We start from the raw sequence: 144,179 nt of genomic DNA, 5'->3' as shown, positions 1-144,179 counted from the left end.
CCGGCCTGCAGTATGATGATGTGGCCCCACAAATGTCTTAGATCAAACTGAGTTAGACAAGGGCCGATTACGCTGTGTAGCAGGAAAACAACCGAGCATACTTTGGTCTAACCATGATGAGTGCCACTTGGCAAAGTGCGCTGCAGAACTTATGTTTTGTTTGAAGATGCGGTGCCGCTGGTGACCGTGGTTAGAGGGCATGCCATTAAGGTACGTAATCAGTACGGTAATAAAGTGTAAGAGCAGAACTTAGAACAGTCTTAGCTAGGATGCTAGCTGGATGCAAACTATGTTGTCCAGGAGCAGTAAGCCAAGATTGTATACTCTTGGTACAGCTAACAGACAGAAGAAAGGCAACATCCGCACATCCTAAATCTTTAATTTTCCACAATTGGTGGTTCCTGGCAGTATACTGGTATGTGGCCTCTTATTTCTTGGTGGTCCAAAGACATTATTGGTATGTATAATAACAATAATTACTGATGTGTAAATTTTCAGTCCATTCCAACACAATCTTTAGAAAAGTGTCCAGCTGTCCCTTGCTTGCGAATTATTCAAGGCTCAGTTGTGGTTGGTATATGCCTGTACAATTGAGGAGGGCACCATAAAGGCACATGCATGTGTGTACTTCTGTCGCATGAACCTCAAATATAGGCAGATAATAATGAGTAAATATATATATATATTTACCAAAGGAATCTGGAATTGACATTTCAGTCAGAGGGTTCAGAGGGCATGTGTCCCTAAGCCATTTTACATTTAAGGAAACACTCCTCCTTCCAAAATCCCAGCAATTTTGTGAGAACTAGGTAGACTGGGTAGGGTCGACCCAAATCCCTAAGCCCGCCATGATTATCTTGGCTGTGCCATATTTCTCTTAAAGTTAAGCGTGTGCATATGTAATCCTTGTACCTGCTGCTGCAGAGTTTTTAAAAGCGTGTGTTACAAATAAAATCGGACATTTACACACTTTTCAGGCTCATGATGGGTAAGTTTACCAGACTGCTTTCTTGTTGGTCTGTTAGAACTTATGAAAGTTGCAGTTTATATTTGTACCAACACAGCTGTAGAACATGCTGCATATGTGAGGCTTGTTAAAGGTTGTTTCTTGTTGGTGCTTTAGGCTTATAAAAGAGTGCAGGTTTAAACCACAGCAGCAATGGGCTCACCTCAACATGCTACCAGGCCAGGAGACCGTCTAGTAATTCGCTTCATGAGTCTGGCCTGCAGTTCAGCCCATGCAAAGATATTAGAGTTTATCTGTAGGTTTGGGTCTGTCTGTGACATTGTGGTGCACGCTTGAGCTCCCACAGGTTCAATAACCAATCTCTTTTCAAAGAGCCCGAGAAACTCTGGCTTTGTCCCCTGTTGCAAATGTTTCGTAGCAGCTGTTCGCACACAGTGGTTATATATCTTTCACAGTCATGTATTAAAGGTAGACAGAGCAGACGGAAGCCCTGCTAAGAATGTGTTTGACGTGAAAGTGAACAGTTTACTGGATTAATCTATTCTAACTTTGGGAGAAGGCCCGGGAACTGTCCCCTTTTGTGGTCGATGCGTCCTACAGAGAATGTGTAGAGGAGGAATGCAAAATATAGATATCTGCTTGATGTTCTAAATGGTCTATTGGGCTGGGAATCTAGGCTGGCTTGAAATTGTTCTATGGTGGAAAGAAATGCAGAGACCCAGATGGGTTTTACATTAATGTCACAGAAGCCCCAATGGAAGGGAGGGCTCGCCCCCTCTAAAATGCTTTGCTTTGAAACAGCACCTCTGATGTTTAGATGAAAGGTTCCCCCGTGCACCCGTCTTGCCAAAATTGAATGAGGTTGTCAACAAGGCAGCAGCGTGTGCCCTGCTTTGTGATAAACTACTGTTGTTTGGCTGCTGGTGTCTTGTAGAGGGATGCTTGCCTTACTTACCGCTTATTCATTTTCTGTGGCTCCCATTTTAGCTCCCGGATGCTGTCCACTTTGCTTCTCACGCCGTTTCAAACACCCTTTCACTAAAGTGCGGAAAATGGGGTACCATAATTCCTGTTTGTTTTATATTGTATTTCCGTTTTCTGGATACGTTCAGGTTTTGTTGCAATGGCAAATCCTAACAACGTAGTAGAAAAACACTAGAAATTGTTTCATTGTGTTGCCTTGGTGGTCGGTGTGTTTAATTCTTTGATTGCTTTCTTTTTAGACCTCTGGAAGCACATCTGTTTTTGGAGCATTGTTGCAGCTGTTTGTTTTGTTTTATTCTTTTTGGTGTTATATTTGGATTGTCCTGTCGTCCCAGATCATGTTCCATTGGTACGTTTCAGACGCCGGTCCAATGTTATTTGCTATGTATTTAGTACATCATCGACTGTGAGTATGACATTAACTTTTTGTCATTTTCTCAGTATCTTTTTCACAGCATCTTATTGAAGCTAAATGTTCACAAATATAATTAATTAATATCAAAATTGTGCCTAAAATACTGCCAAGTGACTTACAGAGGCCCATTACGAGTTGCCGTCAAGGGTATTACGGCAGCAGATACTTCCTTTGGCAACTATGAACCTGATTTAGAACTGGGTGGAGGGTAACTCCATCACAACGGTGACAGCTATCCCATCTACTGAAATCTAAACCCCATTATATGCAATGAGATTTAGATAGATATCCAGTCCACCTAGTTCTAAATCAGACTCTATGTCTGTCCCAGAGGGTCCCACTGTGGAATTACCATGTCTGCAAACTTCGGACCCCATAATTCCAGGCCCACAGGCATCAGGCACATACTTCTGTGTGGAGTGGTGGGCTGCAGATACCTGCTGCATCAGGCACCCCCCACTGACTCACAAACTTCAGCATGGGGGGAGCAGGGTAAATTCACCCAAGCTGAAGGAAAAAGTGACCTGCTCGCCCTACGCCTTACACCCCTTTCACCTAACCAGGGGAAAAAAATACCCCAACCATTTACCACCTGCACCTGAGTATATGGGCCCATTTTCTCCTCTGTAAGAAGGAATAACATGCACAGTTGGGCCTGGAATTCCTGGTTCCACATGTTACTCCCCATTCCAGGGGTCTCTATTTGTAATCCCTGTTAACACAGGGGAACATACCAGCCAGAATTGTTTATTCCGATCCCAGTGGCTGCCCTTAAAGATAATGTGGAACTTGTAATGGAGTCAGTAGAAGCCGACTTGTCCTTCAGTTGAAGGTTGAAAAGAATATTTATTTTTTGATATGGAAGAAAGAACAACATATCCCCTCAGAACCAATTGTAATGAAGTGACTTTCAATCAAATATTGCAAAATAATAAATGTGCCCGTGCTTCCCAATCGCTTGTCCTGTTTCAGTAAATGTGGGGTTTCTACAATGTTAAGTTTGAATTTTCCTGTTAGGCCAGCCACATTAGTGATTTAATATTCTCATTTGAGTTTAACTTCCATCTTTTTTGTCAAGTACGACCCAAATACTCCTTACCAAACATTTCGAATCTAAGGCAAAGCAACCAACAGAACTTTTGCATTCAGTGGCCTTGTGGTTCCCCATACTCAGTTCCTCAAAAATTTAAATGAAGCCTTCATAGCTTTCTCCCATCTATGGCTTAAGTTAGACTTTGGCAGCTGAATGTGACTCTCTTTTTCATAACTGGAACTTTAAAGACTGCCCACTCCCATATTTCCCATTTCTGCAAGATTTGTCCGCACCTTTCATTTCACTTGCTCTATTTTCTGAAATGGATCAATGTAGGTTTTTATGCGGGGATATAGCAAATTCGAATATTATTGGTTTTTCATCTGCCTTCCCCAATGCCTGTGGCCTTTACTAGACACTCTTCAAGCTAGGGCTCGTACAAATATCTCAATGCTCTCTTAAAATTTCTCAATAGCTTGACACTCAAATCAAATCAAATCAAATAAAAAAAAAAATTATAGAGCGCGTTACTTACCCGTGAGGGTCTCAAGGCCCTGAGGGGGGATCACTGTTCGAATAGCCATGTCTTGAGGTTCTTTCTGAAAAGCAGGAGGTCTTGGGTCCTGCGGAGGTTGGTGGGGAGGGAGTTCCAGGTCTGGGGGGTGAGGTAGGAGAAGGACCTGCCTCCTGTGGTGGTGCGTTGGATGCAGGGGACTGTGCGAGTGCGAGGTCGGCAGATCGGAGGTGGTGGGTGGGAGTGTGGAAGTTCACTCTTTCGTTGAGGTAGGTTGGGCCGGTGTTGTGGAGGGATTTGTGTGCGGGGATGAGGATCTTGAAGGTGATCCTCTTGTCAATGGGGAGCCAGTGCAGGGATTTGAGGTGAGAGGAGATGTGTTCATGGCGAGGGAGGTCCAGGATGAGGCGTGCAGCTGTGTTCTGGATTCTCTGGAGTTTGCGTTTGAGTTTGAGTGTGGTGCTGGCGTAGAGGGCGTTACCTTAGTCTAGCCTGCTGCTGATGAGTGCGTGGGTGACGGTCTTTCTGGTCTCTATGGGAATCCATTTGGAGTTTTTTTTTCAGCATGCGGAGTGTGTTGAAACAGGAGGAGGTGACGGCGTTGATTTGCTGGGTCATAGAGAGGGAGGGGTCCAGGATGATGTCAAGGTTGTGTGCGTAGTTTGCCGGGGTAGGTGCAGGGCCTAGGGCGGTGGGCCACCAGGACTTCTCCCATATGGTTTTGTTGGGGCCGAAAATTGTTATTTCGGTTTTGTTGGAGTTGAGCTTGAGGTGGTTTGCTGTCATCCAAGTGGCGGTGTCAAGGAGTGCAGCGTGGAGGTTGGTTTTGGCGGTAGTAGGGTTGCGGGTGAGGGAGATTATGAGTTGGGTGTCGTCTGCGTAGGAGAAGATGGTGATTCCGTGTGGTCGGAGGATGTTGGCGAGCGGGGTCATGTAGATGTTGAAAAGGGTGGGGCAAAAGGAGGCCCCTTGGGGCACTCCGCAGACGATTTTCGTGGCAGTGGAGTGGAAGGGAGGGAGACAGACTTTTTGGGTTCTATCGGTGAGGAAGGAGGTGAACCAGTCTAGGGCTTTGTGTCGAATCCCTGTGTTGTGGAGGCGTGTGCGGAGTGTATGGTGGCAGACAGTGTCAAAGGCTGCGGAGAGGTCCAGGAGAATGAGTGCGACGGTCTCGCCCTTGTCGACTCTGGTTCTGATGTCGTCAGTACATGTGATGAGGGCGGCTTCCGTGCTGTGCTTCTTGCGGAACCCAGACTGGGAGGGGTTGAGTGTGTTGTTTTCCTCAAGGAAATGGAATAGGCGGGTGTTCACTAGTTTCTCAGAGACCTTGGCGGGGAAAGGGAGGAGAGAGATGGGGCGGTAGTTGGAGAGGTCGTCCGGGTCAGCTTTGGGCTTTTTTAGGAGTGCGGTGATTTCTGCGTGCTTCCAGGGGTCTGGGAAGGTGGCGGTGTCGAATGAGGTGTTGATTATCTCACAAAGTTTGGTCTGGCTTTGTTGTAAATGCGATGGAGGCAGGGGTCGGAGGGGGATCCAGAGTGGATGGAATTAATTGTTTTTTCTGTTTCTTCGTCGGTGGTTGGGGTCCAGGTGATTAGTAGGTTGGGGAGGTGTGAGGGGGGTCTGTGTTGGACGGGTGTGTGGTGTGTGTGGTGGGTGTGTGTGGTATGAAACTGTTGTGTATATCTAGGATTTTGCGGTGGAAGTGGTTTGAGAGGGAGTCGCAGAGGGGTTGTGTGTGCGTGGGGTCTATGTTGCTGGCTTTAGGTTTGGAGAGCTCTTTGATGATGGTAAAGAGGTATTGGCGGTTGTGGGAGTGGCTGCCTATGCGTTCCTTGTAGTATGCTCTTTTGGTGGTGTATATGAGTTGGTGGTGATTGCGAATGGAGGTTTTGAGGGTGGAGAAGTTGGTGGTTGAGGGTTCCTGTCGCCAGGCTTTCTCTGCTTTGCAGCATTTGGTAGGGCGTGGTGTGTTGTGGTGGTGTGTGGGGGGTTTGGCGAAGGAGAAGTGGACGCAGTGGTGGTCGGTCCAGTGGAGTTCGGTGGTGTGGGTGTAGGTTATGTGTTGGCTCGAAGTGAAGATTGCGTCTAGTGGGTGTCCTGCTGAGTGGGTGGATGCTGTGACCAGTTGTTTGAGTCTGAGGTTGGTGAGGTTGTCTAGGAGGGATGAGGAGTTGTGGTCTTGAGGGTTCTCCAAGTGAAAGTTGAAGTCACCGAGGAGGATGTGGTCTGTGGAGGTGAGGGCGTGAGGGCTGATGATGTCAGCGATGGTGTCACAGAAGGGGGGCCGTGGCCCTGGGGGTCTGTATATGAGTGTACCTCTGAGAGTGGTGTTGTTGTTTATGTGGATTAGGAAGTGCATGTGTTCTGCGCTGTGAAGGGTGTCGTAGGTGTTGGTGGTGACCTTAATGGTGTCTTTGTGCAGGATGGCGATGCCACCTCCTGGTTTGTTTAGGTGGTCTTTGCATTGGAGTTTGTACCCGTCACGGGTGGCTGTGGCTATGTCAGGCTCAGATGAGTGGCTTGTCCAGGTTTCCGTGAGGAAGACAATGTCAGGTGAGTGTGATGTGATGAGGTCCCAGAGTTCTATGGCATGTTTGCGTAGGGAGCGGGCGTTTAGGAGTAAGCAGTTGAGATGGTTGTGGGTGGTGTTGTTGTTGTGTTGTGCAATGGTGTTGGTGTGGGGGCTTGTGGTGTTGCTGTGGGTTGTGGTGGTGTTGTCGTGGAGTGTGTTCAGGTTGTGGTTTTTTTTGTGGTGGGGCCTTTTGGGGGGTTCGGGGGCTGTGTGGGAGTCTGTTGAGTTGGGGGTGTTGTGTTTGGTGTGTGGGGCGTTGGGCGTTGGGGTTGGTGTGGAATGTGTGGGTGTTGGAGGTGTGAAAGATGGAGACGGAAAATCGGCAGGCATAGCAGGTGAAGGGTCCCTGTGTGTGTGGGGGGTTGGTTTGGGTGCAGGCGGGGCGTGGTCCTGGGTTTAGGGAGTGGAGAGTGTTTGTGGTGAAGTGTTGTCTGGGGGGTCTTGGCTGGGTGGACAAGGGGGACCGGTGCTGGGCGCGGTCCAGGTGCGGACAAGCGCAGACAGGCTTGCCTCTGGCCCGCCAGTGGCCGCCATTAAGAGGGTGGGGTGGTGGAGTAGCTGGGGGGAGGGAGGGCCAATGGGTGTGCGTGGGGGTTGGGCCACAGGGGAGGCAGCAGCAGGGGAAACCGAGACCGGACGGAGGTGAGAAAAACGGGCAGGGGAGAGAGAGCGAAGCGAGAGCTAGGAACGGGTGGGCAAGGGGGCAGAAAAGAAGGCAGAAGAAAACAGCATATACAGGATAAAAAGTACATAAACGGCATATACGGAATACAAAAATACAAAAACACAAAAGGATCACTTACACGGTAAGCCGGAGATGCCTACCACTAGGCACCAGGGATGAGACGCAGGCGGGTGCCTGCGGGTGGAGGAGGGCCTCAAACTGCTGTCCAGGCGGTAGTCGGATGGATCAGGGGCACGGGGGCATGATGGTGGAGCCAAGTGGACTCCTGGCCAGAACCAGGTCAGGGAGTCACACAGGGCTCCGGGCGCCATTAAGAGGATGGGTTGGGAGGATGGAGTAGCTGGGAGGAGGGAGGGAGGGCCAATGGGTATGCGCGGGGCGGGCCGCAGGAGAGGCAGCGGCAGGGGAAACCGAGACCGGCCGGAGGTGAGAAAAACGGGTAGTGGATAGAGAGCGAAGAAAGAGCTAGGAACAGGGGGGAGCAGGGGTGCAGAAAAGCGCGGTGCAGGGATCACAAGAGGATTAGAAGGCTATGCAAAAGAAGGCAGAAGAAAACAACATATACAGAATAAAAAGTGCATAAACGGCATATACGGAACACAAAAATACAAAAACACAAAAGGATCACTTACACGGTAAATCAGAGATGCCCACCACTAGGCAGTCCTCAGCTAACTATTCTACCACTGCTCTCTTAACCACCTCCAATTTCTTCTGTTCACCCTCAAGTTTAAGGCCCTTTTCTCCAGCAACACCTCTGAGGGCCTCTTCCTGAACTGTTTCAAATGCCTCGTTTAAAAAAAAAAACTCTCAAAGCCCCACCTGTTTGGCTGGAACGATCCTCAATAAATCCTCATCTTTTTCCACTTGAGAGTAAATCCAGGTTCTGTGAGGGATATCTCTGGCACTGTTAGCCTTTCTTCAAAGTTAAAACAGCATTTATTCTTTTATTTTCACTCTGGACTTCACTATACATGTGTAATGGTGTTATTGGAGTCAGACCCTTTTTAGAGGTGAGCATGCGAGTGCTCTGGCCTTTTGTAATCTCTCTGTGGGCTTTTAACCACGCCTGCTCTTCCTATTAATTCTTTGTTGTGCTTGTCTTAAATGCTTCATTTTTATTGGTGCATTTTGTGAAATGTCCCTCCTTTGTGTGCTGAGTTCCCTCCCAGGCAATTTCACTAAGTGAACATTTTTGTTGGCCATCACACTACGTCACCCTTCCTCATGTTACAGCGTGTGATGGCCATTCCTCCAGTTTCGGTTTGCCTTTCATCCCAGTCCTTTCTAGATATTCACTCATGGAGCCAGGCGCGGACCATCCTTTAGGGTGGGGGGACACGCCCCCCCACCTTTTGCCCCTCGTCTGTCAGGCTGAACAAAGGTCAGCCTGACAGACACTCTGCATGTTCAGGTCAGGCAGCCAGGAGCAGACATGCGCGATTTGCGCAGACTCCTGGCTGCCTGAGCTGAACTTTGCTGGGCTGAGGAGGTCACAGCTCCTATGGGCGTGACCTCCTCTGCTCAGCAAAGGTGTCTCAAGGCCCTCCCCTGGGCGACGAGGAAAGCGTCACCCATTGACTTCGACCTGGGTGCTTCAGGTTTAAGCCCTGAAGTGCCCAGGGCGAGTGTCAATCAGTGACACTTTGTCACAGGGTGGGGTTGGGCCAGCAGTCTCACAGAGGTTGGGACTGCTGCCTTTCCTCATTGGCTGACCTAAGGAATATACTTTTGCATTTTGACAGGTACCACCCCAGAAGTCAGAGACAGGGTGTCCCTTTCAGTCAGTTTTTGCAAATTAGAAGAAATTGCACTGAAATGAAGGACTTCTTAGAGCATTCTGAAGTATTGGCAAAGACATTTCTAATAAGAGGTTATCCTTCAAAATTGATCAAAGACCCTCTGAAAAGAGCAAAATATTATGATTGTCACTCTATGTTTCAGAAGCATGACAAGAAAGCAAATGAAAGGTTAGTATGTGCTATTCGCCATTCAAATCTTAATGATAAAATCAGATGAATTATAAATTCACAATGGCATATCTTAAATGTCAGGTCAGATTCGGAACCATTGGACAAACCCCTTTTTGCGTTCAAAAACAACAGTAATTTGAGAAATATTCTAGTGAAGTCAACAGTTGATATCTGTAGAGAACCTATACAAAAGTTTATTACAGGCCTGAAACCGATCAGGGGTAACCATAAATGTGGAACTTGTCTAGCTTGTTCGGGAGCCATAGTTTCAGATAAAATCATGTGTAACAACAAGTCAATTGAGTTGGCAACAATGTCAAATTGTAGATCAAAGAATGTCATCTATTTGATCCATTGTCCATGTAACTTAGGGTATGTTGGTGAAACATCGAGGGAGTTTAAAACAAGATACTATGAACTTAGATCTTCATTGAGGAACCACAAGCAAAATGCCCCTTTAGTTTCACATTGGACTGAATATGAACACAGAGAAGAGGATATAAGATGGACGATTTTGGAAAAGATCGTCCCTAAAAGTGGTCATGATGTGGATAAGACTAGGAAAAAATGCGAAGTGTTTTGGATTTTCTACTTAGATACATACCATAAAGGTTTAAATGAAGAAATACCGTGGCATAATGCCCTATAGACTCCTTTACCTAGATATTTCCACATGAGTTGTGTTCTATGATACCTTTACTATTATCTTGTGATAATTATTTGGCAACCTTCTTATATATTGTGGATAGCATTACATGAATTTTAAGTCTTTCAAGATGGCCGCCACTGCTGAGAGGTTTTTGCCTTTCCTTATGAGCAGTCCTCTTTCTATGCTTCTTGGTCTCCGAAGCCCCAGCTGAGTATGTTTAGGAGCGGGGTCAAAGTCCTTGGACACTAGACTCATTCAAAATGGGTGGATCTGACTTGCAGTAGTAAAATGATGCTCCCCTGAATGCAAGGTAAATTTAAAATCTCTTACAAGAAGTTTATAGCCGCGAGTCTTGCGTTAACTTTAGCGGTCCATGGCTGTTTTGGTGTCTGCATTGTGGCGATTTGGCGGTTTGGCTGTCGGCTTGTTGACCGGCGCACTTGCCTTGGCTGCGCGCTACGAGGTGTTTTGGTTTGGGGCGGGTGGATCATATTTGGGATCGGGTGGCTTGGGGGAGTGTGCTGGAGTTGTCACACTAGGCACACTAGGCTTCGGTGTCTTCTGGGAGGGTCTGATGGTGGTCCGTGCTGTAAGCGTGTTGATCTATTGCGCTGGCTGTCGACATGGTGCTGGGTATTTTCCTTGCCGTTTGGCATAACATTATGTCAAATGGTGGAGAAGAGGCACGGCGTGTTGGCCGACCGCGTGGTTTGCCATCTGATCCTTTTGATGGACGCTGGTGCTCAGCGTGCTCGACCTGGGCCATTCTGGTGTGCTCTTTCGGGCTGCTCGGTCATGTGTGTGGCCCCTCCGGCTCGGATCTGGACACTTTGACGTGCATGGTGGGTTTGTTGTTTGGCAGGCCGATGGCTTATGCTGTTTGGTTGCCACTTGGTGGGCATCGGACAACCAAGGATTGCTTTATTAATTTGAACTATATAGTATCTTGTGACTTTATACGTGAGGGAAAGCTCTTGAGGGTATTTCAATAACGAATTCCGTGCAGTTGGCTGACATATAGATAGTGATTTCTTAAATGAAGGCGATTTAATTCAAGCCTTTTTTAATGTTAGCTTAACTCTAACAAATCGCCATTTATCCTTTGTAGAGATATAGCCAAGAGAACACTCAAATCCTTTTGAAAGACAAAGACTTACTGGAAGTCGTCTTGAAAAATTGACATTTTTACTAATTGCTCTGTGGTGTTTTTTCACATGTTTTAGTGTCGGGTATTAGGACTATTTTTGTTTTGTATTTGATTGTAAGGTTAATTAGTTATGTGTTTAAACTTTTTAATTTTGTTTTATTTGTTTCACTTTTTGGGCTCTTAACTTATCTGGTCTTTTTTTGTATTCACATCCACATATATTATATTTGGGTTACTTTCGGATGGCATTAAATGATTCTAAGTAATATACAATATAAGTATGATATAGAGATTTATATATCTGAACAATACTTCCTATTCACTTTTTTGATTTAGACGCATTTGGTGTCCTTTGGTGAAATGCATTTGCCCTGAAGAAGGTGGTCTGAAAAATTATAACTAGTTTGGAAAGCTGAAACCACCGAAAAGCGCATCGGCGATGGCGATGGAGCACTAAACTTCGATTGTGTTATAAGAAGATCAATTGAGAGGACGGAATACCAAATTTTGACTGCTCTTTAACCAGATGAACTGAGCTGACGTATGAAGATTTTGATACATATTTGTACAAGAAGTGGCAGAATACAAAGATATAAGATTTAGTTGGCAATATATATTACTGCCAGAATAAGAAAGGATATCTATTTTCCTTTATTGAGAAATATATTAGTTATTTATGTACTGATATGTTTGAAATAATATTTGTGTGATGGGTTGTTCTATATGTTTTTGAGGTGTTGTGGTTTTGGTCAGCTTGTGATGATTTGTTATATGTTGTGTTGATCGTTGTTTGTCTGAGTCTCTGATGTTTTTTGTCGTTCAAAAGTATGATGTTTCAATTATATGATAACTGTTTTTTATAAAAATGTATTTGTATTGTTTGAAATGAGATAAAATGTGTTTTCTGTGTTTCTAATGTATATCATAATGATTGTCTTGTTTTTTTGTATCTAAGACAGGAGAGTTGCTTTGGTTGTTTATTGTTGCCAACCCCATTAAGGACAGCAAACTCAACTGTGGAATAATGTCTCCAGTGAATGAGAACATAAATTAACACTGACTGGGTTTGGCCATTTAGGGCTGCATCAGTGAGGTCCTGTGTCAATGAGGCTCCAGACTGGTCATACCTGTCCCACCTGGGATGATTCACAGGGAAAAACAAAAAGTGATAATGGAGTGCTTGAGTTAATCTTAGCTACTGATTTCTACTCTGGGTGCATTCTTCGCCATTGGGTTTTTTGCACACTAAGCTATTACAAGCAGTAATCGAATATATCGAAATGGAGACCAGCCGAACTGCTAGACCATGTCACCATTGAATGAGAACACAAGCATCCCCAGATTTATTTCAGTCTTATAGGGTGTTAGAAATGGGGTTTCTGGTTGGCTAGGGTATGCACCTCAGCCAGGCAGAACTTACCCACTCTAGTCAGGGCAAGGGAGTTACACATCCAAGATAACCCCTGCTCACCCCCTTGGTAGCTTGGCACGAGCAGTCAGGCTTAACCTGGAGGCAATGTGTAAAGCATTTGCACAACACACACAACACATGTGATGCAATATTCCCACCACAAAGGAAACACAACACCAGATTATATGAAAATATACTGTATTGTACACAAGGCAATTATCAGACCAAACATCACATATCAGTACTATCCTGCTACTTTAGCAGTTGTCAGAACGTTACACATTAGTTACTCTGCAACCTAGCAGTAGTCACACATAACACACAGGTTACTCAGTATTCTGCAACATAAGCAGTAGTCAGGAAAACACGTTATTACATCACAGCACTTGTCATAAGAATATCATAAAATGCCCATAGTAGGAACATTAGAAAACATAGGGCAAGTTAGAAAAACATATTAGCAAGCATGTCCATAAAAGGAACATTTGCATACACATATGTAAAAACATCAAACGCAGGTAGGTAATATATGAATCAAACAAAAGTCTGTAGAAAGAACTTTGGATTGCAACTATATTGGTCCTTTAAACAGTACCTGGTTGGATGAAGGCACCTCCAGTGCCTAGAAGGCGAACAATGGGGCCCCCGGCGCTCCTATGCACAAAATGGGGGCCTCTGACATCCTTTTGAGGAGAAGAGGGCAGCACGCACCTCCTCTAGACCACTGACGGGCCCCTCCGGGGACCGTGATTACTGGGGGCCATCCAGGAAGCGCTTTTCAAAGCGCTAAGGCCATACTTATAGCCTGGGTTGCGGTGGTGATTCCAGCATGAAACAGGTGCCTCGAAGTGCCTGAGGGCACAGAAGAGCACTCTCTCAGTGCAAAGGGGATATCAAGGCAGCACTCCTTGCACAGGGAAAAGTTACAGGGGTCAGGGGCCACGCCACCCTGCCCCTGGGAACAATGAAGCAGGAAGGAGCACAAGGCTGGTGGGTCCAGCTACAGGCCAGCACAAGCGGTGCAGATGATGGCAGTTCCTCCTAGTGACCGTGCGTGTCACAGGTTAGCACAGCAGCAGCAGTCCAAGGCGGTTTCCTGGTGAGTCCATTCAGCAGCGTCTTGTGTCCAGGTTCAATTTCCAAGAGTGTTCAAATTGTGGGGGAAATTCCCCTATAGTTATAGTCAGTTCTTACAGTGTTTTACAATGGTAGGGAGAGGAGGTTCCAGCCAGTTACAACTGGTTCTGGGAGTGCCCCCTCTCTCCTTTCAGCACAGGCTCCAAACATCAGTGGCAGGTTAACGACCCTATTGTGTGAGGCCAGGGCACAGTCTTTACAAATGCAGGTGTGCCCCGCCTCTCCCTTCTTTCAGCCCAGGAAGACTATTCAGTATGCAGATGCACCTCTGTGACACCTCTACCCTCCATGTGTACAGGCTGTCTGAAAAGTATGCACAAAGCCCCAACTGTCACTCTGCCCAGACGTGGATTGGAGTCAAGCTGCAAAACACCAGATTCATAAGCACAGATAAATGCGCACTTTCTAGAAGTGGCATTTCTGTGATAGTAATAAAAAATACACCCACAACAGTAAGCAGCATTTATTATCACAACCATACCAAACATGCCTACGCTACCCCTCATAAATCAGACAATACCCCTTACACATAAGGCAGGGCATTTCTAATGCAATCCTATGAGGAGGCAGCACTCACAGCAGTGAGACACCAAGTTAGGCTGTTTGTCACTACTAGGACATGCCATGCAATATGGCACATGTCCTGCCTTTCTACATACATGGCACCCTGCCCATAGGGCTAGCTAGGGCGTACCTTAGGGGTGACTTACATGTAGTAAAAGGGGAGTTCTGGGCCTGGCAAGTAAGTTTAGATGCCAGGTCCCTGTGGCAGAAAACTGCGCACACAGGGTAGCAGGCCTGAGACAGGTTTGAAAGTCTACTTTAGTGGGTGGCGCAAGCAGCGCTGCAGGCCCACTAGTAGTATTTAATTTACAGGCCCTGGGTATAGAGATACCACTGTACAAGGGACTTATATGTAAATTAAATATGCCAATTAGGTATAAGCCAATCATACCAACTTTAGATGGGAGAGCACCTGCACTTTAGCACTTATCGGTCGTGATAAAGTGCTCAGAGTCCTAGAGCCAACAGCGAGAGGTCAGAAAAACCAGGAGGAAGGAGGCAAAAAGACTGGGGATGACCCTGCGTAAGGCAAAAAGTCCAACATAGGGCATTATAGTAATATGTTTAAAACTTTAAACTACAGTTACTCTCCTAGGTGTATTATGCAGCAAACAGTCGCTATTGGTGGGATTTTGCTTCCTACAAACATGTAGCAATCTACTTCTAAATATCCTCCATGGAAAAGACTTAGTTCATGGTGTATCGTTATGAATTTACTTGGTATAGTCAATATAATGGTCCACAGGGATATTCAGTTTTTGTTTCATTTAATGTGATGCTCCATGTAGAACCCTAACACATCATAACATACTTCTGGACTTGGCTCACTTCGCACTCCCCTTATGGTAATCTGTAAAGCCACCAACGTTGAGTACCTGGGAGATTACTGAAGATGTTAATGACAGCCTGTGGTCAGTTGTGCCAAAGATTCTGAGTTATTCCAGAAAATCAGAACGTGGAACTTCAGACATTGAGGATGCAGGAGAATCACCAAGCACTTTTGTGTGCTTCTGTACTATAGCCAGGTCTAATGTCGGACAGATCAGGTCATTATTGAATTAGAATTTGATTTTATACAACAGACTAATACCTGAAGGTCACACCGTGCTAGTTTTATTCTGTAGAGTCAGTAAATAAGGAATCTAAGAAATCCACGTTTTTAAGGGTCTTTATAAAATGTAGATGGTTGGTTGTAGTTTGAAATTTGCGAGGAAGGTGATTCCGTATGTGGGAGGCTTGGACAGAGAAGGCCTTGCCCTCTAGTCACTTTCTAAGAAAAACAGGACCACTCATGGAGATTGATGATACTGAGTGGAGATTTCTAAAACAAATGAATCTAGTAATTCGCTTGTAATTGATGCAGGTGATTTATCATACAGGGAGTGGTGGATAAAACAGAGTATCTTAAAAATTTCAAGTTACTCTGTTTTATCCACCTCTGCCTGTAGGATAAATCACCCACTTTGATTTTGAGAAGAAATACTACATACATTCCTATGAGGTTATGTACATGTCCCTGAACTACGGTGAGGAGCACCAACTACTTTCCTAGTTGCCTGATTTTAAATCAGTTGGAACCTGGGCATTGGGGTGTTTTAGTACCCAAATGCAGGTAAAGATCTAATCAGGATCCTTCAAAGGCCGCAAAACAAACTTGTCTGTATTTATTGGAAATAATTGGGATCAGTGTTAAAAAAATATGCATTTTCAACTGGAAACTTAAACACCTATTCATAGTTTTACCCCAAAAAGTTAACAGTATTTTCTGGCACTAGCCACACTGTCAGCATCTCCAGAGATTTTCCAAAGCAGGTTAGAGTATGAGCTTTACACTTAATAGGGAAATTTGTTTATAAAATGGTATTCAATTACAGAAATATAATGTCATGATGAAACCAGAAAGTGGATCTTGGTTGGAGAAAGTTCTAATCAATATGAACAAGATATTGTCAAACTCTTGTACTTTTGACTGTGCTTGCATGTTATATGTAGGGCAAGCGTAGATTTCTGTTATTTTGAGCATAGTTTCATCCGATATAAAGAAGGTAAAAACTCACAAACTTCATCCAAGGTGAAGTTTTACTTTTACTCCTATACTCCTTGCAGCTGGAAGTCTGGTGGACTGGACATGTGTCTTCATGAATCCTTTTCCCCACGGTCATTCGGTGTCACTAGCCCTGATTAACAGTGGGGAAACCTAACTGACTATGTCGTGAGAGTCCAGGCATATCAGATTCTCCCAGCCTTTCTTCTGCAGCTGAAAATGCCTAGGGTTCCATTCTTAGCAACATCATGGTCCAGTCTGATCAACGAAGGAATAAGAGTTGCACATTGAAATAAAAACTTTTACACAGTTATCATCCCAAAGAATTGTATTTCTCATTATTGCATTTGCACGGTTGTTTCTGTTTTGGAATGATATTATATAACATAACATAACACAATATAATGGGGGTCATTCTGACCCTGGCGGCCGGTGGCCACCAGGGCCACCGACCACGGGAGCACCGCCAACAGGCTGGCGGTGCTCCCACGAGCATTCTGACCGCGGCGGTTCAGCCGCGGTCAGAAGCGGAAAGTCGGCGGTCCCCCGCCGACTTTCCGCTGCTCGGGGGAATCCTCCATGGCGGCGGAGCGCGCTCCGCCGCCATGGGGATTCTGACACCCCCTACCGCCATCCTGTTCATGGCGGGAAACCCGCCATGAACAGGATGGCGGTAGGGGGTGCCGCAGGGGCCCCCGTAAGAGGGCCCCAAAAAGTATTTCAGTGTCTGCTTTGCAGACACTGAAATACGCGATGGGTGCAACTGCACCCGTCGCACCCCTGCAACTACGCCGGCTCAATTCTGAGCCGGCGTCCTCGTTGCAGGGGCATTTCCTCTGGCCCGGCGGGCGCTCTTTTGGAGAGCGCCCGCCGGCCCAGAGGAAATGTTTGAATGGCCGCCGCGGTCTTTTGACCGCGGTGCGGTCATTTGGCGGCGGTACCTCGGCGGACGGCCTCCGCCGTCCGCCAAGGTTAAAATCACCCCCAATATGATATAATATAATATAATATAATATAACAACATAACATAACATAACATAATATAACATAACACAATATAATATAATATAACATAACATAACACAATATAATATAATATAATCAAACATAACATAACACTATATAATATAATATAACATAACACAATATAATATAATATAGTATAATATAACACAATATAACATAATATAACAATATAATATAATATAATATAATATAATATAATATAATATAATATAATATAATATAATACAATACAATCTAATCTAATATAATATAATATAATATAATTTAATATATATATGTTTTTGATGGAAGCTGTATTTTCTCCCCTTTTGCTAGGCTTATTGGTTTTCCTTTTTTTCTTTATTGTCGTCCCTCAGGTTTACAGTATACAGTGTTGGAGAATGTGCCTACATCAGGAACAATGGGAGATTTCTGTCTTAATGCACAGTGCCTAGAAGATCAACATGCGAAAAGAGGCCGCACACTGAGAGAAGGGTTCAAGAAACTGCTGATTTTCACATTTTTCATCACATTTGCACTGATACCAATAGGTCTCAGCCTTGATATCTATTGGCTTCATCAATTCTATTTTTTTTTTATCTTAGCCACAACACATGCACTGGTGGCAGCAATCTTGGAATTGGTTTACAAAATATTAAATTGCATTAAAAGATGCTTGCTTCAGTAAAGCGAGCATTCACAGCGGCCATACTTTAATGCATTTTGTTATGTTTTAAAAAATGTAATTCAAAATTAGCCATTGTGTATACATCAGCATCTGCTATCTTTGAAATATATTTTTTTTAAAACCGGCATTGTCAGGTGGTTGTTGTGGTCGCTTCCACATCTGCAGTGGTCATCTTTGAAATACATTCTCCTATCCCTTCACCTGAGATACTCTGTGTGATAATATATGGGTGCAAGAAATTGATGCTGATGGAGGGGTTGAAACCCTACTAAGGCCCTCATTACGACTTTGGCGGTCTTGCACTAGCAAAGGTGCCCCCACATAGTGCAGGGCAATTTCCCCGGTCTTTGTGAGTGCAGGGACACCATTACATGCGTGCACTACATATAGGTCAATACCTATATGTGGCTTTACAATGGTATCTCCGAATATGGCCATGTAACATGTCTAAGATCATGGAATTGTCCCCCCATGCCAAATCTGGTATTGAGGTGCCAATCCCATGCATCCCTGGGGCTCCACTAAGGACCCGGGTACTGCCAAACCAGCTCTCAGGGTTTTCTCTGCAGCTACCGCTGCTGCCACCCCACAGACAGGGTTCTGCCCTCCTGGGGTCTGGGCAGCCCAGTCCCAGGAAGGCAGAACAAAAGATCTCCTCTGAGAGAGGGTGTTACACCCTTTCCCTTTGGAAATAGGTGTTAAAGGCTGGGAGGGGTAGCCTCTCCCAGCCTCTGGAAATGCTTTGAAGGGCACAGATGGTGCCCTCCTTGCATAAGCCAGTCTACACCGGTTTAGGGAACCCCCAGTTCCTGCTCTGGCACGAAACTGGACAAAGGAAAGGGGAGTGACCACTCCCCTGTCCATCACCACCCCAGGGGTGGTGCCCAGAGCTCCTCCAGTGTGTCCCAGACCTCTGCCATCTTGAATCCAGAGGTGTGAGGGCACTCTGGAGGCCTCTGAGTGGCCAGTGCCAGCAGGTGATGTCAGAGACCCCTCCTGATTGGTGCTTACCTCACCAGGTCGCCAATCCTCCTCTGAGGACTATTTAGGGTCTCTCCAGTGCGCTTTTCCTCAGATTACAACTTGCAAGAATTCACCAGAGTTTCTCTGCACCTCTCTCTTTGACTTCTGCCAAGGATTGACTGCTGACTGCTCTAGGATGCCCGCAAAACTGCAACAAAGTAGCCAGAAGGTTACCAGCGACATTGTAGTGCCTAATCCTGCCGGCTTTTTCAACTGTTTCCTTGTGGTGCATGCTTTGGGGGCTGCCTGCCTTCAGCCTGCATTGGAAGCCACGAAGAAATCTCCCATGGGTTGACGGAATCTTCCCCCCTGCTCCAGCAGGCACCAAACTTCAGCGTCACCAGTACTCTGGGACCTCTCTCGTCCTGACGAGCGTGGCCCCCCTGGAACACAGGTGGTAGACCCAAGTGACCCAGACTGTCCCGTGGTCCAACTGTCCAAATTTGGAGGAGGTAAGTTCTTGTCTCCCCTCTCCAGACTGTAATCCTGGGCACCACATGAACTGCAGCTGCTAGGGTTTCTCTGCACATTTCCAAGGAATCCGTCATGCACAGCCAAGCCCAGGTCCCCAGCACTCCGTCCTGCATTGTTCAACTCCCTGAGTTGACCTCCGGCTTCATGGGACCCTCTTTTATAGTGTTGAGATGACCGCCATGTTCAGTCTTCTTGAACCCATGTTCAAGGACTTCTGCAGGTGCTAATTTCTTGTGCATGGGCTCTCTACGTTGCTAAGGGCCCCCTCTGTCTCCTCTAACTAGTGGCAACATCCTGGTCCTTCCTGGGCCCGGACAGCACCCTTGTTCTTCAACTGCAACTCTTGCAGCTAGCATGGCTTGATTGCAGTCTTTTGCCAAAGAAACAACTCTGCATCCTCCAGCACTCCGTGGGACATCTTCTGCGTGAAGGAAAAGTTCCTAGCACCTTTTGTTGTTGCAGAATCTTCAGCTTCTTCCATCCAGAGACAGCCATTTTGCACCTTCATCCGGGGTTTAGTGGGCTCCTGCCCCCATGGACACTTTCGCGACTCTTAGACTTGGTCCCCATCCTTTACAGGTCCTCAGGTCCAGGAATCTGTCTTCAGTGCTTTGCAGTCTGTTGTGGTCTTTGCAAAATCCTCTATCACAACTTTAGTGTGTTTCTGGGGAAATAGTAGTACTTTATTCTGACTTTCCAGGGTATTGGGGTGGGGTATCTTTGACACCCTTAGTGTTTTCTTACACTCCCAGCGACCCTCTACACACTACACTAGCCTATGGGTCCATTCGTAGTTCGCATTCCACTTTCTTGGTATATGGTTTGTGTTGCCCCTAGGCCTATTGCATCCTATTGTATTCTACAGTGTTTGCACTACTTTCTGACTGTTTTACTTACCTGATTTTGGTTTGTGTGTATATTTTGTGTTTTTTACTTACCTCCTAAGGGAGTATATCCTCTGAGATATTTTTGGCACATTGTCACTAAAATAAAGTACCTTTATTTTTAGTGACCCTGAGTATTGTGTTTCTTCTGATATAGTACCTATATGATATAAGTGGTATAGTAGGAGCTTTGCATGTCTCCTAGTTCAGCCTAAGCTGCTCCTCAATAGCTACTTCTATCAGCCTAAGCTGCTTGAACACTACTAATCTACTAATAAGGGATAACTGGACCTGGCACAGGGTGTAAGTACCATCAGGTACCCACTATAAGCCAGGCCAGCCTCCTACACTCCTCAAGGTTCGTGCCATCTTGAGATCTGCTGATGTTAATGTGCGACTGGGAATGTACCAATTGATCGCTGTTTGCAGATATCCTGAACCCTGAGAATGAAGGGCCTTTTAAGTCAAACATAGCACCTTGAAGATGATCCGCTTCCTAATTGGAAGCCAATGCAGCTCCCTCATACACTCCTTGGTGAATGTGAACTTGGATATAACCCAAGCAGCAGTCGGGTGGCTGAATTTTGAAGGACCTGCAGTTTGCAGGGATAGTTGATTTATTTTGAGATTTCAGATGTTACAGTAGTCCAGTCTGGACATGATGAGGGCCAGAACCACTGTCGCTCTAAGTTCTTGTGAAATAAATGGCAGGACCTTTTTTAGAATTTTGACCAACCAAAGACAGGCATTATTGACTCTATTTACCTGGGCATCAAAGGTTAAAGCTGAGTCACAAATAACCCTGAGATTCTTAGCTGCGGGTATAGAAGTAGGTAAGGTCCCACATGCCTTGTGCCACCAGTTTAGATTCCAAATGGAGGCATTCGCCCCAAAAATGATAACCTCGGTTTTGTCCCCATTCATTTTTAGCCAATTTTGCACATCCAATTGTTTGCTTCTCTCATGAAAGTTTGAAACCTGTCGGCTGTAATGTGAACATTGTCTCAAAAGGAAACAATTATTTGGGTATCGTCAGCATATGAGAACACCTGAAAATTAAGAGATCAAACCAATTTAGCCAGGGGGGCCAAATAAAAATTAAAGAGGGTCGGATTCAAGGATGACCCCTGGGGAACTCCAAAGGGGAGCTGAAAGGAGCTGACCTAAAGTCCCCGCACTTGACTGTCAATGTTCTATCTCGGAGGAGTGTCTCCAGGATGCTCAAAGCTGAGCCCCTCAAACCTGCCTGATGTAGGCGGTGTGTCAATATCTGGGGCAAGATGGTGTCAAATGCCGCCAGCAAATTCAGCAGGATTAGAATAGCGCCACCTCCCTGATCTACCTGCTTTCTAATGGTATCTGTGGTGGCAATAAGGGTGGACTCCGTACTGTGATTTGTCCGGAATCCATGTAGGGAGATATCTAGACAGTCATGCGCCAACAGGAGGGTGGCAAGTTCTTGGTTGATATCTTTCTCTACGATTTTAGCTAACATAGGCAGGAGAGCAATTAGACGTAAGTTTTTGAGGTACCCTGGATCTCCTCCTGTTTTTTTTTTGATAGCTATATAGATGGTCTTTTTCCAAATTACTGGAAACACCGCTAATTCCAATACCTCTGCATACATAGAGGGTCATTCTGACCGCCACCGACCACGGGAGCACCGCCAACAGGCTGGCGGTGCTCCAACGAGCATTCTGACCGCGGCGGTTCAGCCGCGGTCAGAAGCGGAAAGTCAGCGGTCTCCCGCCGACTTTCCGCTGCTCGTGTGAATCCTCCATGGCTGCGGAGCGCGCTCCGCAGCCATGAGGATTCCGACCCCCCCTACCGCCATCCTGTTCATGGCGGGAAAGCCGCCATGAACAGGATGGCGGTAGGGGGGGTCGCGGGGCCCCTGGGGGCCCCTGCCGTGCCCATGCCAATGGCATGGGCACTACAGGGGCCCCCGTAAGAGGGCCCCGCAAAGTATTTCAGTGTCTGCCTTGCAGACACTGAAATACGCGACGGGTGCCACTGCACCCGTCGCACCTTCCCACTCCGCCGGCTCGATTACGAGCCGGCATCCTCGTGGGAAGGTCGTTTTCCCCTGGGCTGGCGGGCGGTTTTTCAGCAACCGCCCGCCAGCCCAGGGGAAAACTTGTAATACCAGCCGCGGTCTTTTGACCGCGGCGCGGTATTTCGGAGGGGGGAATTCTGGCGGGTGGCCTCCGCCGCCCGCCAACATTGGAATGACCCCCATAATCTCTAATGGCACCACAATAGGTTTACTAACCATTTGCAGCACTTCTGGGGGCAGAGGTCATTTGGGGACCCCGAGTGAATCCCGGATAGAAGGGACTTGATTCTATTAGTTACTAAAGGTGCAAACTTTGCCAAAGTTAGGCCCCCAACCGTTTCACCATTGGTGCCAATATCCTGCTCTCCTAGAGTTGGACATGGGGTTGAGAACTCGGAGAGAATCTTTAGAATCTTATCTCTAAAGAACTTGGCTACATTATCACAGACAATCTGCACATTCTCTAACTCCTGGGAGGGGCAGGGGCGGCTAAGGCCTTTACTACTTTAACCAATTCTTTAGGTACTTTACCTGCACTTCTGATTTCCTGTGACTAGTAGCATGACTTAGCAACTTTGATACCACTGTTATATATTCCTCATAATTTCCTAAGCTTCGTTCTTTCCAAGGATCCAGGGTCAAGTTTCCATTTTCTTTCCTGCCTTCTACATGACCTCTGGATTGCCTTAAGCTCTTCAGTATACCATGGGGTAAGACTTTTTTTTCAGTCTTGGATTTGACTTCCCTCAAAGGGGCCACTTCCTCAGTTGCTTCCCTGACCCAGGAACCAAATTCGCCACTCGCGACCCTAGGCTTCCCGCAGGCCTCCCCTGGTGCCTCTTTAGGGCTAGAATAAGATCCTCCCTCTCTATATGGCTCCAGTTTCTGCTATAGATGGTAAGAGTTTATCTGGGCTCCTTCCGTCTCCGGTATTTTGCTTTACAACAGTAACAAATTCCTGTGTGGAGATAATGCCGTCCAATACCTGGCCCACTATAGGAGTGTTCGAGGTAACCACTTGAGTCCAACCAAAGCAGGACATAAAGTCCAGAAGGATGAGGATGTCACTATCTTCCCTATTCTCAAAATGAAAGTTGAAATCCCCAAGGATTAGACAGTGGTCTGTGGAAGTTAGAGGTTCAGTGATTTGGATGCAATTCTCCAAGAGTTTCTTCTTGGGCCCAGGGGGGCGATAGACCAGGAGTCCTTCCAGTCTTAACATATTCCCTTGTCTGAGCTTGAAAGCCACTGTTGCAGGTGTCTATAATAACAGTTAAGGGATCCATACTACAGCACAAACTTTTTTTCAAAATGATCGCTGCCCACCTCCCCTCCTATCGGGCCTATCTAACCTCTCCACACCATAACCCATGGGCTGTAATAAAGTCTGGATTAGAATCTACTCCAGCCCAGGTCTCTGTCACGAATAAACAATCCAGTTCAAATTCCAGAATGACTTTCCTTATTTTCAAACTATGTTTAATTAGGGAACAGGGATTGGTCAGCCCACATCTGAGAGTGTCGAGAGTGGCCATCCCCTCTCTCCCAAATGAAACAATCTTAGGAGTCCCCATGGGACCGACTAAACGGCCATTATTAAAACATTACCCGGGTTTCCAAGTACAATACCTGCAACTCCACACATCAGCGGGGGGAAGAGGGGCCTCCTCCCCTCTCTTGCAGCATGCTTTGGGCAAATAGCTCCTAAGCTGTGCGTTGGTATATTGTATTTGGATAGTGTGTTCGTTAGGGCCAACAGCATTTCTGCCTTCTGGACCCAGTTGGGCACAGATGGACTTGCCTTAGGTGCGCCTTTGGCGTGCCAGCGGCGTGCCTGCTGAGCGTCCAGGGCCCGTCCCCCTTAAATGCTGCCTGCTGGCACATGAGGCAAAAAGGGGGGTGTGGCACCAGAAAGGAAGACTGGTCCGCTGTCCCCTTTCAAAATAGGTCATCAAATATGGGCGACACAGTTGATTCTGGACTCAGGCTCTAACAGGCCCTTTACCCACTATAATTTGCTCATAGTGAGCAAAATAGCCTGGAGGGAAGTTCTCCGTTCCTCGCCCTCTTCCTGAGTCAGCACTCTAGTGGAAGCCCCAATGAAAAGTATTTAAAAACACACAGTATTAAAAATTAGGAGCAGAATAAATCAAAATTATTATTATTATTATTATTTTTAAAGAGCTTAGGAATTAAGGAATCCAGCATCACAGTGCTTCTTACCTTCAAGTTGGTTCTTAAAAAGAATGGCAAGTTTAGGAGCATAAACAGACTCCACAGATGTACCTTTCACCTGTTTATGGTAGTTATGAAGGTGTGAATGTGAATTATACTCATTATAAGGCACTGTTTACCTTAACTGCATTGGTTTATCTCACAATTCATGAGTCTTTGATGGATAAGGTCACTCTCACTTTACATGATTCTAGTTACAGCCGTTGTGCCGATTCTTCCTTCATACACTCCAGTAAATTTCAGGTATTTATCGGTTGACTCTGCATTTTTCCACATGCACATATTTTATATGGAGCGGTACTGATAATGAGAGGATTTCCTTTTCTCATATCACTCTCGCTGAGGATTTCTTTCTTGGTACCTTCTCTTCCAGTATGCTGTCCCTTACACCCCTGTGGCAACCAGCCTATCTATGTTACTTACTTTGTTTTAATATTTTGTTGTGATTAGTCAACTTTTTCTTACCCATCCCTGTTCCCTTCTCTTTTTTTTCAGCATATTCTCAGGAACTATCTTCTAGTCCTGATGATGGCCCGTTCACATTACCCCTCGGGGACCGAAACATTGACTATTAATTGTAACTTAACTCATTTGCTTAGTGATGAATGGTTATTTATTTGAGTAGTGGTACATTGCTGATATGGCACAAAAATCCTACATTCCTCTGTGTTGGTACCTATTGCCTGAGACAAATAATTGACAAACAATTGCACCACAAGTCACTTGCTTATTGACGATTGGTTCCTTGTATGAGAAGTGGTGCTTTACCATTTTTTGCACCTCAAGTCGCTTGCTTATTGATTATTGGTTCCTTGTATGAGAAGTGGTGCTTTACGATTATTGACACAGAAACATTACATTTCTTAGTGATGGTTCCTTTTGCCTGAGACTAACAATTGCATTACAAAAAATATGCTACTCTGTAAGTGGCTTTGGTTTCCACAAGTGTATGGACATAGCCATGTATTAGTGGAATAATTTGATCCCACGTTTTTGTCAACTCTCGAGAACTGCTGAGAGTTGCCACTTCACCTTAATTTTTTACCCCGATATAACGTTTGCTTTTGTATTTTATCTTTATTTTGCTAAATTCACAATAAATAATTATATAATTTTTTAATATTTTCACACAGATTTCATTGTATCTTTTTGTGTATTGATAAATGTATCTGAATCTGTAAGGCATCCTTGTTTTTGATAATATACTTATACCCCAGGTATTCCTTGTTTTCCTTGTTTTTTTTTACTTTAAGTTGGGAGCAGGTAGAAATATACTGTTTGCACTCAAATGTATTGTAATTTAAAATACTCCTTAATGGTGGTCGGACTTTCAGTTGCAATTCTAAAAATTCCACTTTTAGAAAGCTGGCATTTCATTACGCTAACCATCTGCGCCTTCTGTTCGTGTTCAGGGTCACATGACCTGCGAATGGTTCTGCTTTGGGGATTTTTGTACTGTTTCCAGACAGTAACTCAAAGGGGGATTAGGTGTGGACAGCACAGGCCATCTTGATAGAATTAAACATCAAAGGGCTAGCATTCTGCATACCCAAGGGAACCTGGCACCATGCCTACCCTGCACTTTGACACCCCCAGGCAGTTTGGAGCAGTGATAGGGGAAAGGAAAACACTTTACAGACCAGATGTGGGGTTAGGACAGGGAGTGCCCCCACACCAAGTTTGACACCAGGTGTAAATATTGGACCTCCAGAGCCACTCAACAGAACACTTGTGGGCCAGTGGAAACTACAGAAGAAGCACTGTGCTGCTGCCAGAGGACTGCTCTGCTACCTGAAAGACTGCCTGGCTGTCTGAGAAGGAAGAATAGACCTGCTTGCCTTCATACCAGGCTAATCAGATTGACTTTTATGGTCAGTTGGCTATCCTCCTGTGTGAGCTACAGAGGCACAACAAGCTTCAGAGGCCTCCCTGCAGCTGTCTGGCTGACCTGCAACAAATACCTGGCTGGACCTGCCCGTAACTGCTGGCCTCTGCTGGAGTGAGTCCTTTATCCCCAAGAGGTGCCACCCCAAGCCCTGGACACTTGGCTGGTATCAGAGTGTACTCCTCCTAAAGCAAAGGTGAAAATTCTGAAGTTTGGGCTCCCCACGACAATGCATGGGTCCATCCACTCCAAGACTCTGAAACCTGCGATGACCACCAATGAGAATCTCCGGTGAAACCTGCTCTTTACGTCAACAATGAAAGCCCATGGCAACTGGCAATGCGAGACCTGCACTTCACACTACAGCAACGACAGACAGCTACCACTGTCACTGCATAGCTACAGCAATGAACAAAAGCTATGCTTGATTGGCTCCTACAGCAACGAATGTCCGCGACACCCACCCATTCTTCTTTCTACAACAACAACTGTCCGTGATGCTCATCCTGCAACTCACAGCCTCCTCCAACGCGAACGGAACTCTGTGAGCTGAACTCGGAAGGTAATTTTTCAGATGGACTACCCTGGTTCATCTATCCAACCCCCGCTCTATTACGGTTGGCCTGAATTTGTGACTCTCCCCAGACTAGTGCGAGCAGATGACTGTGATCAGCGCTTTATGCTTTTAGGCGCTGTTGCATATCTCGGGTTTTACTGATTAGATTTTTGTCGTTCTGGTGTCATTTTATTTATTAAACATTATTCTATTTTTCAAAATTAGTCTGCAATTTTTCTTGAGTTGTGTTTTCACTTTATTACTGTTTGTGTGCTGCATAAATACTTTACACATTGCCTTGATATTAAGCCTGATTGCTTTCGTACCAAGCTACCAGAAGGTTAAGCATATTTTAATCTAGTTACTTTTGTCATTTCCCCTGACAAGCTTTGTGGTTTTTGCCTGAGTGGGGCTTCCACCCCCCATCAACCAATAACCCAATTTCTTACAGATTTGATCACAGTATCCTGTGCAGGTTACCCACAGAATTATGATGTGCACAAAGCTTGCAATATTTTTCTGAATGCCGAAAGCAAATTTCTACATTTTCTTGTCCCTCAGTGCACTGAAATGCAGTGTCATCCACAGATGCTAGCTGTGGTGCTTCTGACATGGATATTGATGGCACCACCTCTTTGTTGCATCTTTTCAACTTTTCAGCTCGAAGATCAGACTCATGCGAATTTTGAAACTGAGTTACTCTGTCAGTGCATGAAAAGTATTGACAAAGTAAGCATGTGACCTCTAGCACTTTGTTTCTTCTCATTGAATTGATAATCCATTTAGTGTATTACAAAATATATTGTTGGTCTCCTGTACTTTCTCTGCTACAATCCCCAATTAGAATCATGCTCCTTAGTGTCAGCAACAACCATGGAGTCGTTGGGGGAGTTGTCCACTGAGGAGGTCAGGGTGTTTCTGGTAGCAGATCCATTGTAGAAGTGAAAAAGCACTGGACCAGTAATACTCATCTAGGACTCTCCCACACTTAAACAGCTCGAGAATTCTGGAATGGTCTGCCATGAACTCAAGGACACTCTTTAGTTATGAGGATGAATGTTTATGTATTAACTAATAAACATTTTTGTTCCATCATTGAAAGTCCACAGACTCCTGTTTTTGGTCTTTGAACCTGAACAGGAGCAGTGCTGGGCCTCTGATTTTGCACATCAGCGAGCTCCAGTTCTAAGCTGAAAAAAAGTTTTGAAACAGTTAATGTCTGTTGCTTATGACTGGGGTTCACAGCCTCTGAAGAGGAAGGCTCAAAACAAGAAGTCCCATTTCTTGTCAGCAGCAGTGACGTTTGCAACAGAAGCAAATGACGCACACACAGAAGTGTACTCTGCTTACAGTAGTGAAATAACGTCCCCTTGAGATGCATATTAATCAATGCGCTTAAGCAAAGCTAAAATGGCTGCACTAATATGAAGACAACAGATCTCACAGTCTCAAAGGCCACCCGCTTCCCCGCATGCATCTGTACAGACAACAGTGCAACATCCTGACATGACGTCTCATGAATGGCTCAGCCATTCTTTTAAGAGGAGTGTAGTGACTACCCCAGCCTGGGTACCTGCCAATGACTACACCACACACGGAGCTCAGTAGTACTATGCACGTTTATTCTTCTGCTTTTAACCGCAAACGCAACATTTTAAACCAAGCTTTTAATGCATTTTGCTTTGACTCCTATGTCACAGCTCTACGGAGTCCGATAGGAACAAGGGTTCTGTCTTAAAAAACTCGTACAACACTCCAAGGAGCATTGGACATCACCTCCCGAGCACAGACTCTTGAGGAGCAGCAGTGAGATCTTGGTTACCAGGATTGGTGGGCAGCCAGTCATCTAAGAGTTCATGATACTTGAGTCTGTGCACAAACTGAGACCCACCCAGTAGAATGTAATGCTGTTTGTGTAATAGTGCAGCATGACAGCTGGTCAACGTTCTTATTGAAGTACTCATATAAGTTATATAACTCCACATAGCAGGCCTCTGTCCTTTCACTCACGCGTCTCTGAAGATTTAGCAAGAATGTTGGTAGGCAGCAGTAACAAGCAAAACTAAACACAATACTTCATTAAAATGTATTGAATTACATGTTGTCCTTCTGCACCTTGTGTTCCTTAATGATAATTCTGTCATTTATACCTAAATAACAGCCACAGTCTACATTCTTTTGCACCCACTCTACTGGGAATAGGTGTATCTAGGCCTTCCAGCAAAGTGCAGGAGAATTGCATCACATACACAACTTCACAGTCAGAGTGATGCATGGGCTAGGAAAGTCTGACCACGAGAGTGAAGCCAAAAGAAGGCTTCCAGTTAAACCAAATGTTCTGAGTTAATTCTGCCTGTGTCATGCACAAATCCTTTTTGACTTATTTCTTCTAGGTAAAAAAACAAATTTCGCCCATTTGAGGTTTCTTGGTCTGTTGCAATAGCATTCAAACATCGGTGTCTCGCTTATAAGATATATTTGTCTATTGTTTGGAGTAGCTCAGTTCAATATTTTATGAGAGTGGGAACTCCATTGAAAGATGTTTTGTGCAAACACCAGTGCTTAATTTGTGCTTCTTGTTTCCGGTGCGGAACACCAGCACTTATTTTTGAGGGTTGGCACTCAATTTTCTGCCTCGAGAATTTACAGCGAGCAAAAGACACATATGGGAAAGACGGAGGAAGAAAAAAACTAAAAAGTGTCACAATGGGAGAAAGGAGAAACCTGCAAGAGTGAGCTGAAGGGGCAGGGAGTGGCTTTAAATGGATTTAAAAAAGTAGTTCAGGAGGCACAAAGAGGTATGGAATTTTACTCCATTATTTATTCTGGTCCCAAAAATATCTGGGGGCTCCAGATCAGTTCGAGCCCAAGAGGAAGCATGTTACATTTGTACTTTGTTCATTTTTCTGAAGTAATTCCTTTTAAGCCACATTTCACTGAGCTTGTGGGACATCTATGTGCAGCTCTGCTATGTGACAATGCCCCGAGCATCCTGCCTGTACTTGTTTAAGCTACAGGGTTGAATTCTATTAATGGAACAAACAGACATGTGGTAGTAGGGGGAAATAACATTGTAGCACAATGCATGTGACATGAACAGAGGTGGACGGTATAAGCTATCAGGCAAGCTGAGCTGGTAAAACCAGAATAGATGACGTGCAAGAATGTTCTGTTTAGTGTTAAACAATGTGTGCTGGTAAATGCCTCTGTTAGCTGCCTTACCAGTTACTTGATTCATGAATAACACGTGACCAGAGCACGCACAGTGAAAGCCAATAGGTCTCACCTATGCAAAAGCTATCAGTTTTGCCAATATCTTTTAGCATGTTGTACATCAGCATGGCTGCTGTTCAGCATGGCTAAATGTTAGTGGGATAAAGGGGAGGTGCATGGAGTGGCATAGAGTGTTGTGGAATATGTAGAGTGTCATAGAGTAGAAGGGCATAGAGTTGACTAGAGTTGAGTGATGTAGTGTCAAAGTGGAGTAGAAGGTTGTAGAGTGGAGTAGCATAGAGTGTCCTGGAGTGGTATAGAGGAAAGTGGTGTAGCGTGTGTTACATAGAGTGGAGCTGGGTGTTGTAGAGTTGAGTGGCATAGAGTAGAGTAGATTGATGTAGAGTAGTGTAGGAGAGTGGAATGGCATAGAGTGGAGTAGAGTGTTGTAGAGTTGAGTGGAGTACAATAGTGTGGAGCAGCATACAGTATCACAGAGTGGAGAGGTGTTGAGTGGAGTAGTTGGTTTTTTAATAGAGTGAAGTAAAATAGCATTTAGTGGGGTAGAAGGAGGTGCACAGAGCATAATGGAGTGGCGTAGTGTTCTAAAGTTGCATAGAGTGGAGTAAAGTGTCATAGAGTGGAGTAGAGTTTAATGGATTAGAGTGTCATAGACTGTTGTACAAAGTGGTAGAGTGGCCTAGAGTGAAGTGGTGTAAAGTACATTGGGGGGGGAGTAGATTGGCATAGAGTGCAGTGTCTTAGAGTGCATTAGTTTTGAGTAAAGCAGTATAGAGTGCAGTGGCACAGAGCAGATTAGTACAGAGTAGATTGCAGTGGTGTAGTTTGCAGTGGCACAGAGTAGAATATTTCAGAGTAGACTGAAGTGGCATAGAGTGGAGTGGTACAGAGTAGAATGGAGTGGGTCAGGGTAGAGAGGTGTAGAGTAAAGTAGCATAGAGTGTGGTGGCATAGACTAGAGTAGTGTAGAGGGCAGTGGCATTCAGTGCAATGGTGCAGAATAGATTAGAGTGTAGTGGAGTAATGCAGAGTGTAGTGGCATAGAGTGCATTGGAGTAGAGTGCAATAAAGTGACGTAGAGCTGAATGATGTAGAGTAGAGTGCAGTGGCATAGAGTGCATTGGCATAGAGTGCAGTGGAGTGGTGGAAAGAGCTGTGATGCAGGGCACAGTGGCACAGAGTAGAATGGAGTGCAGTGAAGTAAAGTGCAATGGTGTACAGTGGCATAGTGTGCAGTGGTGCAGAGTAGAGAGGCGTTGAGTTCAGTGGTATTGAGTTCAGTGGCGGAAAGTGCAGTCTTGCAGTGTATAGTGTAGTAGAGTGCAGTGGCGTACAGTAGAGTGATGCAGAGAATATTTGTTATTTTCCTGGCGTGAGCATCTAATATTAAAAGTCATGACCTCTCTTTGTAGTTGTAGATGGATGCCTGGTAGGCTTGGAGAGCTTGTAAGTATTATTAGCTGCTTTGTATATTTGTGTCTATTTAATTTGTGTTAAACATTAGGGTTCATTTTACATTTTTTATGCATTCTTTTTTTGCTATGTGCATGTCATAATTGGGGTTTTTGTTTTTTGTATATGCGCATTCAGGCTTCTTTCTGTTTGTATATTGTTATGGTTTATAACACTAAGATAAACTCAGTCATGTTTTCTTTGTCCATGGCGCTGATCATTCTTGCAAGCTCCAAACCATACAGCATGGACTACTGGTTCTGTCCCAAGGATGATGGTTGGCAGGGGTCATTTTTGAAGTGTATCAAAGGGGTGTGGAAGTACACTAGAGCTTACTGTTGCTGTTGTAGGCACTTCTGGGTTTACGTCGACATAGCAAGTAAGTAGAGCTTTCATCATGTTTGAAGGTCTGAGCTAACTCTAAAAACTAATTCCAACATGTGTCCCAATTTGTGAGATCCATCTGATGAGTTTGGAAAAATCAATGTCCCTCAAGAGACCAAGCGTGCTTTAGATTTGGTTGCACTTGTGAGAGCACTAAAGGGACATTTCAAGTTGTGTCAAATTTGATCTTTTCCTGCATATTGTATTGCAACATGGTCTGCAATCTGTTTTATATGTAAATTATATTAGGCTTGTTGATTTCACTGCTTTTGAGTCACCGAAAAGTAAAACTGAAATACATATTGTTTTCTGTTATCTGTACAACCAACACAAACAAAATGGAATTAACATTTCTTAATGACCACAAGAGAAAGCAGAAACCTTGCACTTAGATCTGAATGTTTTACACACATTTCTTCTGATTTTTCTCTGTTTCACATTTAGGCTTGGCAAACCTGATTATACAACCTGATTATCTTTATCTTCAGATTAACAAGGTTTGAAGCCCCAGAAGACACAGAAAGCAGTTGAATGTCATCAGCAAACACGCACAGTGGAAACAAATCAGTACCAAATCTCTCACCTGAGCTGCGCATCTATAGATGTAAAAGGCACATGTCGCATGAATAGTAAAACATATTTGTTTCCACCAAACTTTAAAATAACAAAAAAATAGGTGCTTCATTTCTACTGTTCTCATTGTGATACATTCTGAATTATCAGCACAGTTCATTTTTGGTGTGCTAGAAAAGCATCCAACAGCCTGTCCTCTTCCAAGGGTTCTCAGTGGGATGGATTGTCACACACATTCTCTCACTTTGAAATCAACAAAAGAAAAGTAAACACCATATTCCATGTAATACAAAGCCGGTCACGATCTCTTTCTTTGAATGCACATCAAATGAGGCAAGATAAGAACAAAATGTAAAGGCCTTTTTACAGTTAGAGAGTACTGGGGAGAATACAGTAAACAAGAAATTCTCAGGGAAGAGATGAAGTCAAGCTGGACAACCTAAAACAAGAAGCAAACCAGAGCCACTAGTAAAGATACATGTACTGTGCAGAGTGGCTCAACAAAAAGATAAAAATAGGACCTAAAACTGCAAGCAGAGTAAGGACACAGGTACTTGGGGCCATGCTCCAGGGGGTGGTCACATGCAAGAAAAGGGAAGTGCCCAACCAACGAGATGGCCAGCAGGAAGCAAGCAATCAAAAGTTGCTTTGAAACCCACTGATTGTAAGTAATGGGATAGCTCCAAGTCCACTAGTAGTAATCAAAATGTCTTGAAGAGACAACTCATGCACTGTCTATGCAAGACCTAAAAAGGAAGGTTTAATGAATAGAGGTATTATTTCTATTGGCTGTCTAGCTGTGCGTTGCTCAGAACTGTATAAAAACCCTGCCATCAGGAGCTTTCGAGAGCCTTAGGTCAATTGTACCTCGATTCAGCGCAGCTGTGAGTAAAATGTCATTACTTTGAATTTAGGGTTTCTGCATCTTTCTTCGAAAATATTTGACAAACTAAAGTGGTGGAAAGGATGGAGTATATCCAAAAAAGAAAAATGGAGATACTTCAAAGAATAATTCCATTGATTAATCCAAGAGACTTCATGGTTGGGATAGATGTACAATATGCGTGTATTCATATCCTGATTACATATCTTTATGAACACTAAATACCTCTGAATATACAATAATGGCAATCGTTACCTGTATGTGCAGCCTAAGATGACCCCCCAGGTGATTACAAACATGGTAGCTCCTCTAGTGGCATCCCTTCACCTGTGAGGTTGGCAGTATATCTGCACCTAGATGACTGGTTTATCCATGCAACATTATCTTAGGAAACACTGAAGGGACTGGAGGTGGTGAAATCTTGTCACTCGGCGCACTGTATGTACGCATCTCTAGCTCACGTGAAGACTCAAAACCATTCAAAACACCACCATTAGAATCTAGAATCATCCTAGACGTCCCCAGAAGCACTCACATCACTCCTTACCCCACCAAACTACACTGGCTACCCATCCAGAAATATTGCAGATTAAAGCTGCTCATCCACGCCTACAAAGCCATACACCACAAAGGACCAGCGTACCTCAATGACTGACCCCAACTCTACCAACCTTCCAGACAGCACTGTTCCACCTCTCTCTCACTTGCAAGAATCCCCCACATCTGCAGAAGCAAGTCTGGAGGGAGCTCATGGCGCCAAAATCCATGGGTGGATGTGTGAGAACACCCACATTCCAAACATGGAATGCCTCCCTGGGGCAGAATAAAGCAAGGCAGCAATTTGCGCTGCTTTGTGTTACTCCAGATTTATCAAACCATGCAAGGTGGCCTTGCGTGCCTGGATAACGGTGACTTTAGTGTTGAGTTGCACTTGCATTCCCAGTTGGCTTTTAGCTGCTATTTTCACTGAAATTGTTGGTTGCATATTTCCGGTACTACTGTTTGGATTTTTGTAGTTTTGGTCTTGTTTATAATTTTTAAAATGTCTCAATTTAAAAAAAAAACAGTGTGGGATTTTTCTAGTGTTTTCACGTTATTACTGTGCATAAGTACTTTACACATTGCCTCTGAGTTAAACCTGACTGCTCTGTGCCAAACTACCCCACAGTTGAGCACAGGCTAATTTAGAGTATGCTTGTGACTTCACCCTGACAAAGACTGAGGCCCTCATTATGAGGCTGGCGGTCATCAGACCAGCATGCTCGCTGTGGCAGTCCTACCGCCGCGGACCCAGCGGTAAAGACCACCACATTACAGGTTGTGGGATTTGGCAGAAGCCAAACTGCCACAACGCCGCCTGGCCCGCCGGTGCGATCGCTCCAACACGGCCAGTGGTGAGCACCTCTAGCCCGGCGGCAGGCCTCAACCTGCTGGATGGATTACAAGGCTGCAGACCACTAGGCTTTCCGTGGCATGAAAACCCTGGTGGTAATGCAACTGGCGACAGGAATCCTCATTTCTGTCACTGTCACACACATGCACACACGTCCTTACACCTCCATGCACCCCCCCACTAGTCCACACACTTCCAAACACCCCCTACACCCGTCCACACACTTCCAAACCCCCCAACCGTACACATTTATCCAAACACCCACACCCGCTCTCACACTGACATACACACACCGCCACTCACACATATGTACCCCCCTCCGCAAACATTAACACCCCACCCCCGCACCACATACATACATTCACTTCCCCTCCCCCAGCACCGCATACATACACTCACTCCCCCTCCCTCCTGCACCACATAATTACAAACACTCCCCCGCACCGCATACATACACTCACACCCCCGCACCGCATACATACACTCACCCGCACTCCCCATTCACTCACACAAACACGCCCCCCCTCCTTGTCCACTTACACAAACACATGCACACGCACACACGCACCCACAAACACTCCCCATCAACAAACACTCACTCACCCTCCACCCCATCCACAATCGCTCACACATGAACCCTCATCCACAATCATTCACACCCCTACCCACTCCGCATTCATGCACACCCACACCCCCTCCACGCACACATATATAACAAACTCCCCCCTCTGCATACACACATTTGCACACACACCCCTTCCGTACACTTGCACACATGCACCCCACTCACTCACAAACTTGCACTCATACAGCCCCATTCGCACACATATGCACGCGCTCAGACATCCCCATTCGCACACACAACACGCACTCAGACACCCACATTCACACACACCACACACAAGCACCCAACATTCCTCCCCCCCACTTTTGGACAATCACCTTACCTTTTCCGGCGAGCTGGTCGTCCAGGAGGGGATGGGTCCTTGCACCACCACACCAGCAAGACTCCACCAAGCCGTATTACGGCTAGTAATACGGCGGGCGGAGTATTGCTGGCGCGGCAGTGCCCTTAAGTAACTTATAAGTCACCTATATGTCTAACCCTCACTTGTTGAAGGTTAGGTGCAAAGTTACTAATTGTGAGGGCACCCTAAGACCGCCAAAACTGCTGCAGCCAACAGACCACCAGTGCTGGCGGTCTGCTGACCACCATATTAGGAGTCATTGAAGGACTTCTGCCCATTTATGGAAGTGCAGTGTAAAATGGCTGTGAAATAATGTGTGCGTTATTTTACTCAGGCTGCAGTGGCAGTCCTGTGTAAGATCTGTCTGAGCTCCCTATGGGTGGCAAAACAAATGCTGCAGCCCATAGGGATCTCCTGGAACCCCAATACCCTGGGTACCTAAGTACCATATACTAGGGAATTATAAGGGTGTTCCAGTGTGCCAATTATAATTGGTAAAAATGGTCACTAGCCTATAGTAACACATTTTAAAAGGCAGAGAGAGCATAAGCACTGAGGTTCTGATAAGCAGAGCCTCAGTGACACAGTTAGTCACTACACAGGTACACACATTCAGGCCACAAACTATGAGCACTGGGGTCCTGGCTAGCAGGATCCCAGTGAAGCAGGCAAAAACAAACTGACTTACAAGTAAAAATGGAGGCAACATGCCAGGCAAGATGGTACTTCCTACAAGGAGCAAAACAGTAAAAATGTGTCAGTGGCATTTGACACCATCTTGCCCCAGATATTGACACACCGCCTACTTCAGGCAGGTTTGAGGGGCTCGGCTTTGAGCATCCTGGAGACATTCCTCTGAGATAGAACATTGTCAGTCAAGTGCGGGAACTTTAGCTCAGTTCCTTTTCAGCTTCCCTGTGGAGTTCCCCAGGGGTCATCATTGAGTCCAACCCCCTTTCATTTGTATTTGGCCCCCCTTGCTAAATTGGTTTGATCTTTTAATGTCGAGGTGTTCTCATATGTTGATGATACCCAAATAATTGTTTCCTTTTGAGACAATGTTCACATTACAGCCGACAGGTTTCAAACCTGCATGAGAGAAGTCAACACTGGGATGTGCAAAATTGGCTAAAAATGAACGGGGACAAAACCGAGGTTATAATTTTTAGTGCGAATGCTTCCATTTGGAATCTAAACTGGTGGCCGGAGACGTGTGGGACGTTACCTACTCGTATACCTGCAGCTAAGAATTATTTGTGACTCAGCTTTAACCTTTGATGCCCAGGTAAATAGAGTCACTAATGTCTGTCTTTGGTTGGTCAAAATTCTAAAAAAGGTCCTGCCATGTATTCCACAAGAACTTAGAGCGACAGTGGTTCTGGCCCTCATCATGTCCACACTGGACTACTATAATGGCCTATATCTAAATTTAAATCAACAATCACTGACAAGCTGCAGCTCATTCAAAATTCAGCTACCCGACTGGTGCTTAGGTTATCCAAGTTCACATCCCCCAAGGAGGGTATGAGGAGCTGTATTGCTTACAATTAGGAAGCGGATTATCTTCAAGGCACTATGTTTGACTCACAAGGCCCTTCATTCTCAGGTTTCAGGATATCTGCAAACAGCGATCAAAAAGATCTCAAGATGGCACGAACCTTGAGGAGCAGAAGAGGAAAATGGAGAGAAAGGGCCTTCTCAGTGGCAGCATCAGCCTCTCCTACCTGTTTAGCTCTTTGATACCACTGGTCTGAATGCACTCTATAAGAAACATAAATACAAATCCAAATACTAGGGTAGTTTCTGATTTACATCAGTTTCATAATAACATCATTGTTTTGAAAAGGTATACAGATGACATTTTTATGATCTGGCAGGGTCCTGTTGTTACATTGATTGAATTCTCTGAATGGCTCAATGTAAACTGCAGTGGGCTGCAATTCAAACGTACACATAGTAAATCACGGATCTAATTTCTAGATATTTTGATTAAAATCCAGATGGTGAATTATACACCACACTTTATCAAAAACCCACTGAGATTTACTTTTTATTTATAATCTTTTTTTAAAAAGTATTTTGAGACACTGATCAATACTGAACGCGGATGAGATTCATATTGAACGACCGATGATTGCATATCATAAAGGTAAAAGTTTGAAAGACCATGTGGTTCGTGCTAATCTCCCTCTGAAAGTAACTGACAATACATTGCATAATGCTTGGGGTTTACCACTCCTATCGGGTCACTTGAAATGTGGGCAGTGCAGTGTGTGCCAATTTACAATTGAAACCAAAGAAGTCCAACATGGTGATGTGAAATATGCTCTGCATGACTTCTCAAATTGCAAGACTGTAAATGTTGTCTATGCAATTATGTGCCTGTGTAATTTGATCTAAATTGGAGAACACAAAAACTGCATATACTCATCTGCCAGCAAAGAAGCCGACTATGCCGCAAAGTGACCAATATCCCATTGGTTGACCATTTATTTATGGCAGGACACACAGAAGATGACCTTTGCTGGCAAGCAATTGAAGTGATCAAGCCACCGCCGAGAGGAGCTGACATCGCTGCATTGCTTAACAAGAAAGAACTACGTTGAATTCTTCGTGTCAACAGCCTACATACTGGCCTGAACCACACGGAAGGTTGGACTGCAGTGCTATAATCACATGGTTCACTTTTACATATAATGCACTTGCATCCTGGGCATGCACAATTTGTAATAAGGGTGTCTCTCCTGACTCATCGTGTTGACTATATGTTGTGACCAGTCACACACTTCCTTTTCAATACTGGGGGAGACCACAGCCCTATCACATGGTATAAACACCCTAGCACAGTCTTTGTAATTATAAACCTGGAGAGTCAGACAGACTGTTCCATGTGATTGGTATATGCTTTCTCTGTTTTCCTTTCCTTTAATTCTACATTATTACTTTAACTTTTTGGTATGACACACTCTTGTTTTGTCATGTAACCCTTTAATTGTAGTGGATACCTCTAGTAATTGCAAGTGGTGCCTGTAAATTTCAGAAAATTACTTTTCAATTTGCCACTCTAACTTGATGTCTGGATTTTCATTATGGATATTAGGGTGTCACGACTATTCCGACCTTGTCTGGCTATACTACTTAATTTTAGTTCAGTACTTATCAGTCCCCGTGTATTCTCAGCCTGGCATTCAGCTTTCATTTTGTATTCAGCCCCATGTTTATGTTTTCTTCCCTGAGATGCAGAATAAGCAGGAATTTGACTGTGAATAGTGGTTTGCACGTTTTGGCTTCTTTTTTCTTACCCGATTAGGTGCTCGCTTTTTATTGTCAACGTTTAGCATGCCCTGTCAATTCCGACATCGATTGGTTTTGTATTGATTTTGGCCTGGGAGTAATCAGATGTGCAGCATGCTTAACATGGCACATAGGGGGTCATTACAAAATTGGCGGTAAAAGCCGCTTACCGCCGTGCAGAAGACCACCAACACACCGCCGCGGCCGTGGAATTCCGCCACAGTCATTATGACCCACAGCTCGGAATCCGCCAAAATCCAGACACCAACACAAGTCCGCCACACCAAAGGTCAGTGATAAACTGGCGATAACAAAACCTCCACCATCACGCCAACAGGAATACGCCCACACTCCACACGGCAGTCTTTCAACCGCGGTATTCCATTGGCGGTACACACTGCTGCGCTCAAAATACACACTCTTTTACAAAACACAACCACATTGGACAATTCCAAATACACACACCTGATACACATACACACACCACTCCCACACACCCAATACAATATAAAACACACACCCACATCACCCTCAAACCCTTACAACCACAGTTGCAACAGAAGGCCAGAGAGAGACACCACCTGAAAGAACAATAGCATCCACAGGCACCCTACACCATCACTCACACAACATCCACGCACCTCACACAACACACCTCTAAATATCACCCCACATATCACAACACACACCACCCCACACATCACCCACACCACCCCATGGCCCCGCAAAGACACCCCAGGTTCTCTGAGGAGGAGCTCAGGGTCATGGTGGAGGAAATCATCCGGGTAGCGTCGCTGCTATTCGGATCACAGGTGCAGCACACCACCATAGCTAGGAAGATGGAGCTATGGCGCAGAATTGTGGACAGGGTCAACGCAGTGGGACAGCACCCAAGAACTAAGGATGACATCAGGAAGAGTTGGAACGACCTACGGGGTAGGTGCGTTCCGTGGTCTCAAGACACCACATCGCGGTACAGAGGACTGGCGGCGGACCCCCACCCCCTCCCCAGAGCTAACAACATGAGAGGAGCAGGTCTTGGCTATACTGCATCCTGAGGGACTCGCAGGAGTAGCTAGAGGAATTGACTCTGGTAAGTCAAATCTTTCATTACTTCAACCCCCACCCACCTGCATGCTATCACATACCCCCACCCTCGCCCTCACCGCCATCACTCCACTATCACAAACCACAAATCCCAAACCCAAGCCCTGCATATAACACCAAAGCATGGACACCCATTACCAAAGTATGGCCACTGTACATACCCATATACCCCCCTAAACCATTATCACACAAGGTCCTACACAGGAATGCAAGCACTGGGGTACAGAGTCACCCACCCATTGCACCCCATGGCACACACCAATGCAATAATTATGCCTTTACACCCCTGCAGGACCCCTACCCAACGTCACTGGACAGGAGGGTCCAGACATGTCCACTCCACCCACAGAAGAGGCCCACAGTGATGACAGCAGCTCTGTCCAACTGGATCTAGATGACCAGCCCGGCCCATCTGGGACCTCAGGACAGTCGGTTCCCCTTACAGTGGCACAGGCCACCACAGAGCCTCCCCCCTCTGGAAACACCAGCACAGCACCCACCCAGCGGTCCCATACCTCTGTCCCCAGGACACGTCAATCATCAGTGTGTCCACCACTACAGGGAACCCAAGCTAACCCACCACCCCAACAATACCACAGACCTGGGGGAAGTGGCAGTGGGCACAAGGTTCAAGGGACAGAGGCCCAGGGAAACAGGGGAACTGGGAGGGCTGCTGTGCGACAGGGGGAGGACAGGCCCAGGGAACCCACTCTCCACGATGCCCTCTCCAACATCATGGGAGCCTACCACCATTCCTAGGAGACGATGGCAACGGTACTGGCCAAGTTTCAGGAGACCAAGCGGTTGCAGGAGGAACAGTATTTGGGGTTCAGGGAGGAACTCAAATCCATCAATTCCACCCTGGGCACTATTGTAGGAGTGCTGAAGGAACTCGTCAACACCAGGAGGGACACTGTGGCACAACAAGGGGCCGATGACACTGGACGATGAACTGCCCACCACCTCCGCCGGCGCTAGTGAACAGGAGGCACCCCCACAGGACCAACAAACCAGTATCCCATCCCTGCAGATGGAGAACCACCCCGCAAGCGGTCTCTGAGATCCAGGACAAAGACAGAGAACAATGCCAAGACCCCGCCAAGAAATGAGACCACCCTGATTGTCATTCTTCTGTCCCACTTTATCACCCTGTCCATCCTTAAACTGCCACAGCTCCACTTCCTATACCCCTTTGGACAATGCACCTGTGAGACTAATAGACTGGCTCTGCCATGGACATTCCTCCACCATCACCCCTGACCATTTTACAACCCCCTCCACTATTTAGCACTTAAATAAACACCCTTAAATCACAAAACTATCTGGAGTCAGTCTGTGCTTTCGAAAATGTGTATTTGCAATAACTGTGGAAAAATGCTATATCCATTGTATTTTCAACATACCTATGTCACACAGCTCTAGTTCATGAGGAAACAAACTAGATGTCACACAGTGGGACCCACATCTGTGAAATCGAAAGGGAAAGTGACAACTCAGGTTCCATACACTGTGCGAAAATGACAGACAGATGAGAGGTAGAAGGATCAAACAGATGTAGCAGGCAGTGTTGTCTACTTACCTGTGTCTCACTGAAAGTATTGTTGGATCACTGTGTTCCTGTTGTCTATGTCCTCTTCTTCTGCTTCCTCGTCTTCACTTTCCACAGGCTCCACAGCTGCCACAACACCTCCATCTGGACCATCCTCCTGCAGAAAAGGCACCTGTCATCACAAAGCCAAGCTGTGAAGCATACAGCAGGTCATGACGATCTGGCACACCTTCTGTGGTGAGTAGAATAGGGAACCACCTGTCATATGAAGGCACCTGAACCTGGCCTTCAGGAGGTCGAAGGTCCTCTCTATAATCCCCCTAGTTCGACCATGTGCCTCACTGAAGCGTTCCTCTGCCCTTGTCCTGGGATTCCTCACTGGGGTGAGTAGCCATGACAGGTTGGGGTAACCAGAGTCACCTGCAAATATCGAGGGACAACTGTTAGACACACACTCACACTTAGGGACATCCCCAGACCCAGACACCTAGTCACACTGTATTGGGTCCATGTCCTCACCTAATAGCCACAAACGGTGCCTCTGGAGTTGCCCCATCACATAAGGGATGCTGCTATTCCGCAGAATGTAAGCGTCATGCACTGAGCCCGGAAACTTGGCATTCACATGGGAGATGTAATGGTCTGCCAAACACACCATCTGCACATTCATCGAATGGTAAATCTTCTGTTTTCTGTACACCTGTTCACCCCTGCGCGGGGGGACCAAGGCCACATGTGTCCCATCAATGGCACTTATGATGTTGGGGATATGTCCCAGGGCATAGAAGTCACCTTTCACTGTAGACAAATCCTCCACCTGAGGGAAAATGATGTAGCTCTGCATGTGTTTCAGCAGGGCAGACAATACTCTGGCCAACACGTTGGAAAACATAGGCTGGGATATCCCTGATGCTATGGCCACTGTTGTTTGAAAAGACCCACTTGCTAGGAAATGGATCACTGACAGCACCTGCACTGTAGGGGGGATTCCTGTGGGATGGCGGATAGCTGACATCAGGTCCGGCTCCAACTGGGCACACAGTTCCTGGATTGTGGCACGATCAAGTCTGTAGGTGATGATCACATGTCGCTCCTCCATTGTTGACAGGTCCATCAGCCGTCTGTAAACTGGAGGATGCCGCCATCTCCTCACCTGCCCCAGCGGACGTGCTCTATGGAGGAGAACAGCGAGCAGAGAGTCAACTAACACTGAGGTACGTAAACACAACTTTATATTAAAAAATTTAAAAATCAAAATATGGCTGTCTTAGTGTATAATCAAAGCCTTTTTATGTGTGACGCATTTACAATTAATGCCATGTGGCCCCCTGAAATGGCGGCTGCCTGACCTGAAAGGTGGGACAAGGGGATATGAGGTAATTGCGCTGGCGTTGTACACCGTCGCGGTAGGCGGTCGAAGACCGCGGCGCAAACCTGCATTGGTTAACATTGGACCCTATGGGTCCCAGGAGCCAATGACGATGTACGCTGGCGGTGACAGTACGCACCGCCGCGGACGTGACCGCCATTTTCTCTCTGTTCAATCACTTGATACCTGATCTTCGACAGGAGAGGACCTACACTGCAAGTGCTGCTGTGACCTGTCTGGAAGAGACAATGGCTTGTGTGTCTGGGGAAAGGGCCCCTGCCTTCAGCACAGAGGAGTTGGAGAAACTAGTGGATGGGGTCCTCCCCAGTACACGTACTCTACAGTCCTCCAGACAAACAAGTGAGTACACTCTGAGCATGCTGTATGGGCAATGGCTGTTTGGAGTGGTGTGGATGAAAAATGGGGGGGGGAGAATGAGGTGTGCTTGAAACGACGGTGAGTGCATGTGCGACATGGCAAGGGTAGGGATGCGGGCCAATGACTGTGATGGTGCTGGCGCTTATGTCTTCTCCTTTTCCCCTGTACTATTCGCGTAGGTCAGCGCCCACCAGAAGAAGGATATATGGCGTGCCATCACCAAGGAAGTCCGGACCCTTGGGGTCTACCACAGACGGAGCACCCACTGCCGGAAAAGATGGGAGGACATTCGCCGCTGGAGCAAGAAGACGGCGGAGGCCCAACTGGGGATGGCCTCCCAACGTGGGAGGGGTGCCCGCCGCACCATGACCCCCCTGATGTTCCAGATCCTGGCGGTGGCGTACCCGGAGTTGGATGGGCACTTGAGGGCATCACAGTAGCCACAAGGGGGTGAGTACACTCTCATTCAGCTGATTCAGCGTGCAGTGGGGGTGTCTGGGTGGGGGAGGTGGGCTGTGGGTTCCCCTAGGCCAGGGCGAGTGTAGTAGGCAGGGTCCCTTCTTGAGGCATGCCCTGTGGCACCCCACCCCACCTGTGTACAGAGCCAACTACACCTAGTCAGGCTCCTGTGACATCCAGGTGTGCAGTAATCGGGCATAGCTTTGTAAACCATGTCCCTGGGATTGATTAGGGAACTCCAAGTGCACAGCGTAGTGCAGGGGGCTTCTGTGTCTGTAGTGTCCGCCAACGGTAGTGGTGTTGCATGCACTCAACATGTCTTTCTTCTGTCTCCCCCCCCCCCTTTTTGTGGTCTCCCTGTGCTGTGTGCATTAGCATCATCAGGCGGAGGAGCAGTGGCACTGGAGTAGGAGGGAGCTGCATACCACATGGCCTTGGAGGACGAGACAACGGAGTCAGAAGCCACCAGTGGGACGGAGGGCAAGGGGAGCTCCACGACGGGGACAGGAGCTGAGACCAGCGATACGGACTCCTCCTCTGATGGGAGCTCCCTTGCGGTGGTGGGCCCCTCTGTGCCCCCCGCATCTACAGGTACAGCCGCCACCCCCCCTACTAGCACCGCCCTCCCAGCAGCCCCTCAGTGTGTGTCCTGTACCCACTCACCCAGGAGGGTGGGCATCTCCTTCGTCCCAGGCACCTCCACCCCTGCCCCTGTCAACCCTGCTGCCCTCAGTGAGGAGGCCATTGACCTCCTCAGGTCCCTCACTGTTGGGCATTCTACCTTTTTTAATACCATCCAGGGTGTAGAGAGGCAGTTGCAACAAACCAATGCATACCTGGAGGGCATTCATTCTGGTCAAGCAGCCCATCAGCGAGCTTTTCAGACTCTGGCCTCTGCACTGATGGCAGCCATTGTCCCTGCCTCTAGCCTCCCCCCTCCAACTTCCTCCACCCAGACCCAAACCCCAGTACCTCAGCCTATCCCAAGCACACTGTCAGACCAGCGTGCAAACACCTCAACACACAAGGGAAGCTCAAGCAAACATAAGCACCACACATCCCACAGACACTCACACTAGCATCATACACATGCAGACATACCAACAGCCACTGCCTCCACTGTGTCCCCCTCCTCCTCGTCTCCCTTCTCCCTCCCAGTCTCGTCTCCACTCACACCTGCATGCACTACATCCTCAGCCACTACCTCCATCACCAGCACACCCACCACCACACCCCACTCACGTGCAGTCACCACCCTCACTACCATTCACACATCCCCTGTGTCCTCTCCCAGTGTGTCTGTGAGCCCACCTCCCAAGGTACACAAACGCAGCCACACACCCACCCAACAGCCATCCACCTCACGACAGCCTCCAGCCCATGCACCTTCACCCAAAGTCACCAAACGTACACCTCCTACAACCACTACCTCTTCCTCAACTCCCAAACACCCTCCATCTACCCGTCCCAGTGTGTCCCAAAAACTTTTCCTGTCCAACCTTGACCTCTTCCCCTCACCTCCCACACCCCTTCAGTCTCCTAGGGCCCGCCTCTCCAGGTCCCAACCCTGCGCCAAGGACACCGCCGCCACCAGCACCGCTGCCAAGGACACCGCCGCCACCAGCATCACTGAACAGGACACTGCCGGCACCAGCACTGCTGCCAAGAACACCGCCGCCACCAGCACCGCTGCCAAGGACACCGCCACCACCAGCACCGCTGCCAAGGACACCGCTGCCACCAGCACCGCTGAACAGGACACCGCCGCCACCAGCACCGCTGCCAAGAACACCGCCGCCAGCAGCACCGCTGAGCAGGACACCGCTGCCACCAGCAACGCAGGCCACTGAGCGCCAAAGATTCCAACGCTACTGAGGCCGCCACGAGCAGGATGAAGCACTCTGGGCACAAAGCCCCATCCAGAACCAGTGGAGAGATACATCCACTACCTCAGTCCTTGGCAGGATGAAGCACTCTGGGCTCAAAGCCCCCTCCAGAACCAGTGGAGAATGACATCCACTACCTCAGTCCTTGGCAGGATGAAGCACTCTGGGCACAAAGCCCCCTCCAGAACCAGTGGAGAGATACATCCACTACCTCAGTCCTTGACAGGATGAAGCACTCTGGGCTCAAAGCCCCCTCCAGAACCAGTGGAGACTCTTATCCACTTGAGAGACTGTGGCTTTGCACTCCCCAGGATGCAGCAGTGGGCAACCCACCCACTGGAGAGACTTGAGAGACTGTGGCTTTGCACTCCCCAGGATGCAGCAGTGGGCAAACCACCCACTTGAGAGACTTGAGAGACTGTGGCTTTGCACTCCCCAGGATGCAGCAGTGGGCAATCCACCCACTGTAGAGACTTGAGAGACTGTGGCTTTGCACTCCCCAGGATGTAGCAGTGGGCAACCCACCCACTGGAGAGACTTGAGAGACTGTGGCTTTGCACTCCCCAGGATGCAGCAGTGGGCAAACCACCCAATGTAGAGACTTGAGAGACTGTGGCTTTGCACTCCCCAGGATAAAGCAGTGGGTAACCCACCCACTGGAGAGACTTGAGAGATTGTGGCTTTGCACTCCCCGGGATACATCAATGGGCATGGAGGCCCCTCGTGGATCTGGCGTCGTGCACTCATCCGGCTGAAGTGCCCCCCCTTCCCTTCCCCCTGAGGTGCCTGTTTTATTTCTATCTGATGCCCCAGCAGTGTTCTCTCCGTCTTGTTCGGGTATCTTGTGTGGGCCTCGCCCATGCATTTTGGGCCCAGTGGTCCACGGACTATGATGGTGGAATCCCTTGGACTTGTATTCTTGGTGTATATATTTGTTTATAATGTGAATATCTTTATATATGTATATATTTTTGATTCATGTCTTTGAATTTATTACTATCATTTGACTCATTTCCTTTTGTCCTTGCATTCTTCCAGGGGGGCTGGGGGCTGTAACTGTAATGTATCATGATGTATTAGTGTGTGTGTTGTAGTGGGTGAGGGTGGGGGTGGGGGTGTTGCGTGTTGTGTGTGTGTGTCACTCTCTTTTCCCTCCCCCGTGTTGTAGGTGCAGTACTCACCATGGTCTTCGTCGCCGGCGTTCGTGCTTCTGGTAGAGGAGCAGGAAGACAAAGGCAGGGAGAATCTGAAGTTCCGGTTCCATGGCGTCCTGGTTCTCGTGGGGTGAGCGTTTTACCCTTCCAAGTCCTGTTTCCGCCGTGTTTTTGTTCACAGTGAATCCGCCCCGGAAAAGGTGGCGGATTGGACTGTTGTAATTCTGTAGGCAGTACATTGTCCGCCGCCTGTCTGTTGGCGGTTACTGCTGCAGTGTTTGTTTGTACCGCCTTGGCGGTCGGAGTGTTAAAGTGGCTGTCTATGTTGGCGGTTTCCTCCACGGTCATGATTCCAAATTTTTTTCCGCCTGCCGGTTGGCGGTTTTACCACCACTTTAACACCGACCGCCAGGGGTGTAATGAGGGCCATAGTCTTCTGGCCTGGAGTTGGTTGTTTAGTCCGTTGTTTATGTCCTCTCCTATAAGACATAGAGTACTCAAGATGACAATTGGTCCAGTTAGTCCCTTGTTTGGGTTAATTCTTCTCTTCATAACTCACGGCCACACCCTTCCGTGTTCCTGCACGCTCATTCCCAAATTCAAGCAATCCTTGTTTGCCAGGTGAATATTGGGTTCTGCACTGGTGCATCTCGGTAAATCTGCCACCTTTGCGATATTTCTTGTTATTTCAGATGTCTTTTAAGGATTATGTGCATTGATGGACTCTGATAGCCTTGCCAACACCTTGATGACTCTTACAGGACACGTATTACGTACTCCAGCTATGCTGGCATCCTTTGTGCCTTTATTGTTACTGAGCGCTTTGAACGTGCTCCGCTACTCTACTCTTTGAAAAAGGGAATCCTGGTATCGGTGAGTTTGACGTATACTAATTCATACATCTCTGTTTCCAACACTGCAGTATTCATTAGTGTTCCTTATTTTTTATACAGATAGATGTATCTTGAACTTTCCATCCTAGATGTCATGACCAAGTGGTATTTATGAATGTGCGAATGCCAGTTATACCAGTTATAAGGTACTGTTTACCTTGGACACATTGGTTTATCTCACAATTCATGAGTCTCTGACGGATAAGGTCACTCTCCCTTTGCATGATTCTTGTTGCAGCCATTAGACTGAGTCTTCCTTTATACACCCAGGTGAATTTCAGGTATTTATTGGTTGGCCCTGCATTTTTCCACATGCACAAGTTTTAAATGGAGCGATAATGTGAGGATTTCCGTTTCTCATACCACTCTCACTGTGGAGTTCTTTCTTGGTACTTTTCATCTAGTATGCTGACCCTTACGCCTCTGTGGCAACCAGACTATTTATGTCACTTACTTTATTCTCATATTACTTTGTATTGAGTGAACTTTTTCTTACTCCTCCCTTTTCTCTTCTCTGTGTGTTTTCAGCATATTCTCAGGCACTATCTTCTAGTCCTGATGATGGTCCCATGCACATTGCCCATAAGGGACTGAAACATTGATAAATAATTGTACCTTTATTCATTTACTCATCAATGAATGGTTATTTGTTTGAGAAGTGGTACATTACTGATTTTGCACAAAAATATTACATTCCTCTATGTTGGTTCCTATTGCCTCAGGCAAATAAGTCACTTGCTTATTGATGCTTGGTTCCTTGTATGAGAGGTGGTGCTTTACGATTTTTGACACAGAAATATTACATTACTTTGTGTTGGTTCATACTGCCTGAGACTAACAATTGCATTGCAAAAACATATGCTACTCTGTAAGAGGCTTTGCCTTCCACCAGTGTACTGTATAGACATAACCATGTGTTAGTGGAATATTTTGATCCCAGGTTTTTGTCACATAGATTTCATTCTATCTATGTGTGTATTGATAAATGTATCTGACTCGGAAAGGGATACCTATTCTTGATAATATCCACTTCAAAATGAGCACTTATGAAATGAAATAAGGTAACTCAGTGTTAACAAATAGGAGGGATAGGCCTTGCAACAGTGAAAAACAACTTTACTAGGACATATAAAACTTAAACACACATGTCCCATGTTTAAATACAATGCACACTGCCCTATAAGCTTTTAGAGCCTACCTTGGGGGTGACATAAGTATCTGCTTTTTATGAATCTTGACATACCAAGTGTATGTGTGCATACTAAGGGGGTCAGTTACACTTCTTTGTAGGGTCTGCAATAACTATGTAATGGTACTCTGTTGCAATGTACAGCATTTCATGTAGAGAGACTCTTGTTGCTCAATAATTACAAATAAAGTAGGGCTCCACCCCCACTCAGACCTCTAATGAAAATAATTGCTTTTTTTATGCCTGATTAATTTCAAGGATACTCACACCATTGTTGATGTCCACTCACACCAGCTTTTGTGGATAAATAAAATATTTTCAGAATAAACTCCTGCTTACATGCAGGGGTTAACCCGTGTTAGAAATTAGGTTTCTGGTTGGCAGAGGTATGCAGCCTATCCAAGCAGGACCACAATCCTAGTCAAGGTAAGTCAGGTACACAGCATAAATTAACCTGTGCTCACACTCTGGTAGCTTGGCACAAAGCAGGCAAGCTTAACGTAAGAGGCAATGTGTAAAGTAGATGTGCAACACTTCAAACAGTAACACAGTGAAAAAACCACAAAAAGACTCTACGCCATTTTAGAAAAATAGATTATGATTTTACAAATAAAACAAGACCAAAATGACAACAATCCGATAAGTCAAAGTGAAGATATGAATTTGTAACGAATAAATGTGAAAATAGTGCTTAAAAGCAATAAGCGCATATGTGTTTTATCTGGTCGTGTTAGACTGAGGCAAAACGGAGAATGCCAGCCAATTGCGATGGAACGCTGGCTGGGTACAGGAACCATGCAAAGCCCGCTTAACCAAAGTTCCTTGATCCTGGTTGCAACAGCGAGATCCGGCGGGCGAACTGTGTGTCGGTGTCAATCCTGTAGTCAGTGATGCGTCAATTTTCTCACGCAACAATGGCGATGCACCAGTTCCGAGCACTAAAGGCCGGGTCCAAGATGCATTGGTTCTGTAGCTGATGTACTGGTTTTCTCCATACATTCGAGGAGATGGGTAGATTGTCTCTCACTGCAGTGCCAGCAATGCAGTGGTTCTGATGCGTCGTTCCGATGGTGATGAGCTAGTTCCAGGAGCGATGCACCAGTTCCATTCCCGCAAGAGCAGTGAGGTGTTGATTCGGCTGCACGCAGCAGAGGATGCGTCGATTCCACTGGAGCATGCACCTGGATCAACTGCCAATGGCCCAGGCACAGGAGCAGGCAGCAAGACTGTCATATCCCTAAGTCTTAAAAAATTAGGCAAGCCAGCATGCCCATGAAGATCACTCTGGGTTCAAGCAAGAATCCAGTCCTTTCTCCACAGGGTAGAGGGTAGCAAGCAGCAGGGCAGAACAGCAGAAAAACAGTTCTTCCAGAGTAACTGTCCAGCAGTGTAGTAGTCCTTGTAGCAGCACAGCAGTCCTTCCTCCCGGCAGAGTTTCTTTACAAGTCTAGTAGTGCCTGATGTGGTGGGGTCAGGGGCCCAGTACTTATACCCTGTAGGACTTTGAAGTGGAGGTGTCTTCAAAGAGGGGCTCTAAAGTGCACAGCGGTTCTCTCTTCCCAGCCCTGGCTGCAGACTCACTACAAAGGGTATGGAGCCCTGTGTGTGGGTTTAAGACACTGCCTATTCAGGCATGAATGCCAGCACATCCCTTCTATCCCGCCCATGGTGACCCATCAGGATGTGGATAGCCACTCAGTCTTCGTTTGTGTTGTGTTGGCTGTCTAGAGGGAATGCACAAAGTTCAGCTGTCACTCACCCGAGGTGTGGGAAGAGAAATGACATCTTTCTAAAAGTTACATTTCTAAAATAGTACTGATAAATGCAGCTCTGCCAGGAGAGAGGATTTGACATTACCATTCCAATGGTATGAAACATGACAGAGCTACTCCTTCTCAATCAGAAATTACAGCTTATAAGTGTAATAAGAAATTCCCAATGTTAACCTATGAGAAGGGTTGGCCTCACAGTAGTGAAAAATGCATTTGGGAGCTTTTCACTACCAAGACATGCAAAATGTAAAAGTACATGTACTACCTTTTTGTTACAAAGCACCCTGCTCTATGCGCTACCTATGGCCCACCTTAGGGGTGGCATATCTAATAAAAGGGGAGTTTAATGCTTGGTAAGGGGTTTTAAATGACAAGCTGACAAGGCAGTGTAACCTGCTCAAACAGGCTCTGCAGTGGCAGGTTTGAGACTTGTTTAAAGTGCTACTTGTGTGGGAGGCTCAATCAGTGCTGCATGCCCACTAGTACCATTTAATTTTCAGGCCCAGGACACATGTGGTGCTCTCTACTAGGGACTTATAGGTAAATCAAATATGACAAACAGGTGTAAACCAATTATATCATGTTTAGCGGAGAGAGTACATTCTCTTTAGCACCTGTCAGCAGTGGTAAATGCTCAAAGTCCTAAAGCCAACTAACACGAGGTTGGAAAAGGAGGAGGAGGAAGGCAAAACGTTTGGGGTGACCCCTCAGAGAGGGCCATTTTCTAATACCCCTGATGCCGTATTAGGTCTTCAAAGGACATGTGCTTCCTTCCTTTCACTCATCGCGGCATGGCCATGAGTACCCAGGTCTGGCATTGCTTGAAAGAGCCAAAGATGGCTCATCAGTTGCCATGTGGTGATGCAGTCTTGACCAGTGCTTAATTTGAGAAGGTGGTCATTGTTGGACAGGCCGTGCTCTGCACTTGGTATTTCACCATGTGCTCACATGGTGGCAGATGGTGGTGCAAACAGTCATACAGGATGGATTGCCATTGCCTGTACACAGCTGGAAATGATGCAGCCTTCTTATGTGAAGATGGACATTTCCTCTGTGTATTTTGTAATGGGGAATTAAATCAGACACTGGTGGCTAACTGATGGATTGCGGGCAACACATTTAACATTTTGTCACTGCAGGCCCTCTCTCCTGCCACCTAGCGCATATCAGAATATTTTCTACATCACTACAAGTTAAAACTAATGACACGTGTCATCAAGGTCATTTGACAGCTGTTCTTTTACTCTCTCTGTGCCGTGTTGAAGTGGCACAGTCCCCTTGCCAGATGAAGCCATGCATAGTGTCATTTGGGATAAACTCTAGTTACTTCCTCTTTTGCACTGCGTGTTGTCACAGTTAGAGGTGGGCGAGCCAAAAAATTACCAGGGTGAACTGAGCCAAGGGTCTGGCTTGGCCCTAGGACCCCATGCACGAGCCGAGCCCTGGAAATGATTCCATGTAAATCATGCAAGAAACCTCACGTAAAATGAGATAAAGGGGGTCATTCCGACCCTGGCGGTCCATGACCGCCAGGGCCGGGGACCGCGGAAGCACTGCCAACAGGCTGGCGGTGCTTCCTGGGCCATTCTGACCGCGGCGGTTTCCCGCCGGTTTACCCCTGGCCCAGGGAATCCTCCATGCCGCCATGGGGATTCCAACCCCCTTCCCGCCATCCTGTTCCCCAACAGGATGGCGGGAACGGGTGTCGTGGGGCCCCTGGGGGCCCCTGCACTGCCCATGCCACTGGCATGGCCAGGGCAGGGGCCCCCTAACAGGGCCCCATAAAGATTTTCAGTGTCTGCTTTGCAGACACTGAAAATCGCGACGGGTGCCACTGCACCCGTCGCACCCCTTCAACTCCGCCGGCTCCATTCGGAGCCAGCTTCATTGTGGAAGGGGTTTTCCCACTGGGCCGTCGGGCGGCCTTTTGGCGGTCACCCGCCGGCCCAGCGGGAAAGCCGGAATGGTTGCCGCGGTCTTTTGACCGCGGAGCGGTCATTCGACGGTAACCGCATGACCGCCAAAGTCTCTTCAGAATTCTAAAAAGTGTATTTCTTTAACATGCTGTACTATGACATTAATTCATTACATTTATTCATTAAATCTTAATTTCGGACATATTAGACCTGACAGCCTTAGGGTGGTCACCCCCAACTTTTTGCCTGCCTCCCTCCACGTTTTGACACTGATAGTGCTGGTTTTAGGAATCTGCGCACTTTACCACTGCTAACCAGTGCTAAAGTGCATATGCTCTCTCCCTTAAAACATGGTGGCATTGGCTCATACCCAATTGGCATATTTAATTTACTTGTAAGTCCCTAGTAAAGTGCACAACATGTGCCCAGGGGATGTAAATTAAATGCTACTAGTGTGCCTGCAGCACTGATTGTGCCACCGACATAAGTAGCCCCATAACCATGTCTCAGGCCTGTCATTGCAAGGCCTGTGTGTGCATTTTTACTGCCACTTCTACTTGGCATTTAAAAGTACTGCCAAGCCTTAAACTCCCCTAAATATACGTCACCCCTAAGGTAGGCCTTAGGTAACGCATAGGGCAGGGTGCTATGTAGGTAAAAGGCAGAACATATACCTGTATGTTTTACATGTCCTGGTAGTGGGGAACTCGTTTTCCACTTCTGTGAGGTCTGCTCCTTTCATAGGCTAGCATTAGGCCTACCCTCACATACTGTGTGAGTGGTAGATTCTGATTAGAAATGGGTAAACAGGTCATATTTAGTATGGCCGGAATGGTAATAGAAAATCCTGCTTGTTGGTGAAGTTAGATTTAATATTACTATTCTAGAAATACCACTTTTAGAAAGTGAGCATTTCTCTGTACTTAAAATCCTTCTGTGCCTTACAGCCTGAGTCCAATCCACGTCTGGGCTGGGCTGGTTGACAGCTCCCTTGTGCATTTCCCCCAGACAACCACAAACACAGGATGCTCAGTCACACCTGCACACATCTGCATGCTGAGTGAGTCTTCCTGGGCTGGAAGGAAGGAGGGCCTGACACATTTCAAAGGGCAGTGGCCTGTCCTCACACAATGGACAGCCACACCCCGAATGGGTCCCTGGCAGACAGGGTTGTACTGAAAGGGGACCCTGTGCACTTCAATACCACTCTTGAAGTCTCCCCCACTTCAAAGGCACTTTAGGGTATATAAACTGGGTCCCTGACCCTACCAACTCAGACACTTCCTGGGACAGAGACTCTGCACCAGAACCTGCAACCTGCCAAGAGGAGCTGCCTGACTGCCCAAATGACTCACCTGGACTGCTTTGCTGTAAAGGACTGCTGCCTTGCTGTTGCCGGCCTCTTGCTCTGCTGAGACGTGCTCTCCAGGGGCCTGGATTGAGCTTGCCTCCTGTTCCTGAAGTCTCAGGGCCAAAAAAACTTCACCTCTGCAAAGAAACTACTTGTGTGGCGAAAAGTGATGCACAGCCTGCCGGAATCGATGCACAGCCTGCCCTATGGTGAAACAATCACTGCATCGCCGAACCAGAAGAAACCAGCCCGGCTCACAGAGTGGAGATTGATACAGCACCAGTGTTGCGACCGGAACTTTTGACGCACAGCCCACCGGATCGACGCATTGCCGAGCTGGAATGACGCAGCCTGACTTCCTGCAAGAGGAATCCACGCAGGGCCTGCCGTGCGACAGAAACTCTCCCACATCGCCCACCGGACCGATGCAGCAGCTGTGACTTCGTCCTGCACGCCCAGGATTTCCACACATCGTTCCTGGGCGTCAAAAGAGCCCGCATTGCGAAGAGGATTCAAGCCTGCATGCCGGATTTCGACACAAAGCCCTTCCCCCGTGGAAAAGAATCTACTCATCTTTCTGTGTGCGCCCGGAGAACCGATGCACGCATACCTTTTTTCCACACATCTTCTCCTCTGCGGTCTTCGTGCATGTAATTTTGACACAAACCAGGTACTTTGTGCTTGCAAGAGACAATTGTTGCTTTTAAGAACTTAAGACTCTTCTTATTGATACAAAAGTGATATTTCAACTTGTGCTCATGCAATCTTGATTGTTTTGACCTTAATTTAATCACATAAATATCTTATATTTTTCTAAATATGTGTGATGTCGTTTTGTAGTGTTCTCACTGTGTTATTGCATGATTTATTGCACATATACTTTACATATAAACCATAGACAGCGCCATAAAAACATTTAATCACAGATTAAAAATTCTGATTTCATACTGTAAAAGTACAAAATATTAAAATCATATAAAACAAATATCAGAACATCGTGGAATTGGTTAATTCAGTGGATTTTAAAAGTAGACCCACTGTAGAGCAAGGATCTTCTGAACACAATGACTGGATATAAAATAGCAAACCTCTACTCTTATTAATTTTGGCTTTCCAAACAGCTGGAATAAGCAAGCCCTTGTGCGGTTCTCTGCAAAATCTGCAAATAAATGCAAAGTGCAAAATAGTTTGGTCAGAGGTCTCATCACAGGGGCAGCGATATACAGAGAAAGTATTGTACTCCCCAAGGGGGAAACATAGCTACCATCTGATAGAGCCTAGTCAAAACCTAGCAAGAAATGATCTTTTCAATGCATTATTAACCCACTCAGGATATGGTTCTATCCCAGGACAAGTATAGATCAGCAAGTAATCACACAGAGATTCAGAACTTGAAATAACTGACTCCCTGTCTCTAGCTCATTTCCAGAGGAAATGCTTCTTCACCCAACACATATCCTCGTTAATAGAAGATGGATTAGTGAAGAGGCTGGGTCTACCATGATTTGTAAAGTTCAGCTGTAGGTACTGACACCAAGGTACAGGAAGACCAATCACACACGCCAAACAATCCTCTATTATATCCCTACTGAGGGAAGTCTGCGCATACCAATTAGAGCACCAAAGTAACAGGGGGCTAATTTTATGTGGCCTTCAACATAGTCTAAACAAAACTCCCAGTGAACCCAAAAGGTATTGCTGCTGGGCGGACCTCTAAAAGCTTACAAAATAGCCTGTGCTCTTCCATCATTAGGTGTCCTATGTTAGAGATACCCCAGATCCCTGCGCCATAAATCAGAGTTGAAACAAATCTAATTTTGTTGGTCTGTATGAGAGAATGGATGGGCTTATTCCCCAAACATGGTGAAGTTCTCATTAAAAGTAATACAGAGATAGGAATTAGAATGGGCTCTTTCCGAACACACATCCCTAATATATAGTGGGCTAGCCTTCATGGACTTAGCACCATAGACCATCACATAGGTTTTTGATCTGTTAGTTTTCAAACTGAGGCTCTCCATGGAAACAAACAAAGACACCCATGAGAGCTGTGGGCCCCTTAGGAGTTCTGGCTAGTAAAACTGTCTGACCCGCGTAGAGAAGCGCCGGTACCAGTTTCTTTTTGACTCTGGAAACATCTACATCTAGACCCATCAGAACTGACTCTAGATTGTTAATTGTCAAGAGGAAAAGAATGGTGCTAAAACACACACTTCCCGTACCCCATGTTGCAGGTTAAAAAAGTCTGAACATTCGCCATTGCTCCCATATCTTACGGAGGTCCTAAGATTCAAATGTAGTTCTCTAAGGAAATAAACTAGGCCCTTCTCTAACCCCCCAAGAGGCCCATGAGGTCCCACAACATGGGTCTATTGTCAAAAGCACTTGACAGGTCCATGAAAGCTTAATGGATGTCTCTGCTCTTAAGCAATCTGTATTTACAGACTATAAAATGCCCTTTAACACACTGCTCGATAGTCCCCAGGCCGTGGTGAACGTGAAACGGAACCCCCGATTGGACCCTATTTTTCTCCTTCCAATGTTCCAGCCTGTCTAAGGAGGCTCCTCCTATGATCTTAACTGACGAATCAAAGAGTGAGAAGGGGCAGTAGCAGACCGGATCCCATCTGTCCCCTTTTTTAAAAACTAGAACAATAGCAGTGCACCTGCAAGACTCAGGGAGCCCAACTGCACAGGCAGCATTGAAAAGATTTGTCAACAGAGGAACCTAAACATTACACATTACATCAGTGATTCTGAACCTTTTGACTCCTGTGAACCCTCATTTAATCATTACTAGAGCCCAGGGACCCCCAATAAATCATTATTGGAATCCGGCGACCCCTACTGAGTCATTATTTAAAGAGGGATACCCCAGCCTAAACATTTTCAATTATTTGAACCGCAAAACAGTACACAAAAAATACAGTAACAAGCATTTATCAAACAAATACATAAAAGATTCAATCATTTATTTAATTCACAAACAAATATGAAAAAATCAAAATTGTAATCAGAAGGTTGATCTTTTCTAAATTCTGTTGAGGCCACTAGTCATCCACACTACATTCTGTTTGAGTCACTTGCACTGCTTCCACTCATCAAAATGAGGACACTAACTTTTTAGCCTCCAGTTTTTAAATTCTATTTCGCTTTATCTTTCTTCATTTTATTAACAGCGGCCATACTTAAAACTTTGACAGACTTCATTTCCCATAAACCGAAGAGAAAAAGTCACAGTTCAACAAAGGCCAACATCCAGTCAGATAATGTCAGGACCTCTCCATAGTACCACACCGCTGTTGCTGCCTCCTCTTCATCACTGCTCAGTAGCTGAGTTAAGTGGCTCCGGCCACTTGGCCTTCTTTATTTCTGATTTTGTGACGATTTGTGAAGGTTACTGTTTGTTAACTTTGTAAGATCTGTTGCCTAAAGATATATTTGTGTTGTCTTCAGTGTGCGGCCGCAGGAATGCTTGTTGCTCTTCTGTGGCCGCTGTTAACTCTTTTGACGCACTGCGGCACCTGGGGCCATTGAGGTGTTGCCCGCCGGCCACCAGGGGGAGCCGCAATACCATCGCACTCTGCACGTTTTACTCATCTGAGCCGGTGCACTCATACATGCGTATAATCTGACATCTTGGACTGCTGTAAGTAGCTTGTGCCTCTCATGCCTGGAGCCTCTATGACCCAAAGGGGGCTGTAAAATTAGGCGCATATCATGTCTTGGCCTCCAACGATCGCGGACGCCTGACCAGGTGAGTTCTTCTGCCCAAAATAGGGCAAGTGGTGTCCTGCAGGGCCTGGCCCTGTTATTGCCCCTGCAATACCTGCTTGGGGGAATCCGCCCCCCCATGTTATAATCCCTCCAAGGCAGCTGAGCCCCCAGTATTTTGATCCTGCCACTAGCCCTGTGCTCCAGTGAGCCCAGCTGGTTGGGATTTCCTTTGGTGCCTGATATTACTTGATTAGTATGAGTGACACAGAGGTAATTTACAAGGAGGAGGATGCCGCTACCTAACTACCAATTGTCAACCATTTTTGTGAGGTCATGGACACTTCCATCATGAAAGCAGTGGCACTGACGACAGTTCCCTTGGAAAATACACTTCTGCAGTATGCAAAGCACTGCTTCAAACCCCTAATCCGGAGGGAAATCATCCTATAACATATGCCCCTTGTACCTTCAGGAGTTATCTCCAGCCCCCACCGCTATCTCTAAGCAAAAAAGGGACCTTATAGCTGGTGTCAATCTGGACGTTATTTACAAACTGAAGTGGGCCATTCTGACCCGCGAACAGCCATTGCCCCTCTATTCCCCAGAGCCTGGCCCCAGGTGCTCCTGGCACCCCCTTCCCATCCTCGCCTCCTCAGGCTCCAGATTCACCCTCTGGATTAGAGGGAGAGCAGGGGTCTGACACCCAGCTGTGATACCCACCTCCCTGCCATACACAGAAGGAGCTGCGAACAATGCTTCCTCGGACCCTCCGGATTTGTCAGATCCAGGGAGCCTCCTTCACCCTCGTTCCTCAGAATGGGTACCTGCAGACAAGGTTGCGGCCTATGTCTCAGGGCAGTTTGTATTGCATTCAACAGGGAAGTCCATAACCACCTGCAGGCAGAGTGCCCACGCCCATCTCTTCGAGACAAAGTGGTCCTCACGCCGGGTATAGATGAACACATCTCCACCTTCTTGGGGAAATACAAGTGGGACCCCAAGAAGGGGATTGATCACTCCTGGCGGGCTTGTCAGGAGAAGCTCTTAGACCTGGCAAGGCCCCTAACCCATATATTGGATAAGGCGGAGGATGGCAAAACTTCAGGGAACCTCATCTCACCGGAGGTCCTATCAGGTTTGACCCAATGGGCCATCATCCTCCTGGGAAACACATTTGCGCCATTTACACAGAGAGGCGCCATTCGCTTCACATCAAACTCAACTTGAAATTGGGGGACCTAGCAGCCTCCAATGCGGGCCCAAATGCCCAGGGGGTATTGTTTGGGGGACCCATTCATATGAGGACTAGTTCCTGGATAAGACATGTGCATCCATAAAACGCATCTTTACGCCTCAGAGCTGGCTGAGGTAAGGTCATTTGGCTGGCCACGCTCATCACCTGCCGTCCACGAGAGGAAAAGATAACTGGAGAAGGTGCTGCCAGGATGCATCAAAGTTTGAAAACTTTTACCCCACGTGGGATTTCCTCACCATTGTGGTGCGAAAGGAGGACAATGATGCAGCATTACCCAGGCAACCAGTTTAGGTGAGAATTCAGTCTTTACCTCAACTGCGCTTGGAGGGCAGAATTGAGAATTTCTTCCACAAGTGGCCGGCCCTTACATCTGATGCCTGGGTTCTTCAAACTGTGCAACGGTGCCACATTGTGTTTTAGAGTTCCCTGATCCCCTGGTCTTCTCTCTCACTCACGCCGCTATAGTGTACGTGGAGGTGTAGGATTTGTTACACAAAGGGACATTTGTGAGGTCATTCCCTCATCTCAGGGGATTTTTAGGCAATCCCTTCATCGTAGACAAGACAGATGGTGGCCAGAGGCCTGTAATAAACATGAAGGAGTTCAATGAATGGTTGGTTTACCAGCAATTCAAGATGGAGGGCATCCATCTGCTTCAAAACCTTCTCCTTCCCAACAATTGTATTGCGCCTTTGGGCCTCAAAGACACCTCCCTCACGGTCCCCTGTTCCCTCCCCACTGCGGCTTCCTCTAATTTCAGTGGAGGGGGAGACCTTCAAATTCACCTCCCTCCCTTTTGGTTTATAATCTGCTTCTTGGTGTTTCACCAAGGTGATGTATCCAGTAATAGAGTTCCTCAAGGCTAGGGGCGTCTACCTCAAAATCTACATGAAAGACATCCTTTTGATGGACCAGTACCCTGGAAGCCTCTTGCAACATCTGGAAATGGCAATCTCACTCCTGGAGTCTCCAGGATTCATAATCAACCAGCAAAAGCCAGCTCTTATTCCTTCTCAGTCGCTCGTGTTATTGGGTTTTATTGAGGACTTGGCTTTAATGATTAAAGGCTTCTCATCTCAGGAAGGGACTGACGTCCTCTCGAGGGGCCCCTTATCAGAAGACGTATGGGAGGAGATCCAGTGATGGCTGGCTCACATGGAGGCCTGGAATGGTCGAGTGAACTTTGGCTCCATTCTGGATCTGGTCCAGGTCACAGAATCTGACACCAGTGGCACCAGCTGGGGAGCAAGGTGTGGTGACTTCTCCACCGTCAGAAGGCGGTCTGCACAAGAAAGGTCCATGTACATCAATTGCCTCGAACATGAAGGAGTTCAATGAATGGTTTGTTTACCAGCAATTCAAGATGGAGGGCAGTTCTCCTTCCCAGTGATTGGATGGCACCTCTGCACCCCATGGATGCCTACCTCACAGTCCTGTTGTTCCCTCCCCACTGTAGCTTCCTTCAGTTTCAGTGGCAGGGGGAGACCTTTGAATTCACCTCCCTCCCTTTTGGTCTATCATCCGCTTCTTGGTGCTTTACCAAGACAATGCATCCAGTAATACAGTTCCTCAGGGCTAGGGGCTTCTTCCTCATAATCTATCTGGACGACATCCTTCTGATGGACTAGTGCCCTCGAAGCCTCTCGCAACATCTGCAAAAGGCAGTCTGACCTCTGGAGTACCCAGCAATCATAATCAACCAGCAAAAGTGAGCTCTTTGCCCTTCTCAGTCGCTTATGTTCTTGGGTTTCATTGTGGACATGGTTCGGGCCACCCTCTGCCTTCCTTCTTGGAAGATGACCAATAGCAGACTTGAAATGTGATGCTTGGCCACTCAACCCTCCACCTCCCTCCTCCAGATTGCAAGAGTAGTGAGGCTCCTCTTGCCCTTGATCTAGGCCATCTTCCTGGACTCTCTGCATTATCGGGCCCTTCAAAGATTAAAGGCTTCTCAACTCAGGAAGGGACTGACGTCCTCAGAAGGGGCCCCTTATCGGAGGACACCCGTGAGGAGATCCAGTGATGACTGGCTCACATGGAGGCCTGGAATGGTCGAGCGATCTTTGGCTCCATTCTGGACTTGGTCCTGGTCATATAGTCTGACTCCAGTGGCATGGGCTGAGGAGCGAGGTGTGAGGACTTCTCTACCAGCAGAAGGTGTTCTGAACAAGAAAGGTCTGAGCAGATCAATTGCATCAAACTCCTAGTGGGTTATTTTGTGGCCCACTGCTGGACCAAGGATCGAGCACAATGCTGTTTCCTCTTCACAATGGACAACGTTGCAGCAGTCTGATACATAAATCAAATATCTCCAAGAACCTTTCAGATCTGGCCCACAACTTTTGGGATTATTGCCTGAGGAATCAGGTTTCCGTAATGGCAGAACATCTCCCGCGGGCAGGCAACCAGGTAGCCAATTGGCACTCATGCCACCTGAGAGATGCCAGGCTCTGGCATCTACATCCGCCAGTTTTCCAAACCCTATGCCAACAGTGGGGACTGTTCTCTGTGGATCTCTTTGCTTCCTGCTTGGACTGCTAGCTCCCAAAGTACTTCAGCTGGCACCCGGATATGGAGACAGAGGCCATGGACGCCTTCCTACATAATTGGACACTGGATTAGGGTTATGCCTTTCCTCCATTCCTGGTGATCATCTGCCTCTCAGCCGAGGTCAGGCTCAAAGAGGCAACATCGTCCTTGTGATCCCGAGTTAAAGATATCAAGCTTGGTGCCCAGTTCTTCTGGAACTATCTCGGGATTCTCCAATCCTACTACCCCTGCTTTCCGGTTCTCCTCTGTGATCTGGAGGGGAATCACCATCTTCTGGTCTCTTATGAAAAGCTGAAAAGTCCAAGGCCTTTCAAGACAGGCTTCAGCACAACCTATCTAAGGCATTGGCAGCTAACATGGCAAACGTTATCGATCGGCACGGTCTCGATGGATGGGCCGGAGTCATACACCACGTCTGGATCCCGTGGGGACGGACACTGTCCATATTCTAAATTTCCTGGCCTCTTTGGCTTCAGAGGGCCTGGCCTATAGAAATATCAGCACTTTCATATCAGCAAATTTGACAGGTCATTCTCAGATGGGCAATCACCAAGTAGGTGAACACCCTTTGGTGCACAAGCTCAAGAGGCATTCACCTTTGCCTCTCTCTGGAACCCAGATACTCTGTTCTGTGGGACATTAACAAGGTCCTCAACTTATTCCTGTCCTGGTCAGTGAATAAATACATATTCAGCTAAATTAGCCACTCTCTTCTGCCTAATATCTTGCAGATGTGTTTCAGAAATCAGCGCTCTGGACAAAACGGGTAAAGTAATTACCCCGGAAGGGGACAGTCTTCCATATTTTAAGGTATACGAAATGTAAGTTTAATTTGGTTAATTATCCTTGGTTTCCAGATTCCTTAAAGTTATGTGTAGTGAGATGTATAAAGGCTTGCGAACCAATGATTGTTGAAATCCGTCCCCATGGAGAACGACAACTCCTGATAGCACTGAGTAAACTGTTCAGAGCGCTCTATTCTCCTACAATTGCCAGATGCGTCTGGTGAGCCATGAAGCAAGCTGGCATCAAGGCCAAGTTGTTCGGGGCACACACTGCCAGAGGAGAGGTGGCTTCCAAGGCGTTCTCTCAGGGGGTTCACCTGGAGGATATCCTTAATGCCGCTGACTGGTCATCTGATTCCGCCTTTAAAAGGTTTGACTTTTAACCAATCCTCACCATTGTCTCGCTGTTTGTGGTTGAGCTTTAAACTAGCGTTAATCTTGGCCTCCGGTCCTGCCAGTAAGTGAAAAATTTCCTAGGTATTGTAACAAACGTTTCAATTCAATTAAGGACACTGAGGCAAGGATTAACCCACCTCGTATGGATATGTTTCCTCACTGGGATATGCTTTCGTCAGGGTGTGGAATTCTTCTTTTTCCATCGCATGTTCATGGTTTTTTATTTTTTATTTACCGAATAAGAATATCCTGTACACAACAGTTTAGTGGCGTTCCATAGTTTTTTTCTAGTTTCAGGTTTCACACACACTTGTTCAATTTCCTCCTAGAATACTAGGGTCAAAACAGGATTAAGGATGATACTCTCCATCTGCAATCGCAGGAAGAAAAAGGAGGCAGCCACAGCCTCATCGAACTATAGAGTGGTCCTGGCATTATCTGATTGGATGTTGACCTTTGTTGAACTGTGACTTTTTCCCTTGGGTTTATGGGAAATTAAGGCTGTTAGAGTTTTAAGTATGGCCTCTCTTCATAAAACGAAGAAGGATAAAGCGTAATCCTTGCTTCCGTGTCCCTGACAGAACTGAAACATTTTGTTCCAATAACTAAGAATTTTTCATTCCTTCAAATTTTTAGAACATTTTAAAATGTTCAGATTTACACTTTGCTTTTTAAAGTTACATAACCTTTATTACATTTTTAATATTATTTAATTTTCTAAGTCGCTGCAGACCCCCTGAGTAGGCTTCGCTGACCCCTAGGGTTCCCCGGACCACAGGTTGGGAACCACAGGTTGGGGGTACGGTTAAGAGTCACAGATTCATTTAACAATAGAGTTAGGGTATGGGTTAATGGAATTCGACAAGGTAATGGTGATAACTAGGTAATAGTGTTGAGGGTATAGTATCTTTATTTGGATGTCTATCCTAACAAGCTAAAGGGAAATTAGTAAAAAGTGATAAAGAGATGGTACACAAGTTAGAGGCAGAGGAGATATTGTACTGCATTGTAATTGCATTTCTATAGCACCTACTATCCTTAATGAGGTTTTGATGGCAGGTTGCACACTACTCTGCAACCCAAATTTAGTGGTTAACTCGGTGGTTATTAAATATCGCTGTACATTGTTTAGATAGAGACACATCTTCTAATCTGGGGGAAACAGCTTACACTAGTGCACATTCATGCATTTGTCTGGAAGAACAGGGTGAGGGCCTGATCTAATGTCAGAAGGCCCCTGGGTGAGGTGAACACACTCTGTAGTAAGGGGAGGGGGGAGGTTTTGTTATATGTGGGTGAGTGCACATTTCAATTATGAATCCGTTGTGGATCTTGTGTTGTACATAGACTTCTCCTTTTTTTCACCCCAGAAGGCTTCTGTTTGTTGCTCAATGCACTCATCACACACAAGGCAGGACTGAATGTGTTAAAGCTGTTACCATAGAGATGGGTGCTCTGAACTCACTTGTCTGAGAGAAATATTATAGAAATGTGGTCAAACTAGTTTTCTGTGAGCAGGAAAGTGCAAAGTGCACACAGTATCCCGTGATCTCAAGCTAACAAACACGCCCTTAAGAAGTGAAATTGAGGTCTCTGCTTGTAAGAGTTTCAGAGCTCGCCATGGCCGCCCCTCTGTCAGACCTTCAGAGTGAGGTCTCCTGCCCCGTGTGCCTTGAATACTTCACACATCCGGTGACCATCAACTGTGGACACAGCTACTGCAGGGAATGTATCACTCTGTCCTGGGGCAGTGCAGGGGGAACTTTTACCTGCCCCCAGTGCAGAAGAAAGTGTACAATGACAGACCTCCCCAGGAACCTGCAGCTCTCAAACCTTGTGGAGATCGCTCGGAGGATATCTCAGCAATCAGGAGACTCTGTAGACCTGTGTGAGCGACACCGTGAGCCCCTCAAACTCTTCTGTGAGACAGATCAGACATTGGTATGCATAATCTGCGACAAATCCAGTGAGCACAAGGACCATGCAGTGATCCCCATTGAAGAGGTCACTGAGCAGAATAAGGTAGGTAGCTGCAGTGTCCTCCATGAAGCAAGAGTAGGCTTATTTCCTTAGACCCAATCTACTGTATTGCAACATTTATATAGCCCTACCTACTGTTATGTGAGGCAGTGAAGCACTTGCCTGCATGGGCTGCTTGTTACGCTGTTGTGAAGGTATGAAGAACCACACTTGTCCAAGATGATGAAGTAATATAGGTGTACTAACTTGTCCTGCTCATGGCTGTTTCCAGATGTGGAAAATAAGTTTAATTTACCTCCTTCATTGTCAGTTCGCTTTAGCTTTGTATGAGTGAGTCCCGGATATTTGTTTTGCATTTACCTTCAAAATGTGATGAGTTTAGGGTTTCATCTAAAATCCAAGCACCTAGTGCTCACCTTCTTTCCTGAAGTTGTGTTTAAATCTTGATTGAGGTCAGATTTGTTTGCTCCTATGTACATGACTCCTAAATTTCAACAGGAGGAGCAATCAGAACTTGTAGACAACCACTTACTTCCCTGTCACATTGCAGCTTGTCAAACAACCTAAGATGATTTACACACTATCAAGACTTAGAAGATAGGACATTTTGAAAAGGATTAATCTAGTGGATGGTAAGAGGTGAACGTTCTCACCTCTGCTGGTGTATCACCGGAGTTCATTTTTAGAGCGGCAATTTTTGGATGTGTGGCACTCTAGTTCTTTTATGTGACTTACTACTGAAGTGGGCACATGGCGCAGATGCGCAGCAGTTAGTCTTGGCTTTTCTGTGATCTGACACTTGTTGGTCCCATCTGTGTTTATGATTAAAAAGTGGGGGACTTTTTATTGTCTGTACGAAAGTCTGAATTCACAAAGGTGGAACTTCTTTAAATTCCTTTAATCTGTTTTAACTTTGAGTTACTTTTACTTGCACATCACAAGTTATTAGAACTCCACTTCCTGTATTACCAGAGTTCTTTTTTAGAGCAGCTATTTTCCTTGTGTGGTGCTCTGGTTCTTTTTGGTGACATACTATTAAAGTGGGTGGATGCTGCGGATGCACGCAGCAGGTGCACTGAAGGTGCACCAAAGGCAAGCCCATCTGTGCCCGTCCCCGACCCGAATGCGACCAGCGGCAGCCACCCTGCTAACTTAACCCCAGGTAAATCTATGTCACCAGATGTTTTAAAAGTACTTCATGTCTCCGCCAAGCACTGTTATTTGTTGCTCTCCCCAGCCAATATAGAAGGCTCTACTATTGTTTGTTAAGTGCAGAGCCTTGTTTGGGTGCTCAATAGCATCTCCTCTTGACATTTCTCAGGTGCCAGCAGCAAGATCATTTTTGGGCGACCTCTTTAACCAATGGTCCTTGAGTAAACAGTTGCAAGAAATATTCGATTTGCTCATTACCTCTAAGTTGGATTTTTTGTTTATCACTAAGTCATGGCTTAAAGATTGGTGTAACCTTGACATTGCACAAGCTTTGCTCCCGGTTCTCAGGGATGGTCTGGCTATAATCCTCTGAGATGTTTTCCAAAGTCAAACTTTTGATTTAGGCTCTGTCAAAGGGCTGAATACCATGACTTTGGTATCAAGATCAGTCCTTCTATGACCTTTGCGGGTGGCTTCATCTGTCACCCCCCCGGTCCATGTTCTAGTTTTCTAGCCTCTTTGGATGATGCCATTTCTCTGTCTGTTTTGCGTTATACAAATTTTATAATGTTAGGGGACTTGATTGTCATCTGTAGTACAGTAAAAACTCAGAGGTAGCCAATTTTATAGATACTTAAAGTTCCGTTGGCCTTTCTCAATTGTTCACCTCATCTACACACACAGCAGGAAATACACTGGATGGCGTCTGTTCTTATAAACCCTAACCTGGTAATTGACCCTCCTATCAGGCAGGCTTGGTCTGATCATATGTTGATTCCATTTAGACTGCGATATGAATGAATGAGTCCCGCTCCCCCGCCGTCAGCGTTAGGTACCCATTTGGTCCGGCAATGGCGAAAACTAGTGTCAGATCCTAATCTTTTTATTGAGCTATCTTCCTCTACCCCCACCTTGTCAGGTAATGTAGCTGACAATATTTCAACTTTTATTAATTGGATTACTCAATCCATTAATAAATTAGCTCCATAAATTCCCTCTAAGAACAAAGCAAAATCTTGGCCTTCAGCCCTATGGTATTCACAGACTGTGGTAGAACTACATCTTACCCGCAAACAACTTGAACATAAATGGAAGAGAGCCTATAATGCTCAAGATGTGTGTAAATTCAGAAAGGCCCTGAAAATCTACCCTGGCCTGATTAAGATAACAAAAAAAGCTATTTGATTAAATAGATAAAGCTCAATCTAATCAAAAAACCTCTTTAAAATTGCTAAATCATTTTGAAACCTTAAGCAACAATTAGGGATATTCCACCTTCTCAAATCTTATCCAATAAAATATCCTCATTCTTTGATGAAAAAATACAGACCATCCAACAAGGGTTTAGAATTGCCTCCTCTTTAAAGAATGTGCTGACAGGAAACATTCCCTAGACAGAACCATCACTGTCAACTTTGCAAAGAATGATTTTATATCAGCCATGTCAATCTATTTTAGGCTGTAAATCAGGATCCCTGCATGACCCTTGCTCCCCCTTACATATGTCACAAAGTTGTTGATTGCATGAATTCAGTAGTTAACAAACTTTTGAATACTTCATTAGCCACTGCGTAGGTCCCCAAAGACTGGAAATTAGCAGTTGTTAAACAGCTACAGAAAAATCAACTGGCTGACCCCACTAGTCTTTCAAACTGATTTCAGTACTTCCTATTTAAGTAAAGTCATTGAAAAATTGGTTAATGAACAACTAACTGTGTTTTCTGGAGAATTCTAACATCCTACATCCAAGAGAATCAGGTTTCCGTTCAAGACACTCCACAGATTCAGTGCTGTTGGAAGTGGAAGACACGCTAAAACTGACGATAAATGCAGGAAAAATGCTGTGCTGATTTTACTAGATCTATCAGAGGCATTTGATACCATCTCCCATGACATCCTGCTGCAACGTGTCAAGGACTGTGGAATTTCCCACCTGGCATTGATCTGGATTATATCCTTCCTCTCAGGTCACAGACATACCAATATATTAGGATCTTTTTCCCCCGTCACTTCAGGAGTACCCCAGTTCACTTTGCTTAATCTGGCATTATTTACTAGTTACTTGGCCCCCTGATCTAATTGATTACCTCCTTTGGTATTGAATTGACATCATATGCAGACAACACACAACTGATCCTGTTGTGGTAAAGATTCTATTGGCTTGGAGATATATTTAAAAACTGTTTGACTGAAGTTATTCAGTGGATGGAAGTAAATCACCTTAAGTGCAATACCGACAAAACGGAGATTATGGCCCTCATTACGAGTGTGGCAGTCTTAAAACCTCCACACTTGCAGTGGCGGTCAGACAGCTGTGGTTGGACAGCTGACACTGCCAGGTTGCCACTGGTCGACAGCCTGGCGGTCTCGGCAGTCATAATCCACCAGGGTGGTGCTGCAAAGCAGAGCCGCACTGGGTATTATGACTTCCCATTCCACCAGCATTTTTATGGCAGCTGGACCACCGGCTGGCGAAATGGGGGTGTTGGGGGCCCCATGGGGGTGCCTGCACTGCACATACACTTGGCATGGGCCGTGCAGGGGCCCCCATGGACAGCCCCGCTGTGCTTTTCACAGCCTGAATTACAGGCATTGTAAAGTGCAACGGTGCTGTCACACCCTATGCACCGTCACATTGCCGTCCGGTGGGCAGAAATGCTGCATCCGCCCGCTGGCCAGGGGGACACTCTTAATAGGGCCAGCGGGCGGAAGTCCGGCGTGGCAGTCTTCCATTTGAATGAGTTTGGCAGGTGCTGTCTGCCACCGACCAAACTCATAACCAGGGCCTATGTTACTTGGGAAGTTGGAGATTATGGCCCTCATTATAACCCTGGCAGTCTTCTGACCGCCAGGGCCACAGTGGCGGTTTTACCACAGACAGACGGGGGTGTAGACCACCACATTATGAGTGTGGCGGGTTGGCCGCTGCCAACCTGCCACATCCCTGTCTGTACCGCCAGAGCAGTTGGATCTGCCAGGCCGGAGGTTAGCATCTCCGACCTGGGGATCCAATGAAGACCGCTGGCAGTATTAAGAGTTTGTTTCCACCAGGGTTTCTGCTGTGGTAGTACCGCCACAAAAACCATGGCTGAAAGGCTACCAGTAACAGGAAATGTCTTTCCTGTCACCAGCAGACGACTCCCCCACCTCCATGCAAGCCCAATACCTCTCCACCCCCCTCAATTACAGAACCCAGCCACCCCCTTACCAGAACAGCGCCCCCACCCCTACCAGAACAGTGCCCCACCTCCCTTCTAGTACAGCACCCCTTCCCACCACCCACCACCCCCACTCCCTGCATACACGCACACAGACACCCACATGCACCCCGCACACACTCATTCACGCACCACGCATACACTCATTCACCAACACTGACATACATGCATTCAGTCACAAGCATCCATACACACACTCACTTCAACACGCATTCACTTCAACATTCATACACACATTCACTTCAAGATTTGTACACACACTCACTTCAGCATTCATACACTCATTCACCCAAGCATACACACATACATTCACACATGCATACACACACCCACACACATACCCACACACATACACACATGCATACACACACACATACACACATCCATACACACTACAAACATGAATACACATGCATACAAACATGCATACACACTTACATTCACACACGCAGACAACACCCACTCACACACGCACACACAACACCCAACCCTATCCTGTCACTCCCCTACCCTGTCGGATACCTGACTTACCTTGTCTGTCGAGGAGGTCATCTGGCACAGAATGGGCGCTTCCACCGCCGGCAGTGCCCCACCATCAGGGCACCACCAGGCTGTATTACAGGTCGGAATACGGCTGGTGGAGTCCTTTTGGTGGGTTGGGGCCAGTGGTTGAACCACCCATGTGCTTCAGACCGCCAGCACGACTACTGGAGGATTTCTGCCGAAGATGCGGCGGAAATCCTGCAGTACTCATAATATGGTAGTCAGAAGACCGCCAGCACTGGCGTTGTTCTGGCGCCCCAGCTTTGGCGGTCTTGTAAAAAGACCACCAAAGTCGTAATGAGGGCCTATGTTACTTGGGAAGTCCTACTCTATGTTTGTCCAATTAAACCCTCCACCACCACCAGCCATGGTCGAGATCTTCACAAACCTCAGAGTAAAGTTTGATGCCTCTCTGTCATTCCACCCACAAGTGGTTACAGTGGCAAGAATGTGTTTTAGTCTTATAAAATAATTGAAAAAGTTAATTGAGTACCTTCTACTAGCAGCCTGAAAAACAGTAGCCTTTGCATTGATAACATCTAGACTGGATTACTGTGATAGTCTGTATGCAGGATCATCCAAACAAACCATTCAGAAACTACATGTGGCACAACACTCTGTGGCCAGACTGGTATTGAAGCTCTGCTATCGTTCCTCTGCATCAGTACACCTGAAAGCTCAACATTGGCTGCCAGTGCACAAAAGGGTCTTTTTTAAATACTCTTATTTCCTTTCAGAACATATGGAGCTCCGGGGCCAAAATATTTAATTTCTAGAGTTATACACTACACGACCCTTCAAACGCTCAAGTCCTCACAAGGCAAATAGCTTAAACCTCCTAATTTCAGACTTCAAACAGGAGGAGTTAAATCTTTTGCAGTCATAGACACAAAGGCTTGGAATCAGCCCAGACACTTATGATTTATTGAATTGGAAGCCATCTTTAGACGGAAGCTCAAGACATGGCTTTTTGGTATATCTGATGCATTGTGCTTTTTGCTCATTCTCTGATGCACAGGTTCTCAGGCCATTGTGTATTATGGAGCCATGTTCTTTGACACCGAGCCCCAGGATGCTCCTTTGGAGTGACATTGATATTTATACATTCACTATTCATTCATTCATGTTTTGCCAACCAATCATGCCTTAGCTAAATATCTGCCTCTTTAATTTGAAAAGCAATAACTGTGGAAAAATAAACCATTTTGAAGGAGAGGAAGTCTCAACCAAAACCCCTCTCCAAACACCCACTGTCCTGCACCTAACAGTTTACAGCATGCAATATTTTGGGAATTTTGTGATACACAAAACAGGAGAGCTACTGTATGGCACTGCATTTCATTGACTTCTTTTACTGGTTAAAAATATTACTGAAGATGTTTTTTTTTTAAAGCAGAACTAGCTTATGTAACTTTCTAATGTGGCATCATGAGAACATGTATCCCTTAAGATACATTTTGAGAAAATTATTTTATGTAAATTTGGAAATGTGTTCTTGGATACTGTGACTGCACAGAAGCTGGGGATCGCATGCCCCTGGCTGCATTTCAAGTATATTATTTCTACACTATTAAAATAAGGGGAGGGTTCCACCTGGCAGTTCCATCAGGTTAGTGGCACAGCAGTATGATGGACCACACATTGTGTTAATGTATTGCCCATTGGCCTTTGCTTTACTCCATGTATTGATTTTGGAAAGTTAAACAAATGTGCTTGTTTTAGTACACGTTAGTCCTGCATTGCTTTTCTACCATTTTGACGTTCTTGGATACTTTGGGATGTGTGACTACAGCTGTGTTTGTTTCACCCTGATTGATGATCTGTTTGATGTGGTTATGATGATCTGACCTTGGGATCATTACAGGAGTCATCCAGGACAAGGGGAAATGTTCAGTGGATGGATATGTGTGATGATTTCCAATTGGGGCTGATATTGCATTGGGTGGTATTTCATATGGTAAGTATTACAGTTTGCCTTGGCCAATGTCAACATCATTTAGCTTGCACTTCTCCCTCTGATGTAGGTTGGATATGTGTTGTGCAAGCTAGAGGTCTGTTTATTCACACATGAAGGGTGTTAAATTGTCACACCTTTGTAGACATTGTTATGGACGTGTGTCCATTTGTGTGTGTGTACCTTACACCTACTTTATCTAAATGTGTAAAATGCTGTTACTTCTCTGTTTGCTTTCATGACTTGCACTTACACATTTCCCACATATAGCACTTGGTTATGTGATTGGTTGCCCCTGATATACTTAAAGCCACAGGTCCTGTGCACATAGAGGTTTTGGGGCATGTGCAAAGTTGATTGTGACCCAGGACCCCAGTCTTTCAGGGGTACCCCTGGTAGAGACATACCTAGTCTGCAGACAGCCTTTACATTGTGACCTTTGAATGTTTCTCACGCTGATTATTTTGAATCCAATTTACGTGACATTACCTTAAAAAATGGGTGATGTGTGAGAGTCCATTACAGAGATTAAGCAGAGAAGGTATGTTTCAGTTTCATGACATCCATACAGCTGTATTATTGATATCACAACTGGAGCTAACATGTGAGCAATGTAAGGGTGTCACAGAAATTAATAGGTGTGATACTGATGAGGAGGTGCTGTTGCGTGACAAGATTTAATGTACACATCACTATCCCTGATTATGATATGTGCACATATGTCGACTTTTGTGGAGTGTACCTGTGCAGTGTTGGTGACATGGTCAAACAGGGCATCATAGAACTGTAATTGGTTCATGCATTGAGAACAATTCCGAACAGGGTCCCACAAAATATATTTGGTCCAGGGACCACAAACCGCTTTCCAGGTCCAAGGTGGGACATATTTTTGCTGAGGAGTTGATGGAAATGAGTAAGGGTTTAGCCTACCGTCGGTTGTGCCCACAACAGTGTCGATTTTGGACGTCATTAAGCAGGAACAGCAGCGGCAGGATGTGTACGATCAACTCCATGGCAGCACAGGATATGTGAAGCTGAGTACAGGTGAGTTTCAGCCTTATATCTCTCCTTTTCCACCCACTCAGATATGGTGGTTGGACCGCCACAACCATGTTGGCAGGGAGGCACTTTGTAATTGGGCTGGCGGTAACACTGGCAGTCCACCTTCGGACAGACTCATTGGCCTATACCGCCGCAGTCGAGATTTCCTGGTGGCAGCAGGGGGACTGCAGCACTCTTTCACCTCTGTAACCATATTCATCGTAATATGGTGGTCGGTCCGGCAACTGTGCAGCGTTGATTCCGACGACATTTGGATGGTGGTGGCATAACCGCCAAACTCGGGATCAGGCTCTGTGGTGGATGGTGGGGACCCACCCAATGTAGTAATGCAACATCATCCATCCCCTTTGCATCACTAAAATGGGCCATCCCATTCATTTGTAGGAGTGGATGTATCTTATTTTTTGTATTATGGAAGTCTTTTGTTATGCACCTTACCATATTTTGTGCATTCGGCATGAACAAGCTCATTAGGAAAGTCCAGGAAACTTGAAGATAACTTTTGCATGGAGGACCTTGAAACCTGATCTTGTATCCGTTCCGCACAATGTCGAGTACCTCACCTCTTTTGTTACTATCTGCTAAGTTAGGAGATGGGTAGAAATGCTCCTTCTCACGGAAGCACTGGACAGGATGTTGGCTAAAATTTATTACTTTGCTGTGAGGGCGCTACCGCCCCTGATGATGACCATAGGCTTCTACTCCACTTGGTTGTCAAGGGATTTTCATTGAGATGAGTGGTGATGTATTTGCAGTAGTCTCTCCTACAAGAGTGTACAAATCTTCTGATGATGGCTACTTCCCTAGTCTATTAAATTCTTTCTTCACCCTGTTAATCTTGTTATCCTCAGGAGCACAAAAAGCATCAGCAGATAAGAGTTGATCCAATATTCTTTGTTGAGCTTTAAGAGTCAGGATGATAAGGCACAATCATGAAGAGCTCATTATTGAGTTGTCCTGGCAAGAATACACCAGCATTGTCGTTGGCTGCACTAACTCTCTGTTCTCATTTAATGATGCTTTGCACCTTTAAGGATTTCTTTAAGCTCTTTTCTTTTTCACTAGGAAAAAGGTCCAGACGATGCTCTACAGCACTCCATAAGGAGCATTCTAAGAGAGTGGATGACCTCAAAGGTGTCCTAATGGTTGAGGAGCTCTGGCAGAAGTTCTTCCCTACTTATTGTTTGTGAACAAGCCACTAAAGAAGGTCCTAGGGTATTTATCTTTTCTTTGAAGAGACAACTACAATAGAAACAGAAACTGGACTACCTCAAACATTTAGGATCTTAAACAGTAGCAGAATATTTTGTTTTCACAACACAAAAGGATGATGGTCGGTGTGCTGAACAATACAAACACTCACCCCCAATCACAGATCTGGGTTTAATCCATTGTTTTTTTGCTCATCGTGCCACCCCAGTTTGGAACCAACCATATGCAAATCATTCTTGACCCTGTTCCTCCTGAGGACAGTCCAGCCCGAACTGCTAGGACATTATTTTGCTTTGACCTCATGATTTGCATGAACAAAGGTGTCTTTTGCTCATTAAAACTGCTGCTAGAGTTTTGGGCTAGGCTTTCAGGATGTCTGCACTGTATGCATAATTGTCCCAATGTTTAATTTTTTGGCAGCTCACTTGGTAACCTAACAAACCCCTCACATTTATTGGTTGGTGAAATACATGACAGAATGGACTCTGGAGTCTGTGGAGAATGATACTTTCTTTCTGAGAGTCAATCCCTGCATGGAGGTGTGTGATGATGTTTTACGATGCTGCCCTTCTCTCTCAGAGGATGTTCTTATCAGTGACATGATCCATTGGCTACCTGAGAGGATCATCTTTCATTCCGTCACAGGGGAAATATTGTTGCCTGCAGTACCCATATGTTTGGGGTTAAATTATTTTTTACAATGTAGAATATGTGTTTCAGAATATCACACATATTGTAACATTCATTATTTATGAAAATGATGTGAATGAGAAACTGCGTTTACTGGATTACACTTTTTATATTCCCGGGACACTTTAAAGTTAATAAAATTCAAGTTAGAACATTTGAATTTTGGGAGCTCCATTGAAGACCATGGTGTGGCTAAGGGCTTATAATGGCTGGTATAGACCTTTTGCTCTTACATTCTAATGTTTGTCATTCTGTTTCTCCCTTTTTAATTTAGAACATTCTACCCTTAGTGGGTTGAATGTTCTAATAGCCTTACAGCCCTCCTGCCTAGGGCTATAGCAGTGCTCCTTCCTTATGGTCAATTACCTGTGGGTCAGGCCTATAACTTGAGTTGAGGGCCATTAACAAACCAGTTTAGTCCTCGACATTTGGCAATAATGCTATTGTAAGCTGCGCCATTAGGGTACATTAACCAAACTGTACATAGAAATGAAAGGTAGGCTGTTTGTGTTCACTTATTTAATAAAAAATACTTTAATGTCAGAGTATATCACTAGTACTGCTGACTTAAAATGGTGTTGCTTTCAGACTTTAAATCAGTTCCTGGTCAGGCTGGGCAAGGAAATAAAGTTATTTTTTTGTTTTTATGTAGGTGCGATTCGCTGCAACACTGGTGCGTCTGCAGAACGAGTTGGACAACATTGTGAGCCTTCAAGCCAATGCACATAAAAAGTCAGCAGAGTTTAAGGTATGAAAATGTTCAGAGGTCGCCTTTCATGTTTTCAGAACACAGTAAACACACAGATCGTCTATGGAAAACTCTTTATAGTTAAAACAAAAGATTATGTATTGTGACACACGTTTAAAGAATCAGATACCAATTGCAATAGTCGTATGTAACAGCTGAAATTCACAAGAGTTTTTAGCCTGTGACAAACTTGTCCAGTTACCCCAAGAAGGTGCTTAGTTGCACTGCCTTCTAGAAACGTTATAGCCTTCACAGTGGTCTGAAACACAGGGACCTTTGCAATTATTTTAGCTGTCACAGAATAAAGTTGAAGAGATGTATTTTTAGGTTTTTGCTGACAGCAAGAAAATTAGAATTACATTTTATGTTTTCTGGGATATTCCTTTCCACAAGTAAACAAGGAGTGCAACCAATTGCATAGCTAATTCTACTTCTTAAAGTAAACAAAACACTCTACAACATAGCGAGACATACTTTTTCTGCAAGCAAGCAGGGCATTCTATGAATTACCCTGGTGTATCCCAGTCAACAAGTAAATTACGCGTCCAATCAGTTACCTAATCATTCCCATTTCACGGTTAAAGAAAGCCCACCCAATTGCTTGTCATCCCAGAGAAATATCAGCTAATCACACTACTGGATGTAGACTCCAAAAGAGTTCAAAAGAGTCCAAAACCTATGCAAAAGGTTTACTCCACAATCTTGGGGCATGGGTGGCTTAGGCTAATATCATCCCCTTTTATTAAAGCAGATTCAGACAGAATTCATCTACCATCAATATTATTTTTGCTTTGTCACATCTGGTCTACAGTTCTCTTCCCTCTTGGCTGCTGCGATTAGTGTGCTTTGTGCATTTGACAGGGTTGACCGCAACCAAATCTGGGCAAAGTTGGCAGAATGGGCCACACCTGTCACTTTGCTTAGAGCAATCATCTCATTATATTCAGACATGTGGGCTTGTGTCAAGACCGGCACGGATAACTCAGCAACCCAACAAATCCTGTCCAGATGGGGCCTAAAGCAAGGGTTCGTCCTAGAGCCTATGTCGTTTAATCCTTACACCGCAGACATAGTTCACTCATTAGCAAGGGCGAACGCAATCCCACCAACGTTCGGCCCTGTTAGGGTTCTTATGATCCATTACACCGGTGACCTGCCTACATTAGATCACACAAAAGTGGGCCTGCAGCGCACTCAATGAACTCCAGACTTAAAATACTGTAAGTAAGCTGGTGGTAAATCCAAATTAAACAAGCATTGGCAAAGCCAATAGGTCTCGCTTTTGCGAGAGTTAGAGCTATAGGTGTTGTAAATGACAATGGGACTGATTCAGAACTCAGTGGAAGGGTTACTCTGTCACAACGGTGCCTGATATCATGTCTGCCGAAATCTAAATCCCATTATTCTCCGTTCACAGAGATCTAAATCAGGCCCAATGTCTTTTACCCATATGTTGTGGAGTGGATGTATGTGGTGTGGAGTGGAATTATGTGGGATGGACTTGAATTGTTAGTTGTGGCATTATGTGGCATGGAATTGTGTGGAGTGAAGTTGTGTAGTGGAATTATGTGGCAAGGTGTGCAGTTGAATTATGTGGAGAGTAATTATGTGGTATTGAGTGCACTGGAATTATGTGGAGTGGGATTGTGTGTCATTCAGGGTAATTATGTGGAATGTTTTTTTGTGCTGTGAAGTGGTGTGTAGTGTAATTATGTGGTATGCTGTTGAATTTTGTGGCACGATGTGCAATTCTGTGGTGCGGATTGAATGTATGGGGCATGTTGTGTAATTGTGTTGTTGAGTTGAATTATGTGGTTTGGTGTTGAATTATGTGGTGTGGAATGGAAATGTGTGAAGTTGAATTGTGTGGCATGTAACTGTGTAGTGTTGAGTGAAATTATGCTGGTTGGCATTATGTGGCATGGTGTGGAGTGTATTTATGTGGATAGTTGCTCTGTGGCATAGAGTTATTTTATCTGTGATGTATTTATTTGGTATTGAGTAGAACGTAATTATGTGGAGTTGATTGATAATGAGTTCAGTGGTATTATGTGGAGTGTAATTATGTTGGGTGGTGTTGAATTGTGTAGTAGTGAATTGTGTTGTGTGGAATTGTGTGGTGTTGTATGTGGCATAGCCATAGATCTCGCCTGTTGGACCGTATACGTTTGTAGCTATGTAACAGATTATCCAGGGTGCTGTGCCAGCAGGAAATGACGAGCTATACAATTACTACATTCTGTTCTTTATAGTGTGTGTGTGTGTGTGTGTGTCAGGGTGCACTATTTCAGTGTACCATTCTCTGGGGAGCTTTCGTGTCCTCACAAAAAGCGAGTTTTATAAAGGAAAGCAACATTTAAAAAAAAAATGAAAAACACATTGTTGAACCAGCATTGGCACAGGGTCAGACAGGTACAGTAAATAGGTCCAGGCGTCAAAATACAAGTGCACCCCATTAGCGAATTAGATAGGTACAAAAGTAGCCATTGTTTGCAATTAGGGGCAGTTTTGAACTTGTACAAACTTGTTGCATAAGTTGCTTGTGACGTATAAAAGACTTCATTGATTTGAGCTTGCTGCAGGCATTATTTGCTTTATAATATTCGAAACGAACAGTAAAAACCCAAGCATACCATAGAAAAGACCCATAAACAAGCACAAATTTGCCCACACACTGACCTCTCAGACCAGTCGTTTTGTCACTGCCTGACAGTATTTAAGCCAGACTTTGACTGGCACTAAAGGGAACTATTTTGAAGGATGTTGTGCACAATCAAAATGTTATCAGGTACAGTGGAAGGGAAATGTATGTATCAATTTAATAGACAAAAGATCAACTCAAATAAAGCTAAGTATGTGTGTGAATATATATTTTATATTGAATATTTTTTGTCTGGTTAGCCAGATAAAGAGTTCTCAATGACAAGTTCTAGGCAGCTTTCCACTTTGCCTTGCATATCCCAATGGTGGTGAGGCCTACTTACATAGACAACAGGCAGAGAATAAACAACAGTCTGAATACTACATTTTGGTAAAATAAAACTTAATTGCGCTTATCTCCAGAAGCATGCTCCGAGTCAGGCCACAATCACTTCTACCCGCTGTTAAACAAGGAAGAAGGCTATTGCAGAATTAAATAATGCTTTAGAAGCGATGTAATGCCAGAACGAAAAATGATGCACAGAGCTGCACACAGAACATGGCATCATTTACATTCATGCCCCAAAGACCCTCTTTCAAAGGGAAAGTTAAGGCTTTTAAAGATAGGGGAGGCGGGGGCTTTTCTGAGCGTGATGCAATCAAGATGGCTGGAATTAGGTGACTCGGGGAGGGGGGAGAGGAGTGTGTCTCTACTGAGCAGCCTGTGTATGTATGGCATGTGCACCAGAGCGAGGAAAATCTTCTGATGAATTTACACTCCCAAATCAGCTGCAAACCAAGATGAAAACACAGATGGAAAGCGATCCAAAGCAGCTTCTGAGTACACAGAGAAAGCATGAACAACTTCTCAGTGGAGCTGTGCCAATTACAATTAGTAATATGTTTTTGCAAGTAACGCTGCTTCTCTGTTTCCCTCAAAGAATCCTAGTTTTCGATGTTTTAATTGGTGACAATGTGTTCTCGTGCAGTTCTGGGGAACAACAAAGTGGAAAGAGGAGCATTAAATTAAGTGAATTTTTGTTTAGTGTGTAAAAAAGTTTGGTAACTGCAGTTGTTTGTTGTTGGGTAACTGTGAGTGTACTTTCAAATGTGGAAGACTAAAATGTCCTGAGAGCATTATTTGCTTCGCAAATACATCAGTAACAGGAAATTAATAAAATAAAGCATGAAAGCAGGCGCCGTGACAACATTTATAGGCCTGTTTTCAATCATGCGTGAAATCGAAAGGCAGGAGACACAGCTGTGCAATCAGGCAGGCTTCCCATGCCGCCTGCAGACACAGAAGAAACAAACATTTGGAATGCAATAGTCTCGTGTTTGCTCGAGTTAGAGCTCATAGCGTTGTAAATTACTGACTGGACTTTTATTTCCACACAGACTGAAAACAAAACAAACAACATTTGAACTGCAATAGCTCTCGTGTTCGCTCGAGTTTCAGCTATTAGCGTTTTCTTGCCACAAACTGAAAATAAAAAGTAAAACAGTTGACATAAGCAGCTGGTTCAAAGCGCTGCTGAGCTCGCAGAGACAGACAAAAGGAACAAGCATTTGTAATGCAAGAACAGAAAATGTGCGAGGGAGAGTAATGAATGGAATGAACAAAGTCACACATCACTGCAGATGAAAAGTAAGTAATAGACTAGAGCCCTGTTAACAGAAACAGACCGGGGCCACTGAAGCATCCAGCGCTCTGGTCAAATGCTATTAGCCTTTGAACAAAGTAATCCCTAAGCACATGCTTCATAGGCATAAGTGGAAGGGTACACCTACTAGGGCCATGCTCCAGGGGAGTGTACAACTGTGGAAAAGGTGGGACAAAGAGCAAGGATTGACCACTAGCAAGCAAGGATTTTTTAAGGACACTGAAACAAACCAGTCAAAAAGCAGAGACCCCACAAAGAAGTATAGAAGTATATACTAAAGTATATACAAGAGGCCTCGAATGCTCGACCTAAAAAGGTGATGATATTCAGCAGTTACAAAAATAAGAGAAACTTAGGATGGAGGCTGGGCAACCAATCAATTTCTCAAAGATCCAAGCATAACTATCTTGGCGTCTGGTTTATGGATACAGGCAAAGCGAGTGCCCATCTTAGACACATTAGCAGGAAGGCTCAAGTTGTTACATTTGCCTTATGCAGATTATATCATCAGCTGTACTCCCCTTCAGCAAAGGCCATTTTGTGAGCTATGCGAGCAAAGTTACTACCCAACATGCCCTATGGTCAACCCGCTTAGGAGGGGCATTCACCTAAATACTGGATAAGTGTTAGTGTAATGCCTTTAGGAGGCTATAGCATCGTCCAAAATACCCGCGTCACTCACTACTTCACTTGGAGTTTGGCCTGCGCGGTCAAGACTTTGAAAGTAAGGCTGCCTTTCTCAAGTACTATTGCGCCATGCAACAAAGCAAACCAGACACCTTAACAAAGGGTCTTCAAGTGATTTTCATCGCTTCCACCAACCCACGCTCTCTATATCTTAGAAAGGTGGCTCTTGTTTGAGATGTCAATTTGGATACGCTGATGGACCTCAATGTTTCTTAATCCGGCATCAAAGCAATTTTGAGGAAACAGGCCACATTCATCTCAAGGAAAGTTGACTTAGCAACTGTACACTCCATTACTTATGCCCACCCATAATCGTATGGGGAAATGAAAATGCAACAGTATTTGAACTCCGCATTAACCAAGGAGACCAGGCGCTGCATCCTTGGAGCGCGACGTAAGGTCCTTCTGATTAGAGTGGGCGAGAACATTAGGAAGCAGGCCCTGCAGATTCTGCAAGTATAGAAGAGAGTCCGTGATTCACCTACTACGGTGCTGGATGGGGTTTTTAACTGCACCCCGCAGTTTACTTAAACCTCAGTTTAGGTTGAATAGGGTGTCCTCTCCTCCTGCAACAACGCGTTGGAATTTTGTATGACTACCACTGTTCCCATGTGCTTTACGTACTTCGGAAAATTTGTTTATACAATATTTATTGCCATCAGGCAGAGAAGGACTTGAATGCTCTAGTTACTGACAATTCTACAGAATCAGTATTTTAAAATCATATTTGTTTATTCCGTAATGAAGTGGTATGTTACAGTCTTGCTCTATTTTCGGATTGGTGTTAAAATGTTCTTAACTGATTTTATCTTAAGGTTTCACAGATTCATTGCAATTAATTGTATCATATTTATTTAACTGGCACAAATAAACGTATTCATGAATTTTCCATTCACTCAATTACATTTTCCCTTCCATAAGGAAACAGATACTCCTGCCGATCACCTAACACCCCCCCACCCATCCACTAATAAACAGAGTCAACACACAATCTAAGTATTGCCCCATCCACAAGTAAACAAAAAGTCCAACCAATTATTCATCTCTTCCTACTTCTGCAAGAGCGCTGCTAATTACCTAGTCATATCTCTTTCCAGAAGTAAACAACGAGTCCAACGAAATACATAGGTATTTATGCTTCAATAAAACAATAAAATTATCAAATTACTTATGATTAGTCTATTCTATATAACATCCAATCCTGGCATTTCTCAAGCTGTTTACATTCTGTTGAGCTGCTGATATTTAGGTCTGGCTTGACAGAGCAGCATAGTATGCCAGGTGTATTGTTACCGGTTCTCTGAAATATACATTGGCTTAGACCTGACTCCACCCAGGGTGTTATCTCTCACCTCATGCTATTCGTGATTTGTTGTATCATTTCACCTTCCAGGAAATGCTTCCACTGGAATGTATCACGGATTATTTTGCACCTGACAATTAGACCCGATTATCATGCTGTTGGTCACTTCTCCTATACACAATCAATTAGGAAAGCAATGCCATCTTGCTACTTTATTCTCAGCATTCGCAAAGCGTATTTGACATATTCATGTGATAAACATAATGTATGCGTGCAAAACACATAAACAGCATTTGGGATGCATGTGTTTACATGCACTGGGACAACCAATCCAGACTTGTTGGGTTAGGCAGTGCTTGTCTACTTAGGCACCGTACACTCTACAAATCAACAAAATATCCAGGTGGTCATCCATGCTTCATATGCTTCATGCTGAAATATTATTTTAAAATAAACGTTAATTATTTATGCTTCTTCTGTTTAGTAAGAAAAATCTGAAAATATTACAAACACACATTTTATTTTTCTTGTCCATTGTAACAGTTCAGTTAAGGTGCCATTGTGTGCAAAACCTTACTCTACCTAGTGTCGAATTATCAGTAGTCAGAAGGAGGATCTTTTCCACATTAAAAACCCTGGACCTTGGAAACCAACACAACTACAAGCTATCCTCACTCTTGTGATTTCCATGAGAGTATGGCAATAGCCTATACCTCGGCCGGCAACTCCTTCGCAATATGCAAAATTCAACAAATCCAAAACACTGCAGCCTTCACCCCAGAGAACTCATGATGCCGGTCCTGCAAGCACTCCACTGGCTACCTGTATCTAGGCGTTCAATGTTCAAAGCGCTATGCATTGTTCACAGGGCCAGCCAATGAAAAGTACCATCATGCTTACAAATTAAATGTAAAGAATAAAACAACAATTGTGCTCCAGGCTAGCACTGCAGATTATCGGATTAATCGTATTAATTTACAATAAAAATTCTATACGAAGCTGTTCTTTCGCAGTACAAACCTCCAATCACCAGAACTGATTGCCTGAGAACAATCAAAGCATCCAGGTGCCTTTACAGTTCAAAAGAGAGGTAAAACATTTATTCCCAAAATAAGTACATACGTTTCAGAACCCAGGATAGAATCCAGAAATGTAATTTCTATCAATATAAGGATGGTTGAGAGCTATGTAATAGAATGGACCAGCACACCATACCAAGAGTACAAGCACAGGTGTTCAGCTCCAATTGGGGAGCTCCATCCAACACAACCTCACAATGACCTTGAAATATGGATGGAATGCAATAACTACACTTATGTAATCAGCACTAGAAGTAGCCACTGAAACTCTGAACCTGGTGTCCCACAACCTGCATAAGAACATTTGGGATTCTGACTATACCTATCCACTCAGCAGACTTCACAGTCATAGTAATGTAAGTTGATCATGTATTCTACGACTAACCAGAAGATGGAGAGCACCTAATCTAGGCTTTGTGACATTTTCAGTATCAATGTGATATAATGTATCTCCCCATATCATGTAGCAGTCCATTACCTGATCCTTCAGCGTCAACGGGACAGGCATACAGTGTTTGAAACAACTGTTGGAATGTTACTCGCAACTGGGTGGGACAGTTACAGACTGGACCAGGGTGCTTAAACAACCACTCAATACTAGAAAAACTGGCCTACCGAGACCAAAGAAGTACACCATAAATTATTGGTCAACGCGTGTCTCTAACACTGTCCAACCTACAGATCCAAAATAGTCACATACTCTAAGCATAAACATTCTATACTGAAAATAACATGGTCCATCTTGGCAAATCTCTTCAATTGGCATTTCGTGATGGCAATCCTATAAAGAAGGCTGTAACACAACCTATCCAGGCAGATGTCTCATCCCCTCTCACTCTTTATTGATGCCTGTTACCGCTAAATGATCACAGATTGGACGACCTATTGCCACAGCCAGCATAAAAAATTGGATTGGGAATATAAAAGATAAACTACCAATAAAATAAACGTACCTGCACTGCTAATCAGAACTGCTAGCTTAGTACGTTTTAAAAATGGGTGCCTCTTTGTTAGACTTCCTCATCCATCAATGACCACACCTTGGTAGTCATCAGTCAGAACAAAGCCTATGGGCTACGTTATTTATCAGGTGCGATAAGTAGCACATATTATGAGTTTGTGAGGGAATATCATACATTATTTTGGTGTTTAACACACCACAGTCTACATGATACGGAAACTGCTGTATGTTTTCCCCCCGTTAAATATTGGCAGGTTTGACCCGTCAAAATGTTATGAAGTTGAGGTATTTAACATGTCTGATAATTATCAGATGCATTAAACAGCACTCAACTAGTAATTCCGACCTCTGCATAAACAGGGTTTCACGCACAGGTCGGAAAACACTGAACAACTATTAATCAGGCCCATAGACTCAAAGCAAAGGGAACACTAATCCAAACCACACACCTACACAGTGTGGCCTGATACTCGCATGAATAATGCTTCATCACTCATATAGGGGTAGTAAGCGCTATACAAATACTCTTTGACAAAACAATGCATTATATAGGCAGACCACTGTAAGCAGCAATCAGAGGTCGTAGTCAAAGAAGGAGGGCAAGTATCACATGCATGTAGATATATACCGTATCAATACATTCTTTACTATTTGTCTTCTTAAGCTATACATTCAAATGTAAATCTGCTTCAGAATTCTAAGCAAGTGTATGAAACAAAAAATAGGAATTACTCTTCTCACTGTGAAGAAAGACGATGTGCCTGATTAGGAGTTTGACATATGGTTTTCACCATCTATCTAACTTCTGATGGGGAGATTGCTGCCACACAGACTACCTCCCCACTGGCCCCATTAAGAGTTTCCCACTAGGCTGGTGGGCGGAAACCTTGATTTCCATCCACCAGCCTAGCAGGAAACAGGCTACAACATTGCCTCTGGCTCAAAATCAGTGAACATGGCGAGGGTGTTGGGCAGGGGGGCCCTACGCTGCCCATGCCAAGTGCATAGGCAGTGCAGAGGCCCCCGTGGAGCCCTTCACCTGTTCTCCATCAGCCTTTTCATGGTGGTGTTACTGCCATGAAAAGGCTGGTGGAGAACAAGGTCGGAATCCCCAGGGTGGTGCTGCTTGCTCCGCCATCACCAGACTGCTGGGATCCAAGATCCTGGCGGAGCTGGCGGCTACCTGGCAGTCTGCCCACCAGGGTTTTACTGTGGCGATCGGATACGCGCATTGGCTGCAGTGCAGACAGCCACTGCGAGCGTGGCGGTTGTAAGACCGCCACACTCGTAATTAGGACCTTTATCTAATAAAACCAGGGCAAAACACACAAAAAAGTAATTTGTGGACTCATGTCACCAGAAGAGATGCTGAAGGTCACTCTCCAAATACTGTCTCACCCTGTGGCTAGCAAAATGCAAACACAATGGGTGGTCGGCCTCACCACAACCAATGTCCCTCCCACTGCTGTTCTCTTCCACAACATGTATTGCTTGTGTCAGGCATCAGAATAGACTGGAAACCTCTGAAGACTCACTGCTTCTACCAATCTTTTCTACTTAAATGACTTTGTCAACTCTGCTTGTCTCTTCCTTGTTGGTCTACCAGCCTCTATTGTTTGCATTTGCACTTTCTGAAACAATGAAACAGACAAATAACGTATAGAACTTTATTTTGTATTTGCACTTAAGCTATGTCAGTACAAGCGGTAGTCCCATTAGACAGATTATTCACAATTGATCAGTGGTGCCTTTTACAATATGTAAATATGTAAAATGTAGGGGGTTCCATCTGTTGATTGGGTGCCTTTTTCCTTTAGAATAAGAATGAGATGACAGCTACATCGTTGAGGGATGTACTGCACTTTCATTCATATACTCACAAGACTGTACCCTATTCCCTGTAGGGTCCACACTAAGATCGCTGGCCTACTTGGCATGCCTATATGTAGATCAGTAGGCCTTGTTGACTAGTTGACCTGTGGGCATTCCAATCCCCTTCTCTACTCCTTTGATTTGCATGAAAAATACCTGGCTCCCTCTTCAAGTCTGTAGCGTTCCTCACATCACTGTCACTGTACCACCATTCAGTGAGTCAAACTACTCTAACTCTGCTGCAGCTGGCTGTGAGAATGTGGATTATTAGTTGAACTGGATGGTAGTTCCTAATAATGGTGCAATGCTTTACCATACCCAAGTCAATCTCAATAAGTTAGGTCTTAACTCAACCCATGGAAGCTGTAGCACAAAGCAGTCAGACTTAACTTTGAAGAAACAAGGGTGAAGCATTTATCAGTAAATATACAGTTCATAAGTAGTAGATACAACATAATAAAATTAATTGTAATCTTTACATAGATATACAAATTACAAAGATCTGATGTAGACAGCCAGAGATATGAAAATGATGAGAAACCTGGGGCCAGATGTAACAAAGGTTTTTACCCATTCTGTGTCTATGGGAAAAAGTGTTCGTACATATGGCCCCTAGTGACAGAAAGCAAAAAGCACTAATTAATGAGCCTCAAACGATGTAGTCTGGGTCAAAGTCAAAGTTTCCTACCGACCACAAAGGTTTGCCCTTCGGACAGAGGGACCAGGTTGGTCCCAGTGAAGAAATTTAATGAATGAATAAACCTTTGTCTGAATAATTAAAATCATCACAAAGTGATACATTACAGTACATTTCCAGACATATTATCATATAATAGTTCCTATAAAAAACACGTCTTCAACAATTTTTGATTAAGACTTAAACACCTGGAACTCATCAAAGTTAAAAATAAAACTACATTTCTTCTAGGATGCTGAAAACCAAGCCGGTTACTTCAAAAGTGCCAAGTGCTTGTAAACATTATATGCATAAAAGTCCATCAGAACTCAAATATGCATCAAAATACCATGCACGATCATTCAGCAATCCAACTAAAAATAATACATGTAGAATTTAATGTAAAAAACATAAACTGCATTTACCTTATCCCACACAAAACCATGCAGGTTGCTTCAAAGTGCCAATTGCTTATAAACATTGCATACATAAAATTAATCAGAATTAGAAGATACATAAGAATGCCATGTCATTCAATACTATGTATGTCCTTAATTGACAAGACCTATTCATGTAGAGACACATGTATTTTTAGAAACCTGCTGAATGCCTAATCCTGAGAAAGTCCCTCATCCCAACCAAACACAAAGGAAAAATGTAAAAAAAAAAGGTATAAAACTTATTACAAGAAAACTTAATGATTTTAAAGATACAAACATTCTTTCTGTCATGGTCAAACTGAAAAGTCAGTGTGATTGAGACACCCGATAAGCATAAAATAAGAGCCTGGCGGACAGAGCTCACCGCACCATCAAGAAATGAAGGCTTTAATTATATGCGATGTGCAGTAAACACTTTTGGGAAAACATACAGTTTTGAATAGTTTCATTCGAGCTCCCGCACAGTCTACAGACATTAGATGCCCATTGCTGTGTCCATTTTGGGGTGCCATCCTTGGTGGGATATCCGGCAAATTGCAAATTTAGAAATTTGGCCTCATATTTGATAGGAAAAAGATGGCCAAATACAGCTCAATTTTCAGTCTCTGACAAGAATTTATCACTGTCTAGGCATTCTTCATTGTCAGCATTAAAAGAGTTACATTTTAACTTTCTGTTTAAAAGCTGTTTAAAACATGGCTTATTCATCTCAGAAAACCCAATGGTCGAAACTTTGGAAGCACTCTGAAAGATAAGATCTCCAAGCACCAGCATATTCAGAATGATTTATTTCATACCAGCAATCGTGTACTAACTTCTGATAAAAACAGTTAATGCATACATTTGAATAACGACCCCTGCCGCATTGTAGTTTGTCTTCGGAGACCAAATTCCAACCGTATTTCAGTTTGGCCAATTGCTTTGGATTTTTAGAAACAGATTTACACATCTTTATTATCAATAAGTCCAATAGTTTGGCATTTTTTCCTTTCAAGATAGGAGAGCCATAGGAAATAGTGGAAAGCAACTTGGCTCCAATAACAGTGAGAAGATGATCATACAATTGGAATTTTAATGAATCTTGCAGTGGCTAAAAGCAATTATTAAAGATGATGTTTTGGCTCTTAGTACATTAAAAGGGTTTTTAAGCAAAACTTTATTATCAAAAAGATACCCAAATATTTATATGACTTTACAATCTCAACTGGCCTTCCTCTTGCTTGCCAAGTTCACAGTTTGGTAACATATGGACCTGTTGCCAGTACTTTGGTTTCCTAGATGTTCAGTTCCAAATGATTTGCTGTAATATATTTGTCAGATGCAGCTATTAGTTGTTGCAATCCTACAAGGGTTTGGCTAAGTAATATTGTATCGTCAGTGTACTGAAGATATTTTAGATGGCAGTTAGCAAGTTTAGACGGGTGAGCATTGATGGCTTCTAAGTGCTGGAACAAATGTGGCATAAAAAGATTAAAATGTACACGTGGCGAACATACAGCCTTGTTTAAGGCCATTGCAAGTTATGATTCTCAGAGACAAACTGGAGCCATCACCTAATTTAACTTGTACCTAATTATTGGGGGATTTCCCAACCAGCAAGTTTCTCCATAAAATAGCTTGTGGAACAGAGTAAAATGCAGCTTTTAAATCCGTAAAACATATATATATATATATATATATATATATATATATATATATATATATTTTTAAATGGCTCGTTCCACCAGCAGGGTGAGAGTGAATAAGTTAGTAATAGTGGATTGGACCTTAGGAAACCCCCAGTGAAGAAATTCTACCTTTGTACTTAGAAACTTATCTGGAGAAAATCGTTCTTGACGGAGGTTGACAGTAAGGTCTGCTGCAGACTGGATCCAAAGGTGGAGTCAATGGTGGCGGTCCGGCAAGGTCTAGTGTCTTGGAGAGAGCCTCAGCGTTGGCAGAAAGTTCTTGACCTCAAGGCAGGAAACCTCAGCGATGGCAAAGTCAGAAGTCCAAGCCCAGGAAGGCATCTTAGATGATGGGGAGCTGCCCAGCGCTGCTTCTGGTAAGAGCCTCAAGGTGCTGACTTCGAACATTTTCTGGAAGTCTTGGTCCTCCTCAGCAGGGCAAAGAGACAATCTGAGTCTGACCACCAACGTTGGTGGCTGTGGTTTGGCAGTGATCTATCGGTATCCTCTGGCTGTTTTAAGGGAACTGATGCACAGGAGCCTCTAAATGTCCAATCTTGTAGATTTTAGGGGCGAAGAGTACACTCTAACACCAATCAAGGGTCCAGGAACTTTTGGGCACTACTTGGTGGTTAGGATTCAATCTCCCTGAAGCCACTAGCGGTGTCTAGGGAAAATCCATGTGGAGCTGGTCAGCTGGGCTCCTGAAGTTGCTGGAGCTTAACAAGAGGCTAGCCAACCAGCTGTTGGAGAGCACTCTACTGTACTGGGTACAGGTGGGAGCAGGCCCAGCCCTTGGGGTTTCTCTCCAGACAGTACAGTAAGTGTAGTCCTCTCACTTGAAGTCCAACAGGGGATTAGCAGGTGCAGTCCTTCTTCTCTCTTCCTCAGGTGCAGCAGAGATCCCAAGAATGTATTTAGGGGTGCCACATCTATGCTTGGCTTTAGCCTGTGGGTGTGGGAGACTCTCTGGCCAATAGGAAAAAGTTCTCAGGGGCAGCCATAAACACGTTGACATTACTTCCTGGGGGTTGGCATTAAACTATCCGAGTGTACACTTCTGTGCCCACAACATGGCAAAACCCCTTCTTTTTCTTGGGAGAGCATTGTGTATACCCCAGTGGTGTGTCTAGGGAAATTAATAACCTCCCCTGCAAACCAGTTCTTAAACAGGTTTTTGTCCCACTGGGGTTGGTTCCATCCTGACTTCCTGGGAATTTAAAGGGCAGGCCTTGGTGTGGTCATCCATCGGTGACACGTGATGTCCCTTTGAAGCTTGTGCAGTTGGTGGCCTAATCCCCCAAGCCATCCTGCAAGTAGAAAGAAACAAATCCTTCCCCCCAATTGACCTTTTGTTCCTTTTAGACTTCAGGCTGGGAAATAGTGATTTTCTAAAGCCACTATTTCTGAAATACTTAGCCAAAATCTGAATTTAGCAATCAGGTGGACTTTGTTAACTATTTTGAAAAGTGTTGGAAGTATTTTTCTAGCCTCTGTCAATCTAAAGTAAGTTTTATTAAGTGTAGTAAAGTAACCCAGTGTTTGCCATGGCACAGCCAGCCTTGCTACAGTGAAAACAGGTTTCTTGCTTTTTCACTGCAAGGACATGTAAGGACTTTCAATATATACGCCCTACTTTTAAATATTAAGCACTTTGCCTGAGGGCTGCTAAAGCCTACTTGAGTGGTGTATTTACTAATATTAAAAAGGAAGATTTAGTCAAGAGTTATTTTGGCAGGTCAAAATGGATGATTTAGAACCGACCCGGGCAGGCTGCTTTAGCCGACTTTGGGCCTCATTACTACCCTGGCGGTCATAAGCCCGCCAAGGCCGCGATGGAGGTTGGACCACCGCCAAAGCAGCGGTCTGGTCTCCACATTACGACCGTGGTGGTTGGCGGAGCTGCCACGGTCGGGCCATCGCCAGGTTGCCACCAGCCGATGGCCTGGTGGTGCTGGCAGTCTCAATCTGCCAGGGCAGCACTGTAAGCACTGCTGCCTTGGGGATTACGAGTCCCTTTTCCGCCACCCTTTGCATGGCGGTTCCATTGCCTCACGGAGTGCGGGCTGCATGCCCCCTCCCAATTATTTTCAAATGCACCCATCCCCCAGGCCTTGGCCCACTCAGGGGACTTAGGATTCAAAATATCTGTGAGATGCACTTTTTATTTTTTTTACAGGCTCTATGGATTCTCAATGGATATTTGCTACCATTAAAAAAATGTGTGTTTGGCTTTAGCGGGGATTACTCTGGCACTCGCCCTGCTCCCAAGAGGCTAGAGCTTATCCCCACCTTTTTTTTTTTTTAGAACAATCTAGTAATTCCTAAAATTGCTACTGCCATGTCTTTGTTGATTTGATGGCAGACTGCAAAGTCTTTAAAATTAATTCAGTAAAGAATTGGTGAGGTGTTCATGAGCACATGCTGCCTCCTCAGCCAGTACACATACAATGTGCCAGTGGGAGAAGGTCATTTATTACCTTGGGTGCCCCAGTGCCACCCAGGAGACCCATGCCATTAGTATATGTTGGGGGCAGCTGTGTGAGTCGCAAGGCCCCTGCCGCTCTACCCGCTCCCCAGCCAGCACCCTTCCAAGATGCAGTCGAAAACCGCTTTGTTGCTTTCCTCCCACGCAGTGGGAACAGCTTTTTTCTCTGCTCCCTCCAGGTAGGAGGAAGCATCAAAGCCTAACCTGGTACTAACTATAACTGTGCCCATGGCGAACACTACTGAGTAATGCAAAATGTTCATGCAGAGTCTTAAACAGAAATTTGAAATAGAATGTGTGACGTACTCATGAGCACTTGTAGCTATACAGTTTCTCAAGAACACGCCTGAAAACCTTTGTGAATATAAAAAAGGTGCACATATTTTGCAAACCTACTGGAGTAAAATGCTAACTTTGTTGTGAAAATTGAACTTTCCTTTGTGTGTAAGAGGGAACATCAGCAGCTTAGCATTTCTCCTACTTTACATAATTGTAGTTTATTTTGTAAACCAGCAGGTCCAGCAAAGCATTTTGACAGTTTCTTTGCACATTTTCTTTCTCTCCTAAGATTAAAATTAAGAACGAGCGGAAAAAGATTGAAACAGAATTTAAAGAGCTTCAAGAATTCCTGGAAAAAGAGAAAATACACTTTCTCTCCAAACTGGAGAAAGAAGAGAAGGAAATCCTGCACTTGTTGAATGAATCCATCACCACATTGTCTGAGCACATGTCGTCGCTGAATGAAATGATGTCCACAATACAGGAAAAGAGGAAGTTGTCTTTAGTCCAACAGCTTGAAGTAAGAGCAGTTGAATCATTCTGTAAATATTTGTCTGCTTGCACTACATGTCTTCAGTCCTTCGAAATGGACATGGGGGTCTTAACAGGTTTGTGTCAGTATGACTGAAACTGATAGACTGTAGTAGCAGAACCAGTTGAACTTATTTGTGTCTGCTGCACTGGAAATAATTGAAATTATTGACAGAGCCTTGTAAACAGATTTTTGCCTCCGGCTTTGGAATTGGTTGAAGTTATTAACCAAATCTTGTAAACATATTGCGCCATCTAGTACATTTGAAAGTGTATGCTAATCAATAACATTTCTTAGATAAAGTTTGTTGTCACATAAATACCACACACGCTCATTTCTTTAGGCACCAGAGACTATCTGCAGACCAATCGACATTAGAGCAGGGGTGGCTCTTCTGCTAGGGAGGAGGAGCGTTGCCTCCCCTCCCCCCACCAACAGTAACAGCTGAGAAACCTTTACTATAAAACAATAATAAACTACATCTATTATCGTTTTATAGTAAAAGGTGCAGGGCCTTGGGAGTGTGACAGGGACAAGGGGGAGGGACTGCACTCTCCCTCAGTATGAATGTATGTTTGGCCGGCCATCTAGGGCCAGTCACACACACATGCACACTGGGCTCTCTCCAACCCAGCAATGCAGGCACTGTGTTGTGGGTTGCAGACAGCAGGCAGAGACTTGCGTTCCGTCCAATCTTGCAAGCAGCATGAAAGCAGCATTAGGATTGGAAGCAGGGCAGGCTGGGAGCCTGTGCCTGCACTCCAGTCGAGGAGCGGATGAGAGCATCGAGGCGCGGCACAAAAAGGTACCCGCAACCCACCCCTTTTCTCGCCCACGAGCTGCTCCTGCACTAGATGTTTCCCAGCATGGAACTCTCTACACTGATGATAACTCAGAAAAAGCTGAGGTAAATGCACTCCTAAAAGAAGCACGCCAACACTTACAAACACAACAACACACTGAAAATATACTCACACCTAACAGAAACTAGTAACACTGTCAGTTCCCAGGTCTCACTCAATGGTGCAACGTAAAATGATCAGGCCCGCCTACAGAATGTGTTGAATGGCCCCTGAGATTCTCATGTTTACCAATGTTCATAGTCCTGACACTGAATGGGGGCCTGTGAAGGATGGAGGGGCCCTTGCACCACAGGGACTGCAGGTGCATGTGATACACCTCTGGTCCTACCACTGCTGCGGAGCTTCCCTAACAAACGGCCTAACCACATAATTCACAGGTTTACAGCTCTGTTCTGACTTATCTGTCTTGTCAATAGTTTGGTACCCACGCCTTTCAACAAATGTGCCAAGACCACCAAGGTGGGTTCCTGCCATCCTGCATCAATGATTCAACCTTAGTAACACTAATTACTCCATCTTCGAAGTCTCAGAATCATTGGGTCTACATTATTTCAGCCAACATAAACACATTGTTTTACTTGATTAGTGACTACCAGATTTGGACTCTAATTACTCCTGTTACTTAAATGACCTTCAGACAGCAATCAGATTTGAGCATGCCCTTAGGGTATTTGAACTCATTATTTAATAATGCAGGAATTCAAATTGTGACCATTTTGCACTCTTAATCTGAGTTTAGACTACATATTGAAAGACCAGTCCACAAAGCCTGATTTTTTCAATTTCATAATTGCACAATTTTACCCTTTTTCATCTATATGGAACGTTTATTTCTCATTTTTTTTCCATGAACCTAGAGTGCTACAATGATTGTAAACAGTACAACACGTGTAATTAAGAATGGCAGTGGCATAAACTTGATAACAACACAATGATGATATTGATAGGATTCCATGAAATGCCAAATGGATCAAATAGTAATGTTCAACAAAAAGTATTAGATGGGAGGCTCCTGGATTATTCTAAGTCTACGTTATAACATGAGACTTCTAAAAACAGCTCAGTTTATTTGGAAACAATTAGGCAAACTTATTTAACTCCCATAGAAAAATCCAATTATATCTGACTTTGATTATATTTAACAATGGTGGCAATTATAAAATAAAAAAGGGCGACAAGACATCACTGTCTGGTTTAAGTCAAGCCACCCTGAAGCTTACAGGATAAATATTAGATTTATAAATTTAGGAACTATGCCATGTTATTTCAAAGATTTTAGTGAGAATTTAAACCTTGTCTGCATCCAGTGCTATTAAACCGAAAGATCTTTATATTTTGAAGCAGCACTGACAATAGTTCTTGTCACTTCTAATGCACCCATGATCTCAGTGACAGCACTTAGGGGTCTGCACTCACTCCAGCAGAGGCCACTAGCAGGGTCCAGTTCAGGTCCAGCTGCTTCTGGTCAGCATGGCACTACAGGATAAATGCCTCTAGAGGCTTGCTGTGTCCCTGTGGCCACAACGGCCGTCAGCCAAATGACCCTTGGAGTCCATTTCTTACTTCTTGGTACAAATGGGAGCATTTCCAGCCCTTTAGGTCTCCACAAAGCTCTTAGTATTGGTTGTCGTCTATTCGTCTGAAGGTCCAGAAATGTTCTAATTAGCTGTGGGTAGGTGCCACTTTTTAGGATGTACTAACCAGTTGGTGGAGTCACATCTGAACACTCTGTACAGAAAAAGAAAAAGTTCCCAATGGCAAACCTTTCTGCTTTTGCAGCAAATCCTGTTTGCTTTACAGCGAATTATTCCACAGTACACCATTCTGAGGCAAATCCCTTATGTCAGAATATTTCTGCCCCTGGAGGGAGCTTGTGCGCCAGTGCAGGATGTATTTAGGGAAATTAGCAGTCTCCTCATTATCTACACCAAACAGGTTCTGGGACCTGTTCCCGCTCCCATTGGGCTGGTGCTAAACATCTCTTCTCTTCATCTCCCTTAACACTCAAATACGATGTGCAGGTCTCACTATCATCCCTTCCAAGTTAATGAAGTTCCTGAACCTTTCCCAGCTACCCTTCCTTAGCTCATATGAGTCACATACCTCACTCTCTGGTCTTCCTGCCAAAAGGTCTAAGCTGTTGTTTCTGCTGTGTTAGCAGTTTTCACACCTCATTAGTGGGAAGCACTGATAGGTCCATATGTCAGCAGTCTAATGTTATTAATGTTATTACCTTTTCAAGCGTACCTTTTCCTAAATATTTAATACAATTTTGATTTCAGAAATCAATTGAAATTTTAACATATAAAATAGTGTTTTCCAGTAGCATGGCCCAAAGCAAAGTTAGCTGATTTATGATTTTATTCCGAACTTTTTCCTTGTAGGACAGCTACAGTACTTTACAAGGTAGATAGTGTTTGGAGGCTAGTTATTGTAGGTACATTAAGTTCTTGCATGTTTCACTTTTAAATACGAGGATCTACCTTGGGGCTACAAGACCTATTTATGGATGGCCTTTAATATTTAAAAGTCAAGCTCCTGCCTGCCACATTTGCCTTCTACAAGTCATTAGTGTATTTACTGCATCATATAATATGGCCTTAATGGGAAGTTAAATATGCCAATTAAGAGTTAGTCCAATTTAAAAACATTTCAAGGGGTCAGAGAACATACAATGGTGACTGGACGGTAGTGTCCCTTTTGTGGAGGTCTAAAACCAGCATTATCAGTCCACAGCAAGTCAGGCGACCACAGAAAAAGACGCACTTTCTCGCAATTTTTACATCTAATTTATTGTGATACCAATAATAGCACCATTTTCTAATGAAACAAAGAACTTCCCAAGCTAATATTATTTACGTTACGCTGCTTTATCTGGGGATAAAGGGGAGTCTTCTAACAGGGAAATGCAAGTGTCCATTAGGATATAGGAAATAACAGTCTTTTTCTATTAATTGTCTCTTAACTGGGTTACCTGATACTCCAAGAAATAACTCCTATTGATAGCTAATCACAATATGTAATACAACATAAATTGTTCCATGCATTAGAAAATATAGAAATCAAACATCACACATGCAAAGCACATAAGCTGTGAATGTGAAACAGAATAATATCAGGAAATTAAAACATCATTGGGTTGATGGAAAAATGAAGAAAAAAACGGAAAATGTAGTAAGGAAAAAAAAGTTTAAAATATAACCAAGAATAGACAGTACAGGTTCAGCATGATTGACACTGAAACAATGCCTAACATGGATGAAGCACTCAGGCAATGGTGAACCCATAAAGAAAGACAAACTTGTCCTAATGTGGGCACCTCTGAAGGATAAACCATAGCAGGAATCATTACTATGACAAGACGAAATTTGAATGAATCATCTACAAAGTAATAAAGCTATAAAAAGCTTGACATTTTTCATAGCATAACAGAGCTTTACAAGCCTAAGATAGATACTTAGGTCTTACTTGCAGAAGAGTAAAACAGTCATCAAAAATGATTTAAGAGGAGGGGCTCAATGTTTCCATATCTTCATCCCATTCTGAAACTCTTTCCTTTTTTGAAGTCGTAGAATTTGCAGCATTGAGCTTGAAGATTAGTTTGTCCTCACACCAAGATATTTGTTTCAGAATTTTCCCCATTGATATCACCTTTACAAAATCAGTATCTTCTAGACAAATTAATATAAAATTTTCAAATTAATGGAATCTTGTATGCCCGACAGTCCTGAGTGGAAGCTTTTGAAAACGGATATTGGGTCTGGTGGTTATTGTCCTGAGGAAGACCATAAAATCTGATAATATTGCTTCTATTGTGATTCTCAAACTCTTCTGCAAGTTTATTTAAAGAATTTTAATTTCAGACTGCAGTTGATTACCCTTTACTACTGCATCTTCTATACAACAAATTCCTTGTTCCACCTCTTTTACTCTGTTTTCCATAATAGACTATTTTCTATACTCAAGAGCCTTAGGTTCGTGCCACCTGTCACTGTTGTGAGTCTCTACACCCAGTTCATGTAGGTTCCATCAGCTGCAGGAGTGTGGGGCTCATGACCTAGGCCAAACAACTAGAGAGGTTGCTCATTGACCTCTGTGAGCTCCTACACCATCTACCCAAGGCATGAATTTGTCATGATGAGTTCCTTAAGGAACCCTGGAGCACCCCAACAATTCAGTGGGTTGCAGCTCAAACTGTGATCTCACTGTTCAGTGCCAGAATGAACCTGAGTATAGTGGGAGACGAATGTCAGTTCTGTAGCAGTGAGTACCTCAGACTCACCGACTCTCCTTTGAACCCTAATGCAAGTCAGTACTAGTTTGGTTAATAACATTGATGTGGGAGGTTATACTGACTGAACCTTAAACCCTCCTGCGTCCCTTGTTCTTGAAGGGGGATGGGCCCTGAACTTGAAAAGGGGGTATCTAAGCTCATAGACACCGATTCCTGGGACAGTATGTTATCTTAATGTGATACTACAAAGTGTTTAAGTTCAAACTGGAAAGGCCCTCCCAGGTGATTCCCCAAAAGGAATTATTTTGAAAGGGTGCAGGTCAAGACATAAAGTATTGAACCATGAACGTAGGTGCTCTTACTTGAAGGAGGTCAGAATCATGCTTGTTTGTGGAAAAATGCATTGGTTTTGTTAATTTTCTCATTTATCTAATTATTCAGTTCAGGGTCACCCATTGTGTGGTTTCTTAGGAATGGCAAGTAAGGTCATTATGTGTTGGATAAATGCATCCCCTTCCTCTAAATAAAGACTATAAGTAAGAGGAGTAAAAGTAAGGGGGATCTGTAGTCCTGAGGTAGGCCGAACGACCCAGTTGGGCGATTGAGACTGGCCAAAACATGTCAACAAGAAAGCAGACAGGAGGGATGATGGAGCACTCATAACACCATTTCATTACTATTATTGATTTTTTAATCATATTCAGGGGGTCCTCTTGTAAAGAGAGTTTACAAATGTAGGAGGCTGGCCTGGCTTATAGTGGGTACCTGATGGTACATACACCTTGTGCCAGGTCCAGTTATCCCTTATTAGTAGATTAGTAGTGTTCTAGCAGCTTAGGCTGATAAAGGTAGCTGTAGCAGAACAGCTTAGGCTGAACTAGGAGACATGCAAAGCTCCTGCAATACCACTTATATCATATAGGTACTATATCAGAAGAAACTCAATACTCAGGGTTACTAAAAATAAAGGTACTTTATTTTAGTGACAATGTCCCATAAATATCTCAGAGGATATACTCCCTTAGGAACTAAGCAAAATACACAAAATATACACACAAACCAAAATCAGGTAAGTAAAACAGTCAGAAAGTAGTGCAAACACTGTAGAATACAATAGGATGGAATAGGCCTAGGGGCAACACAAACCATATACTGTGAAAGTGGAATGCGAACCACGAATGGACCCCGAGGCTAGTGTAGTGTATAGAGGGTTGCTGGGAGTGTAAGAAAACACTAAGGGTGTCCAAGATACCCCAACCCAAGATGCTGAAAAGTAGGAGTAAAGTGCTACTATTTCCCCAGAAGCACACTAAACTTGTGATAGAGGATTCTGCAAAGACCACAACAGACTGCCAATCACTGAATTTTGGGGCCTGAGGACCTGCAATGGAAGGGGACCAAGTCCAAGAGTCGCGAAAGTGTCCAGTGGGGGCAGGAGCCCACTACACCCTGTATGAAGGTGCAAAATGGCTGCCTCTGGAATAAAGAATCTTCAGCACAAAAGGTGCTAGGAACTTCTCCTTTGTGCAGAAGATGTCCCACGGAGTGCTGGAGGATGCAGCATTGTTTCCTTGTAGAAAGACCGCAAACAAGCCTTGCTAGCTGCAAAGGTCGCAGTTGATGAAAAAGGGTGCTGCCCTGGCCCAGGAAGGACCAGGATGTCGCCACTAGGGAGAGGAGACAGAGGGGGCCCTCAGCAACACAGAGAGGCCACGAACAAGAAGGCAGCACCCGCAGAAGTACTTGAACACGCGTGCAAGAAAACTGAGCACGGCTGCCATCTCAACACTACAAAAGAGGGTCCCACGAAGTCGGAGGTCAACTCAGCGAGTTGAGCAATGCAGGACGGAGTGCTGGGGACCTGGGCTAGGCTGTGCATGAAGGATTCCTTGTAAAAGTGCACAGAAGCCCTAGCAGCTGCTGTTCACGCAGTGCACAGGATTACTGTCTGGAGAGGGGAGGCAAGGACTTACTGCCTCCAAATTTGGACAGTTGGACCACTGGACAGTCTGGGTCACTTGAGTCCACCACCTGTGTTTCAGGGGCTATGCTGGTCAGGATGAGAGGGGTCCCAGAGTACTGGTGACGCTGAAGTTTGGTGCCTGCTGGAGCAGGGGGAAGATTCCGTCGACCCATTGGAGATTTCTCTGTGGCTTCCAGTGCAGGATGAAGGCAGGCAGCCCCCAAAGCGTGCACCACCAGGAAACAATCGAGAAAGCCGGTAGGATTAGGCGCTACAATGTCGCTGGTAGTCTTCTTGCTACTTTGTTGCAGTTTTGCAGGCGTCCTGGAGCAGTCAGCGGTCGATCCCTGGCAGAAGTCGAAGAGAGAGGTGCAGAGGAACTCTGGTAAATTCTTGCAAGTCGTTATCTGAGGAAAAGCCCACAGGAGAGACCCTAAATAGCCCTCAGAGGAGGATTGGACACCTAGTCAGGTAAGCACCTACCAGAGGGGTCTCTGACATCACTTGCTGGCACTGGACACTCAGAGGCCTCCATTGTGCCCTCACACCTCTGGATTCCAGATGGCAGAGGTCTGGGACACACTGGAGGGGCTCTGGACAGGGGAGTGGTCACTCTCCTTTCCTTTGTCCAGTTTCGTGCCAGAGCAGGGACTGGGGGTTCCCTGAACCGGTGTAGACTGGCTTATGCTAGGAGCACACCATCTGTGCCTTCAAAGCATTTCCAGAGGCTGGGGGAGGCTACTCCCCCAGCCTTTAACAACTATTTCCAAAGGGAGAGGGTGTAACACCCTCTCTCAGAGGAAATTCTTTGTTCTGCCTTCCTGGGACTGGGCTGCGGGTTGGCAGCAGCAGTAGCTGCAGAGAAAACCCCAAAGAGCTGGTTTGGCAGTACCTGGGGTCCATACTGGAGCCCCGGGGATGCATGGGATTGGCACCCCAATAAAAGATTTGGCATGGGGGGACAATTCCATGATCTTAGACATGTTACATGGCCATATTCGGAGTTACCATTGTGAAGCTACAAATAGGTATTGACCTATATGTAGTGCACACCTGTAATGGTGTCCCCGCAATCACAAAGTCCGGGGAAATTGCCCTGAACTATGTGGAGGCACCTTGGCTAGTGTCAGGGTGCCCTCACACTTAGTAACTTTGCACCTAACCTTCACTAAGTGAAGGTTAGACATATAGGTGACTTATATGTTACTTAAGTGCAGTGTAAAATGTCTGTTAAATAACATGAGCGTTATTTCACTCAGGCTCCAGTAGCAGTCCGGTGTAGGATTTGTCTGAGCTCCCTATGGGTGGCAAAAGAAATACTGCAGCCCATAGGGATCTCCTGGAACCCCAATACCCTGGGTACCTAGGTACCATATACTAGGTAATTATAAGGGTGTTCCAGTGTGCCAATTAGAATTGGTAAATATGGTCACTAGCCTATAGTGACAATTTTAAAGGCAGAGAGAGCATAAGCACTGATGTTCTGGTTAGCAGAGCCCCAGGTATAAAGTTAGTCAATACACAGATACCCACATTCAGGCCACAAACTATGGGCACTGGGGTCCTGGCTAGCAGGATCCCAGTGAGTCAGGCAAAAACAAACTTACATACATGTAAAAATGGGGGTAACATGCCAGGCAAGATGGTACTTTCCTACAACGACTTCCATCAGGTAGTATTAATTGTTTTTTTGTTCTGCTGAGTATACCCCTACATATGTGTGTGTATTTTCTTCCCCGACTCCCAGCTCCATCTCTGGCATTGGTCTGCCCAGGGAAGTTATAGCCAGCCCAATGATGAAGCAAATGATGGGCAAAGGCATTTTTAAAGAACCATGTGTTTTTTCAATGCAGTATTCTTGACTTGATAAAAGTATGATATTTCCTCCTTTTCCTCTTTTGTGTGTATGTGAATGGTAACTAAAAGTAAGGGGGGGTTGGAAAAGGAGAGGTACCTCCCTCCCCTTTTTTGTGTGTTTGGATTCCAAAAACATCTAATAAAGACGTACAACAAATACTTGTTGATCTGCCATATGTTCAAGAAAGACAAATATCCTTGCATTATCAAGCAGATTGTTTACTGTAAAAGCGTCAGCCAAGTTACTAATGGTATATTCTGTTCCTAATATCAGTGCCTCCCAAGCCATATGTGGGATCGAGTATAGCACAATACAGTTTTGATAAATCCAGTAGAGTGTCAGAATTACATTTGCAATATAACGAGATACACAATGTTAGCATGACCACATTATGACATACTTTTACACTTGTAACAAAACCTGTAGAATTTACATGTATTTTTCATGTTTTCTTCTAGGATGTGAAAAGTTTTCTCAGCAGGTAAGCATGACAATCACCAATTGCAGCTCAGATGTTAATGCAGAAATTGTGTAACTCAATGACAAAAGCAACCATGAATCACTTTGTTAGAAATTGGGTCTTTGGTTGGCAGTCAGGTTAACCCCTGTCCAAGCAAGGACCCTCACTCTAGTCAGGGTAAAAGAGAATCATCCTCAGCTAACCTCCGCTCACCCTCTTGGTAGCTTGGAACGAGCATTAGAGCTTAACTTCAGAGTGCTAGGTGTAAAGTATTTGTACCAACACACACAGTAACTTAATGAAAACATTACAAAATGACACAACACAGGTTTAGAAAAATAGAAAATATTTATCTAAACAAAACAAGACCAAAACAACACAAATCCACAATACACAAGTCAAGTTACCAATTAAAATCCAAAAAGAATCTTCATATAATTTAAAAATAATGCTAACGCTGTTAGTGTGGAAATGTTCCTGGGTGCATCAAAAATAACCCTGTACGGGCGAGTGTGCGTTAAAAAGGGCTTGCGATGCGTCAACATCACTCAGGAGTGAGACAGTGCGTCGTTTCTCCTTCAGTCGAGTCGCATGCGTCGTTTCTTGTCTCAGCAGGAGAGTGATGCGTCGATTTGAACCACACTCTCGGGTCCAGGAAGGCCTTGCGTAATTTTTACACGCCCAGCGATGTTTACGTCGGAAATCCAGCCGCACATTGATCCGAAAACCACGCAGCGTGGGTTGCGATCTCACCAGCCTCCGTCAGCAATTCTCTGCGTCGTTTCTAAAGCCGCGTGCGTCGATCTTTCGGTCGCACAGCAGGCGAGGGTCAATTTTTCAGCCGCGGATTGGAGTTGCGTCGATTTTTTCCCCGCACGGCAGTTGGTGCGTGGATTACTCACTCTTGGGCTGCCAGCTTCTCCTTTCAGGGTACCAGGAACTGCGTGGGCACTACTTGGCAGAGTAGGAGTCAGGTGCTGGCTGAGAGAAGTCTTTGCTGTCCTTGAGACTTCAAACAACAAGAGGGAAGCTTTAAAACAAGCCCTTGGAGAGTTCTTCACAAGAAGGAAGGCATACAAAGTCCAGTCTTTGTCCTCTTGCACAAGCAGAAGCAGCAACTGCAGGATAGCTCCACAAAGTACAGTCACAGGTGGGGCAGCTCTTCTTCCTCAGCTCTTTAGCTCTTCTCCAGGCAAAGGTTCCTCTTGGTCTCCACAAGTGTTCTAAAGTCTGTGGTTTTGGGTGCCCTTCTTATACCCATTTTGCCTTTTGAAGTAGGCTAACTTCAAAGGAAATTCCCTCTTGTTTGTGAAATCCTGCCTTGGCCAGGCCCCAGACACACACCAGGGGGTTGGAGACGGCATTGTGTGAGGGCAGGCACAGCCCTTTCAGCTATGAGTGACCACTCCTGCCCTCCCTCCTAGCAGAGATGGACCATCAGGAAATGCAGACTACACCCCAGCTCCCTTTGTGTCACTGTATAGTAATAAGTGCAACCAGCCCAACTGTCAAACTGACCCAGACAGGGAATCCACAAACAGGCAGAGTCACAGAAATGGAATAAGCAAGAAAATGCTCACTTTCTAAAAGTGACATTTTCAAATACACAATCTTAAAATCAACTTTACAGAAAGATGTATTTTTAAATTGTGAGCTCAGAGACCCCAAGCTCCACGTCTATCCGCTCCCAAAGTGAATCTCCACTTTAATCATATTTAAAGGTAGCCAGCATGTTAACCTATGAGAGGGAGGGAGAGGCCTTGCAACAGTGAAGAACAAATTTAGCACTATTTCACAGTCAGGACATATAAAACATATTACTTTATGTCCTAACTTAACTGCACCCTGCCCTTGGGGCTACCTAGGGCCTACCTTAGGCGTGTCTTACATGTAAGAAAAGGGAAGGTTTAGGCCTGGCAAGTGGGTACACTTGCCAAGTAGAATTTACAGTTTAAAACTGCACATACAGACACTGCAGTGGCAGGTCTGAGCCATGTTTACAGAGCTGCTAATGTGGGTGGCACAACCAGTGCTGCAGGCCCACTAGTATTATTTGATTTACAGTTCCTGGGCACCTCTAGTGCACTGTACTAGGGACTTACTAGTAAATCAAATATGCTAATCATGGATGAACCAATTACATACACATTTTGTATAGGTGCTTTTGCACTTTAGCACTGGTTAGCAGTGGTAAAGTGCCCAGAGTAACAAAAACAGTAAAAACAGAGTCCATCACACATCAACAACCTGGGAAACAGAGGCAAAAAGTTAAGGGAGACCGTGCCAAGGACAAAAAGTCTAACACAATTTAATAGCATTTATTTATCGTCTTACCATGGTCACAACAAACGTCTTGGCTCATTTGCGCACTGAAGGATTCATTTAGTCCTTTGCTGGCAGTGTTGTTGCGCACCAGATCAGCAGAGGCCAAGAACTAGTTGTTTTTCTCTGGGGTACCTCCCACCCTATTCAGAAATCTATGCCTGCCTAGTGGGGATCTCCAGGTCTACAGTGCGGTTGTGGCACCATTATCTCTACTGCAGGCTGAGGGAAATGCTGAGTGGGTACCATATTGTTTTGGCCCTACTCAGCATTTCTGTTTGCTTTTCAGAAATTAAACTCATAATGAAGAGGACTGTTTTTGTAAAACAGTCAATGACCTCTACATGCAAGGAGTTTTCTCCCCACATGTCTGCCCATTAATTGATTTTCTTGATGAGCTGTGTCATACCTTAGATGGATGCTCCATGCAGATAAATCTGGTGAAAATCTCCAGCTTCATTCTGTTCAACCCAATCACCCCCCACCTTCTATAATATGCCTCTGAAGGTGTATACAATACTTTCATGCCTATCCCAAAAAGTATGGCTCTAGGGAATGGGTTTTGATTCTCCAAAATGCCAGGGGTATCAGAACATACCCTTTGGATTTAACAACATCACAGGAAGTGACATCATGTGCCACTTGACCCTTAATTTTTCAGGAAAGTCATTTTACATGACCTTAACCCTAATACCATCACAATAGTTAAGATAGCTGAAGTTCCATAATACCTACATTTTAAACATAACAGCACAACATGGACACATGTTGTTTTAAGATAGAACCTATACTAGTGGGCTGACTTGATCTTTGAAGGTTTTTGGGCATAATACTTGTCCTGAATTGTGTGCAAGAGGTCTCTTCTTTGGAAGTGTTTCCCAAACGTTTTAGAACAGCAATCAGTTTTTAGAGCGACACATGATCACGACCAACCTGTTTGCTATAGTCATGAGGCAGGATTTTGAATTGGGACAATGGCAAACATGCTTTCGAACTTCTGTGAACCAAAATAACAAAGGGCCTGATTGAGAGTAGGGTTACTTTGTCAGGATGATGGAATATTTTACTCTGTCACTCTGATTCTGTGCCTGCAGTAAATGTGTCCTGTGGGGGGTTAAGTCACTGCGTGGTAAAGCAGTTGTCTCACAGGTGGCATCCCATATTCCTATGTGTCTCACTTGTGTTGGCCCACCATATCTTTTTAAGACAAAAGTTCTTCTGGCTCTTTACATCACTCACTAGGCGTTAGCCGGCGAGATAGTTGGGAATTAGGGGCTGTGCCAAAAGTGACGCAAATCCCACCCCTAATGAGATAACGTAAATTCGACCCAATGCAGCGATAAGGGCACAGTGAAGCCTATGTGCTCGGTACGTAATAAGGAGCAATGTATTATGCCACAAACCGGATATGGTAGTTACCCTTGAGGCCAACCATCACCAATGGAACCCTTGGAACACCTCTGATATCCTACGTGACGTGATGGAAACCCGGTGATGATACCATCCCCTTAAAGATACAGGGCATCTCTATGTTACTGGCAGCATGCTGTTTTATTTTTATGGAACACATTTCACTTAAAAAAAGCATGGGTGCATCAGATAAATGACATAATACATAAAGGATGAAATGATAAATAGCACATTCTTTAAAACAACAAATTGAAGCCTGTCAAGGGAAAGAGAAGTGCAAGAAGCAGGGAAATAAAAGAAAAAAGTATTTTTGTAAATTACAAGGGAAAGACATTTTAGTTTGGTCATGGTTCAGAAAAGAGAAGCCGAGCAGGTTACAAATCCATAAGTCTCTGTAAGTTCAAGTTCAATAATTGTCATTGTGCTATTGTGGGCCAGATGTATCCAACATTATCTGTGTAGATTAAATCTCCCCTTGGAGGTCACCTGTTGATTGCAATTAGATCACTAGTATTTCATTTCATGCTCTCTTCATTCAAAAGTCAAACATACGGCTATGACATACTCTGACATACTCCTGCAACATTTGATGCTCATAGCCAATAATCTCTATGGACCGTTGAAATCCTAAACCCAGGCCAACACCAATATCACAAATCACCTGCACCTTTTACACTTAAACCTTGTTCAGTTCCTCCAGTACCCAAACAGTAGCTATACTCCACTTCCAAGCACCCCCTAACATGCCCCAACCTATCTCTCCATACCCTCTGCCTCAGTCAACAATAGTAAGTAATTTAGGTCCTGATTAAGGTATCAGAGGATTGAATATTCCGTCTCAAGTGTGACAGATATCTTGTCCGCCGTATTACGATCTCCATAGGACATAATGGGATCCTAATATGGCAGACAGGATATCTATCACATTTGTGACGGAGTAATCCCCTCCACCAAGATCTAAATCAGACCCCCTAGCCTGTGTGTCCTACACACAAATCACTCACCACCACTAACACTGACAATATCATTCTAGGTTCAAGAGTGATACCACAGAGAAACCAACGCAGGTGTCTGCTGAACTGAGCAACAGCATCTATAGTTTTACTAAGGAGCTGGTCCTAATGAAAATGTCTGCAAAATACAGTGGTAAGCACATTCATTTGTTACTCCTGTTCTATTATGGTTTTCCGCAGCTACTGATTCTCTTTATGCAGTCCGGGGTACTTACCCCAATGCCTAATTTCTGAAAGAATAAGTGCCAGCGCCAAATGTTTGCTCAAAAGACAACAAATTATACTCCCAAATTTCAGGGTATGCCTAATACTAAGGCTCCATTTTCTTATTTACACTTCATTCCTTTTCAGATTATCGTGTTTGCCTTTCCATCCCCAACCTACTTTGGGGGTGGTGCACTCCTGGTGGCATCCAGCCACATCTGTCTTACACCAAATCTGAAAAAGAATGAGTGCTCTTATGGACTGCTATTGCATATATGTATATTGCCATACACCAGACCCAAGAAATTGTTTTGGTTTAGGACACCAGGGGTTGCAAAATAAATGTAAGAACCAGCAAGCAGTGAGTGTAAGATACACACACACACATAGTCGCCATTAGGTAGTTATAGTTAGGACCTAGTTTCCGTAGAAAAAGCGTTTTTTGACTTGCCTATATCTTTAGCACTGTTTGATGAAAAAAGTGCCCTGGTGATTCTTGTTGGACATGGAAAGTTTAGGGGTGATCTGTCAAGCGGATACCAAGAAAAATGGGGGCGGAGGTAAAAAAAAGTTGCATTCCCCATGTTAATTCCCATAGGACCTTTTGACACGACTACAGCCCGAACTACTGGACGGAATTACACCAAATTTGGCAGAAAGCTAGCTTTCGGTACACAGATTACGCTTTTGTGTATTTGGTGTCAATCAGTTCAATAGATTTTGAGATACTAAAGGAAATCCAAATTTGTATATCTGGGCTCCAAATAATTTGCGAATATTCGTGAATTTCTGCAAATGCATGTGCGAAAAGAAGCACTGTAATTGGCTGACCGCAACCTGACTAGAAAGTTGCGGTCGCCATTTTATTTCATGGGACACGGTCCCCAGGGGTGAAAATCCGCATTGAAAGTGGCATAAGGGATGTGGTTGGAGGCTCCCTGACTCCAGGGTTGTGATATAGGTGTGTTTAGGTACAAACTCTGGGTTTAAAATATTTTGCATCACCATCTGCGATATTCGTGAATATTTGTGAATAATTCTCAAAATATTTGCAAATATGAAAACATTTGGAAGAGAAACCACAGACTCATTCATATACTAATTTATTCACTTATACATGCACTCATGAACTCATGCACCCACTCACACCCCCCACTAAGACACTTATGCAGCCACTCACAGACCCAGTGAGTCACTGATGCACCCACACACAGACCTATTGATACACTCATACAGCCACTCACAGATCATTCAGAGCCTCACACACTCACTCACAGACCAACTCAGACAGTGACATACCCACTCACACACCCACTTAGATCCTCATGCACCCACTCACAGACCCACTCAGACACTGATGCACCCACTCACGACCCAGTGAGACACTGATGCACCCAGACACAGACCCACTCAGACACTCATACACCCACTCACAGTCCACTCAGAGTCTCATGCACCCACTCACACACCCACTCATCAACCCATCCAGACCCTCACACACACCCTCACAGACCCACACAGTCCCTCATGCACCTACTCACGGTCCCATTCAGACCCTCGCACCCACTCACATATCCACTCAGGCCCTCATGCACTCACTCACAGACCCACTCAGACACTGTCGCATCCACTCACAGACCTACTCAGACGCCCATTCACTGACCCACACAGACACTGACACATCCACTCATAGACCCATTCAGACCCTCATGCACCCACTCACACACTGATGTGCCCACTCACAGACCCTTTGAGGCACTAATGCACCCTCACACAGACCCACTGAGGCATGCATACACCCACTCACAGACCACTCAGAGCCTCATGCACCCACTCACAGACCCACTCAGACACTGACACAATGACCCAGTCAGACCCTCAGACACTCACAGACCTTCTCCATCTCTCACACATCCAGTCACTGACGCACCCACTCAGACCCACTCAGACCCTCATGCACCCCCTCACAGACCCACACAGACACTGACACACCCAGCATAGGTAGTGCACCCACTGGGTTTTGCCATCTTGGATTCCACGGTGGTGGGGCACTCTGGGAGCAACTGAGTGGCCAGTGCCAGCAGGTGATGTCAGAGCCCTCCCCTGTTAGTTGCTTACCTGGGTAGCCAACCAATCCCCCTTTCAGGGCTATTTAGGGTATCTCCTCTGGGTGTTTCCTCAGATTCGGATTGCAAGACTCCAGCAGGAATCCTCTGCATCCTTTACTTCATATTCTGCTGACAAAACTGCATCTGGACCCTCAAGGAACTCTACAAACTGCAACAAAGAAGCAAAGACGACTTCTGCAACATTGTATCTTCAGCTCCTGCCAGCAACTGCAACTGTTTCCAGATCGTGCATCCTCCGAGGACTGCCTGTCTTCGGCCTGCACCAGAAGAAGCAAAGGAATCTCCCTTAATGTGAAGGAGTCTCTTCCCTGCATCAGCAGGCACCCCTCTGAAGCGACGACTGGTGGCGTGGGTCCCCTCTTCTGACGACGAGCGTGGATCCAGCAACACAGATAGTGGACTAAAGTGACACCGACAATCCCAAGGCACAGCTCTCCAACTTTGGTGGTGGTAAGAGCTTTCCTTCCCACGCAAGACAGTACCCCCATGCACCGCGTGATTTGCATTTGCCAAGCTTGTGTGCGACCTTCCACAAAGTTCTTTGTGCACAGCACAGCTTAGGCCCCCAGAACTCCATCCTGCGACGCACAAGTTCCTGAGGGGTTCTCTGACGACGTGGGATCCCTTTGTGTTGTGGTGCGTGGGCCTCTATTTGCACCTTCTTTGTCCCCATGCTGTGGGACTCCTGTGCGTGCTGCTTGGTCTTCTGAGGGCTCTCTGAGTTGCTGAGATCCCCCTCTGTCCTCCCCTCCTGGGTAGAGGCCACCAGGTCCTGGGCAGCGCAATTTTCTGCTAACCGCGTGCTTTGCGTGTGCCAAAGCTTGTTGGCGGAATCCAGTGACGCAAACCAAACTGCAATCTTCCATCTGGTGTGGGACATCATCAGCATCAACCAGGCACCCGCATCCGTCTTCTTGGGTGCAGTACTGACTGTTCTTCCTCATCGGTGGTTCTTCTATTGCACCTTCATCTGGGATAGCAGGGGCTCCTGTTCTCCCTGGACTCTTCAGTGCTTCTTGGACTTGGTCCCCTTCTTCCACAGGTCTTCAGGTCCAGGAATCCATTGTTGGTGTCTTGCAGTCTCTTCTGGGTTTTGCATTATCTTCATCATGAATTCTTTGTTCTAGGAAACTTACTGTGATTTACTCCTATTTTCCTGGGCTCTCGCTGGGTTCTATTACTTACCTTTAGTGTTTTCTTACACTCCCAGCACCCCTCTACACACTACATCTGCCTAGCTGGGAGACCGACTTTCGCATTCCACTAATTTAGTATATGGTTTGTGTTCCCCCCAGGCCTATTGCAACCTATCGTGATTTTCACTATTTGCACTGTTTTCTAACTGTTTTTACAGCTATTACTTACCTCCTAAGGGGGTATAGTCTCTAAGGTATTTTTGGCATTGTGTTCTAAAAATTAAGTACCTTTATTTTTGTAACACTGAGTATTTTCTTTTGTGTGTGTGAGTACTGTGTGCCTACAATGGTATTACAAGAGCTTTGCATGTCTCCTAGATAAGCCTTGGCTGCTTAGCTACAGCTACCCCAGATAGACAGATCTTTTGTAACACATTTCAGTCCATTTGAAGTTAAAAGTATAGTAAATCTTCTCTTTGTTTTCTTCCTCTTTGTCTCAATGGTGTATAAAATGATAGTGACAACAGCCAACGCGTTTTGTCCTCCAACTTTGGACTTCTTCAGGGCTTTAACATAACACATATAATACATATTAGAAACACAAACAACAGTAAACAAATACCCACATATTACATAATCAAAAGGGTATATGTAACTTATTTATTTATACATATAGACAAACATAAATATAAATAACTTTACACATGTGCAAACAAACAAATAAAACATAACAACAAGAAAAAATAGACAAAGGAATTTAACAAATAATCACTCAAATAATATCTAATACTAAATAATCACCAGTGATACCCAATGTGATCAACTGATAAATTACTTCATCTACCTAATAAGTGACCTGTGTGAAAACAATTGTTTGAGTCCCGTGCGTGGCATATTTGTGACATACCCAATCCATTCCTGACTGGTTTGTCAACTCTTAATTGTCCTCATATCCATTGGCTCAGCCATAGCACATCTGGTATGAAAAGCAAATCAGTGCTATTTAGCACTTTCTGAAATCTTTGCTAAACAAAAAATACCAACACCACTGAAATACATCTGATAGCTCAATGGTAAATGACCCATCTTCCATACTATATCACAACACTAGACAATAATCTACAGCAAAATTACTACTTTGAACTACTCCTTAAATATGTCCATACAAGTGAATGAATATCCCTGTGATCTAAACCATTTCGATTCCAACAGTTCTGACACACCCAGACATGGTCACACTCTCAGTAACAAAGTAACTTGATAGTCATAAAACCCGATATAATCATCTATAACAGCATTATATCAGCCTAAGACCTTGTTACAATTCCGTTTCAGTCAATTTAATATACTACATAACAAGTCCTTCACATGTTTTATCAACACAAGTACCTGCTGAGATCTCCCAGAGCTAAATACTTAGGGCCATATTTATACTTTTCGACGCACAACTGCGCCAACGCAGTTGTGCGTCAAAAAATTTAACACCGGCTAACGCCATTCTGAAGCACCATGCGGGCGCCGTATTTATTGAATGACGTTAGCCGGCCTTAGCCGGCGCTGCGGAGTGGTGTGCGTCAAAAAAAAATGACACACACCAGGCAGCGCCGGCGTAGGGGAAAATGGAGCTTGGGCGTCCAAAAATGGGGCAAGTCAGGCTGAGGCAAAATTATCGCCTCAACCCGATTTGCGCCATTTTTTTTTTACGCCCAGACGCCATTAACATGACTCCTGTCTTAGCAAACACAGGAGTCATGCCCCCTTGCCCAATGGCCATGCCCAGGGGACTTATGTCCCCTGGGCATGGTCATTGGGCATAGTGGCATGTAGGGGGGCACAAATCAGGCCCCCCTATGCCACAAAAAAAAAATATATATATACTTACCAGCACTTACCTTAAGTTCCCAGGGGTGGGTCCCTCCATCTTTGGGCGTCCTCCTGGGGTGGGCAAGGGTGGCAGGGGGTGTCCCTGGGGGCATGGGAGGGCACCTGTGGGCTCCTTCCGAGCCCACAGGTCCCTTAACACCTGCCCTGAGCAGGCGTTAAAAAATGACGCTAACGCGGCTAGACGTCATTTTGTAAGGCCCGCCCACTCACGTGCGTCATTTTTGCAGGGGAGTGTAAATAAGGCGCACAGGCCTGGGAGTAATTTTTTGACGGGAACGCCTACCTTGCATATAATGAACGCAAGGTAGGTGTCCACGCAAAAAAATTACGCAAACTCCATGAACTTTGGCGCTAGACGCGTCTAACGCCAAAGTATAAATATGGAGTTATTTTTGCGTCGAATTTGCGTAAAAAAAAACGACGCAAATCCGGCGCAAACAGAGTATAAATATAGCCCTATGTGCAGCAACTCCCATCTTCGATATAATTTCATGGTTTTTCCGAACGTTAAATTGTTTAACAAGCCAAATCTCACAAGGGCGGTCAAAGTTTAAATATACTGCCCCTACTGGCAATATCAGGTAAAAGTAATCCCTAGACTGGCCATTTCGACCCGGAAATTTAGTCGTATGGGTCAACGACGTCCCTCGTCAGAAAAAAAGGTTGCTCGCAGCAGCCATCTTAGATTATCCACGAGTCCAGAGTGCTACACAGTGCACCAACAAAGTACAATCATTAGTGCCCGGGTCATGCCCTTATTTCAATTTATATAAGACCACATATTCATGACAACTGCTCCATAAGTACGTCCACTGAATCTTGATTACTGAATACCAGAGCCACGAGATTAATAAGAACCATGGCAGCCATCTTGAAGTGTGTTGGAACGAAGGAAACTTCCTCAGTTTGGGTCAAAAAATATGGCTCATCAGAAAAGTAGTTAAAATGTACAGGACACCTAAATATCACATATCACATATCCAAACGAACTAACAGAATAGTTTGTCAACACACTTAGACAATAAAATAATTCCACAATTCCAAGTATTCCTATCACTATATATACACACATCTGTCTGCTGAATGTTCAAGAAGTTAATACATTACGTGAACCAACAAACATAGCCTTCAAAATAAAAATAGTACTATAATATTAATTCAATATATCTCGAAATAATTATTAAAAATTGTTAGTAAAGTTGAACTTCCAACTATAATGAAACCATCAGGTGGATAATTAAATGAGCCAAAAAACGTAATACTCAGACAATGACACCTACTGGGTGGCCCAGATAAACCACTTTCCCCTGCCCTATCTGGCACTTTGAGGCCTGCCTTTTGCAGGGCCGCCAAAACTTTCCACAGGTGGACCAGGTGATCATCCCAGGTGCAGCTAAAGAAAGCTATATCATCCAGATATGCTGCACTAAAAGCTTCCAACCCTTGCAGGACTGTGTTCACCAACCTTTGAAAAGTGGCAGGTGCATTCTTCAGACCAAAGGGCATCACAGTGAATTGATAGTGCCCTCCAGTGGTTGAGAATGCAGTTTTAGGTTTTGCATCTTCTGATAACTTAATCTGCCAATACCCTGCAGTTAAATCAAAAGTTCTTAGATACTGGGCAGAAGCCAGTGTATTTATCAGCTCCTCTGCCCTGGTCAACACAAAACCTCATCTCTCTTTTAGCATCCTTACTGTGAGGTTTTGGAACAAGCACCACTGGGCTAGCCCACAGGCTTTCTGAAGGCTCAATCACTCCTAAGTCTAACATTTTCTGAACCTCTTGTTTAATGCAGTCCCTGACATGGTCAGGCTGCCTATAAATCTTACTTGTTACAGTTAAACTGTCTCCAGTATTGATTGTGTGCTTATACCAAGTAGTGGTACCTGGTATCAGTGAGAAGAGTTCAGAAAACTGACTTAAAAGATTTACACAGTTATCTTTCTGCTCAGCAGTAAGACAATCTGCAGGTACTACTTCCTCCACTAAGCTATCAGCTTCAGTGGTGGAGAAGAGATCAGGGAGAGGGTCACTCTCTTCCTCCTGTCCCTCGTAAGTTGCCATGAGCAGGGTGAGATCAGCCCTGTCATAGTAGGGTTTTAGGTGGTTGACATGGAGCACCCTAAGCGGACTCCTGGCAGTGCCCAGGTATACCAAGTAGGTAACCTCACCCTTTTTCTCTACAATTAGATGGGGTCCACTACATTTGTCCTGGAGTGCTCTTGGGGCCACAGGCTCCAATACCCACACCTTCTGTCTTGGGTGGTACTGGGTCAGGACAGCCTTCTGGTCATGCCATTGCTTTTGCAGCTCCTGGCTGGCCTGAAGGTTTTTACTGGCCTTTTTCATGTACTCAGCCATTCTTGATCTTAGATCAAGTACATAGTCCACAATGTCTTGTTTAGGAGCTTTTAAAGGTTGTTCCCAACCCTCCTTAACGAGTGCAAGGGGACCTCTCACAGGGTGCCCAAAGAGGAGTTAAAAGGGGCTAAAGCTGACTCATTCCTGGGGTACCTCCCTGTAAGCAAAAAGGAGGCAAGGGAACAGGACATCCCATCTCCTTCTGAGTTTTTCACGGAGTCCCATTATCATACCTTTGAGAGTTTTATTAAACCTCTCAACCAGACCATTTGTTTGTGGATGATAAGGAGTAGTGAACTTGTATGTTACACCACACTCCTTCCACATTGCTTTGAGGTATGCAGACATGAAGTCACTACCTCTGTCTGACACCACTTGCTTAGGGAAACCCACTCTAGAAAAGATTCCCAGGAGGGACTTTGCCACTGCAGGAGCTGTAGTGGTCCTTAAGGGGATGGCTTCAGGGTACCTAATGGCATGGTCCACTACCACCAGGATAAATCTATTGCCTGAAGCTGTTGAGGGGTCAAGCGGGGCAACTATGTCAACCACTACCCTTTCAACGGGCACCCCAACCACAGGAAGTGGAATTAAGGGGGCCTTTTAAGTGCCACCAGTCTTGCCACTGGCTTGGCAGGTCACACAAGAGCGACAAAACTCTTTGGTGTCCTCTGACATATGAGGCCAGTGAAACAGGGGAACAAGTCTGTCCCCAGTTTTACTTTGGCCCAAATGCCCAGCCAAGGTAATGTCATGTGTCAAGGTAAGAAGAAACTCTCTGTATTGCAAAGGGATGACCAATCTCCTGGCAGCTCCAGGTTAGGATCCCTTGATTCAGTATACAGGAGGTTGTCTTCCCAATACACCTTATGGCTATCACTGACATCCCCATTCTGCTGTTTGACAGCTTGCTGTCTCAAACCCTCTAGTGTGGGACAGGTCTGCAGTGCCACACTCAGGTCTTCCCTAGCAGGAACTCCTGCACCCAAAAGCTCAGCAGTGTCTGCTGCCAGCTCATATGGTGTAGGTTCTGCAGGGAGAGGATTCCTCTTCCTCAGAAGGGGAATCTTCTGGTGAGGGAGGGATAGTGAGCAAGGATTTACCCTTTCTACCCCTAGCCTTTGGGAGCATGTGGTCCATTGTTCCAGGATCCAAGTTTCACTGTCCTTTTTGCTTTTTGACCTGAGCCCTTGTCATATCAAAGATATGCTCAGGAATGCCCAAGATTGCTGCATGAGCCTCCAACTCCACTTCGGCCCAAGCTGATGTCTCCAAATCATTGCCTAGTAAGCAATCTATAGGTAATTCAGTGGCTACCACAACTTTCTTTGGCCCTGTAGCCCCCCGCCCCCAGTTGAGATTCACAACAGCCATGGGGTGGCTGAGTGTATTATTGTGAGCATCAGTCACTTCGTACTGCTGACCAAGTAGGTGTTGATCAGGGTGAACCAGTTTCTCTATACCCATAGTTACACTGGCTCCTGTGTCCCTGTAGGCCTCAACCTCAACAGTGTTAATTAGGGGTAGTTGCTTGTACTTACCCATATTAAGTGGACAAGCAACCAAGGTGTCAAAGTCAATGCCACCATCAGAGACTAAAACAGCCTCTGTGGTCTCCCTAACAAGACCAACCCCAACTACACTGCCAATAGTGAGCCCAGCTACACCCTTGGATTGGCTATTTGTAGTAGACTTCCCACCACCACTGCTATTACTAGGGGCACTAAAGTTTGCAGTTGGGGTTGTGGTTGTGGGACGTTTGGTGTTTTTCTTTGGACAAGTGGCATCACTTGCCTAATGGCCTTTTACTTTACATAAAAAACACAAAGGCTTTTTCCGATTGTGAGAAGAGGATTTGGACCCATCACCCCCAGAGGATTTTTGTGGGCCTGATGAAGACTCTTTGAAGATTTTTTATCTTTCTCCCCACCCTTATCAGAAGACTTACCATCCTTCTTCTTGCCATACTTGTCACCCCTTTATGAACTTTTCTGTTAACTCTTGTTCTGACCCATTTGTCTGCCTTCTTTCCCAATTCTTGGGGAGAGGTCAGATCTGAGTCTACCAAGTCCTGGTGCAACAAATCAGACACACACTTGTTCAAAATATACTCTCTCTGGATTAGATTATACAGGCTTTCATAGTCAGTCACCTTACTGCCATGTAACCAACCCTCAAAGGCTTTCACTGAACCGTCTACAAAGTCTGTCCAACCTTGAGAGGACTGTTTTCTGGTGTCTCCAAACTTAATCCTGTATTGTTCAGTGGTTAAGCCAAATCCATCCAAGAGTGCATCCTTCAAAACTTTGTAGTTATTAGCATCACTTTCTTTGACAGTAAGGAGCCTATCCCTACCCTTACCAGTGAAAGATAGCCACATGATAGCAGCCCACTGCCTTTGAGGGACCAACAGGCCCTCTCAAGTGCAGCAAACCACTTGTTAATGTCACCCCCCTCCTCGTAAGGGGGGACTATCTTATTCAGCTTTCTGGAATCTTGCTCTCTAACAGGATTGCTATCAAAAACACTGCTGCGGCCACCATGGCAACTAAACCCAACCTCTGTTTTTCCCTTTCCACATCCAGAGATTCCATGTCTAAGGCCAACTGCTGCTGTTTAAGCTTCAGCCTGGCCTCTTCCAATCTCCGCTTTCTGATTTCCCTTTCCATTAAGTTATCCTCAGGGTGGGAGGCTTGGGAATTGTGAGACACAGAAGAAATGTGGGAAATGGCAGAGCTGGAACTGTCCCTAACTGACTGGACTCTAGTAACCTGGCCTTTAGGAGTGAAAGGTGCCCTACTAATGTGTAACCCCCTCCCACTACCAGTGTCACTAGGTGGGCTGTTAGCTGGCAGGTCCTTGGAAGAACTCTCCTCAGCATCCTCAGGGGACTCCTCTGAGTCTGGCTGGGTATCCCACTCCTCTACCTCCTGTTCCTGGGAGGGGCCAGACTGGTTCTGGTCACTTTCTAGGAGAAGGCTAAGGAGAAGATCTTTTGTAGGATTCTTACCAATTGCTAAACCTCTTTCTACGCAGAGACCCTCAAACTTTTAAAGTTTAGATTCCCATATGTTGCCTGGACAACTGTGGGAGTAAGCTCTACTGCAGATATGATAAAAAGGTTTGGGACAGAGAGGGAAAAAAGCTTTTGGGACTTTTAAAAGAACAGAGAAACACTTTTTCAAACTATTGAAAACTTTTAAAAGTTTTCAGAAACTTTTCAGAAACTTTTTAGAAAGTTTTAGAGAAGGAAAGTTAAACGGTTTAGGTAATTGTGTATATATTGAAGTATTTGGTATATGTTTTTATTATGAAAAGCACCAATGACAAAGTGGTAAAGCAGTTACAAGTACTTATCCCATCGCTGCACCACCAATGTAGGAGCCTGGCCTGGCTTATAGTGGGTATCTTGTGGTACTTACACCTTGTGCCAGATCCAGTTATCCCTTATTAGTAGATTAGTAGTGTTCTAGCAGCTTAGACTGATAGAGGTAGCTATAGCAGAGCAGCTTAGGCTGAACTAGGAGACATGCAAAGCTCCTACTATACCACTTATATCACTTAGCACTATATCATAAGAAACACAATACTCAGAGTTACTGAAAATAAAGGTACTTTATTTTAGTGACAATATGCCAAAAGTATCTCAGAGGATATACTCCCTTAGCAGGTAAGTAATATACACAAAATATACACACAAACCAAAATCAGGTAAGTAAACAGTTAGAAAAGTAGTGCAAACACTGTAGAACACAATAGAATGCAATAGGAGACAATAGGCCTAGGGGCAACACAAACCATATACTCCAAAAGTGGAATGCGAACCACAAATGGACCCCAGGCCTAGTGTAGTGTGTAGAGGGTCGCTGGGAGTGTAAGAAAACAATAAGGGTGTCCAATCCAAGACCCTGAAAAGTATGAGTAAAGTTACCCTACTACCCCAGAAAGACAGTAAAGTCAAGATAGGGGATTCTGCAAATACAACAACTGACTGCAAAGCATTGAAGACGGATTCCTGGACCTGAGGACCTGCAAAGGAAGGGGACCAAGCCCAAGAGTCATGCAAGTGTCCAGGGGGGCAGGAGCCCACTAAACCCCGGATGAAAGTACAAAAGGGCTGCCTCCTGGTGGAATAAGCCAAAGGTTCTGCAACAACGGAAGGAGCCAGGGACTTCTCCTTTGGTCAAAAGATGTCCCACGGCGTGCTGGAGGATGCAGAGTTGTTTCCATACAGAAAAACAACAAACAAACCTTGCTAGCTGCGAGAGTCGCGGTTGAGGATTTTGGGTGTTGCCATGGTCCAGGAAGGACCAGGAGGTCGCCCCTTGGAGGAGGAGACATAGGGGGTGCTCAGCAACACAGAGAGAGCCCACGCAGAAGCAGGCAGCACCCACAGAAGCACCTGAACAGGCGTTCAGAAGATCTGTGCATGACGGTCGACTCAGCACAACAAAAGAAGATCCCACGAAGTCGGAGTCTAACTCAGCGAGTTGGGCAACGCAGTACAGAGTGCTGGGGACCTGGGCTAGGCTGTGCACAAAGGAAGTCTTGCAAAAGTGCACAGAAGCCCGAGCAGCTGCAGTTCACTCAGTACACAGGATTATCATCTGGCGTGGGGAGTTAAGGACGTCCCTCCACCAAATTTGGACAGAAGGGCCACTGGACTGTCGGGACACTTGGATCCAGCTCCTGTGTTCCAGGGACCACGCTCGTCAAGATGAGAAGGGACCCAGAGGACCGGTGATGCAGAAGTTTGGTGCCTGCATTGGCAGGGGGAAGATTCCGTCGACCCACTGGAGATTTCTTCTTGGCTTCCACTGCAGGGTGAAGGCAGACAGCCCTCAGAGCCTGCACCACCAGGAAACAGTTGAGAAAGCCGGCAGGATGAGGCGCTACAATGTTACTGGTAGTCTTCTTGCTACTTTGTTGCGGTTTTGCAGGCGTCCCGGAGCAGTCAGCAGTCGATCCTTGGCAGAGGTCAAAGAGGGAAGTGCAGAGGAACTCTGGTGAGCTCTTGCATTCGTTATCTAGTGAGAAACCCACAGGAGAGACCCTAAATAGCCCTCAGAGGAGGATTGGCTACAGAGAAAGGTAAGCACCTATCAGGAGGGGTCTCTGACGTCACCTGCTGGCACTGGCCACTCAGATGTGTCCATTGTGCCCTCACCCTTCTGTGTCCAAGATGGCAGAGGTCTGGGACACACTGGAGGAGCTGGTCACTCCCCTTTCCTTTGTCCAGTTTCACGCCAGAGATGGGCTGGGGGGATCCCTGAACCAGTGTAGGCTGGCTTATGGAAGGAGGGCACCACCTGTGCCCTTCAAAGCATTTCCAGAAGCCATGAGAGGCTACTCCTCTCAGCCCCTTAACACCAATTTCCAAAGGGAGTGGGTGTACCACCCTCTCTCAGAGGAAATCCTTTGTTCTGCCTTCCTGGGACTGGGCTTCCCAGGCCCCAGGGGGGCAGAAACCTGTTGGAGGGTTGTCAGCAGCGTTAGCTGCACAGAAAACCCCAGAGAGTTAGTTTGGCAGTACCCGGGCTCTATGCTGGAGCCTCAGGGATGCATGGAATTGTCATTGCATGGACAATGCCATGATCCTAGACATGACCATGTTCGGAGTTACCATTGTGACGCTACATATAGGTATTGACCTATATGTAGTGTACGCATGTAATGGTGTCCCCGCACTCACAAAGTCCGTGGAATTTGCCCTGAACAATGTGGGGTCACCCTGGCTACTGCCAGGGTGCCCTCACACTAAGTAACTTTGTACCTAACCTTCACTAAGTGAGGGTTAGACATATAGGTGACTTATAAGTTACTTAAGTGCAGTGTAAAATGGATGTGAAATAACGTGGACGTTATTTCACTCAGGCTGCAGTGGCAGTCCTGTGTAAGTATTGTCTGAGCTCCCTATGGGTAGCAAAATAAATGTTGCAGCCCATAGGGATCTCCTGGAACCCCAATACCCTGGGTAGCTAGGTACCATATACTAGGGAATTATAAGGGTGTTCCAGTGTGCCAATACGAATTGGTAAAATTAGTCACTAACCTGCAGTGACAATTTTAAAAGCAGAGAGAGCATAAACACTGAGGTTCTGATTAGCAGAGCCTCAGTGATACAGTTAGGCACCACACAGGGAACACATACAGGGCACACTTTATGAGCACTGGGGTCCTGGTTAGCAGGATCCAAGTGACACAGGCAAAAACAAACATACATACAGTAAAAATGGGGGTAACATGCCAGGCAAGATGGTACTTTCCTACAGAGCAACTGTACTAGTAAAAGCCAATTTACTCATTTACACATGTATTACTACACTGCATATGACAGATTTGGTTTATTACCAGAGTGCAGCAAAATTGACATCTGCCTCACTGATAGCTCATAGCAATTATTTTACATAGGGAAATAACTCACCTAATATTCGTAATATCACTTCTGTATGATTTATCTTTGCTGCACCGCACAAATGTAATCCCTTGTGCGTGCATTTTTGTTTAAAAAATGCCAGGGTATAAACCAAAAATGCAAATTTGCAGAGTATAATATGCTATTTATCACCATTGTTGAGGAAGTAGAGGGGCAACATCACTCACTCGATGTTTTGTTTTTTGTGATTCATGCCTGCCCACACACTTATCAACGGTAATAAACAGCATAATACACACTGCACCTCTACATGTGTGTGTGTGTGTATATATATACATATATATATTTTTATTTTTTATTTTATTTTTTCACTGAAAAAAACAAAGGTTATCAAGACATTATAGTTAGGAAATAGAATTTTTTAAAAACCTTAGCAATGCACTGAAAAAGTCAAAGGTTACAGGGTCTTTAAAGTTAGCTCAGATTTAAGTCATACAAAACCATTAAAATTTGGCAGTTTTAGTTACCTGAGCTAACCATAATTTATGCCAGGCAAAGCACTGCTTATGACCTCACACATTACATCCTTCATGACATGCTCAGTGACATCACTGATGATATCATTGATGACATCTCAAATTACATCACTGATGACATCACTGGTGATATCACCCACAGAACCACTTACACATCCATTCACACCCCCACACAACCTCTCATACACCCACCCAACCACTCACAGACTCATTCACGGACCCATACAACTATTGACACACACACACTCACTCACACAACCACTCACTCACACAACCACTCACTCACTCATCACCCATACAGCCACTCAGACAGCCGCTAGCAGATCCATACAGCTACTCACACCCACAAAACCACTCACTTACACACCCATACAGCCACTCACATACACACTCACACACCCATAGATCCATTCACATACCCATTCACATACTCACACAGCTACTCACACAACCACTCACTCACCCATACAGCTAACAGAGCCAATCAGTCACCCATACAGCTACTCACACATCCATTCACACATCAACAAAACCACTTACTTACCTATTCACACATCAATACAATCACTCATGCACCGACTAACTCATCTATACACCCACTCACATAAATACTTATTGTGCAAAACAGCCACTCACACACCCACACACCAAGTCAAACAGCTGTTGGTTTACCCATACATCCGCTTACACATACAGTCGCTCAACCATAAAGCCATTCACACAGCCACCCAGTCACCCATACAGTCACTTACACACACAATCATCTGCCCATAGAGGCATTCACATAGCCACAGAGTTACTTATAAAGCCACTTGCACACACAGTCATCCACCCTTTAGAGATATTCACACAGCTACCACACTCACCTATACAGCCACTCACACACACACTAACCCACCTATACAACCACTCACTCACCCATACAACTACTCACAAACCTATACAGTTACAGTGCCAATCATATGACATATATTAGAAACAGTATCACTCATTACTACTAGAAAAAGATTAGAATTTTTAATTCTGCAGTACTTAGTATATATCTTTAACTCTCAGATTGTTTACAGAACAATTACACACACTGGATAATGTAATCAGTGATGTCATTTGAGTTGTCATCAATTATGTCATCAGTGATGTCATTGAGCATGTCATGAGTGATGGAATATGTGGGTCATAAGCATTGCAGGAGGGTAAGTTATAGTTAGCTCAGGTAACTGTAACTGCTGAGTTTCAATGGTTTTGTATGAGTTAAATCTGAGTCTAATCACAGCGTCCCTGTAACTGTTGTTTTCAGTGAATATAAAGGTCACAGGGTGATTCTGAATTTACTCATACAAAACCATAGAAATTCAGGAGTTATAGTTAGAGTTCTTTGAAGTAACTATAACTCGCGCTTGCGCCATGCCCTGCTAATTACCATAAATTACTCCAAATTATTGAAGAAAAAACTGTGCATGGAAGTGGCGCGAGTTATAGTTACCTTAGAGCGTGAGTTATAGTTACTTGAAAGAACTCTAACTGCTGAATTTCTATGATTTTGTATGAGTAAATTCAGAACCTAACTATAACGTCCCTTTGTTTTTTTTAATAATATATATACAAAAAAGGTGACCGTCTTAACCCAGCCTGCTACAGACCTATCTCCCTGCTGGACTCAACAGCCAAACTAGCAGGGAGAATCATCCTGAACAGATTGCAAATTTGGGCAGAAGACAAGAGAGTCTTGTCTCCTGTCCAATACGGATTCAGGAAAGGCATTGGGACAGTGGAACAAAGCCTAAACCTAAGTATCATTATAGGAAAGTATACTAAGATCAGAGAAGGCAACTTGCACCTGGCATTCATTGACTTATCCTCAGCATTTGACTGCGTACTACATGACAAGTTATGGGACATCTTAACCAGCATGGGGGTAGATCCAGCAATAATCCAGTTTATACGAGACATGTATTCAGGGTGCAGAGCAAGAGTGAGGTACGGCCTAAAGGGGGAGAGCACCCGCCCTTTTGGCATATTTAGAGGCGTGCGCCAGGGCTGCGTCCTCGCCCCGTTCCTGTTCTCGTTGTATATAAACAACTTAGAAAATGTGCTGGTTAGTAATTGTAAAGATCTACCCCAAATAGGCAACCGTCCTGTCCCGGTCTTACTTTATGCAGATGACGCAGTTTTAATGGCCAGGACCCCGTTAGCCTTACAAAAACTACTAAATACTTGTATTACATTTATGTCACAATTGGGTCTTACTGTCAATTATTCAAAAACATTCATCATGAATTGTGGTGGGAAACGCGGCAAACCCTACAATATTACAACCGCGGAAGGGAGAGTAGAAACCGCAAGCACCTTTTCCTACCTGGGCATAATGTTCGACAATCAGGGCTCCTGGGTTAACTGTAGGAAGATAAAAAAATCCCAGCATATTAAAACAACGATGGCCTTAAGGTTTTTCTCTAAAAGAATAGGGGGGATTACCCCGCCAAACATGATAAAAATTTACAAAGCTAAGTGCATCCCAGCAGTCACGTATGGGTCCGGTATCTGGGGATACACAGACTGTAATCTGCTACAGACGGCTGAAAACGACTTTTTAAGATATATATTGATGGTACCAAAAGGCACATCATCATACATAATTCATTCAGAACTAGGATCCCCCTTTATCACCGACCTGATAAAGATCCAACCCTTACTGCTATGGCACAAAATTTGGACCTCGGAACACACTGAACTAAATAAGGCCATTTTGACCGACTGCATGGAGTCTACATACGCAACAAGGGTGCCATGGCTAAAATTCATCATGACTTTCTTTGAAAACATGGGCAACAAAGCTTATTACACAAATCCAGCTCTCCTGGAAACAATCTCTAGGAAAGACCTGAGTGCTATGGCACTAAAATATCTAGAAGATCTACGATGGGAGGTTGAATCAAAAAAGTCCACCGTCAGTCACAATCAAATAATCTTGTCAACGGAGGCTATTCAGCCTTATCTGATGAACGTGATAAATCCTCGCCATCGTTTTGTGCTCACTAGAATGAGGCTGGATATATTCCATCGTTTGGTGACCTTCCCAACCATGAATGATTGGAGCACCACCCTGAAGGCCTGCCCATGCGACGCAAAGGCACAACAAACCACATTCCATGTGGTTTTATTTTGCAAATTCTACGCTAAGCAAAGAAAGCGCCTAGTAGCCCCTCTCCTAAGGCTAATCAATCTCCCTCAGTGCCGCACCGCGTACACTTGCCTTCAGGTATTATCATCTATCGAGATGTGCAGAACCTTGGCCAATTTTTTATGCTCTGTATTAAGCACAAGAAAGTGCATGGGGGCTACCAACATAACTTGAACTATTTTAGATTATTTATTATTTTTTAATCTCTAAGATTTTAGCTTATCTTATTGTATTTTATTTATTGTTTATCAAAATGTAAATTATTGTTACTTTTATGACTTGTTGAAAGTCGAATAAAGTCCTTGTACTACTACTATATATATATATATACATATATATATATAGATTTGTGAAACATCTCAAGGAAGAGCAGCATTCTAAGTCAGTGACACCTCTTTATTGTGTTGAGACTGACCCTTATTTGTACTTCCTTCCTAGCTGGTCTCCTGCATCTAGTGGATCTGTTCCTCTGCAAGCAGCCACTTGGTGGCCCCTGGACGTATTCATGGATTATTCAGAACCCATTTTGCATCAAAGGGCATGTTTATGTAGGTTTTGTGTTGCCCTTATTCCATGCAAAGCCTAAGTCAGATTTATCAAGCCATGCAAGACCACCTTGTGCAGCTCTGCATAACTTGATCAATCCAGAGTAACTCAGTGCATCGCAAATTGCTGCATTACTCTGCCCAAGGGAGGCATTCCATGGGTGGAGTGTGGGTGTTCCCACGTATCCACCCAATGATTTTGGCTCATTCCCAGCTAATCATTACTGGTAGACCTGGGAATCTGTCAATATGCCACATCTCACCAAAAATGTTTTCTTCATTCCTCTCCCTTTCCACTGCCCCTTAGCCACCCCTTGTGTGCCATGCTGGTCATATAATGTAGTTCAACATTATGTGCCAGCATGTTTGTTGGTAAATGCATAGCTCACTGTCCCACCCCCAATCTTACTGACCAAGTTACGTGCCTGTCCATAGATGGAGTGTTATGGAGCTGCCTCTCACCTCTTGGGTACTGACCAGATGCATAGGTCATGCTTTGTTAACGTTCTCAGGGCTGTGCTTGTGTGACTGTATCGCTTGGTCCTCCTTTGCCTAAAGTGTCTTTTCCAATGTGTGATGTGCTCCTTGCAGGTGCCTGTGATGTCAGCGGTGGCCCTGGGATGGAGGAGCTGAGGATTGTCCTCATTGACCTGACTGGAGACGGCACACACGCAGCACTGAACACCCTCCTTGGCAGAGAGGACGGGCTAGAATACAAGTCAGACACGGGAGAGTGCACCAAGAGGAGTTGTGTGCGGGATGGGAGGAGGCTGGCACTTACAGAATGGGCTCTGCCCCTTGACCTTGAAGATATAGAGGAGGAAAGTCCAGAAGAATGTTGTAAGTGTCTGACTTTCTCTGCCCCGGGCCCTCATGCCATCCTTCTTGTGCTGAACGTGGGGCAGACAGTCACAGAAGGAATGGAAACAATTGCCTTCATCAAACGGCTCTTTTATAATGAAGAAGGGCTGCAAAGGCACGGGCTGGTGCTGTTCTCATGGAAAGAGGGGTTAAAAGGTAAGACGGTGAACAGCTACGTCCAGGCGTCAGGGGCGGCTCTGAAGGATCTCATTGGTGGGTGTGGGGGGCGTCACTGCGTCATCCGCAGCAGAGCACGCGCGGAAGAGAGGGCGCGTGAGAGGTCAGAGGTCATGGCGCTGATAGACACGGTGCTCCAGCGAGGCGCCTTTTACACAGATGAGACCTATCAAATTATCAACGATAAGTTATTGAAATCACTGGAGGTTGTTAAAGAGCGGTGCAACGAAGAAGCGAAGATATTTGAGAAGGCAATACACCGCCAGTATCAGGACCTGATGACAGATCTGGAGGGCGAGAAGGATAGCGCTGAGAAAACCAAACTCATTGAGGACGCGAGGTGGGAAATGAGTAGAAAACTGCGAGAGTCGGAGAGGAAACTCCAAATAAAGCTAGAAGGAGCTCGGGAGGGCGCTGAGGTTGTTATAGCTCTTCTTGCAGCAGAAGTGCAAAAGAATGCCAGTGACTCCGAATAAGCTCTGGTTGTGAATTTACTTTAGCATGGGGGAAGAGCCTCCAGTATAACCTGAAGGTAGGGTTGCCACCAGACTGATTTCCTTCTGACACCGGTATTTTGATGTCCCTGTCAATACAAAAATAAAATGACCTAAAGCCGGTTGTCTTGGCCCCCTTCTGTACACACTTCAAACAGCAAACATTAATAGAAATACCTTTTTAAATGTGCACTAGAACAGTAAAATAAGGCAGACAAGTCATGTTACAGATGAACACATATGACGTCTGGACCATTGAAGACTCCGAAATAACAACAAATGTCCAGTGTTTTTTTCTTCGAAAGATGGCAATCCTGCTAGAAGTTAAAAGAATAGGTGAGGGAGGGAGTCGTATCAGGCTAGCCAAATCAAAGCAAACTCTCTATTGTTGTAACAAGGGAAGGTCCCTGCCTGGTGTATGTTACGTTGTGTTTTGCTGTATTTTGTTTACTTGTGGTATCCTGGCTTTGACATGGTGTTCTTTGGTGTTTTTTGGTTTACTGTGATGCCACATGTTGGGAAATGCTATCTATGCTACTGAGGTTTTCTATGAAAGGATATGTTTTGCTGCCTTGTTTTGTATTGTGTTATTTTGTTATCCTTCAATATCACATGTTGTGTTATTTTATGGACTTCTTTTATATTTATTGTGCTATGGTGTATCCTGGTGTCATTTTGCAATAAAACCAAATAAGTTATGTTCAGAATGTCTGACCTCGCTTTGCGTGGGCACTATACTGTTGTTTACACCACCCTTTTAACACAGAAGACATTTTTCTAGATCCGAGGACTGAGGTAGGCTTACCACCATGTCAGGTACTAGTGGTAAAGAAAAACGCTGGGTGAATCTGCCTCGGCCCTTGGGAAACTCGGCAGTTACAAAACTGTTATTAGCCCCTGAGAATGATACTTTCTGCATAACCAGTGCTCTTGAGCAGTATTGCTTGGGTTTAATTGCAGCATGATGTGTGTGCAGCAGTCCATTTCTGTCTGGAGGCAGCAAGCTGCAGCATGCGCACTGATTCCCTTCAGCAAGGAGCAAAGGGTGGAAGCTGGAGCCCATAATTCCAACATGGCTGCTACTGATCCATTTTGCCAAATTCACTATGTGTGCACATCTGCCGGCTATATTAGGATAGTCACGGACAGTGGTCCGAGGTGGTATAGACACAGAGGGAATCATGACACTTTATTAGCAGAAGACCCACACAGCTGGCACTCTTCAAACGTGAAGTCAAGTGTAGACATCTGTGATATACCATGGACTGGGTCTAAAGATTGTTCCAGCGAGCCAATGCCATAAGAGGGCTCTCTCTAACAGTCATAAGACCTAATTGGGTAACCAAATATCCCTTTCTGTATATCTGTGTGAGTGTTGTGTATGTCTAGATTCTCCCCTGCCTGGCTCCCAGCTGTTTGGGAGGGCCCCTGGCTCTTGTGGGTTTCCCTGCAATGCTCGGAGTGCCCTCCCCGGAAAGGGTGCCAGTGCTGTGGTGAGTCTCTGTCACTTCCTGGTCCCCTCTGGTTTTGCCTGTCTGCTTTGGCTGTGTCTCAAAAAGTGGGGAGTGGAGTGATAAGGGGTGAAGTTGCTTCTGAGTTTTCCCATCTCCCTCTCCCTGGGCATTGTTTTTTGTTTCTGGCTCTTTTTCTGCTCTGCCTTCATTGGCATGGCTGTAGAGCCACTCCTGTTCAGGTGGCTACTCCTGGTTTTCCATTGGTGGCCGTCCACCACGTGTCGGATTCTAGGGTTTTATGCTACTTTCCCTCTTCACTTATCAATTCCTTACCCCTTTCTTTCTGGGCTAGCACTGGTGTTTGTTTCCTCTGCTCCGACGACGCGAGCAGGTGTCATATTTCAATGAATGTGTGTAGCCGGTGGGGCTGCAGTGTGGTTTTCTGGACAGCTCGAGGGCTTGTCCAGGGTCGCAGCCTGAGGGGCTGTAACAGTGGAGCGGTCAGCCAGTGGGGCTGAGGCACGTGTTTTCCGGGACACCCAGTGGGGTGGTCTCCGGTCACACCCGGAGGGGTTGTGACTGTTATATACCCAGCCGGAGGGGCTGGGGGGAAACCTGGCCAGGGGGGCAGTAGTGGTCTGCCCCAGTACAGCAGGCAGGGAATGCACTGCTTATTTGCCTGTCACCTACTCGGTTTGGTTCTTCTGTGAACCACTCTTCCGGACCCCTGGTGCCCGGGGGGCCTCTGGATTGTCCCCAGGGACTTTTTCACCCTGGGTACAAGAGGCGGGTGGCGGGAGGGGTATTTAGATTGTTTTATAGTACCTGTGTTTTGCATGTTGCCATTTATCACATTGTAGCATTGTGCTGTTTTCCATACTGTTTTGTTTTGAGCGTCTGTTCTATCGTGGTGAGGGCCTCTTTTTGACATTGCAAGGAAACTGACAGTATTGTTTCTGTGGCTTTGCGGACATGTGTTGTGCTTTACAATGCCGCCTACATTCTGGTAGCATATGGGATGTCCCTTGAATGAGTGGCTGCCCTTTTTGTGGAGGATAATATAAAAATATAAAAGCCTGAACTGAAGAATGGTTTCCTCCACGTGGTGGGGGGGCTGACAAGGTCAGGGAAGATTGGAGAATGAAACAATTACAGATAATAGGGGCTTGCCAAGCTCTCTTCCTGTGGTGAGTGCACAGCCACGGGAACAAACCAATAATTTTGCTTGAGGACATTTGGGAAATACACTACAGCCTGAGGGCACCACAACAGGGACCAAACCCTCTGAGCTGCCTCCACAGCAGCAGGCAGAGACAGAACGTGAAAGCCGCACTCTAGGATGGCGTTTGATGGATGAGGAAGTGAAAAATAAAAGCAAAAAGTTAGAGACCTTATGAAAGAATTAGACAGTTATTCCATAGCCAGGGTAAAGAGGAAGTGGCTAACGCCATCAGAAAACATGAACAGAAGTACGAACAGATATCAAATGAAATGTAAGGGTTTTTTGGCAAGTGGCGTGAGGAATCACACAATTTACTATGGTATATGTCCACGTATGCACATCACACGATCCATAACATCAAGATGTGGAAGGAGGTGCTCAGGAATACAAACACACAGCTGGAGATCACAAGACACAGGCCCTCATTCTGACCTTGGCGGTCTTTTCGCAAGACCGCTGAGTTACCGCCGCGGTGAAGACCGCCGACCGCGGCGGTGTGCCGCTGTGCGCATTCTGACCGCTGGGAGCGTTCCGCCGGAAAACCGCCAGCAGCCACACTGGCGGTCGGCGGGAAAGTGGAGACTGGTCAACCTCCACCGCCACGCCAGCAGAACACCGCCCACAGAATTACGACCCACATTTCCGTGTGGCGGTCTTCTGTTGGCGGTCTTCTGTTGGCGGTCACGTCCCTATGGCTCCCGTCGCCTCCCGGAGGACCAACGCACAAGGTAAGTTGATCGTCCGTGAGGGGAGGGGGTGGGGGGGTGTTGTGTGATGTGGGCGTGCATGGGGGTGTGCGTGTGGGTGTGTAGAGGGGGTGTGTGAGTGCGTGTATGCGGGCGGGGGTGCTGCTGTGTCTATGGGTAATGTGTGCTGTTCGGCAGGTGCGCATGTCGGCATGTATGTGTGCGGGTATGTGTCCCCGTTGTGTATGTGTGTGTAGGGGGTGTGTATATGTGCATGTTGGGGGTGTGTGCATGTCGGGGTACATGTATGTGCATGTCGGGGTGGGGGTGGGGAGGGGGTTCGTACCACCTCTGGGGGGTGGCAGGGGGGTGGAGGGTGTGGGGGGAGGACTCGGGTGGGTAGTGGGGGGTGGGGGAGACCCCTATCAGTGCCAGGGAAGGAATTCCCTGGCCCCGATAGTGCTTACCGCCATGGTTCGCACGGCGGTTCCCGCCCGCAAGAAACCGCGGCGGTAGGCAGGGTCATAATACCCTTGGCGGTCTTGGGACGACCGCCGGGCCGGAGTGCGCAAACTCCAGCCCCGCGGTCATGACCGCCGTGGCGGTCGGAGTGGAGAAGTAGCGGTCGGTCGCGGCGGGGACCGCCGCGGTCAGAATGCCATTTTTAATACCGCCGGTCTGTTCGCGGTCCGACCGCCGTCTCTCCGCCGACCGCCAGGGTCAGAATGAGGGCCACAGTCTCTCGACGTACATACAAATGTACAGAGTTAAATGGAATAATAGCCATGGGAGGGCTACTTTGGAAGGATCTGGATACATTGTTTAGCATTACTGTACCAAGAGATTTGTGGGAGGATTGTAAGAAAAGGATACACTGGCCTGAAATATGTGACCACTACTGCCATTACTTCACTATCATTTGGCACTAGACTAAGTATGGGAAAGGTTTGCAAGTAGACAAGGGATGGTTGTAACATGCTTACACACTGTAGAAAATTTAAGTTCAATTTTTAAGTTATCACACGTTATAAGACAGAAGCTTCTGACTTTATTACTTGTTAGTGGCTTTAGGTTAAGATCCTCAGGGGGGCATTTCACTGTACAGCTGTGGATAGTGTGCAACAGTGGTTCCCAACCTGTGGTCTGTGGACCCACAGGGGGTCCGCAGGCCTGGCTGGGAGGAAGTCACTTCTCCAGCTGGTGCCTCTACAGAAACGTGTGTGCGTGTTTTTATATTTAATACTTCCTTTCTTCAGCAGGTTTAAAAGCACTGCAAAGCTCCTTGTACATCGAAAATAAAAGCGTCAAGATAACTCTAGTGATTAATGTACCTTCTGGGGAGGAATTAGAGTTTTGGACAGTGGCAGTCACAGCGATTCTTTAGTTACTGTACAGTTCATAATTGTAATCTAGCACAGTGAGCTATGAACTGCAATTAAGGAACTGCATGCCAACTGCCTAGCACAAATTAGAAAGCTGTTTTTTCACAGTCTTTCTTTTTCCTTATGCTTCTAAAAAAAAAAAAAGGGTTTGCCTGTGTAGAAATGCATTCTTATTATTAAAGACAACGCTAACCACTGTGTTGTGTTCTGAATGCTGAGTTTGTGCTTCTCCAGACCAAGCACTCTTAGCAAGATGCCTACCAGTGTACATGCCATGTGAATCCTACACCTTGTACTCCTCTGTAAAGTGCTCCAACACCCTACACTGGTATGAGAGGTGCTATAATAAAAATTAATTACATGTGACAGAGAGGATAGGGAGAGATGAGAGGCACTTATGGTTTACTTCCTTTCCCCACCACATATTTATGTTAATATATGTTTGGTGTGTACTATTTATTGCAAATTACTGTTTTCATGTTTGAAATTTAAATTGTGCAAATTGCTTGGGGGTCCCCGGCTTCCAGTAATGTTTCAATGGGGGTCCCCAGGAGTCAAAAGGTTGGGAACCACAGGTGTACAACAAATAAGAAATTTCTTGTGTAGGGATTACATTTAAAAATATTAGACCCATGCAAAGGTTGCCAAAATTCTTACAGTGAACAAATTTAGTCTTGAGGGAACGGAGGATTCATTTGTAGCAGTTAACAATATGTTGTCAGGAGTGTGGAATTTTATAAAATGTCTGCTTGTCCATGGGACAGTTTGTGTCATCAATCTACTTGTCCTGTAAAAACACATGCATATTTTCTCCGGCTAAAATGACGTTTACAAATATTGTCTAGGAGTCCGATTTTCTGGTCTGCCTCTGTAAATGCTTGCTCATGCATAAAAGCTGTAAATCTGCACTAATGCAAGGACAGATACCATTGGTGCACTTTGTGATTTTCTTTAAGAATTCTGCCAAAAACTGGTTATCCCAGACCTTTTGTTATTTGAATTCTGTCTCTCTGTTTATCGACTGGCTTCATTGGTAGTGACACAATTCTGATCTTCCATACAAAGCATATTGGCACAAAGTAGTTTTGTTCATGCCAGGAACTACTGTGGCAATGTGTACTTTTAGAGGACAGGGAAAAATTATTTTTTGCTTTTGCCAATGCTTGTTTATTTTCATTTTGCCCATAATTTTGCTGAAATGGTTACATTGATTTTTCCGTTATGAATGTAAATTTGGGAAATACCACCATGCATCCGCACATTTTACTAAATGATGCTTTAAAGAAATGACACCTAAAATTGCATGGTAGTTTAGCAAAATGTTTCTTTCCTAGTTACATTGTTTGTGAAGATATTTTGAAAGCAAAGAATAGCACATTTTGCTTTTGAGCTTCTGCAAATATTTGCATCTGATGAGAGAGCATTCTGGAGGAATTGTGCTGGGCATCTGTCTACGGTAATTCCATACCCCTGGTTGTGTATTTCTTCATAGCTCTATAGAGTGCATACAAATAATTTAGTCAAGTTCAATTATGGAAAAGATCTAGACATTAACAGAAGAGTTACTATGTGCTGAATTGTAAATACTATCAGGAAATAATGGATATACAACATTAGGGTTCTTGTTGGGATGTAGAGTGAGTTAGTTCTGTGATAACATACTTCTACTAAGGTGTGTTGATATTCAAAATAAACATATTAGTGCAGTAATAATAATGATACGTGACGTGTTAGTGACAGTGATCGATTTCACTTAATAAGCGGCTAAAAGAAAATAACACAAGTGGATGTCTAAATGCCTGCACTGCATGTAGTATGTTGAAGTCATGTGAGCGCAACTAAGGTATCAAAGGGGCAATAAATAAATAAAAATGCAACACATTTGTCACAAATGTATTTTATTTTATAGCAGTAACGGCAATACTGCTTCTATTGTATCAGGACAGTAGATCTCTTGTAAATATTAATGGATTCTTTAATGGATCCACCTAATTAATGTGCATTGCACTTTGTACAATGTCTCTAGCTATAGGAATATGTTTTGAACAAAAAAAGTGAATGTGATGCTTTAGGGTAAAACATTCTGGTTACACATATCTTATAAGATATAAGATACACAGGGTGAAGTCTGCACTCATAGTTCACAAAAAAAGTAATATGAAAGGAAATGCATTTATTGATGGAAAAAGAAAAGGAAAAGAGAATAACACTATCTGGGTGCAGTTATGCAATGTTACAGGTTATGTCTCCTCCACAGGTAAAAGAAGAGTGCGTGGTTTTTTATCCCACGTGTATCCACTGACTGGATGGTATCGATCCAATGTTTTTACTCTAATTTTATCTGTGACATTAACTCATAAGCTCTGGGCACAAATTTACCATTTATCTGCGAGGTTCCTGCATTGGTTGTGGCAGTTAAGATTACCTTCCCCATTTCTGAAAACCACAGATTCTGGGCATGGCTCCGAGGGCAAAGCCACAGATTGTTGTGATATGTCACCATGACGGACAAAGTAGAAGTGTGGTGCACACGATGATGGGATAGTGTGCTGGATTTAGCATGATTCTTTGAAGTGCGGAATAAAGAATAAATGTACAGCTCAATGTTAATGCCTAATAAGTATTTCGATACTGTTAATTTTGAAGTTTATATGATTTTCTTATACACCCTGGATGCAGGGATGTATGTATCTACGTATATATGTATGTGTGTATGTCCATGACTAATATAATAGGCTGCAAGAGGAGTATTTTTCTATCCATGTTTTTTCCCAGGTTTCAGAACATGGACGAGATGTGTTTTTTGTATCCGCCTGTCTATGTCCCATTTTATCTTTTCATAATTAATGGGAGTCTTCCGGGGTACATCTTAATGTGCACGGTGACATGGATTGCCTTCATGTGTTGGTAGATTGCAACAAAATATTTTCCATACTGGTTTTGGGTATTGAACATACCTATATTAGGAGAGAGTTATTACTACCTTAGGATGTGCTATGTAGTACTGCAATACAGCTATTATTAATATACTTCTGATGATGAGGGTGCCAAATATAAATTGCATCCTGTTTGTGTTTTTGCACTATGAAAGAGTTTAGCCAAAAGACAACTACAGATTGTGGGCACCCAGTAAAGACTGGTGTGTGTCCCATGCCCATATTTTATCTTAAAGGAACATCTGCATTTCACAACATCACACTCGTACGAGAAAGGGGAAGTGACTTCTGATGGCGGTGATGCCTGCAAGGTCCCAACCCCTGCAGCATTGATGCAAAAATTCTGTGTGTTGGAAGAGAATAATAGGTTACAATGCTGTGTTCCAAAAATACTGGCTGTATACCGGTGTAACATGTGTTTTCTCCTGGCCTTTGGATTACCATTTGTTTGGTAAAATAGTTTGTGTGAATATTCCACTGTTACTGAGTGTGATTGTTATTTATTTTTTGAGTGTTGATTTCCGTTTAAGAGTGTACTAGTATATGTGATTAGAAGGGCTATCCTATAGCATCTATTTGTTCATACTTATTAAATGTCTCAGTGTTGGGACTTTAGATACAGGGACAGTAACAAAATATTAATATAATGTTATCAGTAGATCTACAATGTCACTTTCGAATGTATGTCCTGTGTTACACTTACACTATAAGAGAAGGACTTGATGCATTGATTATACACTTGACTATGCAATGATGGTTGGCTATTACTATTAACATGTGTTTTCCATATATATTACTGCATATTATTTTTCAAGTATAATTAGAGAAGTTTATGTTGGGAGTGTGAGGCAGTGATGAGAGGGAGAAGAATTTTATTTCCGTGTACAGATTTATGTCATGTTTCAATATACCTTTCATCTTTCAGAAGCATGTGGTTACACACAGAGTAGAGAGCCTTCCCCCCCCCACGTACCTCGATTGGGTTTTCCTTTCCTGATTAAAAAAATTAAAACAAGATAAAAAAAAAAAAAGATAATAAGGAAACAAAAACATTTTTAGATTCATATTACCCCTAGCTCCACTTTAGCCTCACCTAATTGAGTTACAGGTTTCCGATGTAGCACATGTATGGTTTGCAGTGATAACGATTGTGCCTTTGATATGTGAATATTACTGTCCTGCCTACATTAGTAGAATGGAATGGTGCTACTAACAGTGATGTTGTATGTTACATGTGTTATGATGATCCAGTTTTTGATATGAGTAACAGCTGACCGGTGGTACAATAGACTGTGGGATTAGGTGTGTGCAAAGAGTAGGGGGTGAAATAATTTATTTAATTTAGTTACCCCATAAACCAGTCAAATATGTCCCTTTATAAGATTTTGTGCATCTGATGAGCGGTTCTGGATTGATGCACTACCACTTGCTTCATTGGTCAGGAGAGGCACCCTTGACAAAGTCGTCAAACTGAGCACCGACTGAAATACTGTTTGACTGGCCTATGAATATGTCTGGTGCTGAGAAGTTATTATCTGATAAGACATTTTGACAGCAGTTTCCATTGCCTTCAGCATTAGGTGCTGCAGGCCCTTCCTGGCTAGACAACACTACCTTGACATCATCTCAAACAGGGAGATTGGGCTTGGGTCACCTGTAAAGTAGGAGGGACTGACCTCCTGGATACACAGCTCTTACACCAAGAAGGTAGCGGAACATGGACATCTGCAGCAGCACAAACGATTGGAACAACTGGTGGACCCACCATCACGGTAGAGTCTCCGCTCAACAAGGGCTGCTCGTGCTGCACGCCTCCAAGAGACCGAGGGTGTAAGCGGGCCCTGTTTGGTTCTAATACAAAGTAATCAAGTTATCCTTTGATGCCACACTGAAGGGGTACCACCGACTGTGGCACAGCTGATTGGCATTCTTTGGTACTGTAACTGCAGGCTGTTGGCTCCGGGAATAGGGGCCCTCTACAACTGCAACATTTAAGGATCTCTTTGTCTCCCCCAAAGAGTATAACTGCAAGGACTATGGGCACCTTCAACCTCACCAACTCTCAACTTCAACTTCACAACCTTCATCTCCTGCAGTTCTGGCTGAAAGACCTCAGTAAACCTTCATTTCTAGAGTATCTGGCCTCCATTCTACAATACCTTTTGCTCTACAATACCTTTTGCCTCTAGTACTGGACCTCTGGTGCAAAATATAAGGTATAGGAAATTGATCATTTTGAAATTCTCTTTTGAAATTCAATAAGGCAACGATGTCTGACACCCCTTCAAGGCCCACCAAGAAATAGCCATGGGCACTAGATTTTTTTTGGGCTACTTCTCATGGTGTCTGCTGATTTCCCACGGATCACCCTTACTTCGAATAGAAGCATTAAATGACAATGAGACTTTGAACATTAAAACTTTGAACTTCTTTTTCAAGTTATCAGTAGAAGTAAGCACTACAGAGATGAACAAAGATGCTTTGAGGGACAAAGAAGAATGTTAGAAGAATGTTAAATTGAAAGTGAAGTATGATGCAAAGCTAAATATATTATGTCATTTGATGTTTGTGTAAACCTGCTCCAACAGTGCTTAGTAAAAAAAAAAAAAAAATACAGATTAGTACCGTACATCACCTTTACCAACTATAGCTGTGAAAGACATAGAACAGCATCAACATTCAATTTCCTGTCAGATAAGAGTTGTCATTGATAATAATGCATAATATCAAATACAGGTGTAATGATCATAATAGGAGGAATGGGTTGTTGTCAGGTTAAGACTAGATTAGTAAGTAGTGGCCCAACTTTGCTTCCCAGATTCCAGTTAGAGGAAACACATATTTGTTCCTAATTACACACACACACACACACACACACACCAGATAACAACTAAGGTTAATGTCCCATGTGCAACATTGCTTACACAAAAACCACATATAGTGATATATCAGGTATCCTCTGAAGTTTGAACAAGAAGTACAAAAGATGACAAAAGACAGCAATAGTAATTACCAAGATAGCAACAGCATGCATACCAGACACAATATTTAGACCTAAATACTGATGGGTGGAAGACAGTCCCAGAAGGATTGGGAAAACCATTTCATCATTGATTATCAGAGGAGGGAATGTGGAAACTGGCTAAGGAATCCATTTTATTATCCCCCCAGGCCTGACCTCATCCTGTGATACTCAATGATGTAGGGGCCTGAAAAACATATGCAGAAGGTTGTATGACCTTTAGTACATTAACCCTGACAGGCAGCTTGTAAAGCAAGGCTTGCTTAAAAGAGAAAGCTCATGCAGCATGCATTGCTTCATTCGCCCAGCAACAGACAGACATCTCGATGTCCACATAGGTCTGAGGAGAGGTTATGAGGAAGCTGGATTGGTGACACCTTGGAAAGTCCCAACCGTCTGAGAAATGTGAAGGTCACGCTTGTGGTCATCTTGTATCACACTGCCACCATGAAATGTTATTCTACTGTGATTGGATAGATGCCTAGTAAATGTGTAATACCATGCATCTCCTGATCAACATCACACCATGTACTTGATGAAGAAATTATCTTTCAGTTGTTCCGATTGGATGATGCATTTTCACCCTTTTGTGGTTTTCATGCATAAAAATTGTATTGGAGTTCTACAATTCAGACTGCTTGGCCTTGGCCTTTCAAGCCACAGTCTCCGTGCACGTATTATTAAATATTTCTGCTTGTACCTTAAGGCTGGCTGGTCTCTGGTTTGTTACTGAGGGCAGATAGAAAAGGAGGCTTCAACATTGTGTATGTTGAGTGTTGCCTGTAATGGCAACATGAGGTCTGCCAGGCAGCAAAAGGTGCTTGTAGGCAGACCTAAAAATTAAATATTATGTATTCAAGGCAATCACTGATTACTTGTTTTCATATAAGAATGAACGTCAAGTCAAGCTCATTATGTTACGGAACTCCAACGGAGGTCCACATAAAGTAGTACATAATTCTATTAAAAGAAGAAACAAAGATAGTAAATGAATTAAACTTTGAAAAACAAGTTGATTAAGCTAATACAAAGTTAAAAAACACTTAAAATAGTTAAAAACTCTAGTACAGAAGATTTCATTAGGCGGAATGAGTAAGGCTTGTAATAGGTTAGAAGCAGTACTAAAAGAAAAGGTAAAACAAATAGTGGGCAGCCACCTGGGATGATAAGGCAATAGGGTCGGGCAAATTAAAACATGTTTCAAATCTTGAATGCTGTTATGGCATAGATTACAATAGCGGAGGAGCCAAACCATTTTGCTTGTAATGCGTTTTATGGGGAGCTGCCCCTGTCGCAGCAGGAGCCAGAATCTTCTCACCCCCTGAGGCAGGTTTCAGATAAGGTAGGGCTATGTGACCCTTGGTCTTCAAGAATTTGATATTACATGAAAATTCTGCCTATGTGCACAGGCCTGGCGGTCCTGGCAGAAACTCACCCCCCAAGTTGCTTTCCTAAGTGTGGATTTAAGCTGTGCTGGAGAGAGAGTAAACATTTCAGAAGGATCTAATTGTAGATGATCCATGGCATATAACAAATTCCTGCTGATGGTATATTTTACTTTATGACCGGCTAATATTTCTTTTTTAAGCAGTGACCACAAAGAGTCACTGATGCACATCATCAGATTAATCATCCACCAAATTACTGCGGCCAGGACTTGAATGAAGGAACTGCGCAGGCCCAACTCAAGTCTTAATAATGGTGCTGAAAAGGCGGAATTTACAGTTAAAATATTCCTTAAGATACGTCCCTCAAGTTTATCGAGAACGATCCACTTTGATACCGCAATATGCTCTATACCATACAATAGAGATGGCGGTATCTTCGCCCGATAAACTTCTAAGAGATGTTTAAAATGCCTTCTGCCTGTTTCCCTATATAAGGCATTCAGACCGTTAGCTTGAGATTGGGCCTTCCTTTTGGTTGTGCTCAGTCTGTTCTCTATCTTTAAGATTCCCACAGACGATTTTACCCAAAAATGTGTAAGAGGTTACTCTTTCGAGGGGTTGAGCTCCCAAGGACCAGCAAAAGTTGCTGTACTTGAGTCTTTTATTCCTTTGAAAACACAGAATTTTGCTTTTTGAGCAATTTATTTTTAAGAAATGAGCTTCAGTGTATCGTTGGAGGGCTTGTAATCGGTTATTAAGACCCTTTGGGGTGCGATCTAAAATGATTATGTCATCTGCATAAAGTTAGCAGCATAGCGATTCACCTCCTAATTTAGGGGCAAAGCCCTCACATTGAGTGAACGTGTTATACCCTTTGATGATACTTAACTGCTATTATCTGAATAGTTTGAATATGTTAACTGTTGAACTTACATATAAATCTTGCATTGTGTTGACCCCCAAAACACAACTGTAATTCCTGCCTTACCATTGGCTACTGTTTCGTCATTGAACCAACAACAACTTTGAGACAGAGTCCACATTCTGCAGTCGTTTCCATGCGCAAACCCATTTAGTGCTGCAAAACAAGCCAGTACAATGGCAGAAATAGAGATGCTATCTTTTGCATTGTATTACATGGCATGAGCTCCAGCACAGAACTCTAGCAGGTTTGGGTCCATGTGTGCATTTTGCATTTACTAATCCATGACAAACATATCAGTAAATACAAACACTTATATAGGAACTGATTGAAGTATCAATAAGTGTTCATAACAATTGTCCATTGACATTATGTCCACTGTATTGGGGCATTGACATTAGGGAGGGCCATTGTCAGAAATTAACTGAATAAGAGTTTGCTGCTAGTGAACATATCAGATGATGGAGTATTCAGAGGACAGGATCACCCAGTGTCTATTTCTCTCTTGAATGCACATTTCTGGTACTGAATGTATTAGGGTGTATTAAGATAACTATGGGGGTTATTACAACTTTGGAGGAGGTGTTAATCCGTCCCAAAAGTGACAGATATACCACCAGCCGTATTACGTATTAAAGTCAGGTTTGATGAAACACGTGTCGGCTGTTGCTTTCGGAATATATATGGCTCTTTGATATCAAACTCACTTCTGCCTCACTGAAACAAGGGATCTGTTTTTCGTGACGATATAGTGGAATAAAGTGAAATCTTCACACACCCGTGATGTGCTGTGGTTTCTTTTCTTCATATATATATATATATATATATATATATATATATATATATATTACCTACTGACGGTCGCCAGTAGGTAGTTATAGTTAGGACCATATTTCCATAGAAAACGTGATTTATGCCAACATCTTTGGAACCGTTTGACGAATCTTCATGAAATTTTACAAAAAAACAGTGTTGGGGTGATTATTTTTGCACATGGAAAGTACCTGGTGATCCGTCAAGCAGGGGCTGAGAAAAAGGGGGCTAAAAAAACATTGCATTTCCCATGTTAATTCCCGTAGGATTCTTTAGACACAACTACAGGCCGAACGACTGGACGGAATCACACCAAATTTAGAGGGCGCTAGCTATCAGTAAGCAGATTCCACTTTTGGTTATTTGGCTTGCATCCGTTCAGAGGTTTTGGAAAAACTTAGGGAAAATCAAATTTGTATATCTCTGGCCATGAAGTATTTGCAAACAAAGACAAGCTTGTGCAGGGAAATGCACAACTCTGATTGGCTACCAACACTTCAAGCCAGGAAGTGTTGACAGCCATCTTGGGACTCGGCTTGAGCCAAGTCCCAGAAACAAAGTTACAGAAAATAAATAAAAGGGGCCAGAGTAGAATGATCCTGACCTCCTAGCACTGGGCTGGGGTCCAAAGGGACCTGCCAAGAGAAAAAAACCCTTTTTTTTAAATTATTTTTTTTGCTGGGAAGTTGTGATTTTCGCAGCAGAAAAATAAAAAAAAAACAAACATGGGCTCCCACGCTTGTTTTTTTTTTATATAAGCTACCTGGTGGGCCAGGTCTCGGTGGCATTAAATGTTTAGTGTGGAGGGCCTCACGCCCCCCCCAAAAAAAAACAGCTCCATGGATCACCACCTCCCAGGAGCTTTCTTTTTTTTTTTTTTTTTATATATGTGGAGGGCCCCGCACCCCCCATGCCCCAGGGACCACCACTCCCAAGGCTTCTATTACAAACTATGCGGGGGTGGGTCACAACCCCCCCGGAACTTCATTTAAAATATATGCAGGGGGGGCCTGTGGCCCAACACCACCCCTGGTTTCGGACCCCCATTAGCCCTGTGGCCATTCTCGTTGCACCGAGTCTTCCTTTCTACACCCCAATGAATTTCAGGTATTTATCAGTTGGCCCTGCATTTTTACACATGCTCAAGTTTTTTTATGGAATGGTACTGATAATGTATGGATTTCCTTTTCTCATACCAGTCTCACTGCGGCGTTCCTTCTTGGTACCTCTCTTCCAGTATGCTGTCCCTTACACCTCTGTGGCAACCAGGTTTTTATGTTACTAACTTTTTTTTTCTTATTTCTTTCTATTGAGTGAACTTTTCCTTCGCCCTCCCTTTTTTGTTTCTCTGTTTTTTTTTCCAGCATATTCCCAGGCACTATCTTCTAGTCCTGATGATGGTTCCATGCACATTTCCCATAAGAGGCAGAAACATCAACAAATAATTGTACCTTAACTAATTGGCTTATCGACAAATGGTTCTTTGAGTAGTGGTACATTACTTGTTTGGCACAAAAGTACTACATTCCTCTGTGTTGGTTCCTATTACCTGAGACAAATACTTGATGAATGTTAGACTTTTCATCCTTGGTGTGGTCTCTCTTAACTTCTTGCCTCTGTTTCCCAGGTTGTTGATGTGTGCTGGACTCTGTTTTGTTACTCTGGGCACTTTACCACTGCTAACCGGTGCTAAAGTGCAAGTGCTGCTATACAAAATGTGTATGTGATTGGTTCATCCATTATTGGCATATTTGATTTACTAGTAAATCCCTAGTACAGGGCACTAGAGGTGCCCAGGGCCTGTAAATCAAATGCAACTAGTGGGCCTGCAGCACTGGTTGTGCCACCCACATTAGTAGCTCTGTAAACATGGCTCAGACCTGCAACTGCAGTGTATATGTGTGCAGTTTTAAACTGTAAATTCAACTTGGCAAGTGTACCCACTTTCCAGGGCCAAACCTTCCCTCTTCTTACATGAAAGGCATCCCTAAGGTGGGCGCTAGGTAGCCCCAAGGGCAGGGTGCAGTGTATGGTTAAGGTAGGACATATAGCAATGGGTTTTATATGTCCTGACCGTGAAATACTGCTAAATTCATTTTTCACTGTTGCAAGGCCTGTCCCTCTCAAAGGTTAACATGGGGGCTACCTTTAAATATGATTAAAATGTAGATTCCTTTTGGGAGCAGATAGACATGTGGAGTTTGGGGTCTCTGAGCTCACAATCTAAAAATACATTTTTTAGTAAAGTTGATTTTAAGATTGTCTGTTTGAAAATGCCACTTTTGGTAAGTGAGCATTTTCTTGCTTAAAACCATTTCTGTGACTCTGCCTGTTTGTGGATTTCCTGTCTGGATCAGTTTGACAGTTGAGCTGTTTGCACCTCTTTCTAGACAGTGACACAAAGGGAGCTGGGGTGTAGTCTGCATTTCCTGATGAGCCATCTGTGCTAGGAGGGAGGGTAGTAGTGATCACTCACACCTGAAAGGGCTGTGCCTACCCTCACACAATGCAGTCTCCAACCCCCTGGTGTGTGTCTGGGGCCTGGCCTGGGCAAGGAAGGATTTCACAAACAAGAGAGACTTTTCTTTGAAGTAAGCCTACTTCAAAAGGCAAAATGGGTATAAGAAGGGCACCCTAAACCACATACTTTAGAACACTTCTGGAAACCAAGAGGAACCTCTGCCTGGAGAAGAGCTGCCCTGCCTGTGACTGTGCTCTGTGGAGCTGTCCTGCAGTTGCTGCATCTGCCTGTGTTAGAGGACTAAGACTGGACTTTGTGTGCCTTCCTGCTTGTGAAGAACGCTCCAAGGGCTTGAATTAGAGCTTACATCCTATTGTTGAAGTTTCAGGGACAGCAAAGACTTCTTTCTGCCAGCACCTGGAGCCTCTGCTGAGACTCCTACCTTGCCAAGTGATTCCCATCCAGTTCCTGGGACCTTGAAAGGAGAAGCTGGCAGAGCAAGAGTAAGAAATCCACTCACAGACCGCTGTGCGGGGAAAAGATTGCAGCAACTCCGAGATGCAGCTGTAAAATAGGCGCGCCGCCGGCTTCGCAGCTGAAGTCCACACTTGCCTACAACGCGACTGGAAGATCGACGCACACGGCAGGAGAAACAACGCAGTTTCGCTGACGGAGGCTGGTGAGATCGCAACCCGCGCGGTTTTCATATCATCGTGCAGCAGGATTTCTGACGCAAGCATCGCTGGGCGTGTAAAAGCGACGCAAGGCCTGCCCGGTCCCCAGAGTGCTGTTCGGATTGACGCATTGCTCCTGCGGAGAGAAGAAGTGACGCATGCCGACCCGACTGAAGGAGAAACGATGCATGGTCTCACTTGTGAGTGATATCGATGCATCCCAAGCCCCTTTTGACGCACACTCGCCCGTGTGTTTTTTTTTTTACACATCCAGGTACATTTATACGCTAACAACATTAGCGTTGTGTTTAAAATTACATGAAGACTCTTTTTGGTTTTTAATTGATGACTTGTGTATTGCGTATTTATCTGGTTTTGGTCTTGTTTTGTTTAGATAAATATTTTCTATTTTTCTAAACCTGTGTTGTGTCATTTTGTAGTGTTTTCATTAAGTTACTGTGGCCCTCATTTCAACCCTGGCGGTCGGTGATAAAGCGGCGGTAATACAGCCAACAAGCCGGCTGTAACAAAAGTTGAAGTATGGCCACGGGGGAAACCGCCAACACAGACAGCCACTTTAACACACCGACCGCCCCGGGGGAATCAACAAGCACTGTGGCGGTAAATGCCAACAGCCAGGCGGAAGACAAAGTTCCGCCCACTGTATTATGAGACACCAATCTGCCACCTTTTCCGGGCCAGTACCAATGACATCTAAAGCACGGCAGAAACACCCCACAGAAGGTCACCTTTGTAGACTCCGGGATCAACCACGATGCCATGGAGCCCGAACTGCATGTGTTCACAATGCTGGTCTACCACATCCTACACCAGGAATACCAACACCAGGAATACCAACACCAGCGACGGCGACCACGGTGAGTACTGCCGCCTAGCACACAGGGGAGGGAGGAGGATTTTGAGAGGGACACACAACACTCAACACCCCCACCCCCAACACCATACACACAAACAGAAGCAGTAACATCACATATTCACCCACTACCCCAAAGTGAGTGTAATAAGATAATAATCCAGGAAAACGTACTCAAAATTCCAAACAGTATTTACAGATATACAAATGGAGGGACAGTGCCCATTCCATAATGTCCGTAGGCCACAGGGCCACATTACATAGGCCAAGGACCCACCTTACTCCTGCAATAACACGGAGAGAACACCGCTGAGGCATCAGGTCAAAAATACACAGGCACATCAGCGGGATGGCGCAATGGGGGGACACCTCAGGGTGACAGGGGAATAGGGGGGCACCTCAGCTGGAAGATGGTACAACACCACTGGTCCTAGAGGGGGCAACATGCCCTGTGCGATGTCCTGGGGAGTGCAAGGCCAGAGTCTCTCTGGTGGGTGGTTTGCCCACTGCTTGGTCCTGGGGAGTGCAAAGCCACAGTCTCTCTAGTGGGTGGGTTGCCCACTGGTTCTGAAGGGGGCATAGTGCCCAGTGTGCTTCATCCTGTGGAGGATGGGGTGAGTGGATGCCTTCTTCCATTGGTTCTGGAGGGGGCATAGTGCCCAGTGTGCTTCATCCTGGCAAG

General features: G+C 44.8%; 1 protein-coding gene across 2 annotated transcripts; it reads left to right on the top strand.

Annotated features, from left to right (window-relative positions):
* Window positions 1-64,392: 64,392 nt before the first annotated feature.
* On the top strand, window positions 64,393-127,802 carry LOC138303605 (E3 ubiquitin-protein ligase TRIM39-like). Of its 2 annotated transcripts, XM_069242895.1 has the most exons (7): window positions 64,393-64,830; window positions 71,566-71,658; window positions 75,272-75,367; window positions 91,413-91,643; window positions 101,032-101,054; window positions 105,799-105,911; window positions 124,723-127,802. In XM_069242895.1, the coding sequence occupies exons 1-7, from the start codon at window positions 64,429-64,431 to the stop codon at window positions 125,643-125,645; spliced, it is 1,881 nt and encodes a 626-aa protein (XP_069098996.1). In that variant the 5' UTR covers window positions 64,393-64,428; the 3' UTR covers window positions 125,646-127,802. The 2 variants fall into 2 exon arrangements, with proteins under 2 accessions (XP_069098996.1, XP_069098997.1); XM_069242896.1 differs by lacking the exon at window positions 71,566-71,658 and having other exon boundaries at window positions 124,723-127,800.
* The last annotated feature ends 16,377 nt before the right edge of the window (window positions 127,803-144,179 follow it).

Source organism: Pleurodeles waltl, chromosome 7 (assembly GCF_031143425.1).
Source record: "Pleurodeles waltl isolate 20211129_DDA chromosome 7, aPleWal1.hap1.20221129, whole genome shotgun sequence".
Lineage (NCBI taxonomy): Eukaryota > Metazoa > Chordata > Amphibia > Caudata > Salamandridae > Pleurodeles > Pleurodeles waltl.
Note: the sequence above shows the minus strand (reverse complement) of the source record. Positions and strands in the feature narration are given on the sequence as shown.

Bases quoted from the DNA above. Each gene is read 5' to 3' on its own strand.
- LOC138303605 (XM_069242895.1), top strand. From the start codon at position 64,429: ATGGCCGCCCCTCTGTCAGACCTTCAGAGTGAGGTCTCCTGCCCCGTG. The intron at 64,831-71,565 runs GTAGGTAGCTGC...GGATCATTACAG, and splicing joins AGGTCACTGAGCAGAATAAG to GAGTCATCCAGGACAAGGGG. The intron at 91,644-101,031 runs GTAAGAGCAGTT...GTTTTCTTCTAG, and splicing joins CTTTAGTCCAACAGCTTGAA to GATGTGAAAAGTTTTCTCAG.